Source organism: Cornus florida, unplaced genomic scaffold (assembly GCF_030987335.1).
Source record: "Cornus florida cultivar Cherokee Brave unplaced genomic scaffold, ASM3098733v1 CherokeeBrave_3.0.0_Hap2_Chr09, whole genome shotgun sequence".
In the NCBI taxonomy this organism is placed as follows: domain Eukaryota; kingdom Viridiplantae; phylum Streptophyta; class Magnoliopsida; order Cornales; family Cornaceae; genus Cornus; species Cornus florida.
This window is the reverse complement of record NW_026775579.1, coordinates 35,695,101-35,839,279: the sequence shown is the minus strand read 5'-3', so window position 1 is coordinate 35,839,279 and position 144,179 is coordinate 35,695,101. Positions and strand designations below refer to the sequence as shown.

Genomic DNA, 144,179 nt, shown 5'->3' with positions numbered 1-144,179 from the left:
GAGAGAAGATACTAGTAGGAACAAAATCCTTTTCACACAAGAACGACGTCATTTTGTACTTTGAACTTATAACCATTTTAAATGGTGAATTTTACTATTTAAATTGGTGAAATGTCAACATTAATTATAATGGTGAAAATCTCTAATACTAGTAAGCCATGAAGGTCCCATATGGAGCCCCAATAATTCATAGAAAATGAATTTACTAATTCTGATTGGCCAGGAAATATACACACACACACACGCATATATATATATAATAAGAATTGTTAAATGCTATCACATAATTCATAGAGAAGTACATAAAAGATCTGTATTCAAGCTCATCAAAATTGCTAAATGCTATCCCATAATTGTTAAATGCTATTTTAGCTTGATTAGCCCAAACCCTAATAATCTAAATCATGCAACGTGGAGCAAGACATCCCACGTAAAACGTATGACATGATCTGTATTAAAGCTCATCACATATATATGAATCAAGTTCTTAACTGTACAAGCTGTGACACTTTTAGACAAGTACTGTACAACAAGTACCAGCAATGATTCATTCAATCATCTAATATATATGTTCTTGATCAGACGGTCAATATTTCCTGTCCTCATTGAAATTGTACCCTAATACTGTGACAATCAGAATCAAATCAAAGGCCAATTATATGCCAAGTGTAACACAACAAAGCTGGTTGAATTACAGATCATTCTCTAGCAATACATATTATTATATTGGATTTGACAATGTATATATTAAACTAGGGTTTGATGATAACTTTATTTAAGGGAGTCCTCTACTTTCCTTCCTTAACCCTCAAACCATGCTTACAATATTTGTATGCATTAATTACTTTAATCATCTGATCCCTTGTCAATGTTGCATGTCGTGTAAAAAGTCAAAGCGGGTGGTCAACATGAACAACGGTGACTGTCGGCAGCGATTTATATTTTAAGCAATATATATATATATATATATATATAACAAAAAGGGAAGATTATCAATATAGGTTTAAAATGAGAGACAGATAGAGATGGCAAAGAATAGAAACATAGGAGGATTCATTTATTGTGTCAATCCTATGTGGTATGAACAATGAAAGAAAAATGCAGGTCAAAACGTTTCGTGAATAGTAGCAAAAAATTAAAATATCAATTTGATATTTTTATATGTTTATACATTGTAATGCTTGGTATTGTAATTGGTATTGTAACGATGCTTGGTACTGTAACGATGAACAGTAATTTAAAAACTCTTAAATTACATTTTTAAACTAACCATATATTTTTCAAGTTGGCAACACTTTTTTACCAAATATATTTTCACATTTTTGCTTCCGAAAATCTTATAACAAATGAACGTTATCAATATGCTTCCGATTATTATTCAAAACACCCTAGAAACAAAATACTTGTTTTGTTTTGGATTAAAATAAAATATCAAAAACAAAACCTATACCAAATAGGTTTGAGTAATTGAGTTGTTTACAGGGAAATAAAATAAAAGGTGGTATTATTTAATTTTGCATTGATTATTCATCTCAATATTATATGCGGACCAAGCATAGACGGTCCATTTGTGAGATAATGAGTAAATCAAGGGGCTCAAATCCAATGGATGAAATTCACACATCATATAGGTGGGCCCATCATTGTAGGGGTGCCACGTGGCCGATACCCAGATGGGATTTAATATACTATAGTGAATTGACAATAGGATGAATCATTACCCGAAGAAGAAAGTATGCTTCTGTCATGGGTTGCCAATACCTCACAAAACATTTGACCTTTTAATTGTTAGTTAATCAATGTCACCGTCCATCACCTTACCCTAACGGCTACTTTATATTAAATTTGGAAACCACAACATTAAGTTATGTATGGCGGGAAGAAATATGCCTATAAATAGTTTAGATATATGCATGCTCTTCACCACCCCATACACTAGTGACCAGCAAAAAAAATACTATACTCTCTCTCTCTCTCTCCCCTGTACTTGCTTGTTCACTTCAATGGCGATCCCTGTGATTGATTTCTCAAAGCTCAATGGAGAGGAGAGAGCCAAGGCAATGGCTCAGATCGCTAATGGCTGCGAAGAATGGGGATTCTTCCAGGTACATATCATTCACACACACGCACACACAATGATTTAATCATCACCATTTTGAAATGGAGGTCATAGACTCATACCTCAAATGCTACTCGAGCTCAAATCCCACACACACACATTTCTAAGTCAAGTTCTAAGCATATTGAAACAACAGACAGATACAGAAAATGTCCAGACATAAAAAAGTTGCCTATTTGAGCAAAAATAGATGCAAATATATTCACACACTGATTCTTATGATAGAACTGGAAAGCATTTTAAGTAATTCTACATTTAACTTGACTTGCTGCAGTTGGTGAACCATGGGATTCCGGTGGAGCTCCTCGAGAGGGTGAAGAAGGTGTGTTCCGAGTACTATAAGCTGGAAAGAGAAGAAGCTTTCAAGAGCTCGAGACCAGTGAACTTGTTGAACGATTTAGTGGAGAAGAAGAGCGATGACAAGTTGGAGAATGTGGACTGGGAGGATGTCTTCCTTCTGTCAGATGATAACGAGTGGCCATCCAAGACTCCTGGATTCAAGTAAGTATCTAGTAGTACTAAGAAAATAACCATCAATGTCGGTGTAATCTGAACTTTTCGTGTATATCATGGTGATTTGTCTCCCAGTTTCTCAGGAATGCTCTTTTTTGGTTGCCAAGAAAATAGATCAAGACTTCAAAGTAATATAAGTTTCCCTTGGTCCTATCAGCAACCTGACAAAGCATGAATGAGTATAAGTCCTTTTCACAACATGTAGTATTTTGTGAAAATTGTCCTTGTCAAAACAAAAACAAAAGTTGATCTTTCTATAAGAAAAATGTTTCAGAACATATATACATATATCCATATGAATTTGTGTGTGTATATATATTTCAGCTCCAATCTAATTCTCAAACATCACATTGGCCAATTTCCCAAATCTTTGCCAGTTCAAAATTTGCGAACTGAAAACAATTGTCAATAGAAAACTTCAATTTCCAACAGGAAACTTTCAGAACTTCCACTCAATGTCTTCTGGCATTATCTCAAAACGTAGTAGATTATGTAAAGGGAGAATGTGCATCCAAACATGAATGTCTGACTTGTGAATTTTTTTTACCAAAATAGGGAAACCATGGCAGAATACCGAGCTGAACTGAAGAAACTGGCAGAGAAGCTGATGGACGTGATGGATGAAAACTTGGGCTTACCAAAAGGATACACAAAAAAAGCTTTCAATGGTGAAGAAGAAGACGGTGCCTTCTTTGGCACTAAGGTGAGCCATTACCCACCATGCCCTCACCCTGAGATGGTGAACGCACTCCGAGCTCACACTGACGCTGGTGGTGTCATCTTGCTCTTCCAAGATGACCAGGTGAAAGGCCTTCAAATTATCAAAGACGGGGAATGGATTGATGTCCAGCCCGTGCCCAATGCTATTGTCATCAACACCGGTGACCAGATCGAGGTTTTGAGCAATGGGCGATACAAGAGTGTTTGGCACCGTGTTCTGGCCACCCCAGATGGCAATAGGAGATCGATTGCTTCGTTCTATAATCCATCATACAAAGCCACCATAGCTCCTGCACCAGAACTCATCGAAAAAGTGAATGAAGAGGTGGATCAAGCTTACCCGAAGTATGTCTTTGCCGACTATATGTCAGTTTATGCAGAGCAGAAGTTCCTCCCTAAAGAGCCAAGGTTCCAAGCTGTGAGGGCGGTGTAAGGAGCTAGAAAATGGAACTTCCTATTAAGATTCTCTTGTTGAATTATGGAGTTAGTGATGAAGCTTTGCCGAAATGGCAAAAGGCCATATTGGCTTTTCTCAAACTACACATGTAGAAGATAGAAAGCCTGTAAGTGGGTGCTAGTGTGTTTGCTTTTGATGGTTGCTTTGCTTTTCCCTAAATTTCTATGTAATGTTAGATGATGCATTATCTGTAATTGATAAAGTTTAGTTTGTATCTTATTATCAGATAAATTTCACTTCTCAATACTATTAACTATGTGCTACTTCAAGCTTCAAATACTATATATAAGATAATTAAATTAGCTATTTGGAACCATTGCCTGAGTTTCTGAGCAGTTAAGTTCAACCTAAGAGTGTTTGCCTAAAGTTCTAACATGAACTGGTGAGAACCATATCAACTGAAGGGACTGCCGTGGCTAATCGTTTCAAAAAAAATAAAATAAAATAAAATAAAAAAACGGAGGATGAGACAGGACTTGTGACTTTGAACCACATTAGGGACATAGCTCTAACATTTTGATCTGTAGATGTTAGACACGTCTGAAACAACGTAGTTTTACGGTGCATTAATGCGAGTAGTGTCCATCCATACTTATATCTACCAAAAGGATTAAAATGACACACTTCACATGTGGCTCAAGAACAATGATACTGCTAAACTTCACCTAAAATCAGTTTTTCTCTCATAACTAAGTTCCTACTTCACCCCCTTTATTGTTTAAGCTGAATTAGTTTGAATTGAGGGAAAAGCATGTTTGTCCAAAAAATCTAGTAATTGAGATGAATAAGAGAGACATAATTAGATCGAAAGGAAAGGTTTTATCAAGTCGTCAGTTCTCCACCTCATGAGGTGAAAATGTGTTTGTGTGACAGTTAACCGGAAGTGGTTTCATATATAATATTCTGAACACGGCTCGATCCCTCTTTGATGAGGTTGACTGTCGACTGCCCTACCAACAGGATCAGCAACCAGTTACACCCTCAAGTATATGGGAAAATCTTGGAGACTTGCTAGAAATTTCAATATTTGATAAGTTTACGTACCATAAATGTACTATAAGTTATTCTTTTGAGCAATGAATCGCAACTACTTTTATCTTGTTTTCATTCTGTTTTTATAATTTCAAGTCCATAGACTCAGAAGCAGTTGATGCGGACAGTTGAACCAACCAACACCTAATCCTTCTGTCCAGTTTTGAACTTGTTTTGACAAGGGCTGCAATTGCAGAGGGTACCCCACCCCTGCTTTTTCAAGTATCATAGTTACAACTACAAAACAGTTTACCGGTTATTCTAATTTCATTTTGGGAGAAGATAATGTAAGGATTGAAATTGCTTCGATCTATATCTTCGACCTAGTGACCAACTTTTACTATCATTTAGTGGTACAAATTACTTCTTTCCATATTTACCTCTTCTAATTTTCACCTGATTATTGAACATGGGTGTAATTCTTGGATGTGTTTTTCATTTTCTTTTGTTTTTTATAATAACTGGTGTTGAATTTTAATCAAAATTTAGATCCTTCCAGCTTTTCATCGAGCAGGTACTCATTTTGGGCATCTGATTAATACTTTATACATTCTAACGAAAGATCAAATAGTTCCTTCACCAAGGGTTTTAATTTTATTCAGGAGTAGAATTATTCTGCATTCAAGGAGTATCACAAGAGTTTAGATAAAAATTTCAGTTGTCTCGATTCAAAGAAGAAAAGCATAATTTATTGGTGAGCATTGAGCTTTTTCCTTCATGTTTCCGGTACTTACAAATTTATCTTTCAATTTTCTGTTGCTTCCAAACATGACCTTAACAATTATATATTTGTATTTGATAAGTTTACATACCATAAATGTACCATAAGTTATTCTTTTGAGCAATTAATCGCAACTACTCCTATCTTGTTTTCATTCTGTATTTAAAATTTCAAGTCCATAGACTCAGAAGCAGTTGGTGCAGACGGTTGAACCAACCAACACCTAATCCTATCCCTTTCTGTCTAGTTTTGCACATGTTTTGACAAGGGCTGCAATTTCTATGATATATCTAGAAAAAAAGAGAGTAAAAAACTTAAAACAAATCAGTGGAAAATTGATTCCCACTGAGCAACCTGTGGAGAAAAACTAAATTGCAAATCAGTGGGAAGTGAATTTTTCAGAAACAAAGCACTCGCAAGTTGTTTCTCATCTGTAGGGGAGTTCCCTAAGACTAATGATGTCAGTTGTCTGGATTCAAAGAAGAAAAGCCTAATTTATGGGTGAGCATTGAGCTTTTTCCTAAATGTTTCTGGTACTCACAAATTTATCTTTCAGTTTTCTGTTGCTTCCCAAAAAGACTTTCAGATATTTTATGTTTTTTTAATTTCTTTTTCTCTCTATTTCTATTCCTAAAAAGACCTAATATGTAATTTACATTTAAAATAAACAAGAAAGGATAGTGAGAAGACAAGCAAGTGCAATTTATGTATTAAATCCATAAAAAGTGTAAGATTAAACCTTTCATATAATGAATCACTGTATACAATTACATTTTGAAATATGCGAAAATTGAAGAATAAAGAGGGGGAAAAAAAAGGAAAAGAAATGGCCGACCCTACCTTAATACAAGGGAGCCAATGTGGAGAATGAAAAATATACTCTCTATAAGCTGGATCATCTGTAATTCTTTTAACTTAAAATATGTACAGTAATTTACACGGACCTCAGATTAGTATGAAACTGGTTTTCAGAGGACTCAAAGGGCCTTCTGATCTAGGCTCTCATTCCAATTCGGGCAGCAAACCAAGCTATGTAACCAATCGTCCGTTTGGTCAGACTTATTGACCGTGGGAAGTCGATGATGGCTCATAGATATACGGACGGAATCTCCTCTTAAGAGTTGTTGTCTTCTCTTCCCATCAAACGAGACCGATGCATTACTCCGTGCATCCTCTGGAATCTGTTCAGATACAAAATATTTTTTTAGAACAGCCAAAAGTGAAGGATAATGTTGACAACCAGACAATTAAAGAGATGAAGTTTTTGGAGGAGACAGGGAGTATGTAAGACAATACTTTCAGCATTTCACTGTAAGCAAATTGATTTGAAAGTTTGAATTATTCATGTTACATGATGTGACAAAAATACCTTTCAAGTAAAGATAAAATTAAAGGAAGAGATTCAAAGTTATGCAATAGATATTAACTTTATCAAGATAAAGCTGGAAAGGAATATGAGGAATTTGAAGGCAGGTTTAGTCATGGTATCTACATTCATTAATGAAATCCAACCATCATAACCATGTATATGAAGTAATTTGAGCTCATAAAATTTTTTGGGCCTCTATTCTGAATATTTGAGAAGAAATACTCAACATAAAATAATGCATAAAAATATTTCAATTTTACAACATCCTCTCTCATATTCTGTAACATTATGCCATAAACAAAAGAGGAAGCTGAAGCATTTAAAACTTAATAAGTATGAGCAAGCATAAAAAGCACTTACCAGGCGTACCTAAGATCCAAAAAAGTATTCGAAAACAATGTTCAAGACCAACTTAGATGTCCTAGATATGATACTTCTGTCAAGATTTTTTGTGGAACCAAAGAAAGTGGCAAGAAGCCATCGCTTCTCATCTCCAGTCTCCACCTCTGAAAGCCTAAACCCTTTGCAAACTACTAGAACATGCTGTTTCAGCCGTGACGAATATTTTTATAGCATTCTCCCTCTCAATTTGATTGTTTGAAAACGAGGGTATAGCAATCGTGTTCAAGGCAGGTTCCACCTATCATGTCAAGTAAATTTAGGTATCTGGGTAATGGCAAGTCCAAGAAACCTGGGAAATAAAAGATTTCACATATCATGTTAAATAAATTTAGGTATATGGGTAGTGGCGAGTCCAGGAAACATGGGAAATAAAAGAAACACTACCATGAAATTTCTTACGAATTCATGCTTACAAAATTCAGATCTCCAGTTTTTCTCATAATAAAATACCAATTTGTACCTTTTTTACAGAGGCCAAATCTTCGGGAAATATTTAGATTGCACCACGTACTTAAAAAAAATAAATAAATAAAAAGCAATAAAAGCGCAATATCCGACCAGATTTACAATGAGTAAATACAAGGAATTATTATGCATTTGAACAGGCAATAGAAATTACTCACAAATAAGACTTGCATTGTCTTGATCCACCCGTTGATTTCCCAACAGTACTATTCGGTGCAATTCTAAGATCCAAGTATCGGCAAGCAACCCTCATGAAGTGCCATCTAGTCTTCCATCTACCGACTTGAAACCTAACCGGACCATAAATCATCAAATGGAACGTTACAGTCCCATATTTTCACTCCTGATTGATTCCATTCGCGACCCACCCTAGGAATCTGTTTTCTCTCACACACAGCAGATGGGTGACATGACTGACTACAACGGCAAAGCCCCACGCGCAATGGAATTAAGATGGTGGCGCCGATAACTCTATGGCAGTGAAAGCTCCACGCGACACCATCATCAACCGCCTTTTCGCCACACTCTTCTTCTTCTTCATCTTCCTCGTCGTTGCCAGCTTCATCCTAGGGCTCACCCTCGTCCCCAGTACCCCCGATGTCAGTGTCCACTTGGTCTCCGTAACGACCCGAACCCGAGGGTCCGAATCACTAACCGGGTCCTTATCCGAACCCGAGGTCAACTAAGGACACTAAAGTCCTTTCCTACGTCAATACATAATATACATGTCATCCCAGGGTTTAAAAAGAAAAATAGTAATAGCAATAATAATAAAAAGAGATCATTCCTACAAAATATGTCAAAACAGTCCACTAACCCATCGAAATCTGTGGAGGAGCGTCATCTACCACTTCCCTTCCGTATCCTGAAAAATGTTAATAATAAAGGGGTGAGCATAAGCTAAGTAGGAAAAATGTCTAAGATACAATTCTTATGACCCGTGAAATTCACATAAGGAATAGAGTACAAGTAAGTGGGGTCATGCCTCGGGGAAAACAAGCAAAACAACGATAATACCAACAATGCATACTCAAGTCGTCTAACCACCAAATGTACAATGTATGCCAATGCAATGCCATGCCATGCAATGTTGCTCTCCATTTCTAAAATGACACCGTTTCAATCCTCCAAACCGTTAGTGCAATCCGACCCAAGGCACCTCCAAGGCGTCACGAGGGAAGGGTTGGCTAGCTTTCTCCGACCACATGGCACCTCCATGGCGTCGTCTAAGCCTAGGTAGCTCAACCACACTAGAGTCTCTCTCTAACCCCCCTCTGGATCACACTCACACCACAGACCACTAGGTGCCTCTAGGTGTCTGGATTTTCACAACACTTTTCAAAAACAACTTTTCCCCAAAAACAATTTCATTTGTTTTTAAAACAAACTTTTCCCTTTTTACTTTCCCAATGATAAAGCATGAACTATGCAAATCCTTCAATGTCATGACAATATAGAAATTTCCTACATTTCATCCACATCATTCAAGCATGCTTAAAATATGAATTCCCACACAATATCACATTCTCATACTTTCTAAATCATGACATTTTACATACTTTCAATTAACAAATCCAACAACTTAAATAGATAAAGCATAAAATATAATCATTCATTTTCATTATTACTACATCACTTTTCATAGCAATTTGAAAACATAGGCATATAATACATCAACACTAAGCATGCTTATTCACCACAAAAGGTTTAATCATATTTCTAAACTCACTTAACACCTAGCATGCCTTTATCAAGAAAAATTAAATTTAAGCATGCTTAGAGTCTAATTAAAAGAAAATTTCACAACAAATCCAAGAAATTGTATATTAGAATACCTCTACCTCAAAGGATACAAAAACCACAATTCCAAACCCAATTTTAGAAAATTCTATGGTTGGCCAAAGATGAAATTACTTACATCAACTTAAAGATCTCGCCGAGCTCTCCGTTAGACGCAAACGGCACCAAAAATCTCTCAAAAATGAGAGAGAAATCAAAGTCTAAAGCTTGAAGCAAAAAGGAAAAGAAAAAGAAAAAGTAAAGGGAGAGAAAGAGGGAGCCATGGCAGAGAGTGAGAGAATGAAAGTGGGTCTGTAATGACCCTTGGCCATTACAATGTATAAACAAAGTGGTGGGTCCCACGAACCAATAAAAAAATTTTAACCTCTTTTACCAACATAAATATATATATATATATATATATATATATAAATGAATCATTAATATTACAGTCTCTGTTTCCAACTTCCTTGTCGACTTTAATGGCAACTCATCTCTTGTCATCGGGAAATTGGAACATAGAGCTCACATTCCGATAACCTCACCAAAAGGTAAAGCTCAAAAATGACTTCGGGGCCTTGGTGATTTACAGAACAGAGAATCTGGCCAACGCAAGGTTCATCTCATGGTTAAATCAGATGCCCGTTAGGGTCATATCTGTTGCCTTCTCTACTTATGTCCCAGGGTGGGTCGCGAATGGAATCAATCAGGAGTGAAAACATGGGACTATAACATTCCATTTGATGAGGGTTACTTGATAGAACCACATGGAAAAAGAGAGAAAAGGATACCAGAAAAGGCGCGTTTTCATGGCCGGTCATACTTTATAAAATCTAATTTTTCGTGTGGCGGAGGGAGATCACACAGAATTGCCCAGGTTCTCTCATCCGATGTGGTGTGTGTTTGTGTGACATGTGTGTGCTTTTGCTTACATTTTTTCTCATACCACTTCCATCATTGCAATGTTGCAACTAACATAAAGAAAAGCAAATACATCCGGATACGTTAACAATTCAAGCTAACAAATTATCCATCTCAGATTTTTCAAACAAGGTGTTATTCAGTGATGTATTATTTTCTCATCCCCTTCTTCTAGTCTATCTATTCTTCTATTTTCTCATCTCTTTCGTTCTTTCTGGTTACCTGTCCTACGTCACTTTCTCTGTACCTTCTTTTAAGTTTGATGAGATATGAAATTCGACCATTCTTCTTGTATCTCGTGGTATAATGAATGTCAATGGGAGTGACTGTGATTGGAGACAAACTGCAATGCATGGCAAGCCATGTACAGCCTCCATCTAGATGCCATAGCAGAAGAACTTATTTTCACTCCGTCCTTACTATGCCGATATATAGACTTTTTGGTTGAATTCGACACTAATGCTTTAAATTTTTCAACCTGCTCCATTAAAGGCACAGCGCCAACTTTAACTTCAACTGGAAGTTTGTGCAATGTTCTTGAATTTTATCATTTTCTAATTTCTGGAATTTTCTGATTTTCGAGGGTATTTTCGTCTTTTCTCATTTTCGTGTCAGACACCGTGGGGTGTGCTGGGTGTGCCCGAGAGTTGGTTGGGGCATTCCATTGAGTTCCGGACTCTTGGAAATGTATCGGTTGCCATTTCGGCATTTTTCTATTTTTCGGACCGGAAAGTTCCGCGTGAGACCCGCTACTGGAATTGTCGCGTACGGGGGTTGTGGTTGAGTCCATTTGCATCACATTCATTTTTATTTAATGTGTTTTATGTGCTCGTGAATTAATATGTATATATATATGTGTATGTGGTGGAAATTTAAGTTAAAAAGAAAATTCTTTAAAAAGGGGGTGGGACCCACATTTTTTTTATTTTAGAAAATGGCCAAGAGGCCATTTTGGCCTCACATTTCTCATTTTTCTCTCTCTCTATGCAACTCTCTCTCTCTCTCTCCCTCATTCTCTCCTTTTTCTTTTCTTTTTCTACAAAAAAAAGCTTCAATCATTGATTTCTCTCAAACCGTTGAGAGATTTTTGATGCCGTTTGTGGTAAATTGAAGAGCTCAAAGAGATCTACAATTTGATCGGAGCGAATCTCCGTTTGGCCACCATTTTGGGATTTTAAAATTCTAGGGTTTGAGGTGAAATTGGGGCTTGTTGAGGAATTGCACTCTAATTGAGGTAGGGGTCTTCCTAATGCCAAGTTTTGACTCCTATTTGAGTAATTTTTAATTCTCCTTCTTCATTACACTTGTGAATTTTATTTTGTGTGTATAAATGGTATATTGAGTGATAAAATCATGATCTAGCTTATGTTTTATGTTAAAAGCATGCAAGACCTTATTGTGTATGAATTGTGTTAATGTGAAAATACTAGTTCAATTGTTGCTAAATGGTTGATTCCTTGTTGAGCATGTCTAGATTATTCGATTGTTGTTATGGGATGCCTTGTTATGCCATTGGATCTTAATCATCATGATAAGGTTATTGTTATTAGCATGCATTGCATAACATGGCAAGGAAAAAGGGAATTTTGAAAAGGAATTGAAAAAGAGAAATTTTCTTTATATTGAAAGTGGGGTTGTGATAATGGAAGGGAAGTTTTTTTTTTTTTTTTTTTAAATGAACCAGATTTCGCGAGTTTGGGGCTAGCTTGACCTAGAGGGAGCGCGACCCGGCTTTGGGCGTGAAAAATTTAATACTATACCATTTAATGATTGCTAGGCATTGCCAGAATTGGAACCGGAGATAGTTATCAATCTCGCCTCGGTAAAGTCAGCTAGTGGGTTTTCCAAAATTGTGGGTTAGGCCGATTCAGACCGAGTTGGAAACGGGGTACATTACATGTCATTATCATGCACGGCATTAGTAGAACTTGTGTTACATGCTTGGAATATTTTGGCTTATTGTAGTGTTTCATATTTCCCCAAGGCATGACCCCTTCATCTCGTTTCCCCTCTGTGTTATGTGACTCAAGTGAGTCCAAAACTAACGTCTTAGGCGACTTCTACTGGGCTTTATGCTCACCTCTTTAACTCAACATTTTCAGGTTCGGGAAAGGAAGTGGCGGAAGAAAATCCACCACAAGCTTAGCGGACTAGATGTTATTTCACCGTCTTTTGTATGAGGGACCCCCTTTCCTTTTGTAAAATAACACTATGGATGAATGTAATTGTTTTGTATAAAGCAGGATCATATTTTGTACCTATAATTTTAATGGTATTTGATGTATTCGGGACTAAGTGTAATGTGGTGTTTTGTATGAAAACAAATGTGACGACCCTAGATTTTTCAACCCAGTGTGTCATGTGATGACCCAAAACGGATCCAAAATGCGGAAGCAAAAGATAGAACAATGGTCTCTAGAGATACAACACTCCTCTAAGACACCAATGTGACCCTCAACGAGGTCACGAAACCCAAAGGAAGAAAATGCGGAAGCAACGTTTCAAAATCGAATAAGAATGAACCTAGGGGAAAAATGGTCATTCCACACTGAAATGGGTGCCACCGTGCACACCATTGGAAAGGCAACAAAAAATTAATAAGGATAGACTCAAGAATAACTTGATTCAGAGTCCGGACGGCAAAGATATCGAGTTCCGAAGTCGAAGGAAGGGAAACCTTATCCCGGTTCGAACCAAAAACAGACACTATCTTACTAAAACTTGAATAATTTGAACCACAAGAAGAATTTGAAGCTCTAATTAGTACCATTGGAAAGCTTATTTCGACGCGATCAATTTAGACTCAAGAATGGACCAATTCGGAGTTAAAACGAAGAAGATATGATGATTTGAAGTCGGAGGTGCAGTGCTGAACCAAGACACACACACCCGTGAACAGTACCTCGAGCGCTCGAAAATTGCCCTAAGAGTTCTCGAACTCCCTCTTTAGAGCGCTCGAACTTTTGTAGGCTACTCCTGAAATGTTGACTTGAAATGCAGTTTTGAGGAGTTTCTAGGCTTTTTTGAGAAAAACATAAAGAATAAACTACCCTCAAAATCATAATTTCTAGCCAACCATTCCAAAAGAAAATATTATTTTTCAAGTAAAAACCCCAAAATGCCCTTATGCTCAGTTTAGGCTCCAAACGGCAAAAATGTGAATTTGCACCAAACATACATTTGAACCCAAATGCACTTTTAGGCTGAAACGAATATGCACGCAAACGTAATAAGTGATTTTGAGTGCGCGGGAATGGTCCCCGGCTCCCAGAAATGGTCGAGTCAAAATCCAACCCCCCAACGGCCAAAAAGGCGAAAATGAATTTGAAATGGGTATTTTGAAAACCAAAATTAGCAAATGATTGGAAATTACCATTTGGCCCTTGGCCACACTTCATGTATGATTAATGAGATCCTACGGAAGGATCAAAACGGAATTGCCACACCCGATGCAAATATAGTGAGACAAAACTTAATATTTTTTTAAATATTTTCATAATATTTCATAAAGTCAAAACTATATGGAATACAAATACATGTCATTGGCCTCCGGCCTCATCTCATACATGTCAAATGCATTGTAAGGAGTGTACTCATGTACACACTACATGTTTAAATTCAAATATACATATTTTGACATATAAGGCTACAAATGGATTTTCAAGCCAACCTTTACAAGAACTGAAAATCTTCAAGTCCACCAATCATCCAAGCATAACGAGAATCGCAACCTTGGTTCTTGTACCTGAAATATGCCCCAGTATCGTAGGGGTGAGTAACATAAAGCTACTCGTAGGAAATGAGCATGCATAGACCTACGTTTTACAAGTTTGCATGATTTAATTATTGTGGTTCATTCCACCTAATGTCTATGTCAAAGGTGAGACTCAAGGAGCATCCTACCTACCTAAGATCATTTCTAGCATCAATCACCTTATTCGTGCAATATTAGCAACATAGGGTCATGCTTACACAAAGCAACAACATAGGAGCATGCTTACACAAAGCAACAACATATAGATTCTCAAGGTAATCAACTTGAAGTTTAAAATGCAACATCAACTAAATATAACAATTTAGCATAATTAGAATATCTAATACCACACATCAAGACATAGGTTCTCTATGTTATCAACTAGAAATCTAAAAGTGTGAAATCAACTAAATATAGCAATTTAGTATGGATGTACTTAACAACATCAAAATGATTCACAAAAATCATAAAACATAGATGTACTTAACAACATCAGAATGATTCATTAAAATTATAAACATGGGTGTACTTAACAACATCAAAATCGCCAATAACCAAAACCACAAGTTACAATATAAACATGATTATTAACTTGGAATTGAATGCGAAAACAAATAGTGGAAAACTTGGACATCTAAGCTCGGAATTCTGCCGAGACCTCAATGGTTATTCTGAGCACTAACCGGCAGGGAAGACCACTCTAAGTGCGCACTATCTCAATGACTTAGAGGACTCACGTCCCAGACTAGAGCCAAACCCTAGCCATCCCAACTCAACAATGTTCCAAGATTCCAAAATTAAACCAAATAAGTTCATAACTTATACATAACTTATACAATGCATGAAAACACCTTCTATGCACAAGTAGGTTGAAAACCACACAATCCATGCCTTAGAGTTTCAATTCTAAAATGACATACATGATGTCAATTATAAAGTATGCAATTCAATACATATGGCATCAATATATTCCATAAAGAAAATATGTTCTCATGAATATAAATATAACAACAAAGTTGTCCAATGCTTAAAACATAACAAGGTGAATACATAACAAGTTCACGTCCATGATTTGAATATAGAAACAACTTCTAAAATACCAATAGATCCATGGAGCCATTAGATAGAATTTAATTAAACAAAATAATTTAATTATCTAGATTTCAAATATATTCCAAATAACCTCAATTTAATCTATGTTAAACAACATAGCATGCTCATTACATATATCAAGTCAAAAGTACAAAATGAGCAAGATACCTTCATATAGAATTTAATTAATTCAATTTTAATTAAATTTCTAAATTTCAAAAGTTATTCAAATGATCCCAAATTAATATATAACAAGCACCAAATCATGGTCATACCATATCTCAAATCTAAAATGGGATACAAGCAAAACACAATTTACTACAATTTAAATCAAATTAAATCCATTTAATCTCTAAATTTGAAAATTCATCTAAATCATCTCGAATTAACATATGTCAAAGATCAACTCATGGCTATGCCATTTACCAAGTCTAAAATGATTTATATACAAGATATGATAAATCACTAATTTATCAAATTAGCAAAAGACATGCATACAACTTATAAAAGTATCAATAGCATGTAAGAAACAAAAATATAACCCTATAACATCCCCTACCTCACTAGAGAAGTGTCTTTCTAGAATCCAAGGCAAAATCAACACAAAATGGCAAACCCTTCTAGGGTTATGAAGAGGAAGATGAGGGGAACAAAATGTATTCCCAAGTTCAAGCTTGGAAATTAATGGAAGGCTCTCAAAAATTAAGGTCAAAGATTAAGGCTTTAGGCTCCATCTATGGTGGCTAGGGTTTTCTTTACAAGAGAGGGAGGAAATGAAAAATGATGAAGATGAAATATGAGTGGAGGGAATTGAGATCCTCCACTCACTATGTGTTCTTACACTACCTCTCACACACACACTAATGTAAGATCAAATTGTAAGCCTACACTTGTCACAAATCAAAGGCTCCATTGGTGCGACCGAGCGTGTGCACAAAATAATGCACAACACTTTAGGTTTAGAAATAATGTCAAGTGGGCACCATATTTTAAAATTTATAAAACCACTAAACACTTATACTATGGAGTATGAAGTGAGCAGGGATCGTCCCAAGAGATCTAAACAATTATAGGTTTTCCAGAATTGAATTCTACTTTAATGCTTATGTGATTGCCAAAAGGGTTTTGTTTGTGATTAAAACTAATTTTAATGTAAATGATTGCAATAAAGAAATAGAGTTTAAGAGATTAGAAAGAGACTTAGGGTGTAGGATTCACCACTAAGCACATTCCCTAACTCACTCACTTTCAACTAATTGGGGAAATAATACTATGTAATCTATATGTGGCTAACAAGAGCAATGAAAAGTGTAAACCATCAATTTCAAGCATGAATCAACTACCTAATGACAATTAAACTAAGTGTAGTGCAATTCACCCATTCAAAGCATGATTTATCAATCCAAGTTACAAATTTAACACACATTAATCTAGAAGATAATGCAATTGTGACAAAAAAGTATGGAATTCAAACATAAGTATGGATGGTCTACTTACCTAATAATTGAATTGCAATTAAATTAATTAAACTTAAATTAAACTAATTAAACATGAATTTAAAACTAATTAAACAACAAATTAACCTAAACATGTAGTACCATCCATCAAATGTAAGCATTTTTCATCAATTTGAAACACAATTACAACTAAGCAATACCATGCATAGCCATCACAAGAATCAATTAACAAAGAATTCGTGTGTAAAATTTGTTTATCAATCAACCGCACATAAGACAATATGAGATTAATACAGATAATCAATTGGAAGAATTTAATTCATAATATTCAAGACTATACACTAATTACATAAATTAATCCCCAAAAAGTATGAAAAGAGAGAGAGAATAGGTTACATGCTTAGGGTTTATCCAACCCTAAGTAGAAGAATCAGCCACTCATGGTTGATGGAGTCGAAGATAGGACAATCCCCATCATCTGCTTCATCTTCTCTGAACTTTTCTTCCAAACCCTAGCCTGTTCTTCTTTTTCCCTTTCTTCGCGTGTTTTTCCAGAGAGAAAATACGATACTACGATACAGAAAAAAAATTAAAATAAAACTCTTTTTTTTTTTTCTAATAATCTTTTACCTAAATAAAAACTAAAACTAACCCTAATCTAATGGCTCACTGGGCCTTAAGTAACAATCTCATTAAAGCCCAACAGTTCCCAAAATGAGCCCAAAAATTAAATAAAAACTGTAATGTTGCTAAGTCCTGGGGGATCGATCCCCCACCCTGGGGATCGATCCCCCCAGAGTTGACAAATTCCTTTAAGCCTTATTCAGCTCCATTTTTGCCCCGGGCTATTTGGTTTGCTTCTCCATCTTTGGGAACATCATCAAAGGCCCGAAATTGACCGCTTTGTGCCATTGTCTGAAAATCTTTGCTTAACTCCAAAAAGGCTTAATTGGACCGTTCTTAGCTCATTTTAACTTTATTGCCCTGAAATACACATAAACATAAATTAGGACTAAAATATAAAATTAAGATAGATGCAAAGACTGAAATACCTTAGCTTAGGTGCTGAAATATGCAACATTTAAGCACTTATCACGCCCCCAAACTTAGATATTGCTAGTCCCTAGCAATAAACTACAGCATGGAAATGAAACAAACATATATACGATTATGAACTAATAAAGCAAATAAAGATAACACCACTTTCGTAGGGATCACGGTTGCATTTAGCATATGCAACAAGCCTTTTAAACCCCTAGGTTACCCCTAGTGGACGAGTGAAGTCTCTTGAGGGTTTACAGAAATGGTACCCACAAACATCAACAGCTCTTTCTCACTTGAGAAGTAACGACACATATTAAACAAGTGTTGAAAGTAGACTACCTCAAGTATGCAAATTTCTGCCATTTCTAAGCTATTATCAACGTTTCAACATCATGTAAGCAAAAACGGTCCTCCACACATCAATTAATTAATCATGCAAATTGAATCAATTATATCATCCTTTTAAGTGAACCGGCATCAAAATGTGTTGCTATCCTAGCAAATCAAAGTAATGGCATAGCCTTACCCTCAAACTAGCATGCAGATATAGTACCAGACATCAAGACATTGAATGAACCTTGTTATTTAATCAAACATTCTTTTTTTTTTATTGATTTCATTTTTTATTTTTATGTATGACCATGTGCAATGTCCAAGTTCCTTAAGCTCTCTAATCACCCCATGTAACAAGCGTTGAGCCAACGACTCCCAAACTAGATGGTCTTAGGGCATTAAGTGTAAAGACACTCCTAAGGGCGTAATGACTCGGAATGGCTAGGCTACGAACTCAAACTAATCATACATCTTACATTCTTCCCTTGTCTTCCTTTTTAATCAGTTGACATGTTGAAAGAATGCAGTTTTTTTTTTAATTTATTTCTTTTCTTTCCTTTGCAAGGTCATTTTATCAAGAATGAAAGCTTTCAAAGCATACTAGCTCAATTGGAACAAACCAAAACAATAATCAACTAAGCATGTACCCCACAAATTGAATGCTAGTGTGCGCAAGTGCAAATGTAGAATTCTATAATCAACTCTCAAAGCATTTTCAACCAACAAGATGATGTGTACCACAAAAGCAAACATGATGTCAAAAATTAAAATTTACCCCTAAATGGCATCCTAGAGCATACAAGAAGTATTAGACTCTAACAACTTGTTTTTTAAAGGCACTATGCTTCAAAAGTTCAAAATCATTGCCAAATATATCTCAAATCTCAATCATGCATTTAAAACTCAACTTAAAGTAGAATGTAACAAGGCTACTTTACCCCCAAACTTAAACTGCACATTGTCCTCAATGTGCAATGAGAACAATGAAAGAAATGGAAAGAGTATACCGTGATGGCAAAAGTTAATGACGTCCGGCAATGATCCATGACGAAAGAGGTCTCCCCCAAACTTGGATGCAAAAACCTACTAGAAAAACCACACTAGCAACTCACATCAAATATCAAATGGAATAAGTAAAGCATACATTCCAAAACAATATAGAATAAGATGTAAAGAGATATGATATCAAGCCCTTTGTAAAAGATGAAAACATGCATAACTAAGCAGAAGGGCATAACGGGGACACATATTTTTGAAATTTTTGTGATATGTTTTTTTTTTTTTTAATTTCAAGAATGGGATTGATTTCCCAGTTTTTTTTTTTTTTTTTAACACAAAGAAAAATATTCTAAACTAAAAAGAAAAAATATATATTAAACTAAAAAGAAATAAATATATACTAAAATAAATCAATTCAAGTTTTTTTTTTTTTTTTTTTGTTTTTTTTTTTTTTACAAAGGAAAAGAACATGTATATACAACCAACAAAATAAAATAAGAAAAATGGGCTAAGTTTAACGTCTCTAGCAAGACGGAATGTTACTGAAATTTTATTTTATTTTTATCAAAAATAAATAAAGAAATAAATAACTAAAAACACTACTACAAATTCTACTTAGCTTTTTTTTTTTTTTTTTTTTTTTTTTTTTTTTTTTTTTTAACATCAATGCTACTCTTTTTTTTTTTATCTATTTTTTTTTAATAAATCAATTTACTTTTTAATTATTAAAATTTTTATGTTATGTTTTTATTTTTTTATTTTTTTGTTTTTTTTATTATTTTATTATTTTAATTTTTTTCTTTTCTTTTTCTTTTTCTTTTTCTTTTTTTATTTTTTTAAATTTTTATGTATCAATTGGAACGGCGAAGCCAAAAGCTCGCCGGAGAAGATGAACAGCCGCGACCGCTGTTGGAAGAACCAACCGCCGGAAATCGTGGCCGGAGAAGAACCAGCCTTGTTCGCCGGCGAATCCAAGCGGAGATCGCCAGAGAGAAACGAACCCGCGACGCCGGAAAAATGAACCCAGTTGCGACGCCGGAAAAATAGCTCAGACCCATGGCGCCGGAAAAATATAGGCCGAAACAGCCTTGATCGCCGGAGAACGAGACAGATGTGAACAGATGCAACGCCGAGATCGCTGGAGAACTGCGAACAGATGCGAAGCTGTAATCGATGACGAACCCAGCCGCGACGCCGTTTGATGAACCAGCCGCCGGAATCGCTGGGGAAAACGACGAGTCACAAGTTCGCCGGAGAGGACCAATCCGGAATCGGACTGATTCAAGCACGGCCGGAAGAAAACGGACAGCCGCGACGCCGACGAATTAAACAAGAACCAGGAAATGGCGCTGGAAGATGAACAGATGCGACGCCGGAAAGAAAGCAGATGCAACGCCGCTGCTGTTTTTTTTTTTTTTTTTTTATTTTTTTTATTTTTTTTATTTTCAGAAAGATGACCCAGATGCTCGCCGGAAAGTAACGAACAGCCGCGTCGGAAAATAAAAGGCGAAGCCAACGGCGAACTCAAACCGTCGGCGGAGAAGAACTCAGAACCATGGCGCCGTTTTTAACAGCCGCGACACCGTGGAAGAGGAGAAGAGATCAGCGGAAGATTGTGGGTTCCTGTACACCGTGAACGCCAGGAGGAAATTTAGAGTGGCGACTCGAAACTGGGAGAACAGAGAGGAATGTATTTTGGAGATTGAAGGTAGGGCACAACAAAGTTAAGGGGCGATCGATCTGCTTTGATGGGGGATCGATAATTTTAGGCAAAAAATGTCCCCTTCACTGTTTAATGAGAAGGGAGAAACATAAGTAAAATGGGATCGATCCCTTTGGACGGGGGATCAATCCACTTGGCCTATTTTTTTGTTGCTCTCTGCCAAGAAAATGGGATCGATCTCCTACCCATTTTGGGATCGATCTTTCTTTTTTTTTTTTTTTTTAATTTTTCAATTTTTTTTTTTAAAAAAATAAAAATAAATAAATAAATAAAATAAACAAAAAAATAAAACAAAATAAAGCTAAAAAGAATATATACACTAAAATGAAAAATAGATAAAAAATAAAATAAAAATAATAATAAATAAAATTGAAATAAAATCACTTAATTAAACTAATTAAACATGAATTTAAAACTAATTAAACAACAAATTAACCTAAACATGTAGTACCATCCATCAAATGTAAGCATTTTTCATCAATTTGAAACACAATTACAACTACGCAATACCATGCATAGCCATCACAAGAATCAATTAACAAAGAATTCGTGTGTAAAATTTGTTTATCAATCAACCGCACATAAGACAATATGAGATTAATACAGATAATCAATTGGAAGAATTTAATTCATAATATTCAAGACTATACACTAATTACATAAATTAATCCCCAAAAAGTATGAAAAGAGAGAGAGAATAGGTTACATGCTTAGGGTTTATCCAACCCTAAGTAGAAGAATCAGCCACTCATGGTTGATGGAGTCGAAGATAGGACAATCCCCATCATCTGCTTCATCTTCTCTGAACTTTTCTTCCAAACCCTAGCCTGTTCTTCTTTTTCCCTTTCTTCGCGTGTTTTTCCAGAGAGAAAATACGATACTACGATACAGAAAAAAAATTAAAACAAAACTCTTTTTTTTTTTTCTAATAATCTTTTACCTAAATAAAAACTAAAACTAACCCTAATCTAATGGCTCACTGGGCCTTAAGTAACAATCTCATTAAAGCCCAACAGTTCCCAAAATGAGCCCAAAAATTAAATAAAAACTGTAATGTTGCTAAGTCCTGGGGGATCGATCCCCCACCCTGGGGATCGATCCCCCCAGAGTTGACAAATTCCTTTAAGCCTTATTCAGCTCCATTTTTGCCCCGGGCTATTTGGTTTGCTTCTCCATCTTTGGGAACATCATCAAAGGCCCGAAATTGACCGCTTTGTGCCATTGTCTGAAAATCTTTGCTTAACTCCAAAAAGGCTTAATTGGACCGTTCTTAACTCATTTTAACTTTATTGCCCTGAAATACACATAAACATAAATTAGGACTAAAATATAAAATTAAGATAGATGCAAAGACTGAAATACCTTAGCTTAGGTGCTGAAATATGCAACATTTAAGCACTTATCATCCATCCTAGGCTAAATCTCAAGCCTACACTTGTCAACCATCCAAGCCAACAAGTGCACCAATCCTAGGCCAACAAGTGGTTAAATCTCCACCCTCCACATGTCCTCATCCAAGGCCTCAAAGTGTTTCCACACACATGTCAACAAGTGGACCAATGAGAGTGTGACACTTGTCACACTTTTCAGAAATTGCAAAAAGGTCTTTTTTGAAAATATCTCCCAAATTAAATTACAAAATGGTCCCTAAGATGAAAAATAATTACTTTACAGTAATTACACAAAAATCCCTAAAGTTAGGAAAATTACAAAAAGGTCTTGCATCTATACCCTTTACAAGAAAAGTAAGCACTTAGCATGCTTTTCTACAAAAGTGAAAATACACATAGCATGAAATTTAAATATCGTGGATGCATGCAAAACCGGAATCAAATCCGAACACGAAAAGTAAGGTTATGCTAACAAAGTGACAACTGAGAAAAAGACAAAAGTGAATAGTGTCACAAAAGTGAAAATATGAAAATGATTCGGTCCTCAAAGGAAGTCGTCAATCCAAGGAAAAGAGTCTCGGAAACCATCCCTGAGCACTCAAGATGACACTAAGTGACGAGAAACTGAACTCAAAAAGGAAAAGATCAACGGAAAAAAAAATATCCGTGAAAATCTAAGAAAAGGAAAGGAAGGAAAATGACCGGGTCATTACAACCTTCCCACCTAAAAAGAGATTTCGTCCCCAAAATCTAGCCCCAACCAACAAAAGGCGAAGCCAGGAAAACTACATAATACATCTCCGAGTATTCCACACAACACGCTACACCAACGACCTCAAAGTTGAAAGGAACCCCACAACCTAGTGTCATTTGCACCCACGTGCTCATGACAAGACAACCTCTCAAAAGGAAAATGACCATGCAGCCATACAACAAGTCAGAACTCACACACATAACCCAAGGTCAGATAAGGGAACGGAAGACAACAGTCCAAAGCATCCCTCCTGACAAACCATCAGACGGATCAAAACACATCCACCAAAAAGGACTCCAAAATATCTACGTATCAAATCAAGGTACTGAACAAAGATGACATGGTAGTACAAATAGCGACCAGAACCCGACCACGAGGTACTCAAATGTGTGGTAGCAATGACAGTACCTAGTGCCCGCCCACACTTACTCGTCAGTAAGGTAACATCGACGGCAACTAGTACTCTCCCACAGCACACAACTTTGTATGGTAATATGACAGTATAAGGCACTAATTCATAACCTGCCCCCCACTAGGTCTACCCAAGAAATCTCTCGATACAAATGACATCAATGTCAAAAATGATCATTACCAAAAGCACTACGGGGACCAACATTTTGTGAGAGTTGAGATATGGTCTAAAGATGTCCGGCCGGACCATCCTGGCCAATCCCAAAACTCTGACAACAATGCTATAGGTACCGCTATGCTTAAGGCCCCAAATCCTCAACACAGCAAAACCAACAACTCCAATGTCTCAAAATACCCCTATTAACAACATCAATCAAGAGTCCCAATCCTAAAAAAAACAAGTCAAAACATCCAGAAACCAAAATGAATCTCATTATAAGATATTTCATCGAAATTCCTACATATCTCCCTGAAACAGATCAACTACCAAACTACACCGTAATCAAACATCAGATCCGCATTCCTATCGTGGATAACTAAATCCTCGAAATACAAGTCCACTAAGTGGCACATACATCAAAATGCCAACAACCAAGGTCACAAAATGAATCTCTCAAAACCGTACTTGGAAACACCAAGTTAAATCAAAATTCCTCAATTTTTGATCCACAACCAATCATCAGAACTACGATTCCTCAAAACTATGCTTAGTCATAACTAGGACGAGAAACTCCACAGACAAGCCATATCCAACAACGATCTTTCAAAACTCTTCCTAAGAGTCAACCACATCAAGGTCTCCAAAACTGAAACAAGTCTCCAAAAGGCATCCTTAAAAGAGCATCGAGCTCACCTTACAAATTAAACAAATCCTCAATCAAATGAACACAAGTTCTTGTAAAATGATCTCACACCAATCCACTTACTCTGAGCACCACAACCCATCAACAACCACGGTAAAACTTCCCAAGGGAAGACACGAAAGAAAAGGAACCACCAGTCCTAAGAAGGACAACACCATGACTCTATCTCTGAAATGGAAGACAACAATGTCAAAGACTTCACCCCTTACATGGAAGTAAGTCGACCAAAATTCATCAAATCCTCACCAAGGACTCAAGACAACGATAGTGATCCTCACGGACCAACCAACCCCAAAGCTGTGCACACTGCAACGAAGAGAAGAGACTCACTCCTTGTGAAGTCCCATACTTGAACCAAGAAAGAGAAAAAACCCTATTCTCCCACATATGTCAACACGACAAACACGAAAAGGGAACAAAAGGGAGAACCGAATATGGAAGTCATGCATATGACAAAGAATGCAACTACCAAATAAATAAATCTACTCACATAGATAAAGATCAAGGGTACATGCAGCAAGTCTCCACGTAAGCACAAAATCATGTCACTAAAGCGCAATAACAACATGGCATCTCTAAGCATATAAAGAAAGCATGCAAATGCCACACAACAAGGAAACAAATGTGGATACATTCCCACCTACTTATGCATCACAACACCACAAATCATACAACTAACATGGTAATAAATGAAACTGCAGAAAATAAAATTATGCAACAATGAACCCCATGGACATCGTGTCCTAGAGTGTCTAAGAAAAAGGAAAGACCAGTCCTAGTCATAACTATCTCCAAAAACCAATGCGACAATAACATATCTCAAAACAAACGTGAGCCTTTACCACAATGGTAAGGCTCCAACAATCCAACTCCGAATCTAGAGGTGACGCTATAAATGACACTAATAATGCAATGCTATCACCAACCTAAAACATCGATCAATCGACTCGATCCCAAAAACATCATCACACAAAGAGAACTCAAATAAAATGGCTACTTTAGCCATACAATCGAACAATCAAATCAATCTCTAAAGTCGTCCCCAAAACGACTATCAATTACCGTCACAGCACCAGACGTTCAAAACAAAACTCATATCATCACCAACCAAAAGGACTACGCCTATCAAAACAAAACCAACATTGATTCCATCCGAATTGCACTTGTAGCTCGCCAGTACGGTAGCATGACAGTGCCATGCACCCGCCCACAAACATAATCGCCCACGAAAATTGCAATTTCAAAGGAACCTTCCAAAACAACTAAGGATCCTAAGAGATCCATAACCTCATCGTGGCCCAAAACTAACTGATCCAGCACTACGGCAATGCCAAATGACTCATCTCACGAAAGCCTAAACAAAAGATGTCTCGCCACCTACCTCAAAACCAACACTAGGTCGATAACAACCTATACTACCATAAAACCATGTAGACAATCACCAACAACCTCAACTCGTGCCTCAATGACCAATCCCGTGTCATACCGAATATGCAACACAGTTATGCATATACAAATCTAATCTAGCACACATCACATGTTATGCTTTTTACATTAGAATAAAATCATGCTTAAACAAACGGCATACTACATATACCACATGAGCACATGAGTACATAAACATGTTATCAACCAAAACATGTTATCATAAAGTATATAAACACATAGAGCATGGCAACAAAAGCATGATATGAACCCAAAACCCGTCGTCCTAAGGTTTTCGAGCCTAGGAGCTCTGATACCACCTGTGACGACCCTGGATTTTTCAACCCAGTGTGTCCTGTGATGACCCAAAACGGATCCAAAATGCAGAAGCAAAAGATAGAACAATGGTCTCTAGAGATACAACACTCCTCTAAGACACCAATGTGACCCTCAATAAGGTCACGAAACCCAAAGGAATAAAATGAGGAAGCAACGTTTCAAAAACGGATAAGAATGAACCTAAGGGAAAAATGGTCATTCCACACTGAAATGGGTGCCACCGTGCACACCATTGGAAAGACAACAAAAAATTAATAAGGATAGACTCAATAATCACTTGATTCGGAGTCCGGACGGCAAAGATATCGAGTTCTGAAGTCGAAGGAAGGGAAACCTTATCCCGGTTCGAACCAAAAACAGACACTATCTTACTAAAACTTGAATAATTGGAACCACAAGAAGAATCTGAAGCTCTAATTAGTACCATTGGAAATCTTATTTCGACGCGATCAATTTAGACTCAAGAATGGACAAATTCGGAGTTAAAACGAAGAAGATATGATGATTTGAAATCGGAGGTGCAGTGCTGAACCAAGACACACACACCCGTGAACAGTTCCTCGAGCGCTCGAACAAGGATTTCGAGCACTCAAAAATTGCCCTAAGAGTTCTGCCTGAATTTCGAGCTCTCGAACTCCCCCTTTAGAAGGCTCGAACTTCTGTAGGCTGCTCCTGAAATGTTGACTTGAAATGCAGTTTTGAGGACTTTCTAGGCCTTTTTGAGAAAAACACAAAGAATAAACTACCCTCAAAATCATGTTTTGTAGCCAACCATGCCAAAAGAAAACTTTATTTTTTAAGTAAAAACCCCAAAATGCCCTTATACTCAGTTTAGGCTCAAAACGGCAAAAATGTGAATTTGCACCAAACATACATTTGAACCCAAATGCACTTCTAGGCTGAAACGAATATGCACGCAAACGTAATAAGTGATTTTGAGCGCGCGGGAATGGTCCGCGGCTCCCAGAAATGGTCGAGTCAAAATCCAACTCCCCAACGGCCAAAAAGGCGAAAATGAATTTGAAATGGGTATTTTGAAAACCAAAATTAGCAAATGATTAGAAATTACCATTTGGCCCTTGGCCACACTTCATGCATGATTAATGAGATCCTACGGAAGAATCAAAACGGAATTCCCACACCCGATGCAAACATAGTGAGACAAAACTTAACATTTTTTTAATATTTTCATAATATTTTATAAAGTCAAAACTACGTAGAATACAAATACATGTCATTGGCCTCCGGCCTTATCTCATACATGTCAAATACATTGTAAGGAGTGTACTCATGTACACACTATATGTTTAAATTCAAATATACATATTTTGACATATAAGGCTACAAATGGCTTTTCAAGCCAACCTTTACAAGAAATGAAAATCTTCAAGTCCACCAATCATCCAAGCATGACGAGAGTCGCAACCTTGGTTCTTGTACCTGAAATATGCCCCAGTATCATAGGGGTGAGTAACATAAAGCTACTCGTAAGAAATGAGCATGCATCGACCTACGTTTTACAAGTTTGCATGATTTAATTATTGTGGTTCATTCCACCTAACGTCTATGTCAAAGGTGAGACTCAAGGAGCATCCTACCTACCTAAGATCATTTCTAGCATCAATCACCTCATTCGTGCAATCTTAGCAATATAGGGTCATGCTTACACAAAGCAACAACATAGGAGCATGCTTACACAAAGCAACAACATATAGATTCTCAAGGTAATCAACTTGAAGTCTAAAATGCAACATCAACTAAATATAACAATTTAGAATAATTAGAATATCTAATACCACACATCAAGACATAGGTTCTCTATATTATCAACTAGAAATCTAAAAGTGTGAAATCAAATAAATATAGTAATTTAGTATGGATGTACTTAACAACATCAAAATGATTCACAAAAATCATAAAACATAGATGTACTTAACAACATCAGAATGATTCATTAAAATCATAAACATGGATGTACTTAACAACATCAAAATCGCCAATAACCAAAACCACAAGTTACAATATAAACATGATTGTTAACTTGGAATTGAATGCGAAAACAAATAGTGGAAAACTTGGACATCTAAGCTTGGAATTCTGCCGAGACCTCAATGGTTATTCCGGGCACTAACCCGCAGGGAAGACCACCCTAAGTGCGCACTATCTCAATGACTTAGAGGACTCACGTTCTCGTATTAGAGCTAAACCTTAGCCATCCCAACTCAACAATATTCCATAATTCCAAAATTAAACCAAATAAGTTCACAACTTATACATAACTTATATAATGTATGAAAACACCTTCCATGCACAAGTAGGTTGAAAACCACACAATCCATGCTTTAGAGTTTCAATTCTAAAATGACATACATAATGTCAATTACAAAGTGTGTAATTCAATACACATGGCATCAATATATTCCATAAAGAAAACATGTTCTCATGAATATAAATATAACAACAAAGTTGTCCAATGCTTAAAACATAACAAGGTGAATACATAACAAGTTCAAGTCCATGATTTGAATATAGAAACAACTTCTAAAATACCAATAGATCCATGGAGCCATTAGATAGAATTTAATTACACAAAATAATTTAATTCTCTAGATTTCAAATCTATTCCAAATAACCTCAATTTAATCTATGTTAAACAACATAGCATTCTCATTATATATATCAAGTCAAAAGTACAAAATGAGCAAGATACCTTCATATAGAATTTAATTAATTCAATTTTAATTAAATCTCTAGATTTCAAAAGTTATTCAAATGATCCCAAATTAATATATAACAAGCACCAAATCATGGTCATACCATATCTCAAATCTTAAATGGGATACAAGCAAAACACAATTTACTACATTTTAAATCAAATTAATTCCATTTAATCTCTACATTTGAAAACTCATCTAAATCATCTCAAATTAACATATGTCAAAGTTCAACTCATGGCCATGCCATTTACCAAGTCTAAAATGATTTATATGCAAGATATGATAAATCACTAATTTATCAAATTAGCAAAAGACATACATACAACTTATAAAAATATCAACAGCATGCAAGAAACAAAAATATAACCCTATAACATCCCCTACCTCACTAGAAAAGTGTCTCTCTAGAATCCAAGGCAAAATCAACACAAAATGGCAAACCTTTCTAGGGTTATGAAGATGAAGATGAGGGGAACAAAATGTATTCCCAAGTTCAAGCTTGGATATCAATGGAAGGCTCTCAAAAATTAAGATCAAAGCTTAAGGCTTTAGGCTCCATCCATGGAGGCTAGGGTTTTCTTTATAAGAGAGGGAGGAAATTAAAAATGATGAAGATGAAATGTGAGTGGAGGGGATAGAGATCCTCCACTCACTATGTGCTCTTACGCTACCTCTCACGCACACACTAATGTAAGATCAAACTGTAAGCCTACACTTGTCACAAATCCAAGGCTCCATCCTAGGCTAAATCTCAAGCCTACACTTGTCAACCATCCAAGCCAACAAGTGCACCAATCCTAGGCCAACAAGTGGTTAAATCTCCACCCTCCACATGTCCTCATCCAAGGCCTCAAAGTGTTTCCACACACATGTCAACAAGTGGACCAATGAGAGTGTGACACTTGTCACACTTTCCGGAAATTACAAAAAGGTCCTTTTTGAAAATATCTCCCAAATTAAATTGCAAAATGGTCCCTAAGACGAAAAATAATTACTTTACAGTAATTACACAAAAACCCCTAAAGTTAGGAAAATTATAAAAAGGTCTTGCATCTATACCCTTTACAAGAAAAGTAAGCACTTAGCATGATTTTCTTCAAAAGTGAAAATACACTTAGCAAGAAATTTTAATATCGTGGATGCATGAAAACAGGAATCAAATCCGAGTACGAAAAGTGAGGTTATGCTAACAAAGTGACAACCGAAAAAAAGACAAAAGTGAATAGTGTCACAAAAGTGAAAATATGAAAATGACTCGGTCCTCAAAGGAAGTCGTCAATCCAAGGAAAAGAGTCTCTGAAACCATCCCCAAGCACTCAAGATGACATTAAGTGACGGAAAACTGAACTCAGAAAGGAATAGATCAATGGAAAAAAAAATATCCGTGAAAATCTGAGAAAAGGAAAGGAAGGAAAATAACCGGGTCATTACAACAAATGTGTAATTTGGGGAGTTGATCAACATATATATATTTCCATGGAATGCTATTTATGTTGCCATGTATTCGGGACTGAATGACTATCAGGCTTGGCTCACAAAGAGCCCAGACTTTCTGGCTGCACATAGCAGCATTCTAGGGCTTGTCAGCCGACTGGCAGTTCATTTCGTAGCATTCCAGAAAGCTGAGTGATAGAGAATCTTGTTTCAACTAGCCAAACTTCATCATCGGTTGACTGAAACTCTATCATTAGTCGGACGACACCCCATCTTCAGTCGGCCAACAGTTTATTTTAGAGAAGTCCTGAGAACACATAAGTTTGGAAATTGTTTTAGCCAGCCGACCCTATAGATCAGCCGGCTGAACCTCACTTTTAGTCGGCCGATGTGCTATTTTAGCAAAGTCACGAGAATATGAAACTTTGAGCATCGTTTCGGCCGACTGACCATCTCAGTCAGCCTGCCGACCATGTATTTTCAGCCGGCTGACTTCTCTATCAGCTAGCTGACCCTTCCATTGACCTGGCTGACTTTTCCATTGACCCGGCTGACCCTGTCTTTTTGACCTGCACCTTGACCTTCTCTTCCCAAAACTGTATTTGGAGTTCCTTGAGCATTGAAATGGATTGAGTGCTACCTACGAGTATGGGAAATGACGATTGTACCCTTAGTTGATCTAGGAACTGGGTACTGACCCGGTTAACGGTTCGGCCCATGGGTTCGGGTCTTTACAATTTGACCAATTAATTCAACTTTCCCAGACAAATTGGCACCGTCTAATGTTGTTTGATAGAAATTATCCTTCACAATCTCTTCCCTGAGGTCTACGACAGTTTCAAATCCTTTCTCCATTAGCCACTTGAGACCTTCTTCTTAACCTGGCCACCCTTCCACCCTTCCAAAAAGCAATTTCAGAATGTGTGGATTCTGTATCATCTTTTGAGGTAGACAAATAAACAGGATTCCAGTTTGCAAATAAGGTATGACAAGGATAACCATCCCCGCGAGGAAAGCCAGAATCATAGCAAACATTCTTCGGTCTTTGTAATTTACTCCCTACCTACAAGCTTCGAATATCATCAAGCATCAAATAATTTTTGAGAGCAACATGTAAGCTCTCACAATACCTTTTCATCTCGCCCCTAAAAATGGCAATCGGTGGAAGCTTATCCTCTATTACATTTACATCTGAATATGCATTCATAATGGAAGATCTTCCCCAAAAAACATCATCCTTTCCTTTGTTCAGGAGACATACATGTAACCAAGAACAGACACGAATTTGTATTCCAATAATGGTTTATTGTCTGACAGGCCATCATATGAAACACAGCACTTTGTAGTCAATGGATTGCAAAATGTGTCCATTAATGCATTATGAAGTTGTTCAGCGGCTCTAAAGATTCTACAGTAAGCCTCAAATCCTGCAATATCCCCAAGAAGTGGGCCAATCCATATTCCATAGTGAGTTTGATAAATCATAGAACTGGACAGTTCATATCCAAATAAAGCATTGTCAATCTATAACGTTGAATAATCAACACATAATCTCTTCCATCAGAGAAAAAAAAAAAAAAAAAAAAAAATCTCAAATAATGAAAATAAAATGGAAAACAATTTTACCGTAGTCAGGATGAGAAGAAATGATACACAACAAATAATTTAAAAGAGTAAATTAGTGCGTGAAGCTATATACAATAAGCTCAAAGAACGACTTGAAGAATGTTTCAAGCTTACGCACATATTAGTTACATTCGTGAAGCTATATACAATAAGCTCAAAGAACACCTTGAAGAATGTTTCAAGCTTACGTGCATATTAGTTACATTCATATATTTATTCATATACTTGATATAAAGACAAAGCCACACTGTAAGGCAACAGACTCACAGAAAAGTATAGTTTAACAATCAAATGTAATAGAGTCAAGTTAAGTTAAAAAAAAAAAAAAAAAAAAAAAAAAAGGCACAATTTTGCACCAAAAAAGGGTCCTTTTGGGAAAAAAGTCCATATCCAGTTTGTGGTCATTTGAATTTACTGGGCAACTCAAAATCATAACCTTAAGAAAATGTACTTGTGGCTAGAACATTGCATTAGAACACAACTTTGTTAATCCATTAACAAATGTGTCATTAATCAATAGTTTTTTATCGTCACCTAGATAACATGGGAGTTAGATGCAATTCGAATTGGTTATGAGGGCAAGTGGGAGCTGTTGGGATTTATATGTCCTGATATAGCGAATTCCTATTTGGATTTAAGAAACATATGTTCCTGACATATCTGAAATATTTAAGATTTATATAATCGGTGAATTCAATATATTATGTTTCGATTCATTATGGAATTGATAGTGTCCACTTGATTACAAAAAATATTTATATATCTATGTGATGGCGATCAATACATGAATATAAATAATAATCATAAATTGTTCATAGTCGGTAATTATGGATAGACTCATTATTAATTAAGACTTGAATTGGATCCGCGTTAGGTTGAGATATATTGCGAGAACCGTCGTATGCAATTGCTCCCTATCACTATTATGTTATTTGACTCTTAAGTATGAGAGAAGTATAGACTCTTTTATTAATTAATAATTACTTTGATTTGTTCAGCGGATATTTCGGGACCCATAGATCGGCACTTTGGGTAGTTATGTAATTAATAGTTAGAGGGTTATATTCTCAATATTTGCATCAGTACTACTTGTATTTATTTTGTATTAATTATGGTTGATCACAAATTAAATTCGAATGCCTTCGTATGTTTTAGACAAAATGTTTTCTATATATTTATTTAGTAAATTATTATTTTTGTCAAACAAATATTTTATTGTTATCAAGCCGGAAATAATCAAAGATAAGAAAATAATTATATTAATTATGTTGTCAGATTGATGGCTTTATAATCCGATAAATAATTATGCATAGAGGAGTCAAAGTGCAACATTTATTTAGAGGTTATTTACTATTTAATTGGAGTGCAATTAATTTCTTTTAGCAGAGTGGAAATTAATTTATGAATTAATTGAATTGGGTCCATGGTTTAATGGATCAGACTAATTATTAATTTATAGTAGCAAAGAAAATAGTAAGCCCAAAGGATTCTCACCTATAACCCAAGTTGATATTGAAATCATATTAAAATTGAGATATGTGAATTAGAGATTGAGAAGAATTTATTGTTTCCTTTCCTTATCTTTATTTTGTCTATATATACATGGGTCCATATATATTTTAGGGGATACTTTTGAAAGACAAAATGAATATATTTTCTCACTCTAGTTTTTAGGGTTTGCTTTCTCTTCTAAAGGAGGTTATCACAAGCCTTGCCTCCAAGGTCACTCATCAAGGTATATTGGTGATTCCTAAAGGGAAGATTATTATCAAGAAGAAGGAGAAAAGATCTTACTAAGGGATCTACAATAAGTGAGAACATTCATTTTAGAGGAAAGATTTACACGTTTACTCAAACCTTTGATATAAGGGTTTTTTTTAATCTCTAATTGAATGTATCATCATGTTCTTTATGTATAAAACTTGTCTTTACACATGAATCAAGATCTTTATTTGAAAAACTCTCATAAAGTTTTAAAAATTTCCGTTTCCCCAACAAGTATAACAATGGTAGTTCGAGTGGGTAAGTCACTTAGCTCTGGTATCTTGTGAAGTACCAAATCTAAGGTTGATCTCATCTTAAGTTCAAATAATTCTTTAAAAGGGATGTGTGAACATCAACTAAAGAAAAAGAATACTTCGTATGTGAAAGTCTCTCGCCTCATCTCAAACAACACGTGGGTCTAGACCCGTGGAGCCTAGCCTAGACGCATTAGGAACCGTTTCTCTCCCCACTAGCCTAGACGCCTTGAATTGTTCATCACATGGACTTCATTTTGGGCCTTACTCTTTTTGTATACTACTTATTGGGCTATCTTTTTTGTTTTTCATTGTATATTTAATATGTTGCCCAAATGGGCCTTGGAAAATGGCCCAAGTTCTTTTTATAAATCGCCTTACTAACCAAAAAATAAAACAAGATTTTTATAGAATTTTTTTTTTTTTTTTTTTTCTTTCTTTTGAAAAGTAACCTCTCTACAAAAAATAAAAATAAAAATTACCTCTCTACAAAAAAATAAAAAAATAAATAAAAATACAAATTCTTTTTCTACCATCCAAACTCTTAAAACATTAGAAAAAATTTCTTCATTTATTTTCTTGTTGATTATGTAGCCTAAAAGAATGAGTAAAAGAAACTTAAGATAATGTGTATATGCTAACAAAAAGATTGGAACTGAACTCCAGCGTCTCACTCCATGGTCCCATACAGATTCCCATTTCAATTAAAAAAAATAAAATTGGAAACAAGAAAGAATGATATTGATAATACATTATAAGATAGTTGAGAACTATTATCTAAAACTAGCATCATATATAACAATAATGGAAAGTTAAAGAACTTTTTCAATTTTTATATTCCTTAAAATTGACAAAGTCACGTGTTAAAAAATTGATAATAATTGAAAGTTAAAGAATTTTTTCAATTTTTATATTGGATAAAATTGACAATGTCGTTTGTTAAAAATTTGACAAAAAGTTGGAAAAAAGTTTTATTGAGATGATTACATTTTTAAAATGGAATGGCCAGAAAGTCACTATTGTAGTAGTAGTAGTATTTTAGTGTTTTGCAATACAGATTGATTTGTGTTTTATGACCTAGTTGATGTTTCAGATCATTGTTGAAAATGATACATGAAGATGACAGTCCACCTTCCAATATATTATGTATTAAGTTTTTTTCTGGAAGAGGGTAATAGATGATGTTTTTTTAAATATATATATATATATATATATTTTTTTTGGCAAACAAGGGAGGACTGGAGACGGATCGAGACTCGAATATGGACACACCTATGCGACAGCTAAAAAAAATAAATTAAAAGGAAGAGGATTAATTGGGGAAAAAAGAACATTTTGAAGTAAAAATGAAGTAAATTTATTTTTTTTATTTTTCAAAAATAAACAATATATATGTAAATATTGTGGTGAACCAAAAAAGTTTGAGTAGAGTTGTATCTAAAATTTGGCAAGGTAAACATCATGTAGTAAGAGGAGTAGTTATGGACCCGTAGGCCATCACCATGCCAATTCGACCAAAAGAACTAAAAATAGAAATAAATTTAGTAACAATTTAAAAAAAGACGATACTCGCACTCCACTTTTCAACATTTACACTCTAATTATTAAATGAAATGACAATTCTAACCCTAACTTTACAAGTAAATAATTACACTTTTCAACATTTACACTCTAATCCTAACATTTACACTTTTCAACATTTACACTCTAATTAAATGACAAAATTGTCCTTTTAGATTTCCTCTCCTTATTGCTAATCTTTAATATTATTATAGGTTTTGACAAGACAAAGAATTAATTGAACAAAAAAAATTTTACGAGACCAACATATAAAAATTCATGTTGAATAAATTGACTCTCTTTGACCGGACCAAAAAAATAAAACGTAACCATTAAAAAAATTATCTCTTTTGACATGAAAAAGTAACCCGAAAAAAATATTTATTGAAGAAATTATCTTTTTTGTCAAGATCCCAAAAGAGAAAAAAAAAAGTATGAAAAGAAGTAAATAGGAGAAAAAATTGAATTTATTTCTTCATTAAAAAAAAAAAAAATGTATAAGCTATGAAACATTTACAAAAGAATTTATGATATTTCAATTCTCTGATACCTAAATGAAAGGATATATAACTATAAAAATATAAAACATTAATTTTCAATTTTACTACACTCTTTAGCTACCATTGGCTATTGATTTTAACCAAAGGCGGAGTCAGGATTGCAAAGTGGATTGGTGCAAAGTGGACTGGGCTAAAAGGAATAGTAGTATTTCATATGGACCGGACTGTGAGCTGATGTACAGTAATAGTCTATGTTACTTGGATTTGAGTACGGGTACGTGTCAAGTAGTCAGATTCGTCAATTTAATGATTTGAAGGATACGAAGACTCGATTATAAAATGTTGGGCACAGGTCCTTGGACACTTCTAAGAAAAAAGAATTTTAAGTGTTTTCATGTATGATATACATATGTTTTCTAATAAATTAAATGTCTCCTAATATTTTGGAATTTCAAGCAATATATATATATATATATATATACAATAACCCACCTTGTACATTTCTCCTTATATATACATTTCTCCTTATATATATATAAGGAGAAATGTACAAGGTGGGTTATTGCTAGGCTTGCTAGCCAACAAGCCCAAAGCCATAAAGCAGGAAAAGACTCCTTCAAACATAAAGCGATCCAAGGTCCAACAAGCCCAAAATAATTATATCAGTTGCAATCCATTAGCAGCCAAAGATTATTTTTGTCTTGGTCAAAGAGTCTCTACGGTAAGATATATACCACGGAAGGAAAAGATAAAGTACAATTGTGAACAATGCTATACAACTATAAGCATTAAAAATTTTAATAGTCCGAAAGTCTGCATCCATTCACATCACAGCGAGGCCCTTACTAATCAATTGCGTGAAATCACGCTCCACTAGATATAAAAAAATTTGTGAAAAAATAGCGCGTGTCACACAATCATCTTCAACCTTTTTTCTCAAGGACTATTGTTTCTAACCTGATTACACAATCATCTTCAACCTTTTTTCTCAAGGACGATGGTTTCTAACCTGATTACTATTTTTTACTACTATATAGAGAGCTTTGTATCAGTCTGAATAGCAATCGATTTAACAACTAAAACGTGGAAAAACTTCTAATCATTCACAATTATCAACCTTACGTTCAGGTAACACAGGTAGTAGTTTTTTTTTTTTTTTTTTTGACCTGAGCTATAGCCTAGGTTAGCCATTCAGTAGCTTCGCCACTGATCTAGCATTTTACACCAAAAAATCCTCTTCTTCTTCTTCCTCTACTTCTTCTTCTTCTTCTTTTCTTTTTTTTTTTTTTTTTTTAATAAAAAAAGTGTATTATAAACTTTTTGTTTTTGTCTCACACAAAAACAAAAATAACTTATTCAATCTTGATAACCAGATTTCAAGAGACTTTAGCAGTTACTAATTAAGAAAAATAAGAGTTCATTACCAATTAGGAAAAAAAAAAAAAAAGAAAAGAAAAAAAAAAAAAAGAAAAAAGAAAAATAAGAGGTCATGAACTGGACTTAAAATAGATATATGCATGCAAAAAACCATTTAGTGCTATTGTAAGAATAAATACTTTAACCATCCCTATAAATTTTTTTATTTAAAACAATTTTGTTCTAATAAAAAATTGGGTCAGATTGTTAGCTAGCTGTTATATAATATATCCTCACCATCTTCGAAGTATGACTCCTGAAACTGGATTAATTAATTTTTTGTTTAGCTAAACCGCTACGAAACCTTAATTTGTATGGTTGCATGGGCAGTTATATAACTGAAAACAATGATTTAATTAAATTCTAAATTAAGTTCAAAGTACTGTTAAGTAACTAAAACTAGATCATCATAATTAGTAGACACACACACGGGTTTCCATGCATTTTTGCTATTACAAACTTAAAAATAATAATAATTCTTTTATGATTTCCAAGCAGGAATATACCATTTACATTGTCAGATATGAATAACATACATAAAAATATTTAGGGTAAAGTACACTAATACCCTCTAAGATTTGGCACAAGAATAGGTAGATACAAGTTTCTCTGTTTTTGGACAAGCATACCCCCAGTCAAAATTTTGATCCAAACAGCCCCTTAAATTTTGTAAAAAGTCAATAATGCCATTTAATATTTTATTAATTTAAATTATAAAATATCAAAACTTTTAAAAGACTCTTATACCCTTATACACTAATTACATATATATATATATATATACACTTGGCGGCCAAAGCCACCATCGATCAACACCGTCGCATCCTACTTCTATCAGTGTTCCATTCGGTGACCCTCGTTGCCATCGCTTTCTATGAATTCAATGCAGACAGTGACCCCTTTGTATCTCTAACCTCTCATCAGCGATGGACTAGTTTCTATCTTTGCCGACATCATGTGTGGTCCATTATGGCGGAGAAGATGGTGGAGGTGGCTCGCCGGAGGAAACAGAGAAGATAGAGATGCACCTCAATCCGACCCAATCAATCTAAGACTTACAACATTAAAATTACTAAATCCATTCATCAATCAGACCAACCAAACAACCCCCACCACCTCTCGCCGCCCATTGCACCACCACCGACACCTCGCCATAACCCACCATCGTGACACCTCGATGAGACCCACCCACCCAACCCCCACAACTACTGTCTCTATCTTTCTACCAGCAAATCTACAACGCAAAATACAACACGAATCTGTGTAATCAAAATCAATCTCTTCTCCAATCGGATTGAATCTCCATCTACGTCTCCAACACAGTGGAACGCAGTGAAATTATTGACCCATTTTCATCTCCAATCGAAACCCTAAATGATACGCTCTACATCTCAAATCAAAACCCCAATATTCTCACCGGAATTCTCTCTCGCCTTCGTCATCGCCGCCTCAATCTTCTCCTCGGCCTTAACGTCATCACCGACGGCATTTGAGGGGTCGGAAGGCCGACCAGGGTTTAAAGAGAGGGTTTTGGAGGGGGTTTGCAAAGATAGAGGGATTACCTTTCTTATGCTCCTCCGGCGGCAGCACAAATTTCTCACAATCGACCCCGTCAACTCCGGTCCATTTCTGATAGTTCTGTCTACGTTGTTCATCACCGTGATGAATTGATGATGCCGATGATGATGCGGCAGTTGAAGGATGATGATGATGCGGCGGTTGAAGGATGATGATGATGCGGCAGCGGTATATGCAGTGGGGCTGATTTGTGGTGGTGATACATATATATATATATATATACAGACAATATATATATGGTTATCAGGTACAACCCATCGGATAAACCTAACTATATATATAACACATCACACAGAGAGAGATGGAGGAGAAGCTTTAGGGTCTGAGAAGGGAAAGAGAAAAAGAGGGTAAGGATAGAAAAATTTGGGTTTATTCGATGGGTTGTACCCGATAACCCATTTGAACTTATTCAATTTAAGGGTATTTAAGTCAATTGCATTTGTTAATTTTATATCAATGGGTAATAAAGTCAATTCACCATTGCCGGTGGTGTCTTTGTCCATTTTATCAAAATTGAGGAGTGTGATCGTTCAAAAACAAAGCAACTTGCATCTACCTGTTCTTATGTCAAACTTCAGGGGGTGTTAGTGTACTTTACCCAAATATTTAAATATACAGTAATTAAATTAATCAAATGTTGAAGTCATTCACATTCTTTACGTTACCAGCTAAACTGATCAAGCAACTTTATGTGGCCGATATCGATGACTTTTATTTTTTATTTTTATAAACATTTTTATGATTTAGTTAAATATATTTTTTAGTTTTATAATCATTTTGATGAGGTTGATTTAAGAATAATGAAAGACACGGACCATAAACCAAATCTATGTACAGGCACCCTAGACCACTTTCTTTGTCGCCCTCATGAATTCCATTGTGAGGGACACCATTAGTCAGCAACATGTGAGGAAGAGAGATGTATGTGTGTGTGTGTGTGTGTGTGAGAGAGAGAGAGAGAGAGAGAAATGTATGTGTGTATCTGTGAGAGACAGAGAGAGAGTTCTTCAAATGGAAGGAAGGGAATCACACAGTTCATGAACACCATGCATGAATATTTCTCAAATTCACCTCCCCCGAGACACCTCCACTCAACTCAATACATGGACAATGTCTTGGGGTAATGGATTGCAGTCCTTTAATAGTTAAGCTCAAACCAAATGTAGATAACAATAATATAGTAGAATAATTCAACTCTTTTCATATTTTTGGCTATTTAATACATATTTTTTAGGTGTCCTTGGTACAATAATAAAATTTCGGATTGACAAATGTAAGAACGATAGATTGAGTATCAGAACGATTATTTTATGTAAATAATATCAACTATTATATAACTAACATGTCAGTGACTTACCAGACTCTTATTTCTCAAAAGAAAGTCAACGGTTCAAATGTTACGTCATATATGACTTCTTATTTTAGATAAACATATACCATCAATAAACATGAATTCTGAAAAAATTTCAATTTAAAGCGTTAGAGAAAATGATTTCGATACAACCAATTCTAACTAGTAGGGAAAAAAAAATTCATTGATAATAAATACACTCACACGCTTACAATGTCTCTATTCACATTTGAGAGTATATATTAGGTGCACCCGGTGCACTGGAGTAATCTGAACCGTGCCAGCACAATGCACATAAATAACTCATATTAACCATTTTTTTCCTTGTTTGGAAGGTTATGAAGTATCATTAAACTACATTACCTAGAATCAATGCTTGTTAAATGTAGCTAAATGCATGTTTTATGCAACAATTTATAAATTCTAGCAACTTTAGAAATTGTGAAAACAAAAATAAAGAATCTATTTATATTAACCAAGCTATGCATAAATTAATTTTCTATATGAAAGTTTTAATGTGAAAGCATGTTCATGAGTACTATTCTTGGGGTCATGAAAAGTTTTTTTTAATAGTATTACAATTTGAGTTGACTTTTGACCTTCCAACCCATGTTCTGTTCAACAAAAACATATTAATTATAATTAAGTTGGATAGCTTGTCTTAGTCTAATTAACTTGAATACTATTAAAGAACTTGTTTCAGATTCAGTTAGTAGACTCAATAATGATTAGATTTAACTCAGTTGAATTAAACTCTCTGCTAGTTAATTTGCTCTACTTGTCTCTTGCTAAATTAAATCCATATCTCTCATGTAAATATATGGGTTAAGTGCAAAAAACCCCCCTCTACTATAGATATAGTGAATATCAGTCCTTGTGTAGTAAAAAACCCCCCTATACTATCAATTTGGTGCGATTGGGTTCCTGGTCGTGTAAAATGACGATAATACCCTCTCTAATATAAATGAAATATTATTAAAAAAAAATAGACAATGTAAATTACCATTTTAGGTCCTTTATTCTTCTCTTTTTTTTTTTTTTTAGTGGGTTGACCTTGTTCATTCATTTTGTTTGGTAAGATTGATTCCAAATTGGGTTTGAAACGCATCAGAAGTGAAGGTTGGAGATAGGTTTTTGGTTTGATATATATATTTGTTATTGCAACAATCACACTGACTTGGAGATTGAAACGAATTGCTTTGTGAATTGCTTGGAGATTGACCTGGATGTATGAAACGAGCTGCCCAGAAAGCAAGATCTGCTTTGTGAATTGTCCACTGACTCCATTTTCTTTATATATATATATATATATATATATATATATATATATATATAGTATGCAATACACATGATATAACCTAATTTACGAATACAGGCACTAAACAAAATTTTGTCTGTCCACACCCTTCTCTCTCTTCTGTCGAACACTACTGAAAGCACAGACCCAGATCAATCATCATCTTCTTCTTCTTCACAGAGCTGTTTTGGATGGTTGGGTCTCTCCGTACTTTCATGCTTTCTCTCTCTTCATCTTTTTCTGCGCACACGCAACCCGCGCAGCAGCACTTCTCTCTCTACACATTCCATTATGTTGCTCTCTATTCTTGTTCAATTCTTTCTTCTTCCTTCGGTTCTTGCAAAGAGGCTTGGTACTACCACTACCTTAACCTGAGGGGCTACAGACGAGAGGGGATTTGACAAGAAAGTCAATTCCTAGGGCTCGGTCACCCCATATTTCCATGGCCGTTTCGCCATCGCCGCCATCGGCCGCCGCGGAGGTGCTGAAGAGAGAGAAAATTGCGGTGATTGTTAAGAGAGCCAGAAAGAGTAGGAAAATTATAGAGATCAGAGATCAGAGAGCCAACAACGCAGAAAATAAACGTGATCAAAATCACATTTTGATTGCCGAATAAGGTCCACAAGACCAAGAAGAACACAATGCTGCAAATAAAAGCCACGGACGATGTTACATGCGCCACCTGAAGTTTTGCAAGTAGATTTCACGTGCTGTCACGGGTCTCACGCGTCTTCTCCGGCGAAAATCTGATTCCGGCGAAAATCCGGTCACATCTCTGAGAGGTTATATGCACATATGGGTGAGGGGCAAAATGGGAAACAAAAGAGTAAAATGGGGTTTTTAATTTTACTTTTTGCAAAAAGTTGTCAGAGGGACTGGTTATGCACCTTTTTTGAATTTTGTGGACTTGCATGCACATTTTCAAAAAGTAGGGACTAGTTTGGCACAAAATTTATATATCAGGGGGGTTTTTTGCACTTAACCCTAAATATATATTGGTTCCAAATTTTAATTTGGACCATGAGTCTTTTATTTGATTTTTTTTTTCTTTATAACATTTTGTTAATGTCACTTTTAAAAATGATTGAGAGTCTAATAAAAATTGACGTCCTCATAATATCATGATAACATCAGATTATATTTAAATAAAATTAGCTGAATTTATCTAATCAAACTTCTTATATCATCCTTCCTCTTTCAGTTTGATGGTTCTTATTCTAAATGTAATAATAAGGAATAAAATGAGTGATCGAAAGTCACGCCAAATGAAGCTTTACTCGATTGACCTCCCTCCCAAGAACAACTCTCATAAAATTCTTTAAATTAACCCGCCGCATGTGCGTGAAGATAAACATATGTGATCTAAAATTTAGCCTCAACCAAGGGTGAAAATGGCATTGGAGTCAACACACATTTGAAAGGTTGTGGTGGGGTTATTTGCTTAGGAGAGACGTTATTAGTAGGAACAAAATCCTCTCCAGTGAAATGTCAACATTATAATGGTGAAAATCTCTAATACTAGTAAGCCATGAAAGTCCCATATGGAGTCCCAATAATTCTTCATAGTAAATGAATTTAATAATTCTGATTGGCCAATGAGTAAAGGAAATATATATATGTGTATGTATATATATATAAAATAAGAATTATAAAATGCTATCACATGTACACACCAAGATAATGACGTGCTAATATCATGATGACATCAGATCCTAATTATATAAAATTAGTTGAATTTGTCTAATCGAACTTCTTATCCTTCCTCTTTCAATTAATTTGATGGTTCTTATTCTAATAATTATAAAAAGGAATAAAAATGAGTGATCGAAAATCACGCCTAATGAAGCTTTACTAGATTGACCTCTCTCCCAAGAACAACTCTCATAAAAATTCTTTAAATTAACCCGACGCATGTGCTTGAAGATGAACATGTGTGATCTAAAATTTAGCCTCAACCAAGGGTGAAAATGGCTTGGGTATCAACACACATTTAAAAGGTTGTGATGGGCTTGTTTGCTTAGGAGAGAAGATACTAGTAGGAACAAAATCCTTTTCACACAAGGACGACGTCATTTTGTACTTTGAACTTATAACCATTTTAAATGGTGAATTTTACTATTTAAATTGGTGAAATGTCAACATTAATTATAATGGTGAAAATCTCTAATACTAGTAAGCCATGAAGGTCCCATATGAGCCCCAATAATTCATAGAAAATGAATTTACTAATTCTGATTGGCCAGGAAATATATATATATATATATATATATATATATATATAATAAGAATTGTTAAATGCTTTCACATAATTCATAGAGAAGTACAGAAAAGATCCGTATTCAAGCTCATCAAAATTGCTAAATGCTATCCCATAATTGTTAAATGCTATTTTAGCTTGATTAGCCCAAACCCTAATAATCTAAACCATGCAACGTGGAGTAAGACATCCCACGTAAAACGTATGACATGATCTGTATTAAAGCTCATCACATATATATGTATCAAGTTCTTAACTGTACAAGCTGTGACACTTTTAGACAAGTACTGTACAACAAGTACCAGTAATGATTCATTCAATCATCTAATATATATGTTCTTGATCAGACGGTCAATATTACCTGTCCTCATTGAAATTGTACCCTAATAATATGACAATCAGAATCAAATCAAAGGCCAATTATATGCTAAGTGTAACACAACAAAGCTGGTTGAATTACAGATCATTCTCTAGCAATACATATTATTATATTGGAGTTGACAATGTATATATTAAACTAGGGTTTGATGATAACTTTATTTAAGAGAGTCCTCTACTTTCCTTCCTTAACCCTCAAACCATGCTTACAATATTTGTATGCATTAATTACTTTAATCATCTGATCCCTTGTCAATGTTGTCATCCAAAAGCATGTCATGTGTAAAAAGTCAAAGCGGGTGGTCAACATGAACAACGGTGATTGTCGGCAGCGATTTATATTTTAAGCAATAGATATATATATATATAACAAAAAGGGAAGATTATCAATATAGGTTTAAAATGAGAGACAGATAGAGATAGCAAAGAATAGAAACCTAGGAGGATTCATTTATCGTGTCAATCCTAAGTGGTATGAACAGTGAAAGAAAAATGCATGTCAAAATGTTTCGTGAATAGTAGCAAAAAATTAAAATATCAATTTAATATTTTTATATGTTTATACATTGTAATGCTTGGAATTGTAATTGGTATTGTAACGATGCTTGGTAATGAACAGTAATTTAAAAACTCTTAAATTATATTTTTAAACTAACCATTATATTTTTTAAGTTGGCAACACTTTTTTACCAAATATGTTTTCATATTTTTGCTTCCGAAAATTTTACAACAAATGAACGTTACCAAATATGCTTCCAATTACTATTCAAAACACCCTAGAAACAAAATACTTGTTTTGTTTTGGATTAAAATAAAATATCAAAAACAAAATACATACCAAACAGGTTTAAGTAATTGAGTTGTTTACAGGGAAATAAAATAAAAGGTGGTATTATTTAATTTTGTATTGATTATTCATCTCAATATTGTATGCGGACCAAGCATAGAAGGTCCATTTGTGAGATAATGAGTAAATCAAGGGGCTCAAATCCAATGGATGAAATTCACACATCATATAGGTGGGCCCATCATTGTAGGGGTGCCACGTGGCAGATACCCAGATGGGATTTAACATACTATAGTGAATTGACAATAGGATGAATCATTACCCGAAGAAGAAAGTACGCTTCCGTTGTGGGTTGCCAATACCTCACAAAACATTTGACCTTTTAATTGTTAGTTAATCAATGTCACCGTCCATCACCTTACACTAACGGCTACTTTATATTAAATTTGGAAACCACAACATTAAGTTATGTATGGCGGGAAGAAATATGCCTATAAATAGTTTAGATTTATGCATGCTCTTCACCACCCCAAACACTAGTGACCAGCCAAAAAATACTATACTCTCCCTCTCTCCTGTACTTGCTTGTTCACTTCAATGGCGATCCCTGTGATTGATTTCTCAATGCTCAATGGAGAGGAGAGAGCCAAGGCAATGGCTCAGATCGCTAATGGCTGCGAAAAATGGGGATTCTTCCAGGTACATATCATTCACACACACACACACACACACACAATGATTTAATCATCACCATTTTGAAATGGAGGTCATAGACTCATACCTCAAATGCATCTACTCGAGCTCAAATCACACACACACACATTTCTAAGTCAAGTTCTAATCATATTGAAACAACAGACAGATACAGAAAATGTCCAGACATAAAAAAGTTGCCTATTTGAGCAAAAATAGATGCAAATATATTCACAAACTGATTCTTATGATAGAACTGGAAAGCATTTTAAGTAATTCTACATTTAACTTGACATGCTGCAGTTGGTGAACCATGGGATTCCGGTGGAGCTCCTCGAGAGGGTGAAGAAGGTGTGTTCCGAGTACTATAAGCTGGAAAGAGAAGAAGCTTTCAAGAGCTCGAGACCAGTGAACTTGTTGAACGATTTAGTGGAGAAGAAGAGCGATGACAAGTTGGAGAATGTGGACTGGGAGGATGTCTTCCTTCTGTCAGATGATAACGAGTGGCCATCCAAGACTCCTGGATTCAAGTAAGTATCTTGTAGTACTAAGAAAATAACCATCAATGTCGGTGTAATCTGAACTTTTCGTGTATATCATGGTGATTTGTCTCCCAGTTTCTCAGGAATGCTCTTGTTTGGTTGCCAAGAAAATAGATCAAGACTTCAAAGTAATATAAGTTTCACTTGGTCCTATCAGCAACCAGACAAAGCATGAATGAGTATAAGTCCTTTTCACAGAATGTAGTATTTTGTGAAAATTGTCCTCGTCAAAACAAAAACAAAAGTTGATCTTTCTATAAGAAAAATGTTTCAGAACATATATATACACATCCATATGAATTTGTGTGTGTATATATATTTCAGGTCCAAACTAATTCTCAAACATCACAGTGGCCAATTTCCCAAATCTTTGCCAGTTCAAAATTTGTGAACTGAAAACAATTGTCAATAGAAAACTTCAATTTCCAACAGGAAACTTTCAGAACTTCCACTCAATGTCTTCTGGCATTATCTAAAAAGGTAGTAGATTATGTAAAGGGAGAATGTGCATCCAAACATGAATGTCTGACTTGTGAATTTTTTTTACCAAAATAGGGAAACCATGGCAGAATACCGAGCTGAACTGAAGAAACTGGCAGAGAAGCTGATGGACGTGATGGATGAAAACTTGGGCTTACCAAAAGGATACACAAAAAAAGCTTTCAATGGTGAAGAAGAAGACAGTGCCTTCTTTGGCACTAAGGTGAGCCATTACCCACCATGCCCTCACCCTGAGATGGTGAACGCACTCCGAGCTCACACTGACGCTGGTGGTGTCATCTTGCTCTTCCAAGATGACCAGGTGAAAGGCCTTCAAATTATCAAAGACGGGGAATGGATTGATGTCCAGCCCGTGCCCAATGCTATTGTCATCAACACCGGTGACCAGATCGAGGTTTTGAGCAATGGGCGATACAAGAGTGTTTGGCACCGTGTTCTGGCCACCCCAGATGGCAATAGGAGATCGATTGCTTCCTTCTATAATCCATCATACAAAGCCACTATAGCTCCTGCACCAGAACTCATCGAAAAAGTGAATGAAGAGGTGGATCAAGCTTACCCGAAGTATGTCTTTGCCGACTATATGTCAGTTTATGCAGAGCAGAAGTTCCTCCCTAAAGAGCCAAGGTTCCAAGCTGTGAGGGCGGTGTAAGGAGCTAGAAAATGGAACTTCCTATTAAGATTCTCTTGTCGAATTATGGAGTTAGTGATGAAGCTTTGCCGAAATGGCAAAAGGCCATATTGGCTTTTCTCAAACTACACATGTAGAAGATAGAAAGCCTATAAGTGGGTGCTAGTGTGTTTGCTTTTGATGGTTGCTTTGCTTTTCCCTAAATTTCTATGTAATGTTAGATGATGCATTATCTGTAATTGATAAAGTTTAGTTTGTATCTTATTATCAGATAAATTTCACTTCTCAATACTATTAACTATGTGCTACTTCAAGCTTCAAATACTATATATAAGATAATTAAATTAGCTATTTGGAACCATTGCCTGAGTTTCTGAGCAGTTAAGTTCAACCTAAGAGTGTTTGCCTAAAGTTCTAACATGAACTGGTGAGAACCATATCAACTGAAGGGACTGCCGTGGCTAATCGTTTCAAAAAAAATAAAATAAAATAAAATAAAAAAACGGAGGATGAGACAGGACTTGTGACTTTGAACCACATTAGGGACATAGCTCTAACATTTTGATCTGTAGATGTTAGACACGTCTGAAACAACGTAGTTTTACGGTGCATTAATGCGAGTAGTGTCCATCCATACTTATATCTACCAAAAGGATTAAAATGACACACTTCACATGTGGCTCAAGAACAATGATACTGCTAAACTTCACCTAAAATCAGTTTTTCTCTCATAACTAAGTTCCTACTTCACCCCCTTTATTGTTTAAGCTGAATTAGTTTGAATTGAGGGAAAAGCATGTTTGTCCAAAAAATCTAGTAATTGAGATGAATAAGAGAGACATAATTAGATCGAAAGGAAATGTTTTATCAAGTCGTCAGTTCTCCACCTCATGAGGTGAAAATGTGTTTGTGTGACAGTTAACCGGAAGTGGTTTCATATATTGTAACGACCCACTCCACCACATGGTATGATATTGTCCGCTTTGGGCTTGAGCCCGCACGATTTTGCTCTTGGGTTTCACCCCAAAAGGTCTCATACCAATTGGAGGTGACACACTTACATATAAGCACTTCACCTTTCCTCTACCCAGGCGATGTGGGACTGTGCACCTATAGCTCACCAGTGTGGTAGCCTGACAGTGTCTCTCGCACCCGCCCACGGCACACCCGCCCATAAGGTCATCACAATAATGTAATACCCCGATAATTTTAAAAGATTTATTAATTAGGATTAATTATTTTATTTTATTTTTCAATGATTTATTTTATTTTATTGAGTGCTAGATTAATTATCTTATTTTAATTAAGTTATATTTCGTATGAATAAAACACATACATTGGAAACATGGATGAGTTGTTAATTAAAAGTATAAATATATATACATAAGGAGGCATGGTTGAGTTGTCAATATATAAATAAATATATTTATAATGGCATGGTTGATTTGCCAAAGTGTAATTATATTGTTGTGTGTTAGATGATTAAAATATCATCTATAGTTATTGTCTGTATAGGTTGGATTAGGATTAGATATTCTTAAATTAGAATAATCTAGTACTTACAGGTTAGTGTATTATCTTATGCATATTAATAAAATAATACTGGTGGAGACATGGATGATTTGTCAAAGCTTAGATTTTGCATATGTGATTTAAATAATTAAAATCATTATCGGATTTTGGGATTAAATATAATATTCCTTTTATTATAATTTATTGTTTAAATGATTAAACAATTGACTAGGATGGAGTTAAGCTTCAAGGAGTTTTCTTTTTAAAATAAATGGTAGATTAGTTTAGGAATGATTATTATTCTAATAATTATTTAATAGGTATGAAAATTTAATAAACCTATTAATGGATGTGATTAGTATAGTATATATAATTATATGTAGCTATGTATATCGTGCTTTATTAAAGTTAAAACTTTATTAGGTTTGGTTTTGATCAGAGATGATCTGCTTATTGGTTTTCAGAGGCCTGGTAGAGTGAACTTGCTCGTAGGGTTTAACCCACGATTTATTTTTCAGGTTATTAGAAGTTCCAAGTCTCAAGGTTGAGGATCCGCAACTGGAGGACTTAGCCATTCTTTCTATTTTATTTCAAAGTAGGATATTATTACTTCAGTATGTATTGATGAATTTCTGGATAGTGGATTTTGGTTAAGGGGTCCTTGAATTACAGGATTCCCGAGCTGTAACCATTGGAGAATTATTAATGGATTTATTATTTAATAGATTTTCCTTCAGCGAGTTATGTATTCTTTTTATTTTCTTTTTGTACTCTGTGCTTGTTTGAAATACTTTAATTGTTTTGATATCCCCTGATTTTGTGCGCGGACTTGATCAACCCGTGTTCCAAAATTAGGGGGTATTACAGTTGGTATCAGAGCACTCCAGGTTCAAGTGTCCCTAGGGTGTCTTTCGTTGTGTGACTTCCGCGTTGTGTACTCTTTTACTTAGAGCTTAAGTTTAGGATTCATTGTATTCTATATTCGGTCCGTTAGTGTGTCCTAATGGTAAATCATTGAGTCTTATCAGGAAAATGGTAAGACACCGATTTAGAAGGTATTGTTAAATCGTTGAGTCTTCCCCTAATTTTGAAGTATGGGTTTTATGGATTTATGCACCAATAAAATAATATGGAGGTATTTTAGGGACGGATTAACGGAATAGTTAAGTCCTACCTATTTATTTATGAATTGTATGGTTTAATACACCGGTATGGGACGGTGGCATTTCAGGGACGGATTAACCAAAGAAGTTAAGTCCTACCTATATATTTATAAGGGAACGGATTAACCATAGCGTTAAGTCCTACTTATTCGTGTCAGGTCAACGGAATAGTTGGATGGTATGCCATTGAATAAATATGGTTGGATAGTTTACTTTTATGTGGATATAATGGATTATATATATATATATATATATATATATACATACACACACACATATATGGGCCATGATATAAGCTTGAGTCTCAGGATCAGTGGTTAGGATGGAGGCGTATATTGCCGATTGAGATGGGTAGCTGGGTTTAAGGATGTGTGGGCTCTGGTAGAAGGAGGACTCATAACCACCTTTGTGTGCATTTTACATGAGATACCCACTATCCGGTTGAAACTGCTTTAGTCCAGTGAGAGTCTCTAGTGTGTACTTATATTTATCAATTATATAAATATGGAATTAGCTAATTACGTGATGTGTCTGCTAATAATGAATATGTGTGGATGGGTTAATTTCCACACGGATAAAAGGAATAATGAAATTTGAAATTAAATAATCAAAGTTTTTATTTCATGGATTTGTGAATTCCGAGGACGGAATTCCGTTTGTTAGGGGGGAAGAATGTAATACCCCGATAATTTTAAAAGATTTATTAATTAGGATTAATTATTTTATTTTATTTTTCAATGATTTATTTTATTTTATTGAGTGCTAGATTAATTATCTTATTTTAAGTAAGTTATATTTCGTGATTATGATGATGATTGATTGTTTGTGTGGTTGATTATTGATTGAATTATTGGTGTGTTGATTTTATTGGTATTATATGACTTAGTTGTAAATTCTTGTTTGTTTATGTGCTTCATTTAATTAGTTATTTTAATTTCTGTATTTAATTAATTATCTTATTTATTTAAATTAATTGGATTGGGCTTAAGGAAAGTTGGACCAAAAGATGTGGTCTTGGGCTTGTATGAAACCTTATTAGGTTAATTAATGAAGGTCCGTGGTTATTTAATTATTTAAATGATCACTTTTGTATCAATTATATATATATATATATATATATATATATATATATATATATAATTATATATAAATATAATTAATTAATAATTGTTATGGAAAGATATATATATAGATATATATTTATTGATATTTATAAGTATATATGATTTAATTAACTAATGAGTTAATTATGGAAGGAATATATATTTATATATATATATATGTTTATAGATATAAATTATTTAAAGATTATTATTTTAATTCATAATACTAGTTGGAATAGGATTTGGAATTTAAGGTGTATAAAAATACACATAAGGCTTTAGGGTTAAAGGTTTTACACGTTAGAAAAATAAAACAGACAGAGAGAGAGGAAGAAGAAGGGCTGAAAAGGAGGAGGTCGGATCTGAAAAGGAGGACGTCGGAATTGGAAGAGATAATTAAAGCTTAAAGCGTCGGTTTCGTTTCGAAACCTTCAGGCAAGTTCTTCTCTAATTTTCCTCTTAGAACCCATAAGGATTTCACCTTGAGTATCAATATTTTAATTAAATTATTAATTTAAATCATGGTTAGAATGGATTAAAAAAAAAAAAAACATTAACTTAAATTTATTTGATTAAATTATGTTTAGATCAGATTATTTAAAAGTATGAATTATGATTTATTTTTAGTTTTGAATTATTAGATTTTAATTGTATATATAGATGTTGTATATATATATTTTAAAATCAATTTATAGGTTGATCTATAATTCAAGAGGGTAAAGATGGTTTCTGGAATTTTTGGTATTTTTCTGAAATTTTTTGGTATTTTTATATATTTTTCTGGAATTTATTAGATTTCCTTTCCTATTATTTATTTGGAAAATTGTGTATAAATAAATAAATATATATACTGTTTATGTAATCTGGGTTACGGCGCATGAAAGAGGGGGCTGTAATCCAGTGAGGCGCGACTTATGGTACAAGGGTGAGTGCGCTGATGTAGACCATAGGATTAGTTTAATATAATTGGATTGATTCGATGTGGTGGACGTCCATGGGATTCAATGCACCACTGATCTATGCCCTTGGTGTAGTCTTGTCAACAGAAAAGAGATCTGGTGCACCGCGGCGCATGGAGTTCTGTGCGTCTGCGCTTTGGGACCGTTGACTTGGTCTAGTCAACTGAATTATCATTCGGTGTGGTCGCGCTCACAGTAGCAATTGAGCTCAACGTATTGTGTTGCTTGTTTTGTTACTTGAAATTGAAACGGTCATAACTTAGTCATCTTAAATCCAAATTAGGTCATTCTTGAGCTCAAATTTAACGATTTTTCGTCCTCTTTCCAATGGTACTGATTTCGTTATCGAATTCCCATCATACTAGGAGATATTTATGTTTTAGTGGAACAGTGTCGAAAAATGATTTACCGAGATGGAGTATTTATGGGAAACTATTTCTGACGAGATTTAGTAACATTTAAATTAAGTAAATATAATTAAATTAATATATTGTTATGGAAGGAAATATATATATATATAATATTATTTATATATATGTATATATGGTTTAATTGTTTAGGATAAGGATGGATGTATGTGTGTATATATATATATATGATTTAAAGAATCAAATATTATTATGGATGGTATTATACATATTTACATATTATATAATATATGTGTGTGTGTCTATATATATATCATTTAAGATAATTAATATAAATTATTCTTATTTGGTATATTTGGATAGGCTGGTTATTAAAGTAATGTTATGATTATGAAATGCATGACATTAGTCTATGTGTGATTTAGTTCATCATTAAGTTAAAAGTTGGTACATGGTTGAATTGTAGGCATGGATGAGTTGCCAGAGGCTTAAATATATAGCCTAAATATTTGTATGAATAAAACACATACATTGGAAACATGGATGAGTTGTTAATTAAAAGTATAAATATATATACATAAGGAGGCATGGTTGAGTTGTCAATATATAAATAAATATATTTATAATGGCATGGTTGATTTGCCAAAGTGTAATTATATTGTTGTGTGTTAGATGATTAAAATATCATCTATAGTTATTGTCTGTATAGGTTGGATTAGGATTAGATATTCTTAAATTAGAATAATCTAGTACTTACAGGTTAGTGTATTATCTTATGCATATTAATAAAATAATACTGGTGGAGACATGGATGATTTGTCAAAGCTTAGATTTTGCATATGTGATTTAAATAATTAAAATCATTATCGGATTTTGGGATTAAATATAATATTCCTTTTATTATAATTTATTGTTTAAATGATTAAACAATTGACTAGGATGGAGTTAAGCTTCAAGGAGTTTTCTTTTTAAAATAAATGGTAGATTGGTTTAGGAATGATTATTATTCTAATAATTATTTAATAGGTATGAAAATTTAATAAACCTATTAATGGATGTGATTAGTATAGTATATATAATTATATGTAGCTATGTATATCGTGCTTTATTAAAGTTAAAACTTTATTAGGTTTGGTTTTGATCAGAGATGATCTGCTTATTGGTTTTCAGAGGCCTGGTAGAGTGAACTTGCTCGTAGGGTTTAACCCACGATTTATTTTTCAGGTTATTAGAAGTTCCAAGTCTCAAGGTTGAGGATCCGCAACTGGAGGACTTAGCCATTCTTTCCATTTTATTTCAAAGTAGGATATTATTACTTCAGTATGTATTGATGAATTTCTGGATAGTGGATTTTGGTTAAGGGGTCCTTGAATTACAGGATTCCCGAACTGTAACCATTGGAGAATTATTAATGGATTTATTATTTAATAGATTTTCCTTCAGCGAGTTATTTATTCTTTTTATTTTCTTTTTGTACTCTGTGCTTGTTTGAAATACTTTAATTATTTTGATATCCCCTGATTTTGTGCGCGGACTTGATCAACCCGTGTTCCAAAATTAGGGGGTATTACATATATAATATTCTGAACACGGCTCGATCCCTCTTTGATGAGGTTGACTGTCGACTGCCCTACCAACAGGATCAGCAACCAGTTACACCCTCAAGTATATGGGAAAATCTTGGAGACTTGCTAGAAATTTCAATATTTGATAAGTTTACGTACCATAAATGTACTATAAGTTATTCTTTTGAGCAATGAATCGCAACTACTTTTATCTTTTTTTCATTCTGTTTTTATAATTTCAAGTCCATAGACTCAAGAGCAGTTGATGCGGACAGTTGAACCAACCAACACCTAATCCTTCTGTCCAGTTTTGAACTTGTTTTGACAAGGGCTGCAATTGCAGAGGGTACCCCACCCCTGCTTTTTCAAGTATCATAGTTACAACTACAAAACAGTTTACCGGTTATTCTAATTTCATTTTGGGAGAAGATAATGTAAGGATTGAAATTGCTTCGATCTATATCTTCGACCTAGTGACCAACTTTTACTATCATTTAGTGGTACAAATTACTTCTTTCCATATTTACCTCTTCTAATTTTCACCTGATTATTGAACATGGGTGTAATTCTTGGATGTGTTTTTCATTTTCTTTTGTTTTTTATAATAACTGGTGTTGAATTTTAATCAAAATTTAGATCCTTCCAGCTTTTCATCGAGCAGGTACTCATTTTGGGCATCTGATTAATACTTTATACATTCTAACGAAAGATTAAATAGTTCCTTCGCCAAGGGTTTTAATTTTATTCAGGAGTAGAATTATTCTGCATTCAAGGAGTATCACAAGAGTTTAGATAAAAATTTCAGTTGTCTCGATTCAAAGAAGAAAAGCATAATTTATTGGTGAGCATTGAGCTTTTTCCTTCATGTTTCCGGTACTTACAAATTTATCTTTCAATTTTCTGTTGCTTCCAAACATGACCTTAACAATTATATATTTGTATTTGATAAGTTTACATACCATAAATGTACCATAAGTTATTCTTTTGAGCAATTAATCGCAACTACTCCTATCTTGTTTTCATTCTGTATTTAAAATTTCAAGTCCATAGACTCAGAAGCAGTTGGTGCAGACGGTTGAACCAACCAACACCTAATCCTATCCCTTTCTGTCTAGTTTTGCACATGTTTTGACAAGGGCTGCAATTTCTATGATATATCTAGAAAAAAAGAGAGTAAAAAACTTAAAACAAATCAGTGGAAAATTGATTCCCACTGAGCAACCTGTGGAGAAAAACTAAATTGCAAATCAGTGGGAAGTGAATTTTTCAGAAACAAAGCACTCGCAAGTTGTTTCTCATCTGTAGGGGAGTTCCCTAAGACTAATGATGTCAGTTGTCTGGATTCAAAGAAGAAAAGCCTAATTTATGGGTGAGCATTGAGCTTTTTCCTAAATGTTTCTGGTACTCACAAATTTATCTTTCAGTTTTCTGTTGCTTCCCAAAAAGACTTTCAGATATTTTATGTTTTTTTAATTTCTTTTTCTCTCTATTTCTATTCCTAAAAAGACCTAATATGTAATTTACATTTAAAATAAACAAGAAAGGATAGTGAGAAGACAAGCAAGTGCAATTTATGTATTAAATCCATAAAAAGTGTAAGATTAAACCTTTCATATAATGAATCACTGTATACAATTACATTTTGAAATATGCGAAAATTGAAGAATAAAGAGGGGGAAAAAAAAGGAAAAGAAATGGCCGACCCTACCTTAATACAAGGGAGCCAATGTGGAGAATGAAAAATATACTCTCTATAAGCTGGATCATCTGTAATTCTTTTAACTTAAAATATGTACAGTAATTTACACGGACCTCAGATTAGTATGAAACTGGTTTTCAGAGGACTCAAAGGGCCTTCTGATCTAGGCTCTCATTCCAATTCGGGCAGCAAACCAAGCTATGTAACCAATCGTCCGTTTGGTCAGACTTATTGACCCTGGGAAGTCGATGCTGGCTCATAGATATACGGACGGAATCTCCTCTTAAGAGTTGTTGTCTTCTCTTCCCATCAAACGAGACCGATGCATTACTCCGTGCATCCTCTGGAATCTGTTCAGATACAAAATATTTTTTTAGAACAGCCAAAAGTGAAGGATAATGTTGACAACCAAACAATTAAAGAGATGAAGTTTTTGGAGGAGACAGGGAGTATATAAGACAATACTTTCAGCATTTCACTGTAAGCAAATTGATTTGAAAGTTTGAATTATTCATGTTACATGATGTGACAAAAATACCTTTCAAGTAAAGATAAAATTAAAGGAAGAGATTCAAAGTTATGCAATAGATATTAACTTTATCAAGATAAAGCTGGAAAGGAATATGAGGAATTTGAAGGCAGGTTTAGTCATGGTATCTACATTCATTAATGAAATCCAACCATCATAACCATGTATATGAAGTAATTTGAGCTCATAAAATTTTTTGGGCCTCTATTCTGAATATTTGAGAAGAAATACTCAACATAAAATAATGCATAAAAATATTTCAATTTTACAACATCCTCTCTCATATTCTGTAACATTATGCCATAAACAAAGAGGAAGCTGAAGCATTTAAAACTTAATAAGTATGAGCAAGCATAAAAAGCACTTACCAGGCGTACCTAAGATCCAAAAAAGTATTCGAAAACAATGTTCAAGACCAACTTAGATGTCCTAGATATGATACTTCTGTCAAGATTTTTTGTGGAACCAAAGAAAGTGGCAAGAAGCCATCGCTTCTCATCTCCAGTCTCCACCTCTGAAAGCCTAGACCCTTTGCAAACTACTAGAACATGCTGTTTCAGCCGTGACGACAACATATTTCATGAAAAGGCAAATATTTTTATAGCATTCTCCCTCTCAATTTGATTGTTTGAAAACGAGGGTATAGCAATCGTGTTCAAGGCAGGTTCCACCTATCATGTCAAGTAAATTTAGGTATCTGGGTAATGGCAAGTCCAAGAAACCTGGGAAATAAAAGATTTCACATATCATGTTAAATAAATTTAGGTACCTGGGTAGTGGCGAGTCCAGGAAACATGGGAAATAAAAGAAACACTACCATGAAATTTCTTACGAATTCATGCTTACAAAATTCAGATCTCCAGTTTTTCTCATAATAAAATACCAATTTGTACCTTTTTTACAGAGGCCAAATCTTCGGGAAATATTTAGATTGCACCACGTACTTAAAAAAAATAAATAAATAAAAAGCAATAAAAGCGCAATATCCGACCAGATTTACAATGAGTAAATACAAGGAATTATTATGCATTTGAACAGGCAATAGAAATTACTCACAAATAAGACTTGCATTGTCTTGATCCACCCGTTGATTTCCCAGCAGTACTATTCGGTGCAATTCTAAGATCCAAGTATCGGCAAGCAACCCTCATGAAGTGCCATCTAGTCTTCCATCTACCGACTTGAAACCTAACCGGACCATAAATCATCAAATGGAACGTTACAGTCCCATATTTTCACTCCTGATTGATTCCATTCGTGACCCACCCTAGGAATCTGTTCTCTCTCACACACAGCAGATTAGTGACATGACTGACTACAACGGCAAAGCCCCACGCGCAATGGAATTAAGATGGTGGCGCCGATAACTCTATGGCAGTGAAAGCTCCACGCGACACCATCATCAACCGCCTTTTCGCCACACTCTTCTTCTTCTTCATCTTCCTCGTCGTTGCCAGCTTCATCCTAGGGCTCACCCTCGTCCCCAGTACCCCCGATGTCAGTGTCCACTTGGTCTCCGTAACGACCCGAACCCGAGGGTCCGAATCACTAACCGGGTCCTTATCCGAACCCGAGGTCAACTAAGGACACTAAAGTCCTTTCCTACGTCAATACATAATATACATGTCATCCCAGGGTTTAAAAAGAAAAATAGTAATAGCAATAATAATAAAAAGAGATCATACCTAGAAAATATGTCAAAATAGTCCACTAACCCATCGAACTCTGTGGAGGAGCGTCATCCGCCACTTCCCTTCCGTATCCTGAAAAATGTTAATAATAAAGGGGTGAGCATAAGCTAAGTAGGAAAAATGTCTAAGATACAATTCTTATGACCCGTGAAATTCACATAAAGAATAGAGTACAAGTAAGTGGGGTCATGCCTCGGGGAAAACAAGCAAAACAACGATAATACCAACAATGCATACTCAAGTCGTCTAACCACCAAATGTACAATGTATGCCAATGCAATGCCATGCCATGCAATGTTGCTCTCCATTTCTTAAATGACACCGTTTCAATCCTCCAAACCGTTAGTGCAATCCGACCCAAGGCACCTCCAAGGCGTCACGAGGGAAGGGTTGGCTAGCTTTCTCCGACCACATGTCACCTCCATGGCGTCGTCTAAGCCTAGGTAGCTCAACCACACTAGAGTCTCTCTCTAACCCCCCTCTGGATTACACTCACACCACGGACCACTAGGCGCTTCCTAGGTGTCTAGATTTTCACAACACTTTTCAAAAACAACTTTTCCACAAAAACAATTTCATTTGTTTTTAAAACAAACTTTTCCCTTTTTACTTTCCCAATGATAAAGCATGAACTATGCAAATCCTTCAATGTCATGACAATATAGAAATTTCCTACATTTCATCCACATCATTCAAGCATGCTTAAAATATGAATTCCCACACAATATCACATTCTCATACTTTCTAAATCATGACATTTTACATACTTTCAATTAACAAATCCAACAACTTAAATAGATAAAGCATAAAATATAATCATTCATTTTCATTATTACTACATCACTTTTCATAGCAATTTGAAAACATAGGCATATAATACATCAACACTAAGTATGCTTATTCACCACAAAAGGTTTAATCATATTTCTAAGCTCACTTAACACCTAGCATGCCTTTATCAAGAAAAATTAAATTTAAGCATACTCAGAGTCTAATTAAAAGAAAATTTCACAACAAATCCAAGAAATTGTATATTAGAATACCTCTACCTCAAGGATACAAAAACCACAATTCCAAACCCAATTTTAGAAAATTCTATGGTTGGCCAAAGATGAAATTACTTACATCAACTTAAAGATTTCGCCGAGCTCTCCGTTAGACGCAAACGGCACCAAAAATCTCTCAAAAATGAGAGAGAAATCAAAGTCTAAAGCTTGAAGCAAAAAGGAAAAGAAAAAGAAAAAGTAAAGGGAGAGAAAGAGGGAGCCATGGCAGAGAGTGAGAGAATGAAAGTGGGTCTGTAATGACCCTTGGCCATTACAATGTATAAACAAAGTGGTGGGTCCCACGGACCAATAAAAAAAATTTAACCTCTTTTACCAACATAAATATATATATATATATATATATATATATATATAAATGAATCATTAATATTACAGTCTCTGTTTCCAACTTCCTTGTCGACTTTAATGACAACTCGTCTCTTGTCATCGGGAAATTGGAACATAGAGCTCACATTCCGATAACCTCACCAAAAGGTAAAGCTCAAAAATGACTTCGGGGCCTTGGTGATTTACAGAACAGAGAATCTGGCCAACGCAAGGTTCATCTCATGGTTAAATCAGATGCCCGTTAGGGTCATATCTGTTTCCTTCTCTACTTATGTCCCAGGGTGGGTCGCGAATGGAATCAATCAGGAGTGAAAACATGGGACTATAACATTCCATTTGATGAGGGTTACTTGATAGAACCACATGGAAAGAGAGAGAAAAGGATACCAGAAAAGGCGCGTTTTCATGGCCGATCATACTTTATAAAATCTAATTTTTCGTGTGGCGGAGGGAGATCACACAGAATTGCCCAGGTTCTCTCATCCGATGTGGTGTGTGTTTGTGTGACATGTGTGTGCTTTTGCTTACATTTTTTCTCATACCACTTCCATCATTGCAATGTTGCAACTAACATAAAGAAAAACAAATACATCCGGATACGTTAACAATTCAAGCTAACAAATTATCCATCTCAGATTTTTCAAACAAGGTGTTATTCAGTGATGTATTATTTTCTCATCCCCTTCTTCTAGTCTATCTATTCTTCTATTTTCTCATCTCTTTCATTCTTTCTGGTTACCTGTCCTACGTCACTTTCTCTGTACCTTCTTTTAAGTTTGATGAGATATGAAATTCTACCATTCTTCTTGTATCTCGTGGTATAATGAATGTCAATGGGAGTGACTGTGATTGGAGACAAACTGCAATGCATGGCAAGCCATGTACAGCCTCCATCTAGACGCCATAGCAGAAGAAGTTATTTTCACTCTGTCCTTACTATGCCGATATATAGACTTTTTGGTTGAATTCGACACTAATGCTTTAAAATTTTCAACCTGCTCCATTAAAGGCACAACGCCAACTTTAACTTCAACTGGAAGTTTGTGCAATGTTCTTGAATTTTATCATTTTCTAATTTCTGGAATTTTCTGATTTTCGAGGGTATTTTCGTCTTTTCTCATTTTCGTGTCAGACACCGTGGGGTGTGCTGGGTGTGCCCGAGAGTTGGTTGGGGCATTCCATTGAGTTCCGGACTCTTGGAAATGTATCGGTTGCCATTTCGGCATTTTTCTATTTTTCGGACCGGAAAGTTCCGCGTGAGACCCGCTACTGCAATTGTCGCGTACGGGGGTTGTGGTTGAGTCCATTTGCATCACATTCATTTTTATTTAATGTGTTTTATGTGCTCGTGAATTAATATGTATATATATATGTGTATGTGGTGAAAATTTAAGTTAAAAAGAAAATTCTTTAAAAAGGGGATGGGACCCACATTTTTTTTATTTTAGAAAATGGCCAAGAGGCCATTTCGGCCTCACATTTCTCATTTTTCTCTCTCTCTATGCAACTCTATCTCTCTCTCTCCCTCATTCTCTCCTTTTTCTTTTCTTTTTCTACAAAAAAAAGCTTCAATCATTGATTTCTCTCAAACCGTTGAGAGATTTTTGATGCCGTTTGCGGTAAATTGAAGAGCTCAAAGAGATCTACAATTTGATCGGAGCGAATCTCCGTTTGGCCACCATTTTGGGATTTTGAAATTCTAGGGTTTGAGGTGAAATTGGGGCTTGTTGAGGAATTGCACTCTAATTGAGGTAGGGGTCTTCCTAATGCCAAGTTTTGACTCCTATTTGAGTAATTTTTAATTCTCCTTCTTCATTACACTTGTGAATTTTATTTTGTGTGTATAAATGGTATATTGAGTGATAAAATCATGATCTAGCTTATGTTATGTTAAAAGCATGCAAGACCTTGTTGTGTATGAGTTGTGTTAATGTGAAAATACTAGTACAATTGTTGCTAAATGGTTGATTCCTTGTTGAGCATGTCTAGATTATTCGATTGTTGTTATGGGATGCCTTGTTATGCCATTGGATCTTAATCATCATGATAAGGTTATTGTTATTAGCATGCATTGCATAACATGGCAAGGAAAAAGGGAATTTTGAAAAGGAATTGAAAAAGAGAAATTTTCTTTATATTGAAAGTGGGGTTGTGATAATGGAAGGGAAGTTTTTTTTTTTTTTTTTTTAAATGAACCAGATTTCGCGAGTTCGGGGCTAGCTTGACCTAGAGGGAGCGCGACCCGGCTTTGGGCGTGAAAAATTTAATACTATACCATTTAATGATTGCTAGGCATTGCCAGAATTGGAACCGGGGATAGTTATCAATCTCGCCTCGGTAAAGTCAGCTAGTGGGTTTTCCAAAGTTGTGGGTTAGGCCGATTTAGACCGAGTTGGAAATGGGGTACATTACATGTCATTATCATGCACGGCATTAGTAGAACTTGTGTTACATGCTTGGAATATTTTGGCTTATTGTAGTGTTTCATATTTCCCCAAGGCATGACCCCTTCATCTCGTTTCCCCTCTGTGTTATGTGACTCAAGTGAGTCCAAAACTAACGTCTTAGGCGACTTCTACTGGGCTTTATGCTCACCTCTTTAACTCAACATTTTCAGGTTCGGGAAAGGAAGTGGCGGAAGAAAATCCACCACAAGCTTAGCGGACTAGATGTTATTTCACCGTCTTTTGTATGAGGGACCCCCTTTCCTTTTATAAAATAACACTATGGATGAATGTAATTGTTTTGTATAAAGCAAGATCATATTTTGTACCTATAATTTTAATGGTATTTGATGTATTCGGGACTAAGTGTAATGTGGTGTTTTGTATGAAAACAAATGTGACGACCCTGGATTTTTCAACCCAGTGTGTCCTGTGATGACCCAAAACGGATCCAAAATGCGGAAGCAAAAGATAGAACAATGGTCTCTAGAGATACAACACTCCTCTAAGACACCAATGTGACCCTCAACGAGGTCACGAAACCCAAAGGAAGAAAATGCGGAAGCAACGTTTCAAAATCGGATAAGAATGAACCTAGGGGAAAAATGGTCATTCCACACTGAAATGGGTGCCACCGTGCACACCATTGGAAAGACAACAAAAAATTAATAAGGATAGACTCAAGAATAACTTGATTCAGAGTCCGGACGGCAAAGATATCGAGTTCCGAAGTCGAAGGAAGGGAAACCTTATCCCGGTTCGAACCAAAAACAGACACTATCTTACTAAAACTTGAATAATTCGAACCACAAGAAGAATTTGAAGCTCTAATTAGTACCATTGGAAAGCTTATTTCGACGCGATCAATTTAGACTCAAGAATGGACCAATTCGGAGTTAAAACGAAGAAGATATGATGATTTGAAGTCGGAGGTGCAGTGCTGAACCAAGACACACACACCCGTGAACAGTACCTCGAGCGCTCGAACAAGGATTTCGAGCGCTCAAAAATTGCCCTAAGAGTTCTGCCCGAATTTCGAGCTCTCGAACTCCCCCTTTAGAGCGCTCGAACTTTTGTAGGCTACTCCTGAAATGTTGACTTGAAATGCAGTTTTGAGGACTTTCTAGGCCTTTTTGAGAAAAACATAAAGAATAAACTACCCTCAAAATCATGTTTTCTAGCCAACCATTCCAAAAGAAAACATTATTTTTCAAGTAAAAACCCCAAAATGCCCTTATGCTCAGTTTAGGCTCAAAACGGCAAAAATGTGAATTTGCACCAAACATACATTTGAACCCAAATGCACTTTTAGGCTGAAACGAATATGCACGCAAACGTAATAAGTGATTTTGAGTGCGCGGGAATGGTCCCCGGCTCCCAGAAATGGTCAAGTCAAAATCCAACCCCCCAACGGCCAAAAAGGCGAAAATGAATTTGAAATGGGTATTTTGAAAACCAAAATTAGCAAATGATTGGAAATTACCATTTGGCCCTTGGCCACACTTCATGTATGATTAATGAGATCCTACGGAAGGATCAAAACGGAATTGCCACACCCGATGCAAATATAGTGAGACAAAACTTAATATTTTTTAAATATTTTCATAATATTTTATAAAGTCAAAACTACATGGAATACAAATACATGTCATTAGCCTCCGGCCTTATCTCATACATGTCAAATACATTGTAAGGAGTGTACTCATGTACACACTACATGTTTAAATTCAAATATACATATTTTGACATATAAGGCTATGAATGGATTTTCAAGCCAACCTTTACAAGAAATGAAAATCTTCAAGTCCACCAATCATCCAAGCATAACGAGAATCGCAACCTTGGTTCTTGTACCTGAAATATGCCCCAGTATCGTAGGGGTGAGTAACATAAAGCTACTTGTAGGAAATGAGCATGCATCGACCTACATTTTACAAATTTGCATGATTTAATTATTGTGGTTCATTCCACCTAACGTCTATGTCAAAGGTGAGACTCAAGGAGCATCCTATCTACCTAAGATCATTTCTAGCATCAATCACCTCATTCGTGCAATATTAGCAACATAGGGTCATGCTTACACAAAGCAACAACATAGGAGCATGCTTACACAAAGCAACAACATATAGATTCTCAAGGTAATCAACTTGAAGTCTAAAATGCAACATCAACTAAATATAACAATTTAGCATAATTAGAATATCTAATACCACACATCAAAACATAGGTTCTCTATGTTATCAACTAGAAATCTAAAAGTGTGAAATCAACTAAATATAGCAATTTAGTATGGATGTACTTAACAACATCAAAATGATTCACAAAAATCATAAAACATAGATGTACTTAACAACATCAGAATGATTCATTAAAATCATAAACATGGGTGTACTTAACAACATCAAAATTGCCAATAACCAAAACCACAAGTTACAATATAAACATGATTATTAACTTGGAATTGAATGCGAAAACAAATAGTGGAAAACTTGGACATCTAAGCTCGGAATTCTGCCGAGACCTCAATGGTTATTCCGAGCACTAACCGGCAAGGAAGACCACCCTAAGTGCGCACTATCTCAATGACTTAGAGGACTCACGTCCCAGACTAGAGCCAAACCCTAGCCATCCCAACTCAACAATGTTCCAAGATTCCAAAATTAAACCAAATAAGTTCATAACTTATACATAACTTATATAAGGCATGAAAACACCTTCTATGCACAAGTAGGTTGAAAACCACACAATCCATGCCTTAGAGTTTCAATTCTAAAATGACATACATAATGTCAATTATAAAGTGTGCAATTCAATACATATGGCATCAATATATTCCATAAAGAAAATATGTTCTCATGAATATAAATATAACAACAAAGTTGTCCAATGCTTAAAACATAACAAGGTGAATACATAACAAGTTCACGTCCATGATTTGAATATAGAAACAACTTCTAAAATACCAATAGATCCATGGAGCCATTAGATAGAATTTAATTAAACAAAATAATTTAATTATCTAGATTTCAAATATATTTCAAATAACCTCAATTTAATCTATGTTAAACAACATAGCATGCTCATTACATATATCAAGTCAAAAGTTCAAAATGAGCAAGATACCTTCATATAGAATTTAATTAATTCAATTTTAATTAAATCTCTAAATTTCAAAAGTTATTCAAATGATCCCAAATTAATATATAACAAGCACCAAATCATAGTCATACCATATCTCAAATCTAAAATGGGATACAAGCAAAACACAATTTACTACAATTTAAATCAAATTATTTCCATTTAATCTTTAAATTTGAAAATTCATCTAAATCATCTCAAATTAACATATGTCAAAGATCAACTCATGGCCATGCCATTTACCAAGTCTAAAATGATTTATATACAAGATATGATAAATCACTAATTTATCAAATTAGCAAAAGACATGCATACAACTTATAAAAGTATCAATAGCATGTAAGAAACAAAAATATAACCCTATAACATCCCCTACCTCACTAGAGAAGTGTCTTTCTAGAATCCAAGGCAAAATCAACACAAAATGGCAAACCCTTCTAGGGTTATGAAGAGGAAGATGAGGGGAACAAAATGTATTCCCAAGTTCAAGCTTGGAAATTAATAGAAGGCTCTCAAAAATAAAGGTCAAAGCTTAAGGCTTTAGGCTCCATCTATGGTGGCTAGGGTTTTCTTTACAAGAGAGGGAGGAAATGAAAAATGATGAAGATGAAATATGAGTGGAGGGAATTGAGATCCTCCACTCACTATGTGTTCTTACACTACCTCTCACACACACACTAATGTAAGATCAAATTGTAAGCCTACACTTGTCACAAATCAAAGGCTCCATCCTAGGCTAAATCTCAAGCCTACACTTGTCAACCATCCAAGCCAACAAGTGCACCAATCCTAGGCCAACAAGTGGTTAAATCTCCACCCTCCACATGTCCTCATCCAAGGCCTCAAAGTGTTTCCACACACATGTCAACAAGTGGACCAATGAGAATGTGACACTTGTCACACTTTTCAGAAATTGCAAAAAGGTCTTTTTTGAAAATATCTCCCAAATTAAATTGCAAAATGGTCCTTAAGATGAAAAATAATTACTTTACAGTAATTACACAAAAACCCCTAAAGTTGGGAAAATTACAAAAAGGTCTTGCATTTATACCCTTTACAAGAAAAGTAAGCACTTAGCATGCTTTTCTACAAAAGTGAAAATACACATAGCATGAAATTTAAATATCGTGGATGCATGCAAAACCGGAATCAAATCCGAACACGAAAAGTAAGGTTATGCTAACAAAGTGACAACTGAGAAAAAGACAAAAGGGAATAGTGTCACAAAAGTGAAAATATGAAAATGTTTCGGTCCTCAAAGGAAGTCGGCAATCCAAGGAAAAGAGTCTCGGAAACCATCCCTGAGCACTCAAGATGACACTAAGTGACGAGAAACTGAATTCAAAAAAGAAAAGATCAACGGAAAAAAAAATATCCGTGAAAATCTGAGAAAAGGAAAGGAAGGAAAATGACCGGGTCATTACAACCTTCCCACCTAAAAAGGGATTTCGTCCCCAAAATCCAGCCCCAACCAACAAAAGGCGAAGCCAGGAAACTACATAGTACATCTCCGAGTATTCCACACAACACGCTACACCAACGACCTCAAAGTTGAAAAGAACCCCACGACCTAGTGTCATTTGCACCCACGTGCTCATGACAAGACAACCTCTCAAAAGGAAAATGACCACGCAGCTATACAATAAGTCAGAACTCACACACAGAACCCAAGGTCAGATAAGGGAACGGAAGACAACAGTCCAAAGCATCCCTCCTGACAAACCATCAGACGGATCAAAACACATCCACCAAAAAGGACTCCAAAATATCTACGTATCAAATCAAGGTACTGAACAAAGATGACATGGCAGTACAAATAGCGACCAGAACCCGCCCACGAGGTACTCAAATGTGTGGTAGCAATGACAGTACCTAGTGCCCGCCCACACTTACTCGTCAGTAAGGTAACATCGACGGCAACTAATACTGGCCCACAGTACACAACTTTGTATGGTAACATGACAGTATAAGGCACTAATTCATAACCTGCCCCCCACTAGGTCTACCCAAGAAACCTCTCGATACAAATGACATCAATGTCAAAAATGATCATTACCAAAAGCACTATGGGGACCAACATTTTGTGAGAGTTGAGATATGGTCCAAAGATGTCCGGCCGAACCATCCTGGCCAATCCCAAAACTCTGACAACAATGCTATAGGTACCGCTATGCTTAAGGCCCCAAATCCTCAACACAGCAAAACCAACAACTCCAATGTCTCAAAATACCCCTATTAACAACATCAATCAAGAGTCCCAATCCTAAAAAAAACAAGTCAAAACATCCAGAAACCAAAATGAATCTCATTATAAGATATTTCATCGAAATTCCTACATATCTCCCTGAAACAGATCAACTACCAAACTACACCGTAATCAAACATCAGATCCGCATTCCTATCGTGGATAACTAAATCCTCGAAATACAAGTCCACTAAGTGGCACATACATCAAAATGCCAACAACCAAGGTCACAAAATGAATCTCTCAAAACCGTACTTGGAAACACCAAGTTAAATCAAAATTCCTCAATTTTTGATCCACAACCAATCATCAGAACTACGATTCCTCAAAACTATGCTTAGTCATAACTAGGACGAGAAACTCCACAGACAAGCCATATCCAATAACGATCTTTCAAAACTCTTCCTAAGAGTCAACCACATTAAGGTCTCCAAAACTGAAACAAGTCTCCAAAAGGCATCCTTAAAAGAGCATCGAGCTCACCTTACAAATTAAACAAATCCTCAATCAAATGAGCACAAGTTCTTGTAAAATGATCTCACACCAATCCACTCACTCTGAGCACCACAACCCATCAACAACCACGGCAAAACTTCCCAAGGGAAGACACGAAAGAAAAGGAACCACCAGTCCTAAGAAAGACAACACCATGACTCTATCTCTGAAATGGAAGACAACAATGTCAAAGACTTCACCCCTTACATGGAAGTAAGTCGACCAAAATTCATCAAATCCTCACCAAGGACTCAAGACAACGATAGTGATCCTTACGGACCAACCAACCCCAAAGCTGTGCACAGTGCAACGAAGAGAAGAGACTCACTCCTTGTGAAGTCCCATACTTGAACCAAGAAAGAGAAGAAACCCTATTCTCCCACATATGTCAACACGACAAACACGAAAAGGGAACAAAAGGGAGAACCGAATATGGAAGTCATGCATATGACAAAGAATGCAACTACCAAATAAATAAATCTACTCACATAGATAAAGATCAAGGGTACATGTAGCAAGTCTCCACGTAAGCACAAAATCATGTCACTAAAGCGCAATAACAACATGGCATCTCTAAGCATATAAAGAAGGCATGCTAATGCCATACAACAAGGAAACAAATGTGGATACATTTCCACCTACTTATGCATTACAACACCACAAATCATACAACTAACATGGTAGTAAATGAAATTGCAGAAAATAAAATTATGCAACAATGAACCCCATGGACATCGTGTCCTAGAGTGTCTAAGAAAAAGGAAAGACCAGTCCTAGTCATAACTATCTCCAAAAACCAATGCGACAACAACATATCTTAAAACAAACGTGAGCCTTTACCACAATGGTAAGGCTCCAACAATCCAACTCCGAATCTAGAGGTGACGCTATAAATGACACTAATAATGCAATGCTATCACCAACCCAAAACATCGATCAATCGACTCGATCCCAAAAACATCATCACACAAAGAGAACTCAAATAAAATGGCTACTTTAGCCATACAATCGAACAATCAAATCGATCTCTAAAGTCGTCCCCAAAACGACTATCAATTACCGTCACAGCACCAGACGTTCAAAACAAAACTCATATCATCACCAACCAAAAGGACTACGCCTATCAAAACAAAACCAACATTGATTCCATCCGAATTGCACTTGTAGCTCGCCAGTACAGTAGCATGACAGTGCCATGCACCCGCCCACAAACATAATCGCCCATGAAAATTACAATTTCAAAGGAACCTTCCAAAACAATTAAGGATCCTAAGAGATCCATAACCTCATCGTGGCCCAAAACTAACTGATCCAGCACTACGGCAATGCCAAATGACTCATCTCACGAAAGCCTAAACAAAATATGTCTCGCCACCTACCTCAAAACCAACACTAGGTCGATAACAACCTATACTACCATAAAACCATGTGGACAATCACCAACAACCTCAACTCGTGCCTCAATGACCAATCCCGTGTCATACCGAATATGCAACACAATTATGCATATACAAATCTAATCTAGCACACATCACATGTTATGCTCTTTACATTAGAATAAAATCATGCTTAAACAAACGGCATACTACATATACCACATGAGCACATGAGTACATAAACATGTTATCAACAAAAACATGTTATCATAAAGCATATAAACACATAGAGTATGGCAACAAAAGCATGATATGAACCCAAAACCCGTCGTCCTAAGGTTTTCGAGCCTAAGAGCTCTGATACCACCTGTGACGACCCTGGATTTTTCAACCCAGTGTGTCCTGTGATGACCCAAAACGGATCCAAAATGCGGAAGCAAAAGATAGAACAAGGGTCTCTAGAGATACAACAATCCTCTAAGACACCAATGTGACCCTCAACAAGGTCACGAAACCCAAAGGAAGAAAATGCGGAAGCAACGTTTCAAAAACGGATAAGAATGAACCTAGGGGAAAAATGGTCATTCCACACTGAAATGGGTGCCACCGTGCACACCATTGGAAAGACAACAAAAAATTAATAAGGATAGACTCAAGAATCACTTGATTCGGAGTCCGGACGGCAAAGATATCGAGTTCTAAAGTCGAAGGAAGGGAAACCTTATCCCGGTTCGAACCAAAAACAGACACTATCTTACTAAAACTTGAATAATTGGAACCACAAGAAGAATCTGAAGCTCTAATTAGTACCATTGGAAAGCTTATTTCGACGCGATCAATTTAGACCCAAGAATGGACAAATTCGGAGTTAAAACGAAGAAGATATGATGATTTGAAATCGGAGGTGCAGTGCTGAACCAAGACACACACACCTGTGAACAGTACCTCGAGCGCTCGAACAAGGATTTCGAGCGCTCAAAAATTGCCCTAAGAGTTCTGCCCGAATTTCGAGCTCTCGAACTCCCCCTTTAGAGGGCTCGAACTTCTGTAGGCTACTCTTGAAATGTTGACTTGAAATGCAGTTTTGAGGACTTTCTAGGCCTTTTTGAGAAAAACACAAAGAATAAACTACCCTCAAAATCATGTTTTGTAGCCAACCATGCCAAAAGAAAACTTTATTTTTTAAGTAAAAACCCCAAAATGCCCTTATACTCAGTTTAGGCTGAAAACGGCAAAAATGTGAATTTGCACCAAATATACATTTGAACCCAAATGCACTTCTAGGATGAAACGAATATGCACGCAAACGTAATAAGTGATTTTGAGCGTGCGGGAATGGTCCGCGGCTCCCAGAAATGGTCGAGTCAAAATCCAACCCCCCAATGGCCAAAAAGGCGAAAATGAATTTGAAATGGGTATTTTGAAAACCAAAATTAGCAAATGATTAGAAATTACCATTTGGCCCTTGGCCACACTTCATGCATGATTAATGAGATCCTACGGAAGAATCAAAACGGAATTCCCACACCCGATGCAAACATAGTGAGACAAAACTTAACATTTTTTTAATATTTTCATAATATTTCATAAAGTCAAAACTACGTAGAATACAAATACATGTCATTGGCCTCCGGCCTTATCTCATACATGTCAAATACATTGTAAGGAGTGTACTCATGTACACACTATATGTTTAAATTCAAATATACATATTTTGACATATAAGGCTACAAATGGCTTTTCAAGCCAACCTTTACAAGAAATGAAAATCTTCAAGTCCACCAATCATCCAAGCATGACGAGAATCGCAACCTTGGTTCTTGTACCTGAAATATGCCCCAGTATCATAGGGGTGAGTAACATAAAGCTACTCGTAAGAAATGAGCATGCATCGACCTACGTTTTACAAGTTTGCATGATTTAATTATTGTGGTTCATTCCACCTAACGTCTATGTCAAAGGTGAGACTCAAGAAGCATCCTACCTACCTAAGATCATTTCTAGCATCAATCACCTCATTCGTACAATCTTAGCAATATAGGGTCATGCTTACACAAAGCAACAACATAGGAGCATGCTTACATAAAGCAACAACATATAGATTCTCAAGGTAATCAACTTGAAGTCTAAAATGTAACATCAACTAAATATAACAATTTAGCATAATTAGAATATCTAATACCACACATCAAGACATAGGTTCTCTATGTTATCAACTAGAAATCTAAAAGTGTGAAATCAAATAAATATAGTAATTTAGTATGGATGTACTTAACAACATCAAAATGATTCACAAAAATCATAAAACATAGATGTACTTAACAACATCAGAATGATTCATTAAAATCATAAACATGGATGTACTTAACAACATCAAAATCGCCAATAACCAAAACCACAAGTTACAATATAAACATGATTGTTAACTTAGAATTGAATGCGAAAACAAATAGTGGAAAACTTGGACATCTAAGCTTGGAATTCTGCCGAGACCTCAATGGTTATTCCGGGCACTAACCCGCAGGGAAGACCACCCTAAGTGCGCACTATCTCAATGACTTAGAGGACTCACGTTCTCGTATTAGAGCCAAACCCTAGCCATCCCAACTCAACAATATTCCATGATTCCAAAATTAAACCAAATAAGTTCACAACTTATACATAACTTATATAATGCATGAAAACACCTTCCATGCACAAGTAGGTTGAAAACCACACAATCCATGCTTTAGAGTTTCAATTCTAAAATGACATACATAATGTCAATTACAAAGTGTGTAATTCAATACACATAGCATCAATATATTCCATAAAGAAAACATGTTCTCATGAATATAAATATAACAACAAAGTTGTCCAATGCTTAAAACATAACAAGGTGAATATATGACAAGTTCAAGTCCATGATTTGAATATAGAAACAACTTCTAAAATACCAATAGATCCATGGAGCCATTAGATAGAATTTAATTACACAAAATAATTTAATTCTCTAGATTTCAAATCTATTCCAAATAACCTTAATTTAATCTATGTTAAACAACATAGCATGCTCATTACATATATCAAGTCAAAAGTACAAAATGAGCAAGATACCTTCATATAGAATTTAATTAATTCAATTTTAATTAAATCTCTAGATTTCAAAAGTTATTCAAATGATCCCAAATTAATATATAACAAGCACCAAATCATGGTCATACCATATCTCAAATCTAAAATGGGATACAAGCAAAACACAATTTACTACATTTTAAATCAAATTAAATCCATTTAATCTCTACATTTGAAAACTCATCTAAATCATCTCAAATTAACATATGTCAAAGTTCAACTCATGGCCATGCCATTTACCAAGTCTAAAATGATTTATATGCAAGATATGATAAATCACTAATTTATCAAATTAGCAAAAGACATACATACAACTTATAAAAATATCAACAGCATGCAAGAAACAAAAATATAACCCTATAACATCCCCTACCTCACTAGAAAAGTGTCTCTCTAGAATCCAAGGCAAAATCAACACAAAATGGCAAACCCTTCTAGGGTTATGAAGAGGAAGATGAGGGGAACAAAATGTATTCCCAAGTTCAAGCTTGGATATCAATGGAAGGCTCTCAAAAATTAAGGTAAAAGCTTAAGGCTTTAGGCTCCATCCATGGAGGCTAGGGTTTTCTTTATAAGAGAGGGAGGAAATGAAAAATGATGAAGATGAAATGTGAGTGGAGGGGATAGAGATCCTCCACTCACTATGTGCTCTTACGCTACCTCTCACGCACACACAAATGTAAGATCAAATTGTGAGCCTACACTTGTCACAAATCCAAGGCTCCATCCTAGGGTAAATCTCAAGCCTACACTTGTCAACCATCCAAGCCAACAAGTGCACCAATCCTAGGCCAACAAGTGGTTAAATCTCCACCCTCCACATCTCCTCATCCAAGGCCTCAAAGTGTTTCCACACACATGTCAACAAGTGGACCAATGAGAGTGTGACACTTGTCACACTTTCCGGAAATTGCATAAAGGTCCTTTTTGAAAATATCTCCCAAATTAAATTGCAAAATGGTCCCTAAGACGAAAAATAATTACTTTACAGTAATTACACAAAAACCCCTAAAGTTAGGAAAATTATAAAAAGGTCTTGCATCTATACCCTTTACAAGAAAAGTAAGCACTTAGCATGCTTTTCTTCAAAAGTGAAAATACACTTAGCAAGAAATTTTAATATCGTGGATGCATGAAAACCGGAATCAAATCCGAGTACGAAAAGTGAGGTTATGCTAACAAAGTGACAACCGAAAAAAAGACAAAAGTGAATAGTGTCACAAAAGTGAAAATATGAAAATAACTCGGTCCTCAAAGGAAGTGGTAAATCCAAGGAAAAGAGTCTCTGAAACCATCCCCGAGCACTCAAGATGACACTAAGTGACGAGAAACTGAACTCAGAAAGGAATAGATCAATGGAAAAAAAAATATCCGTGAAAATCTGAGAAAAGGAAAGGAAGGAAAATAACCGGGTCATTACAACAAATGTGTAATTTGGGGAGTTGATCAACATATATATATTTCCATGGAATGGTATTTATGTTGCCATGTATTCGAGACTGAATGACTATCAGGCTTGGCTCACAAAGAGCCCAGACTTTCTGGCTGCACATAGCAGCATTCTAGGGCTTGTCAGCCGACTGGCAGTTCATTTCGTAGCATTCCAGAAAGCTTAGTGATAGAGAATCTTGTTTCAACTAGCCGAACTTCATCATCGGTTGACTGAAACTCTATCATCAGTCGGACGACACCCCATCTTCAGTCGGCCGACAGTTTATTTTAGAGAAGTCCTGAGAACACATAAGTTTGGAAATTGTTTTAGCCAGCCGACCCTATAGATCAGCTGGCTGAACCTCACTTTCAGCTGGCTGAACCTCACTTTCAGTCGGCCGATGTGCTAATTTAGCAAAGTCACGAGAATATGAAACTTTGAGCATCGTTTCGGCCGACTGACCATCTCAGTCAGCCTGCCGACCATGTATTTTCAGCCGGCTGACTTCTCTATCAGCTAGCTGACCCTTCCATTGACCTGGCTGACTTTTCCATTGACCCGGCTGACCCTGTCTTTTTGACCTGCACCTTGACCTTCTCTTCCCAAAACTGTATTTGGAGTTCCTTGAGCATTGAAATGGATTGAGTGCTACCTACGAGTATGGGAAATGACGATTGTACCCTTAGTTGATCTAGGAACTGGGTACTGACCCGGTTAACAGTTCGGCCCATGGGTTCGGGTCGTTACAATTTGACCAATTAATTCAACTTTCCCAGACAAATTGGCACTGTCTAATGCTGTTTGATAGAAATTATCCTTCACAATCTCTTCCCTGAGGTCTACGACAGTTTCAAATCCTTTCTCCATTTGCCACTTGAGACCTTCTTCTTAACCTGGCCACCCTTCCACCCTTCCAAAAAGCAATTTCAGAATGTGTGGATTCTGTATCATCTTTTGAGGTAGACAAATAAACAGGATTCCAGTTTGCAAATAAGGTATGACAAGGATAACCATCCCCGCGAGGAAAGCCAGAATCATAGCAAACATTCTTCGGTCTTTGTAATTTACTCCCTACCTACAAGCTTCGAATATCATCAAGCATCAAATAGTTTTTGAGAGCAACATGTAAGCTCTCACAATACCTTTTCATCTCGCCCCTAAAAATGGCAATCGGTGGAAGCTTATCCTCTATTACATTTACATCTGAATATGTATTCATAATGGAAGATCTTCCCCAAAAAACATCATCCTTTCCTTTGTTCAGGAGACATACATGTAACCAAGAACAGACACGAATTTGTATTCCAATAATGGTTTATTGTCTGACAGGCCATCATATGAAACACAGCACTTTGTAGTCAATGGATTGCAAAATGTGTCCATTAATGCATTATGAAGTTGTTCAGCGGCTCTAAAGATTCTACAGTAAGCCTCAAATCCTGCAATATCCCCAAGAAGTGGGCTAATCCATATTCCATAGTGAGTTTGATAAATCATAGAACTGGACAGTTCATATCCAAATAAAACATTGTCAATCTATAACGTTGAATAATCAACACATAATCTCTTCCATCAGAGAAAAAAAAAAAAAAAAAAAAAAAAAAAAAAAAAAAAAATCTCAAATAATGAAAATAAAATGGAAAACAATTTTACCGTAGTCAGGATGAGAAGAAATGATGCACAACAAATAGTTTAAAAGAGTAAATTAGTGCGTGAAGCTATATACAATAAGCTCAAAGAACGACTTGAAGAATGTTTCAAGCTTACGCACATATTAGTTACATTCGTGAAGCTATATACAATAAGCTCAAAGAACACCTTGAAGAATGTTTCAAGCTTACGTGCATATTAGTTACATTCATATATTTATTCATATACTTGATATAAAGACAAAGCCACACTGTAAGGCAACAGACTCACAGAAAAGCATAGTTTAACAATCAAATGTAATAGAGTCAAGTTAAGTTAAAAAAAAAAAAAAAAAAAAAAGGCACAATTTTGCACCAAAAAAGGGTCCTTTTGGGAAAAAAGTCCATATCCAGTTTGTGGTCATTTGAATTTACTGGGCAACTCAAAATCATAACCTTAAGAAAATGTACTTGTAGCTAGAACATTGCATTAGAACACAATTTTGTTAATCCATTAACAAATGTGTCATTAATCAATAGTTTTTTATCGTCACCTAGATAACATGGGAGTTAGATGCAATTCGAATTGGTTATGAGGGCAAGTGGGAGCTGTTGGGATTTATATGTCCTGATATAGCGAATTCCTATTTGGATTTAAGAAACATATGTTCCTAACATATCTGAAATATTTAAGATTTATATAATCGGTGAATTCAATATATTATGTTTCGATTCATTATGGAATTGATAGTGTCCACTTGATTACAAAAAATATTTATATATCTATGTGATGGCGATCAATACATGAATATAAATAATAATCATAAATTGTTCATAGTCGGTAATTATGGATAGACTCATTATTAATTAAGACTTGAATTGGATCCGCGTTAGGTTGAGATATATTGTGAGAACCGTCGTATGCAATTGCTCCCGATCATTATTATGTCATTTGACTCTTAAGTATGAGAGAAGTATAGACTCTTTTATTAATTAATAATTACTTTGATTTGTTCAGCGGATACTTCGGGATCCATAGATCGGCACTTTGGGTAGTTATGTAATTAATAGTTAGAGGGTTATATTCTCAATATTTGCATCAGTACTACTTGTATTTATTTTGTATTGATTATGGTTGATCACAAATTAAATTCGAATGCCTTCGTATGTTTTAGACAAAATGTTTTCTATATATTTATTTAGTAAATTATTATTTTTGTCAAACAAATATTTTATTGTTATCAAGCCGGAAATAATCAAAGATAAGAAAATAATTATATTAATTATGTTGTCAGATTGATGGCTTTATAATACGATAAATAATTATACATAGAGGAGTCAAAGTGCAACATTTATTTAGAGGTTATTTACTATTTAATTGGAGTGCAATTAATTTCTTTTAGCAGAGTAGAAATTAATTTATGAATTAATTGAATTGGGTCCATGGTTTAATGGACCAGACTAATTATTAATTTATAGTAGCAAAGAAAATAATAAGCCCAAAGGATTCTCACCAATAACCCAAGTTGATATTGAAGTCATATTAAAATTGAGATATGTGAATTAGAGATTGAGAAGAATTTATTATTTCCTTTCCTTATCTTTATTTTGTCTATATATACATGGGTCCATATATATTTTAGGGGATACTTTTGAAAGACAAAATTAATATATTTTCTCACTCTAGTTTTTAGGGTTTGCTTTCTATTCTAAAGGAGGTTATCACAAGCCTTGCCTCCAAGGTCACTCATCAAGGTATATTGGTGATTCCTAAAGGGAAGATTATTATCAAGAAGAAGGAGAAAAGATCTTACTAAGGGATCTACAATAAGTGAGAACATTCATTTTAGAGGAAAGATTTACACGTTTACTCAAACCTTTGATATAAGGGTTTTTTTTAATCTCTAATTGAATGTATCATCATGTTCTTTATGTATAAAACTTGTCTTTACACATGAATCAAGATCTTTATTTGAAATACTCTCATAAAGTTTTAAAAATTTCCATTTCCCCAACAAGTATAACAATGGTAGTTCGAGTGGGTAAGTCACTTAGCTCTGGTATCTCGTGAAGTACCAGATCTAAGGTTGATCTCATCTTAAGTTCAAATAATTCTTTAAAAGGAATGTGTGAACATCAACTAAAGAAAAAGAATACTTCGTATGTGAAAGTCTCTGGCCTCATCTCAAACAACACGTGGGTCTAGACCCGTGGAGCCTAGCCTAGACGCATTAGGAACCGTTTCCTTCCCCACTAGCCTCGACGCCTTGAATTGTTCATCACATGGACTTCATTTTGGGCCTTACTCTTTTTGTATACTACTTATTGGGCTATCTTTTTTGTTTTTCATTGTATATTGAATATGTTGCCCAAATGGGCCTTGGAAAATGGCCCAAGTTCTTTTTATAAACCGCCTTACTAACCAAAAAATAAAACAAGATTTTTATAGAATTTTTTTTTTTTTTTTTTTCTTTTGAAAAGTAACCTCTCTACAAAAAATAAAAATAAAAATTACCTCTCTACAAAAAAATAAATAAAAATACAAATTCTTTTTCTACCATCCAAACTCTTAAAACATTAGAAAAAATTTCTTCATTTATTTTCTTGTTGATTATGTAGCCTAAAAGAATGAGTAAAAGAAACTTAAGATAATGTGTATATGCTAACAAAAAGATTGGAACTGAACTCCAGCGTCTCACTCCATGGTCCCATACAGATTCCCATTTCAATTAAAAAAAATAAAATTGGAAACAAGAAAGAATGATATTGATAATAAATTATAAAATAGTTGAGAACTATTATCTAAAACTAGCATCATATATAACAACAATGGAAAGTTAAAGAACTTTTTCAATTTTTATATTCCTTAAAATTGACAAAGTCACGTGTTAAAAAAATTGATAATAATTGAAAGTTAAAGAATTTTTTCAATTTTTATATTGGATAAAATTGACAATGTCGTTTGTTAAAAATTTGACAAAAAGTTGGAAAAAAGTTTTATTGAGATGATTACATTTTTAAAATGGAATGGCCAGAAAGTCACTATTGTAGTAGTAGTAGTATTTTAGTATTTTGCAATACAGATTGATTTGTGTTTTACGACCTAGTTGATGTTTCAGATCATTGTTGAAAATGATACATGAAGATGACAGTCCACCTTCCAATATATTATGTATTAAGTTTTTTTCTGGAAGAGGGTAATAGATGATGTTTTTATATATATATATATATATATATATATATATATATATATATATTTTGGCAAACAAGGGAGGACTGGAGACGGATCGAGACTCGAATATGGACACACCTATGCGACAACTAAAAAAAATAAATTAAAAGGAAGAGGATTAATTGGGGAAAAAAGAACATTTTGAAGTAAAAATGAAGTAAATTTATTTTTTTTATTTTTCAAAAATAAACAATATATATGTAAATATTGTGGTGAACCAAAAAAGTTTGAGTAGAGTTGTATCTAAAATTTGGCAAGGTAAACATCATGTAGTAAGAGGAGTAGTTATGGACCCGTAGGCCATCACCATGCCAATTCGACCAAAAGAACTAAAAATAGAAATAAATTTAGTAACAATTTAAAAAAAGATGGCCTTATCGCGGTACTTCCCGTGTGGGTTTGTTCCCGGAGCGAGTGAAGTAGGAGATATTCGCACTCCACTTTTCAACATTTACACTCTAATTATTAAATGAAATGACAATTCTAACCCTAACTTTACAAGTAAATAATTACACTTTTCAACATTTACACTCTAATCCTAACATTTACACTTTTCAACATTTACACTCTAATTAAATGACAAAATTGTCCTTTTAGATTTCCTCTACTTATTGCTAATCTTTAATATTATTATAGGTTTTGACAAGACAAAGAATTAATTGAACAAAAAAATTTTTACGAGACCAACATATAAAAATTCATGTTGAATAAATTGACTCTCTTTGACCGGACCAAAAAAATAAAACGTAACCATTAAAAAAATTATCTCTTTTGACATGAAAAAGTAACCCGAAAAAAATATTTATTGAAGAAATTATCTTTTTTGTCAAGATCCCAAAAGAGGAAAAAAAAAAGTATGAAAAGAAGTAAATAGGAGAAAAAATTGAATTTATTTCTTCATTAAAAAAAAAAAAATGTATAAGCTATGAAACATTTACAAAAGAATTTATGATATTTCAATTCTCTGATACCTAAATGAAAGGATATATAACTATAAAAATATAAAACATTAATTTTCAATTTTACTACACTCTTTAGCTACCATTGGCTATTGATTTTAACCAAAGGCGGAGTCAGGATTGCAAAGTGGATTGGTGCAAAGTGGACTGGGCTAAAAGGAATAGTAGTATTTCATATGGACCGGACTGTGAGCTGATGTACAGTAATAGTCTATGTTACTTGGATTTGAGTACGGGTACGTGTCAAGTAGTCAGATTCGTCAATTTAATGATTTGAAGGATACGAAGACTCGATTATAAAATGTTGGGCACAGGTCCTTGGACACTTCTAAGAAAAAAGAATTTTAAGTGTTTTCATGTATGATATACATATGTTTTCTAATAAATTAAATGTCTCCTAATATTTTGGAATTTCAAGCAATATATATATATATATATATACAATAACCCACCTTGTACATTTCTCCTTATATATACATTTCTCCTTATATATATATAAGGAGAAATGTACAAGGTGGGTTATTGCTAGGCTTGCTAGCCAACAAGCCCAAAGCCATAAAGCAGGAAAAGACTCCTTCAAACATAAAGCGATCCAAGGTCCAACAAGCCCAAAATAATTATATCAGTTGCAATCCATTAGCAGCCAAAGAATATTTTTGTCTTGGTCAAAGAGTCTCTACGGTAAGATATATACCACGGAAGGAAAAGATAAAGTACAATTGTGAACAATGCTATACAACTATAAGCATTAAAAATTTTAATAGTCCGAAAGTCTGCATCCATTCACATCACAGCGAGGCCCTTACTAATCAATTGCGTGAAATCACGCTCCACTGGATATAAAAAAATTTGTGAAAAAATAGCGCGTCACACAATCATCTTCAACCTTTTTTCTCAAGGACTATTGTTTCTAACCTGATTACACAATCATCTTCAACCTTTTTTCTCAAGGACGATGGTTTCTAACCTGATTACTATTTTTTACTACTATATAGAGAGCTTTGTATCAGTCTGAATAGCAATCGATTTAACAACTAAAACGTGGAAAAACTTCTAATCATTCACAATTATCAACCCTTACGTTCAGGTAACACAGGTAGTAGTTTTTTTTTTTTTTTTTTTGACCTGGGCTATAGCCTAGGTTAGCCATTCAGTAGCTTCGCCACTTATCTAGCATTTTACACCAAAAAATCCTCTTCTTCTTCTTCCTCTTCTTCTTCTTCTTCTTCTTTTCTTTTTTTTTTTTTTTTTAATAAAAAAAGTGTATTATAAACTTTTTGTTTTTGTCTCACACAAAAACAAAAATAACTTATTCAATCTTGATAACCAGATTTCAAGAGACTTTAGCAGTTACTAATTAAGAAAAATAAGAGTTCATTACCAATTAGGAAAAAAAAAATAAGAGGTCATGAACTGGACTTAAAATAGATATATGCATGCAAAAAACCATTTAGTGCTATTGTAAGAATAAATACTTTAACCATCCCTATAAATTTTTTTATTTAAAACAATTTTGTTCTAATAAAAAATTGGGTCAGATTGTTAGCTAGCTGTTATATAATATATCCTCACCATCTTCGAAGTATGACTCCTGAAACTGGATTAATTAATTTTTTGTTTAGCTAAACCGCTACGAAACCTTAATTTGTATGGTTGCATGGGCAGTTATATAACTGAAAACAATGATTTAATTAAATTCTAAATTAAGTGCAAAGTACTGTTAAGTAACTAAAACTAGATCATCATAATTAGTAGACACACACACACGGGTTTCCATGCATTTTTGCTATTACAAACTTAAAAAAAATAATAATTCTTTTATGATTTCCAAGCAGGAATATACCATTTACAATGTCAGATATGAATAACATATATAAAAATATTTAGGGTAAAGTACACTAACACCCTCTAAGATTTGGCACAAGGATAAGTAGATACAAGTTTCTCTGTTTTTGGACAAGCACACCCCCAGTCAAAATTTTGATCCAAACAGCCCCTTAAATTTTGTAAAAAGTCAATAATGCCATTTAATATTTTATTAATTTAAATTATAAAATATCAAAACTTTTAAAAGACTCTTATACCCTTATACACTAATTACATATATATATATATATATATATATATATATATGTACACTTAGCGGCCAAAGCCACCACCGATCAACACCGTGCGTCCTACTTCTATCAGTGTTCCATTCGGTGACCCTCGTTGCCATCGCTTTCTATGAATCCAATGCAGACAGTGACCCCTTTGTATCTCTAACCTCTCATCAGCGGTGGACTAGTTTCTATCTTTGCCGACATCATGTGTGGTCCATTATGCCAGAGAAGATGGTGGAGGTGGCTCGCCGGAGGAAACAGAGAAGATAGAGATGCACCTCAATCCGACCCAATCAATCTAAGACTTACAACATTAAAATTACTAAATCCATTCATCAATCAGACCAACCAAACAACCCCCACCACCTCTCGCCGCCTATTGCACCACCACCGACACCTCGCCATAACCCACCATCGTGACACCTCGATGAGACCCACCCACCCAACCCCCACCACTACTGTCTCTATCTTTCTACCAGCAAATCTACAACGCAAAATACAACACGAATCTGTTTAATCAAAATCAATCTCTTCTCCAATCGGATTGAATCTCCATCTACGTCTCCAACACGTACAGTGGAACACAGTGGAACGCAGTGAAATTATTGACCCATTTTCATCTCCAATCGAAACCCTAAATGATACGCTCTACATCTCAAATCAAAACCCCAATATTCTCACCGGAATTCTCTCTCGCCTTCGTCATCGCCGCCTCAATCTTCTCCTCGGCCTTAACGTCATCACCGAAGGCATTTGAGGGGTCGGAAGGCCGACCAGGGTTTAAAGAGAGGGTTTTGGAGGGGGTTTGCAGAGATAGAGGGATTACCTTTCTTATACTCCTCCGGCGGCAGCACAAATTTCTCACAATCGACCCCGTCAACTCCGGTCCATTTCTGATAGTTCTGTCTACGTTGTTCATCACCGTGATGAATTGATGATGCCGATGATGATGCGGCGGTTGAAGGATGATGATGATGCGGCAGCGGTATATGCAGTGGGGCTGATTTGTGGTGGTGATACATATATATATATATATATATATATATATATATATATATACAGACAATATATATATGGTTATCAGGTACAACCCATCGGATAAACCTAACTATATATATAACACACCACACAGAGAGAGATGGAGGAGAAGCTTTAGGGTCTGAGAAGGGAAAGAGAAAAAGAGGGTAAGGATAGAAAAATTTGGGTTTATCCAATGGGTTGTACCCGATAACCCATTTGAACTTATTCAATTTAAGGGTATTTAAGTCAATTACATTTGTCAATTTTATATCAATGGGTTATAAAGTCAATTCACCATTGCCAGTGGTGTCTTTGTCCATTTTATCAAAATTGAGGGGTGTGATTGTTCAAAAACAAAGCAACTTGCATCTACCTATTCTTATGTCAAACTTCAGGAGGTGTTAGTGTACTTTACCCAAATATTTAAATATATAGTAATTAAATTAATCAAATGTTGAAGTCATTCACATTCTTTACGTTACCAGTTAAACTGATCAAGCAACTTTATGTGGCCGATATCGATGAATTTTATTTTTTATTTTTATAAACATTTTTATGATTTAGTTAAATATATTTTTTAGTTTTATAATCATTTTGATGAGGTTGATTTAAGAATAATGAAAGACACGGACCATAAACCAAATCTATGTACAGGCACCCTAGACCACTTTCTTTGTCGCCCTCATGAATTCCATTGTGAGGGACACCATTAGTCAGCAACATGTGAGGAAGAGAGATGTATGTGTGTGTGTGTGTGTGTGAGAGAGAGAGAGAGAGAGAGAGAAATGTATGTGTGTATCTGTGAGAGACAGAGAGAGAGAGTTCTTCAAATGGAAGGAAGGGAATCACACAGTTCATGAACACCATGCATGAATATTTCTCAAATTCACCTCCCCCGAGACACCTCCACTCAACTCAATACATGGACAATGTCTTGGGGTAATGGATTGCAGTCCTTTAATAGGTAAGCTCAAACCAAATGTAGATAACAATAATATAGTAGAATAATTCAACTCTTTTCATATTTTTGGCTATTTAATACATATTTTTTAGGTGTGCTTGGTACAATAATAAAATTTCGGATTGACAAATGTAAGAACGATAGATTGAGTATCAGAACGATTATTTTATGTAAATAATATCAAATATTATATAACTAACATGTCAGTGACTTACCAGACTCTTATTTCTCAAAAGAAAGTCAACGGTTCATATGTTACGTCATATATGACTTCTTATTTTAGATAAACATATACCATCAATAAACATGAATTCTGAAAAAATTTCAATTTAAAGCGTTAGAGAAAATGATTTCGATACAACCAATTCTAACTAGTAGGGAAAAAAAAATTCATTGATAATAAATACACTCACACGCTTACAATGTCTCTATTTACATTTGAGAGTATATATTAGGTGCACCCGGTGCACTGGGGTAATCTGAACCGTGCCTGCACAATGCACATAAACTACATTAAACTACATTACCTAGAATCAATGCTTGTTAAATGTAGCTAAATGCATGTTTTATGCAACAATTTATAAATTCTAGCAACTTTAGAAATTGTGAAAACAAAAATAAAGAATCTATTTATATTAACCAAGCTATGCATAAATTAATTTTCTATATGAAAGTTTTAATGTGAAAGCATGTTCATGAGTACTATTCTTGGGGTCATGAAAAGTTTTTTTTAATAGTATTACAATATGAGTTGACTTTTGACCTTCCAACCCATGTTCTGTTCAACAAAAACATATTAATTATAATTAAGTTGGATAGCTTGTCTTAGTCTAATTAACTTGAATACTATTAAAGAACTTGTTTCAGATTCAGTTAGTAGACTCAATAATGATTAGATTTAACTCAGTTGAATTAAACTCTCTGCTAGTTAATTTGCTCTACTTGTCTCTTGCTAAATTAAATCCATATCTCTCATGTAAATATATGGGTTAAGTGCAAAAAACCCCCCTCTACTATAGATATAGTGAATATCAGTCCTTGTATAGTAAAAAAACCCCCTATACTATCAATTTGGTGCGATTGGGTCCCTGGTCGTGTAAAATGACGATAATACCCTCTCTAATATAAATGAAATATTATTAAAAAAAAATAGACAATGTAAATTACCATTTTAGGTCCTTTATTCTTCTCTTTGTTTTTTTTTAGTGGGTTGACCTTGTTCATTCATTTTGTTTGGTAAGATTGATTCCAAATTGGGTTTGAAACGCATCAGAAGTGATGGTTGGAGATAGGTTTTTGGTTTGATATATATATTTGTTATTGCAACAATCACACTGACTTGGAGATTGAAACGAATTGTTTTGTGAATTGCTTGGAGATTGACCTGGATGTATGAAACGAACTGCCCAGAAAGCAAGATCTGCTTTGTGAATTGTCCACTGACTCCATTTTCTTTATATATATATATATATATATATATATATATATATAGTATGCAATACACATGATATAACCTAATTTACGAATACAGGCACTAAATAAAATTTTGTCTGTCCACACCCTTCTCTCTCTTCTGTCGAACACTACTGACAGCACAGACCCAGATCAATCATCATCTTCTTCTTCTTCACAGAGCTGTTTTGGATGGTTGGGTCTCTCCGTACTTTCATGCTTTCTCTCTCTTCATCTTTTTCTGCGCACACGCAACCCGCGCAGCAACACTTCTCTCTCTACACATTCCATTATGTTGCTCTCTATTCTTGTTCAATTCTTTCTTCTTCCTTCGGTTCTTGCAAAGAGGCTTGGTACTACCACTACCTTAACCTGAGGGGCTACAGACGAGAGGGGATTTGACAAGAAAGTCAATTCCTAGGGCTCGGTCACCCCATATTTCCATGGCCGCTTCGCCATCGCCGCCATCGGCCGCCGCGGAGGTGTTGAAGAGAGAGAAAATTGCGGTGATTGTTAAGAGAGCCAGAAAGAGTAGGAAAATTATAGAGATCAGAGATCAGAGAGCCAACAACGCAGAAAATAAACGTGATCAAAATCACATTTTGATTGCCGAATAAGGTCCACAAGACCAAGAAGAACACAATGCTGCAAATAAAAGCCACGGACGATGTTACATGCGCCACCTGAAGTTTTGCAAGTAGATTTCACGCGCTGTCACGGGCCTCACGCGTCTTCTCCGGCGAAAATTCGATTCCGGCGAAAATCCGGTCACATCTCCGAGAGGTTATATGCACATATGGGTGAGGGGCAAAATGGGAAACAAAAGGGTAAAATGGGGTTTTCAATTTTACTTTTTGCAAAAAGTTGTCAGAGGGACTGGTTATGCACCTTTTTTGAATTTTATGGACTTGCATGCACATTTTCAAAAAGTAGGGATTAGTTTGGCACAAAGTCTATATATCAGGGGGGTTTTTTGCACTTAACCCTAAATATATATTGGTTCCAAATTTTAATTTGGACCATGAGTCTTTTATTTGATTTTTTTTTCTTTATAACATTTTGTTAATGTCACTTTTAAAAATGATTGAGAGTCCAATAAAAATTGACGTCCTCATAATATCATGATAACATCAGATTATATTTAAATAAAATTAGCTGAATTTATCTAATCAAACTTCTTATATCATCCTTCCTCTTTCAGTTTGATGGTTCTTATTCTAAATGTAATAATAAGGAATAAAATGAGTGATCAAAAGTCACGCCAAATGAAGCTTTACTCGATTGACCTCCCTCCAAAGAACAACTCTCATAAAATTCTTTAAATTAACCCGCCGCATGTGCGTGAAGATAAACATATGTGATCTAAAATTTAGCCTCAACCAAGGGTGAAAATGGCATTGGAGTCAACACACATTTGAAAGGTTGTGGTGGGGTTATTTGCTTAGGAGAGACGTTATTAGTAGGAACAAAATCCTCTCCAGTGAAATGTCAACATTATAATGGTGAAAATCTCTAATACTAGTAAGCCATGAAAGTCCCATATGGAGTCCCAATAATTCTTCATAGTAAATGAATTTAATAATTCTGATTGGCCAATGAGTAAAGGAAATATATATATGTGTATGTATATATATATATATATATATATAATAAGAATTATAAAATGCTATCACATGTACACACCAAGATAATGACGTGCTAATATCATGATGACATCAGATCCTAATTACATAAAATTAGTTGAATTTGTCTAATCGAACTTCTTATCCTTCCTCTTTCAATTAATTTGATGGTTCTTATTCTAATAATTATAAAAAGGAATAAAAATGAGTGATCGAAAATCACGCCTAATGAAGCTTTACTAGATTGACCTCTCTCCCAAGAACAACTCTCATAAAAATTCTTTAAATTAACCCGACGCATGTGCTTGAAGATGAACATGTGTGATCTAAAATTTAGCCTCAACCAAGGGTGAAAATGGCTTGGGTATCAACACACATTTAAAAGGTTGTGATGGGCTTGTTTGCTTAGGAGAGAAGATACTAGTAGGAACAAAATCCTTTTCACACAAGAACGACGTCATTTTGTACTTTGAACTTATAACCATTTTAAATGGTGAATTTTACTATTTAAATTGGTGAAATGTCAATTCATAGAAAATGAATTTACTAATTCTGATTGGCCAGGAAATATATATATATATATATATATATATATATATAAGAATTGTTAAATGCTTTCACATAATTCATAGAGAAGTACAGAAAAGATCCGTATTCAAGCTCATCAAAATTGCTAAATGCTATCCCATAATTGTTAAATGCTATTTTAGCTTGATTAGCCCAAACCCTAATAATCTAAACCATGCAACGTGGAGTAAGACATCCCACGTAAAACGTATGACATGATCTGTATTAAAGCTCATCACATATATATGTATCAAGTTCTTAACTGTACAAGCTGTGACACTTTTAGACAAGTACTGTACAACAAGTACCAGCAATGATTCATTCAATCATCTAATATATATGTTCTTGATCAGACGGTCAATATTACCTGTCCTCATTGAAATTGTACCCTAATAATATGACAATCAGAATCAAATCAAAGGCCAATTATATGCTAAGTGTAACACAACAAAGCTGGTTGAATTACAGATCATTCTCTAGCAATACATATTATTATATTGGAGTTGACAATGTATATATTAAACTAGGGTTTGATGATAACTTTATTTAAGAGAGTCCTCTACTTTCCTTCCTTAACCCTCAAACCATGCTTACAATATTTGTATGCATTAATTACTTTAATCATCTGATCCCTTGTCAATGTTGTCATACAAAAGCATGTCATGTGTAAAAAGTCAAAGCGGGTGGTCAACATGAAAAACGGTGATTGTCGGCAGCGATTTATATTTTAAGCAATATATATATATATATAACAAAAAGGGAAGATTATCAATATAGGTTTAAAATGAGAGACAGATAGAGATAGCAAAGAATAGAAACATAGGAGGATTCATTTATCGTGTCAATCCTAAGTGGTATGAACAGTGAAAGAAAAATGCATGTCAAAATGTTTCGTGAATAGTAGCAAAAAATTAAAATATCAATTTAATATTTTTATATGTTTATACATTGTAATGCTTGGAATTGTAATTGGTATTGTAACGATGCTTGGTAATGAACAGTAATTTAAAAACTCTTAAATTATATTTTTAAACTAACCATTATATTTTTTAAGTTGGCAACACTTTTTTACCAAATATGTTTTCATATTTTTGCTTCCGAAAATCTTACAACAAATGAACGTTACCAAACATGCTTCCAATTACTATTCAAAACACCCTAGAAACAAAATACTTGTTTTGTTTTGGATTAAAATAAAATATCAAAAACAAAACCCATACCAAATAGGTTTGAGTAATTGAGTTGTTTACAGGGAAATAAAATAAAAGGTGGTATTATTTAATTTTGCATTGATTATTCATCTCAATATTATATGCGGACCAAGCATAGACGGTCCATTTGTGAGATAATGAGTAAATCAAGGGGCTCAAATCCAATGGATGAAATTCACACATCATATAGGTGGGCCCATCATTGTAGGGGTGCCACGTGGCCGATACCCAGATGGGATTTAATATACTATAGTGAATTGACAATAGGATGAATCATTACCCGAAGAAGAAAGTATGCTTCTGTCATGGGTTGCCAATACCTTACAAAACATTTGACCTTTTAATTGTTAGTTAATCAATGTCACCGTCCATCACCTTACCCTAACGGCTACTTTATATTAAATTTGGAAACCACAACATTAAGTTATGTATGCCTTCCAGGTACATATCATTCACACACACGCACACACAATGATTTAATCATCACCATTTTGAAATGGAGGTCATAGACTCATACCTCAAATGCATCTACTCGAGCTCAAATCACACACACACACATTTCTAAGTCAAGTTCTAAGCATATTGAAACAACAGACAGATACAGAAAATGTCCAGACATAAAAAAGTTGCCTATTTGAGCAAAAATAGATGCAAATATATTCACACACTGATTCTTATGATAGAACTGGAAAGCATTTTAAGTAATTCTACATTTAACTTGACTTGCTGCAGTTGGTGAACCATGGGATTCCGGTGGAGCTCCTCGAGAGGGTGAAGAAGGTGTGTTCCGAGTACTATAAGCTGGAAAGAGAAGAAGCTTTCAAGAGCTCGAGACCAGTGAACTTGTTGAACGATTTAGTGGAGAAGAAGAGCGATGACAAGTTGGAGAATGTGGACTGGGAGGATGTCTTCCTTCTGTCAGATGATAACGAGTGGCCATCCAAGACTCCTGGATTCAAGTAAGTATCTAGTAGTACTAAGAAAATAACCATCAATGTCGGTGTAATCTGAACTTTTCGTGTATATCATGGTGATTTGTCTCCCAGTTTCTCAGGAATGCTCTTTTTTGGTTGCCAAGAAAATAGATCAAGACTTCAAAGTAATATAAGTTTCCCTTGGTCCTATCAGCAACCTGACAAAGCATGAATGAGTATAAGTCCTTTTCACAACATGTAGTGTTTTGTGAAAATTGTCCTTGTCAAAACAAAAACAAAAGTTGATCTTTCTATAAGAAAAATGTTTCAGAACATATATACATATATCCATATGAATTTGTGTGTGTATATATATTTCAGCTCCAATCTAATTCTCAAACATCACATTGGCCAATTTCCCAAATCTTTGCCAGTTCAAAATTTGCGAACTGAAAACAATTGTCAATAGAAAACTTCAATTTCCAACAGGAAACTTTCAGAACTTCCACTCAATGTCTTCTGGCATTATCTCAAAAGGTAGTAGATTATGTAAAGGGAGAATGTGCATCCAAACATGAATGTCTGACTTGTGAATTTTTTTTACCAAAATAGGGAAACCATGGCAGAATACCGAGCTGAACTGAAGAAACTGGCAGAGAAGCTGATGGACGTGATGGATGAAAACTTGGGCTTACCAAAAGGATACACAAAAAAAGCTTTCAATGGTGAAGAAGAAGACGGTGCCTTCTTTGGCACTAAGGTGAGCCATTACCCACCATGCCCTCACCCTGAGATGGTGAACGCACTCCGAGCTCACACTGATGCTGGTGGTGTCATCTTGCTCTTCCAAGATGACCAGGTGAAAGGCCTTCAAATTATCAAAGACGGGGAATGGATTGATGTCCAGCCCGTGCCCAATGCTATTGTCATCAACACCGGTGACCAGATCGAGGTTTTGAGCAATGGGCGATACAAGAGTGTTTGGCACCGTGTTCTGGCCACCCCAGATGGCAATAGGAGATCGATTGCTTCGTTCTATAATCCATCATACAAAGCCACCATAGCTCCTGCACCAGAACTCATCGAAAAAGTGAATGAAGAGGTGGATCAAGCTTACCCGAAGTATGTCTTTGCCGACTATATGTCAGTTTATGCAGAGCAGAAGTTCCTCCCTAAAGAGCCAAGGTTCCAAGCTGTGAGGGCGGTGTAAGGAGCTAGAAAATGGAACTTCCTATTAAGATTCTCTTGTTGAATTATGGAGTTAGTGATGAAGCTTTGCCGAAATGGCAAAAGGCCATATTGGCTTTTCTCAAACTACACATGTAGAAGATAGAAAGCCTGTAAGTGGGTGCTAGTGTGTTTGCTTTTGATGGTTGCTTTGCTTTTCCCTAAATTTCTATGTAATGTTAGATGATGCATTATCTGTAATTGATAAAGTTTAGTTTGTATCTTATTATCAGATAAATTTCACTTCTCAATACTATTAACTATGTGCTACTTCAAGCTTCAAATACTATATATAAGATAATTAAATTAGCTATTTGGAACCATTGCCTGAGTTTCTGAGCAGTTAAGTTCAACCTAAGAGTGTTTGCCTAAAGTTCTAACATGAACTGGTGAGAACCATATCAACTGAAGGGACTGCCGTGGCTAATCGTTTCAAAAAAAATAAAATAAAATAAAATAAAAAAACGGAGGATGAGACAGGACTTGTGACTTTGAACCACATTAGGGACATAGCTCTAACATTTTGATCTGTAGATGTTAGACACGTCTGAAACAACGTAGTTTTACGGTGCATTAATGCGAGTAGTGTCCATCCATACTTATATCTACCAAAAGGATTAAAATGACACACTTCACATGTGGCTCAAGAACAATGATACTGCTAAACTTCACCTAAAATCAGTTTTTCTCTCATAACTAAGTTCCTACTTCACCCCCTTTATTGTTTAAGCTGAATTAGTTTGAATTGAGGGAAAAGCATGTTTGTCCAAAAAATCTAGTAATTGAGATGAATAAGAGAGACATAATTAGATCGAAAGGAAAGGTTTTATCAAGTCGTCAGTTCTCCACCTCATGAGGTGAAAATGTGTTTGTGTGACAGTTAACCGGAAGTGGTTTCATATATAATATTCTGAACACGGCTCGATCCCTCTTTGATGAGGTTGACTGTCGACTGCCCTACCAACAGGATCAGCAACCAGTTACACCCTCAAGTATATGGGAAAATCTTGGAGACTTGCTAGAAATTTCAATATTTGATAAGTTTACGTACCATAAATGTACTATAAGTTATTCTTTTGAGCAATGAATCGCAACTACTTTTATCTTGTTTTCATTCTGTTTTTATAATTTCAAGTCCATAGACTCAGAAGCAGTTGATGCGGACAGTTGAACCAACCAACACCTAATCCTTCTGTCCAGTTTTGAACTTGTTTTGACAAGGGCTGCAATTGCAGAGGGTACCCCACCCCTGCTTTTTCAAGTATCATAGTTACAACTACAAAACAGTTTACCGGTTATTCTAATTTCATTTTGGGAGAAGATAATGTAAGGATTGAAATTGCTTCGATCTATATCTTCGACCTAGTGACCAACTTTTACTATCATTTAGTGGTACAAATTACTTCTTTCCATATTTACCTCTTCTAATTTTCACCTGATTATTGAACATGGGTGTAATTCTTGGATGTGTTTTTCATTTTCTTTTGTTTTTTATAATAACTGGTGTTGAATTTTAATCAAAATTTAGATCCTTCCAGCTTTTCATCGAGCAGGTACTCATTTTGGGCATCTGATTAATACTTTATACATTCTAACGAAAGATCAAATAGTTCCTTCACCAAGGGTTTTAATTTTATTCAGGAGTAGAATTATTCTGCATTCAAGGAGTATCACAAGAGTTTAGATAAAAATTTCAGTTGTCTCGATTCAAAGAAGAAAAGCATAATTTATTGGTGAGCATTGAGCTTTTTCCTTCATGTTTCCGGTACTTACAAATTTATCTTTCAATTTTCTGTTGCTTCCAAACATGACCTTAACAATTATATATTTGTATTTGATAAGTTTACATACCATAAATGTACCATAAGTTATTCTTTTGAGCAATTAATCGCAACTACTCCTATCTTGTTTTCATTCTGTATTTAAAATTTCAAGTCCATAGACTCAGAAGCAGTTGGTGCAGACGGTTGAACCAACCAACACCTAATCCTATCCCTTTCTGTCTAGTTTTGCACATGTTTTGACAAGGGCTGCAATTTCTATGATATATCTAGAAAAAAAGAGAGTAAAAAACTTAAAACAAATCAGTGGAAAATTGATTCCCACTGAGCAACCTGTGGAGAAAAACTAAATTGCAAATCAGTGGGAAGTGAATTTTTCAGAAACAAAGCACTCGCAAGTTGTTTCTCATCTGTAGGGGAGTTCCCTAAGACTAATGATGTCAGTTGTCTGGATTCAAAGAAGAAAAGCCTAATTTATGGGTGAGCATTGAGCTTTTTCCTAAATGTTTCTGGTACTCACAAATTTATCTTTCAGTTTTCTGTTGCTTCCCAAAAAGACTTTCAGATATTTTATGTTTTTTTAATTTCTTTTTCTCTCTATTTCTATTCCTAAAAAGACCTAATATGTAATTTACATTTAAAATAAACAAGAAAGGATAGTGAGAAGACAAGCAAGTGCAATTTATGTATTAAATCCATAAAAAGTGTAAGATTAAACCTTTCATATAATGAATCACTGTATACAATTACATTTTGAAATATGCGAAAATTGAAGAATAAAGAGGGGGGGGGAAAAAAGGAAAAGAAATGGCTGACCCTACCTTAATACAAGGGAGCCAATGTGGAGAATGAAAAATATACTCTCTATAAGCTGGATCATCTGTAATTCTTTTAACTTAAAATATGTACAGTAATTTACACGGACCTCAGATTAGTATGAAACTGGTTTTCAGAGGACTCAAAGGGCCTTCTGATCTAGGCTCTCATTCCAATTCGGGCAGCAAACCAAGCAATGTAACCAATCGTCCGTTTGGTCAGACTTATTGACCGTGGGAAGTCGATGCTGGCTCATAGATATACGGACGGAATCTCCTCTTAAGAGTTGTTGTCTTCTCTTCCCATCAAACGAGACCGATGCATTACTCCGTGCATCCTCTGGAATCTGTTCAGATACAAAATATTTTTTTAGAACAGCCAAAAGTGAAGGATAATGTTGACAACCAGACAATTAAAGAGATGAAGTTTTTGGAGGAGACAGGGAGTATATAAGACAATACTTTCAGCATTTCACTGTAAGCAAATTGATTTGAAAGTTTGAATTATTCATGTTACATGATGTGACAAAAATACCTTTCAAGTAAAGATAAAATTAAAGGAAGAGATTCAAAGTTATGCAATAGATATTAACTTTATCAAGATAAAGCTGGAAAGGAATATGAGGAATTTGAAGGCAGGTTTAGTCATGGTATCTACATTCATTAATGAAATCCAACCATCATAACCATGTATATGAAGTAATTTGAGCTCATAAAATTTTTTGGGCCTCTATTCTGAATATTTGAGAAGAAATACTCAACATAAAATAATGCATAAAAATATTTCAATTTTACAACATCCTCTCTCATATTCTGTAACATTATGCCATAAACAAAGAGGAAGCTGAAGCATTTAAAACTTAATAAGTATGAGCAAGCATAAAAAGCACTTACCAGGCGTACCTAAGATCCAAAAAAGTATTCGAAAACAATGTTCAAGACCAACTTAGATGTCCTAGATATGATACTTCTGTCAAGATTTTTTGTGGAACCAAAGAAAGTGGCAAGAAGCCATCGCTTCTCATCTCCAGTCTCCACCTCTGAAAGCCTAGACCCTTTGCAAACTACTAGAACATGCTGTTTCAGCCGTGACGACAACATATTTCATGAAAAGGCAAATATTTTTATAGCATTCTCCCTCTCAATTTGATTGTTTGAAAACGAGGGTATAGCAATCGTGTTCAAGGCAGGTTCCACCTATCATGTCAAGTAAATTTAGGTATCTGGGTAATGGCAAGTCCAAGAAACCTGGGAAATAAAAGATTTCACATATCATGTTAAATAAATTTAGGTACCTGGGTAGTGGCGAGTCCAGGAAACATGGGAAATAAAAGAAACACTACCATGAAATTTCTTACGAATTCATGCTTACAAAATTCAGATCTCCAGTTTTTCTCATAATAAAATACCAATTTGTACCTTTTTTACAGAGGCCAAATCTTCGGGAAATATTTAGATTGCACCACGTACTTAAAATAAATAAATAAATAAAAAGCAATAAAAGCGCAATATCCGACCAGATTTACAATGAGTAAATACAAGGAATTATTATGCATTTGAACAGGCAATAGAAATTACTCACAAATAAGACCTGCATTGTCTTGATCCACCCGTTGATTTCCCAGCAGTACTATTCGGTGCAATTCTAAGATCCAAGTATCGGCAAGCAACCCTCATGAAGTGCCATCTAGTCTTCCATCTACCGACTTGAAACCTAACCGGACCATAAATCATCAAATGGAACGTTACAGTCCCATATTTTCACTCCTGATTGTTTCCATTCGCGACCCACCCTAGGAATCCGTTCTCTCTCACACACAATAGATGGGTGACATGACTGACTACAATGGCAAAGCCCCACGCGCAATGGAAGATGGTGGCGCCGATAACTCTATGGCAGTGAAAGCTCCACGCGACACCATCATCAAACGCCTGTTCGCCACACTGTTCTTCTTCTTCATCTTCCTCGTCGTTGCCAGCTTCATCCTAGGGCTCACCCTCGTCCCTAGTTTCATCCTAGGGCTCACCCTCGTCCCCAGTACCCCCGATGTCAGTGTCCACTTGGTCTCTGTAACGACCCGAGCCCGAGGGTCCGAATCGCTAACCGGGTCCTTATCCGAACCCGAGGTCAACTAAGGACACTATCGTCTTTTCCTACTTCAATACATAATATATATGTCATCCCAGGGTTTAAAAAGAAAAATAGTATTAGCAATAATAATAAAAAGAGATCATAACTACAAAATATGTCAAAACAGTCCACTAACCCATCGAACCCTGTGGAGGAGCGTCATCCGCCACTTCCCTTCCGTATCCTGAAAAATGTTAATAATAAAGGGGTGAGCATAAGCTAAGTAGGAAGTGTCTAAACACACTACTTATGACCCGTGAAATTCACATAAGGAATAGAGTACAAGTAAGTGGGGTCATGCCTCGGGGAAAACAAGCAAAACAACGATAATACCAACAATGCATACTCAAGTCGTCTAACCACCAAATGTACAATGTATGCCAATGCAATGCCATGCCATGCCATGCAATGTTGCTCTCCATTTCTGAAATGACACTGTTTCAATCCTCCAAACCGTTAGTGCAATCCGACCCAAGGCACCTCCAAGGCGTCACGAGGGAAGGGTTGGCTAGCTTTCCCCGACCACATGGCACCTCCATGGCGTCGTCTGGGCCTAGGTAGCTCAACCACACTAACCCCCCTCTGGATCACACTAACACCACGGACCACTAAGCGCCTCCTAGGTGTCTGGATTTTCACAACACTTTTCAAAAAAAACTTTTCCCCAAAAACAATTTCATTTGTTTTTAAAACAAACTTTTCCCTTTCTACTTTCCCAATGATAAAGCATGAACTATGCAAATCCTTCAATGTCATGACAATATAGAAATTTCCTACATTTCATCCACATCATTCAAGCATGCTTAAAATATGAATTCCCACACAATATCACATTCTCATACTTTCTAAATCATGACATTTTACATACTTTCAATTAGCAAATCCAACAACTTAAATAGATAAAGCATAAAATATAATCATTCATTTTCATTATTACTACATCACTTTTCATAGCAATTTGAAAACATAGGCATATAATACATCAACACTAAGCATGCTTATTCACCACAAAAGGTTTAATCATATTTCTAAGCTCACTTAACACCTAGCATGCCTTTATCAAGAAAAATTAAATTTAAGCATGCTTAGAGTCTAATTAAAAGAAAATTTCACAAGAAATCCAAAAAATTGTATATTAGAACACCTCTACCTCAAAGGATGCAAAAACCACAATTCCAAACCCAATTTTAGAAAATTCTATGGTTGGCCAAAGATGAAATTGCTTACATCAACTTAAAGATCTCGCCGAGCTCTCCATTTCGAAACAAACGGCACCAAAAATCTCTCAAAAATGAGAGAGAAATCAAAGTCAAAAGCTTGAAGCAAAAAGGAAAAGAAAAAGTAAAGGGAGAGAAAGAGGGAGCCGTGGCAGAGAGTGAGAGAATGAAAGTGGGTCTGTAATGACCCTTGGCCATTACAATGTATAAACAAAGTGGTGGGTCCCACGGACCAATAAAAAAAATTCAACCTCTTTTACCAACATAAATATATATATATATTCCAACTTCCTTGTCGACTTTAATGGCAACTCGTCCCTTGTCATCGGGAAATTGGAACATAGAGCTCACATTCCGATAACCTCACCAAAAGGTAAAGCTCAAAAATGACTTCGGGGCCTTGGTGATTTACAGAACAGAGAATCTGGCCAACGCAAGGTTCATCTCATGGTTAGATCAGATGCCCGTTAGGGTCATATCTGTTGCCTTCTCTACTTATGTCCCAAGGTGGGTCGCGAATGGAATCAATCAGGAGTGAAAACATGGGACTGTAACATTCCATTTGATGAGGGTTACTTGATAGAACCACATGGAAAGAGAGAGAAAAGGTTACCGGAAAAGGTGCGTTTCATGGCCGGTTATACTTTATAAAATCTAATTTTTCGTGTGGCGGAGGGAGATCACACAGAATTGCCCAGGTTCTCTCATCCGATATGGTGTGTGTTTGTGTGACATGTGTGTGCTTGTGCTTACATTTTCTCTCATACCACTTCCATCATTGCAATGTTGCAACTAACATAAAGAAAAGCAAATACATCCGGATACGCTAACAATTCAAGCTAACAAATTATCCATCTTAGATTTTTCAAACAAGGTGTTATTCACTGATGTATTATTTTCTCATCTCCTTCTTCTAGTCTATCTATTCTTCTATTTTCTCATCTCTTTCGTTCTTTCTGGTTACCTGTCCTACGTCACTTTCTCTGTACCTTCTTTTAAGTTTGATGAGATGTGAAATTCTACCATTCTTCTTGTATCTCGTGGTATAATGAATGTCAATGGGAGTGACTGTAATTGGAGACAAACTGCAATGCATGGCAAGCCATATACAGCCTCCATCTAGACACCATAGCAGAAGAAGTTCTTTTCACTCCTTCCTTACTATGTCGATATATGGACTTTTTGGTTGAATCCGACACTAATGCTACAAATTTGTCAACCTGCTCCATTAAAGACACAGCGCCAACTTCAACTTCAACTGGAAGTTTGTGCAATGTTCCTGAATTTTATCATTTTCTAATTTCTGGAATTTTCTGATTTTCGAAGGTATTTTCGTCTTTTCCCATTTTCGTGTCAGACACCGTGGGGTGTGCTGGGTGTGCCCGAGAGTTGGTTGGGGCATTCCATTGAGTTCAGGACTCTTGAAAGTGCATCGGTTGCCATTTCGGCATTTTTCTATTTTCCGGACCGGAAAGTTTCGCGTGAGACCCGCTACCGGAATTGTCGCGTACGGGGGTTGTGGTTGGGTCCATTTGCATCACATTCATTTTTATTTAATGTGTTTTATGTGCTCGTGAATTAATATGTATATATATATGTGTATGTGGTGGAAATTTAAGTTAAAAAGAAAATTCTTTAAAAAGGGGGTGGGACCCACATTTTTTTTATTTTAGAAAATGGCCAAGAGGCCATTTTAGCCTCACATTTCTCATTTTTCTCTCTCTCTCTCTCCCTCATTCTCTCCTTTTTCTTTTCTTTTTCTGCAAAAAAAAAGCTTCAATCATTGATTTCTCTCAAACTGTTGAGAGATTTTTGATGCCGTTTGCGGCAAATTGAAGAGCTCAAAGAGATCTATGATTTGATCGGAGCGAATCTCCGTTTGGCCACCATTTTGGGATTTTGAAATTCTAGGGTTTGAGGTGAAATTGGGGCTTCTTGAGGAATTGCACTCTAATTGAGGTAGGGGTCTTCCTAATGCCAAGTTTTGACTCCTATTTGAGTAATTTTTAATTCTCCTTCTTCATTACACTTGTGAATTTTATTTTGTGTGTATAAATGGTATATTGAGTGATAAAATCATGATCTAGCTTATGTTATGTTAAAAGCATGCAAGACCTTCTTGTGTATGAGTTGTGTTAATGTGAAAATACTAGTACAATTGTTGCTAAATGGTTGATTCCTTGTTGAGCATGTCTAGATTATTCGTTTGTTGTTATAGGATGCCTTGTTATGCCATTGGATCTTAATCATCATGATAAGGTTATTGTTATTAGCATGCATTGCATAACATGGCAAGGAAAAAGGGAATTTTGAAAAGGAATTGAAAAAGAGAAATTTTCTTTATATTGAAAGTGGGGTTGTGATAATGGAAGGGAAGTTTTTTTTTTTTTTAAATGAACTAGATTTCGCGAGTCCGAGGCTAGCTTAACCTAGAGGTAGCGCTGCCCGGCTTTGGGCGTGAAAAAGTTGATACTATACCATTTAACGATTGCCAGGCATTGCCAGAATTGGAACCGGGGATAGTTATCAATGTCGCCTCGGTAAAGTCAGCTAGTGGGTTTTCCAAAGTTGTTGGTTAGGCCGATTCAGACCGAGTTGGAAACGGGGTGCATTACATGTCATTATCATGCACGGCATTAGTAGAACTTGTGTTACATGCTTGGAATATTTTGGCTTATTGTAGTGTTTCATATTTCCCCAAGGCATGACCCCTTCATCTCGTTTCCCCTCTGTGTTATGTGACTCAAGTGAGTCCAAAACTAACGTCTTAGGCGACTTCTACTAGGCTTTATGCTCACCCCTTTAACTCAACATTTTCAGGTTCGGGAAAGGAAGTGGCGGAAGAAAATCCACCACAAGCTTAGCGGACTAGATGTTGTTTCACCGTCTTTTGTATGAGGGACCCCCGTTCCTTTTGTAAAATAACACTATGGACGAATGTAATTGTTTTGTATAAAGCAAGATCATATTTTGTACCTATAATTTTAATGGTATTTGATGTATTCGGGACTAAGTATAATGTGGTGTTTTGTATGAAAACAAATGTTTTATTTGGGGAGTTGATCAACATATATATATATATATATTTCCATGGAATGCTATTTATGTTGCCGTGTATTCGGGACTGAATGACTATCAGGCTTGGCTCACAAAGAGCCCAGACTTTCTGGCTGCACATAGCAGCATTCTAGGGCTTGTCAGCCAACTGGTAGTTCATTTCGTAGCATTCCAGAAAGCTGAGTGATAGAGAATCTTGTTTCAGCCGGCCAAACTCTATCATCGGTCGACCGAAACTCTATCATCAGTCGGTCGACACCCCATCTTCAGTCGGTTGACAGTTCATTTTAGAGAAGTCCTGAGAACACACAAGTTTGGAAATTGTTTTAGCCAGCCGACCCTGCAAATCAGCCGACTGAACCTCACTTTCAGCTGGCTGAACCTCACCTTCAGCCGGCCGATGTGCCATTTTAGCAAAGTCACGAGAGTATGAAACTTTGAGCATCGTTTCGGCCGACTGACCATCTCAGTCAGCCGGCCGACCATGTATTTTCAGCCGGCTGACTTCTCCATCAGCAGGCTGACCCTTCCATTGACCCGGCTGACCCTGTCTTTTTAACCTGCACCTTGACCTTCTCTTCCCAAAACTGTATTTGGAGTTCCTTGAGCATTGAAATGGATTGAGTGCTACCTACGAGTATAGGAAATGATGATTGTACCCTTAGTTGATCTCGAAACCGGGTACTGACCTGGTTAACGGTTCGGCCCATGGGTTCAGGTCGTTACAATTTGACCAATTAATTCAACTTTCCCAAACAAATAGGCACCGTCTAATGCTATTTGATAGAAATTATCCTTCACAATCTCTTCCCTGAGGTCTACGACAGTTTCAAATCCTTTCTCCATTAGCCACTTGAGACCTTCTTCTTAACCTGGCCACCCTTCCACCCTTCCAAAAAGCAATTTCAGAATGTGTGGATTCTGTATCATCTTTTGAGGTAGACAAATAAACAGGATTCCAGTTTGCAAACAAGGTATGACAAGGATAACCATCCCCGCGAGGAAAACCAGAATCATAGCAAACATTCTTCGGTCTTTGCAATTTACTCCATACCTACAAGCTTCGAATATCATCAAGCATCAAATAGTTTTTGAGAGCAACATGTAAGCTCTCACAATACCTTTTCATCTCGCCCCTAAAAATGGCAATCGGTGGAAGCTTATTCTCTATTACATTTACATCTGAATATGCATTCATAATGGAAGATCTTCCCAAAAAAAACATCCTCATTTCCTTTGTTCAGGAGACATACATGCAACCAAGAACAGACACGAATTTGTATTCCAATAATGGTTTATTGTCTGACAGGCCATCATATGAAACACAGCACTTTGCAGTCAATGGATTGCAAAATGTGTCCATTAATGCATTATGGAGTTGTTCAGCGGCTCTAAAGATTTTACAGTAAGCCTCAAATCCTGCAATATCCCCAGGAAGTGGGCCAATCCATATTCCATGGTGAGTTTGATAAATCATAGAACTGGACAGTTCATATCCAAATAAAGCACTGTCAATCTATAACGTAGAATAATCAACACATAATCTCTTCCATCAGAGAGAGAAAAAAAAAAAAAAAAAAAAAAAAAAAAAGCAATCTCAAATAATGAAAATAAAATGGAAAACAATTTTACCGTAGCAGGAAATGGGTAGCAAAGAATGCAGGTATAAAACCCAGGTGGTTGATATGGGCAATATCAGGATGAGAAGAAAAGATGCACAACAAATAATTTAAAAGAGTAAATTAGTGCGTGAAGCTATATACAATAAGCTCAAAGAACGACTTGAAGAATGTTTCAAGCTTACGCACATATTAGTTACATTCGTGAAGCTATATACAATAAGCTCAAAGAACACCTTGAAGAATGTTTCAAGCTTACGCGCATATTAGTTACATTCATATATTTATTCATATACTTGATATAAAGACAAAGCCACACTGTAAGGCAACAGACTCACAGAAAAGCATAGTTTAACAATCAAACGTAATAGAGTCAAGTTAAGTTAAAAAAAAAAAAAAAAGGCACAATTTTGCACCAAAAAAGGGTCCTTTTGGGAAAAAAGTCCATATCCAGTTTGTGGTCATTTGAATTTACCGGGCAACTCAAAATCATAACCTTAATATTTTTATCGATGTTCAGCTTAAATTAAATTGAATTCTTCATCGCTTTTTATCAGAGTAAACAAATAAAATGAATTGCATATATAAAACAGTCATCGAGCCAAAATGGAAAAACAGAAACAACTGTCAAGAAAATTAAATGGACCTATTACTGCATTCGTGATGATCACATTCATCAAGAGATAACACTAAATGAATTGTTGCAAATAGTAAGCAAAGATGAAGCTGGTGAGAGATGATCACTCCCTCTCAGGGAAATGTTCATACAATCAGGTCTGAGTCTGCACATTCCCAGCAAAACACTTGTAACTCTGCTGGTTGTTCAAGTCCCAACTAATTTAAGAATCTAAAAAATTTGATTCCTATGGATAAAATCAACAATTGTATAAACGTAAAAAGTTCGTGCAATCTCAAAAACAGCAAGAAATAGATCGTATTGATAATGTTCACTATAATTCAACTGAAATATACAACAACAATATTCAGGAAAATATATATATATATATATACATACACAACAACAAGCAAGGCTTTTCCCAATTACTTGGGGTCGGCTAATTCTATTGAAATATGCACACTCGAATAAAAAACTGGTAATGCTAATCAATCCACTCCTTTTCAGTGTATAATAACCAGAATGACCATTTCATTGAAATCCAATTCTGGAGAAAAGCTATAATAAGATTGACTTTGGTACAGTATACATGAGCTCCCTTTTTCGACCCCAATTATGCATAAATATCATTTCATGCTCCCGATCGTTTGAAAGAGGTCATTTAAGGATTGTATTGTCAAAACCTCATATCAAAATTCAATTACAATAGCTCACACATTCCATCATCTTTTATATAAGAATTCTACAGTCAAAACTTCATACCAAAATCCAATTACAACATATCACACATTCAAATAAAACTTTTTTCTTCCCTATCCTTTGACCAACCTGAACTGCCATCTTTGACTATCTTGTATAATTTTTCAAAGTATTTTGATATGATTTTTTTATTTTTTTACTTTTATTTTTTATACAGTAAGACCACTTTAATATGAGCAACATGATGAAGTACCTCATGCATTATTTTCGTGCTCGTGATAATATTTACAGGAGAGATCATAAGAAAAACCCTTAAATCAATCTCAATGATAGACTTGTTCTTTCCAAAATCTATGTGCAACCCTCAATTCAAACAAAGTAATAATTACACCAAAAAATAATAATAATAATAATAATAAATAAATATATAAATAAAAGAAAAAAATAAATAAAACCCAAGGTTTGCCGGTCATTTTTCATTTTAGCCAAGTATAATCATGAACATGCTCTCACTGGGACTAAAACTCTCAACCTCTCCTTTTGAGTGTTCGTTGACTTAATTTCATATAAATGGTGTCAGCTACATGAATTATCACTCCATTCTTTTGTTTTAAACGTCAAAAGGGTGTTTGAACCGGGGAGGGGGCAAAATGGTGCGTGTGTTTACTTTACCATAAAAAAATAAAAAAACTATACATATGTGTGTGTGTAACTATGTATGAACTATGAACACATAATAGGTAAATTTACATTATATAGAGCAAAAATGAGAGCAAGATGAAGAGACAGCAACAAGCAAATCACCTGAGAGTCCGAACCATGTGAAACAGAAAAGCATCTTGAAGACACCCAACTGACAACGGACCTAAGACGACGCCGTTGGAACACACGCACCTTGAACCCGAAACCGAGTCCGGGTGATTCTTGGTAGACTGGAATTGGAAGAAGCTGAGATGGGTTGCTCTAGAGGCAACCGAAAGGTTCATGTCAGGGATGGACACGTGGCATAAGCAAGCATATGCCATGCCACCAAGGAAATAATTGTGGGTGTGTGTACATATATGTATACATATATTATATATGTGTGTCAATGTGTGGTGTGTGGACTGTGGGTGTGTGCTTCCTAGATATCTCTTCCCACTTTGCCTCAATTTCACCATACCTAGGATGGGATTTATCTCCAACAAAAAATTCATGAACTTCACCATTGACCTCTATGGCACTACAACCAGGGAGCTTTCTAACACCTTTATACTTCATTGTTTGTCTCACAACACTGACCCTATCCCAGTTCTTATAATCAGCGTAGATATTCGACAAGAGCACATAGGCACCGTGATTCGTGGCCTCTAGCTCTACTAACTTTCTTGAGGCAAGTTCAGCTAATTCCTTATTTTTATAGATCTGACAAGGATTAAGCAAGGCTCACCAAGCACCAGCATAGGCTTCACATGCATGTTATTTATAAAATCTAAGGTTTCATCTAAATGGCCCAACCAGCCATATAAATCAGCCATGCACCCATAATGCTCAAGCCCATACATTTTTTCTCATTGAGTCGAAATGCTTACGACCTTCATCAACGAATCCAACAACACTACAACCCCGTAAAAAGGAAACAAATGTGACCTCATTGGGCTTAGCCCCTTCTTTTTCATAAAGAGAGAAAAGTTTGTGACACTCCTTGCCACATCCATTCATTGCAAGCCCACCTATGGCACTACTCCATGTGTTTGCGTTCTTTTCTCTCATTCCCCAAAAAACTTCCATTGCTTTATTCATGTTCCCAAATTTCAGCCTACATGTCGAAAAGTGCAGTCCTGAGTGCCACGGTCATTCGCAGTTTGTTTCTATCTATAAATGCATGAGCCCATCTTCCTTGATCCAATGCCCCTAAGTGAGTGCATGCAGACAAAACCGAAACCACGCCTCGTTAATCTTCACACCCTCCATTTGCATCAAGTGAAACAAATTCAACGCCTCCACAGACTGCCCACACTGCGCATACCCAGCTATCATTGCACTCCACGCAAAAAGGTCCCTCTGAGGCGTATTATCAAACAGTTCCCGCGCAAAACCAACATGTCCCAATTTGGCAAAAGCACTCGCCATTGCTGTCTGAGCCACCAAATCTGGCTCAGGAATCTCCACAAACACTTTGTGCGCACAATCTAAGTGACCCAATTCAGCATACATGTAAATCAATCAACTTCTAACGTGTGGGTCAGTTTGAAACCCGTGTCTTATAGCTCCGGCATGGACCACCGGACCGGTCTGGCGAGCCAAAAGCTGTGCACACGTGCGAACCAAGAAATTGAAGGTGTAATTATCAGGTGACAGATTGTTGCTAAAGTGTAGAATTTAGTTGTAGAAGTGAAAGCTTCTTTGAGGGTTTGAACTTTTGCAGTGAGCTCTGATCAAACAGTTCGAGGGAAAGAGAGTTGGGGTGTTGTGACATTGGTCCAGGACTTGGTTGGAATAGTCGAGATTGTTGGGGGTGATTTGAGGGCAATGGAGGCAACAAATTGGCCTGGACGAAAAGGGTCGTTAAGAAAACTGAGAAAAATAACCTAAATACTGACAAGAAGTAAAGATAAAAGCCTTTTTCAATAGGAGTGTGTATATATATATATGTATAAATTATTGTTACGTTGAGAGGAAAATATTACATTTTAACTAAACAAAACACAATTAGCACCGACAAAATAGAGAAAAGCTAAGAGAAAATAATATAATATTTTCACTAAATAAAACACAATCAGCAAGAATAAAATAGAGAAGTGCCAAAAGAAAAACATAATATTTTAACTAAACAAAACACAATTAGCTTGTGGGAACAAAATATAAAACTGCTTTAATAACTTAAACAAAAAGAAGCTATAAAAGTTGTCATCAAATAAATGACAACTAAAAATATTAGCATATATAATGATATTGATTTTATTGGCATTCTTGGCATCATGGTATCACAATGTTTTAATTTTTACTACTTCACACGAAAATAAATAATTAACGAGGAAGGTTCATGTAATTTTATTAAATATGAAAAAACATTAATGATATTTTTTTTCTTTTATCTCTTGAATTCATATAATGTACTGCCTCCGCCCATATTAATAGTCCATTATCTCATTTTTTGGTGTCCCATTTTAGTTGTCACATTTCAAAAATCAATACACTACTTTTTATTACATTCCTAATTTACCCCTAAAAGAAAGTGGACCCCATTTTCCATACTATTACTTTTGAAACTCAAAAATAAGTGGACCCCATTAAAAATCAATACTCTACTTTTTAGGGAAGGACAAACTTGAAAATGTATTTTTTGCCAACCCAATAAATTATAATAAAAGTTGTTACCTTAAAAAATGTGAAATGATAAATTGAACTATTATTAAGGGATAGAGGTAGTATATTACAATTGTGTTTATGCAAATGTAATAAAACGATGATGTTGTAGTAAAAACTACAAATAATGAATTTATATTTTTGTTAGACAAGATTTGAGCTCAAATTAAAATTTTGTATGAGTTTTGATATGACACAAATTATTTTTTTTTTAAATTCATAATTATTGGAGCAAATAAATAAGTACTTTGGAAAAATTGGGGGGCCATGGGTAGAAGTAAATATATAACCTCTAGCTCCGTGCCATGACTAACATGTTATGGAAATATAATTTTATACACTAAAATATTATACACGAATCACACTAAAACTTTATATAAATATAATTGAGAAGTAAAGTAAGTTTTGCAAAAATTAAATCAATGAGAATATTGTAGTTTTGTATGTAATTAGTTGCTTGCAAATATATATATAGACACAATTAAAATATAATTGTTATATGTAAAAGACAATGAAATAAAACAAATAAAATATTAACGTAAAGTTAAAGAAAGGCTGGCCTGATATAGAGAGGCGCGTGATAAACACGTTGACCTAAAGTTGATAGCCCTCCCCTACGTGCAAGTGTGGACGGTGTTAGTCAACTCCAAGATACAACCCAATTAACTTTCAGCGGTGCCTCCTCTATGTGCACGACCACAAGAAGGCAAAAGGACCAAGTCTCCAATGTCGAGTTGCCCAAAATAGTGAAATATAGGTAAAATATATGAAAGATATCGATAAGATAATCGCAGAAAAAGTAATATGCAAATATGGTAGAGCAGATGGGTATGTCCTATATGGAGTGTGCCATTGCTATATATATATATATAGACTTCCTCAAAGGAGCCAAAATGGCTTGCTCATTATTACCATTATTTGCTATAATAAAACTCAATAAATTCTATATGTCATAGTCAAACGTTCATGTAAATTAATTCCATGTAAGTTATCATATAAAATTCAAATAAGGAAATTAAATAATAAAGGGATATTAAATTTTTTTAAATGAGTTTTAAAATCTTTAAAATTCTCAACAATCCCCCACAAGATTTTAAAACTTTTTTAAATCATAAATGTGTATATGATATATAAAAATAATATGGGCAACATGATACTATAATATCGATGAGAGACTTCAGTCAAACAGGTTAGTGTTATTAATGGTCATGCCATGGTATCTTGATTCTCATGAGAGTTACTAGAGAACAGCCCAATTCTCATAATTGTGGTATCACGACGACTCTCACTTAAGTGAATCCTCCATTGGTGTATGTGACCTATACCCTGCAAGAGTATGCTCACCTTGGAATCATTTAGGGCAGAGCCCTTCTTTAACGTCACAACGTAACACTGATGCTACAGGGATGAACAGGAGAGAATCTTCTTGAGAAACCTCCTAATAAGTTAGTGTTGTTAATGAATCACGCATTGCAGATTGTTTCTATCCATTGAACCTTTCTTCATGTGATTAAATCGCTAATCAGAAGGTAAGGTTACCTCCGTATGTGACTCCCTTGGGGCTTAAGCCCATCCCCCTCAACATATCTAGGACAATCTTCCTAGAAAGACCCTTAGTCAGCTGATCAGCTATATTTTTCTCAGATCTTACAAAGTCTAATTAGATCACATGCCTACTCAATAGGCTTTTCACGGATTTATATCTCACTTGTATATGTCTATTTGCCTTCTTGTTTATATGGGATTGATTTACCAAATCAATAGCCGCCTTACAATCACAATGTACATAGGCTTATCTACTAAAGGTAGATCTAGTAATAGGCCTTTGATCCACTCAGCCTCGCTACAAGTAGTATCTAAGGCTATGAATTCAAATTCCTTAGTACTCCTCGAGGTAATAGTTTATTTAATTTCTTGTTAATTGGTTTTCCAACTTGCATCACTATATCCTTCCACCACATTTGAAAAACCTTTATAGCACAAGGAATAATCTATGGTAGTCTCGAGATATTTAAATACTCTCTCTATCGCCATCCAATGATCCTTACTTGGATTATGCGTATATCTACTAAGTCTACCAGCAGCATAGGCAATATCAGACCTAGTTTTATTTGCCAAGTATAAAAGAGAGCCTATAGCTTGAGAATATTTTAATTGAGATATAAGTTCGCCTTCATTCTTCTTCAAGGGTACTTTTGGATCATATAGTGTTAAGACTTTATAACACTCGGTGTAGTTAAATCTCTTTAAAATATTCTCAATGGTACTAGATTGATTAAGGGTGATACCTCGAGAAGTTCTTTCCAATTTCATACCTAAGATCACTGATGCCTCTCCTAAATCCTTCATTTCAAGATTCATTGAGAGATAGGACTTTATATCACATATAATTTCTAAGTTTGTCCCGAAAATTAATATGTCATCCACATATAAACATAATGTAACATTTTCTCCATTATTCTCCTTGTAATATACACATTTATCATTATCATTAATCTTAGATATATAATCTATCTATAATATAAGATTACTTTGTCAAACTTCTCATGCCATTGTTTAGGAGCTTGCTTGAGACTATATAAGGACTTAACTAATTTACACACCTTATTCTCTTGTCGTTTTACTATAAATCCCTCAGGTTGCTCCATATATATTTCTTCATCTAAGTCGCCATTTAAAAATGTGGTTTTAACATCCATTTGATGTACAACTAAGTTATGGATAGAGGCTAAAGCTATTAATATTCTAATGGTTGTGATATTAGTCACAAGGGAATATGCGTCAAAATAATTTATTGCTTTCTTTTGGGTGAAACCTTTAGCTACTAGTCGAGTCTTGTACTCGTCTATACTTTCATCAAATTTTAACTTCCTTTTGAAAATCCACTTATAACCTAGAGCCTTATTACCAGAAGGTAACTCGGTTAAGACCTAAGTGTTATTCTGTAAAATAGATTGAAACTCGTCATTTATAGCTTCCTTCCAAAAAGGAGCATCTAAAGATGACATTGTTTCTTTATATGTAGTTGGATCACCCTCGACTAAATATGTGAAAAAGTCATCTCAATTTTTTTTTTCTACTCTATGTCTCTTACTTCTTCTAAGTTCTTGTGGTTAAGAAACTTCCACTAATGATGTACTAGTATAAGATGCTAAATGATTATAATAGGTTGAAGATCTATCAACTATTTGACTTGGTATTATAGACTTATAAGGAAATATATCTTCAAAGTAGGTAGCATCTCTAGATTCTATTATTGAATTTTTTGCTATATCACTAACTTCGGAGTTAAATACTAAGAATCTATTGGCACTATTACATTGAGCATATCTTATAAAGAAGGCATCTATGGTTTTAGGTCCTACTTTCTTTCTTTTTCACTCGGGCAAATGCACTTTAGCTAGACATCCCTACACTTTTAGGATTTGAAGATTAGGTACTCTACCTTTCCATAACTCGAATGGAGTTCTATTATTAAGTTGGACAGTTAATCGATTGCGTATGAAACATGCGGTGAGCATAGCTTTCCCCTACAAATTCTCAGGTACATTACTACTTAATAACATTGAGTCAACCATGTCCATGAGAGTTCTATTTTTCCTTTCGACTACTCCATTTGATTGAGGTGAATATGGAGGAGTTATTTCATGTATAATTCCATGTTCCTCACAAAAATCTCCAAGTTTGTTCAAGAATATTCTCCTCCTCTGTCGGACCTCAATCTTTTAATATTTTTCTCCAATTGATTTTCTTCTTCAGTCTTGTAAACTCTAAATATATCAAAAACCTCATCCTTAGTCTTTATCAAATATACATAACAATACTTAGAAAAATCATCAATAAAAGTCACAAAAGTATTTATTGCCACCCCTAGCTAGTGGTCTATTGGAATCACACACATCACTATGTATAAGTTCTAGAATTTTTGTATTTCTCTTAATTACTTTATAAGGTTTTCTAGATTGTTTGGCTTGTACATATATCTCACACTTATGTTTAAAATCTACCTTGGACTTTGGGAGTAAATTAAGATCTATCAATTTTTTAATTTTCTTCAGACTAACATGTCTAAGTCTTCTATGCCAAACATTACAAAATTCAACGCTATAAACTTGTGGAGAGATTCCATTCACATCGAAAATAACATTCAATTTAAATAATCCCTCACTAATATAACCTTTACCCACAAAAACATTATTCTTTGTGATTACAACTCTATTTGACTCCATTACAATTTTAAACCCTTGTTGAACTAAAGAAGGTCCACTAACTAAATTTTTCCTCACTTCAGATACATGTCGCACATCCTTTAAAGTTAGAGTCTTACCAAAGGTCATCTTTAATTCCACGTCTCCAATTCCATGAGTTTGTGCAATAGAATTATTTCCTAAGGTTACACTTCATCCATTAAATTTTTGATAAGTCTTAAAACAATCACTATTAAAGCATACATGTACATTTGCCCCCGAGTCTAATCACCAATTAATGTTATCATAGGTAAGATTAATCGAAGGATTAAATCCTAAGGCGAACTTGCTAGAGTTTCCCAGCTCTATCACCATCATTATATTACTTAGACCTCAAATTGAATTGGATATCAAGTCTACGTACATGAAAGTTGTAGGGTCAATTTCCTATTGAAATTAAAGTCACCATAAAAATTTTCAAAAATATAAATCAGATACAGGTCGTCTAGTTAAAGCAAAAGGATGCACAATATAAAATACACAATTTAAAATAAGAACATTAATTTTTCACGCTTAAAACAGTTTCAATACTAAAGCAGTTTCATACAACAATTTAAATGTCCAAAAAACTAATTTCAATAAATTGACTTCTTTGGCAAATAATAGTAACTATTTTTTTTAATAATAAACTGATTTGGTTTTTAAAAATAAACTGTCTTAAATATATAATCGTAATTGTTCCTTATATATATATATATAACTCAATGCTAAAACAGTTCTAAAAACACCAATTTAAATTCAAAAGTGCTAGAAAACTGTTTTCCCAATAAATTGTTTCCTTTTGAAAAAAGAAAGCTTTCCAAAAAAATGACTTTCTTATAAAACAAATTATAAATTAAATAATGTTGAAACTGTTGTATATTTCAATAAATTGAACTCACCAAACATAATCAATACAACTCTTTGCAATACCTTCTATTTATTTTTTAATATTATAAAATGAATTGTAATTTTAATTTCCAAAACAAAGCACGTTTTGTTCACAATAAAAAAGATTTAGTTCTTTTACAGATTGGGCAATAAGTCAAGAAGCTATTTCGAGAAATTATCAACTTTAGATTGTTATGGAAATACAATTTTATACACTAAATATTATAAACGAATCACACTAAAACTTTATATAAATAAAATTGACAAGTAAAGTAAGTTCTACAGAAATTAAATTAATGAGAATATTGTAGTTTTGTATGTAATTAGTTGCATGCAAATATATGTACAAACACACAATTAAAATATAATTGTTACATGTAAAAGACAATGAAATAAAACAAATAAAATATTAAAGTAAAGTTAAAGAAAGGATGGCCTAATATAGAGAGGCACGTGATAAACATGTTAACCTAAAGTTGATAGCCCTCCTCTATGTGTAGGTGCGGACGGTGCTAGTCAACTCCAAGATACAACTCAATTAGCTCTCAATAACGCCTCCTCTATATGCACGACCACAGGAAGGCAAGAGGACAAAGTCTCCAATGTCGAGTTGCCTAAAATAGTGAAATATAGGTAAAATATATGAAAGATATCGATAGGATAATCGCAGGAAAAGTAATATGCAAATATGGTAGAGCAGATGGGCATGTCCTATATGGAGTGTGCATCCCATTGCCATATATATAGGCCTCCTCAAAGAGGCCAAAACGGCTAACTCATTATTACAATTATTTGTTATAGTAAAAACTCAATAAATTCTATACATTATAGTCTAACATTCATGTAAATTAATTCCATGTAAGTTACAATATTAAATTCAAATAAGGAAATTAAATAATAAAGGGATATTAAAATTTTGGGTAATTTATACAAACCTCCCCTATGGTTTGCCATAATTACAGGGACTTCCCTTGTAGTTTGAGAATTTGCTCGGATCTCTCCTGAAAATGAAACTATTCTACACAGACCTCCCTTATGTGTAACGGACCATCAACTGCACTAATGGACATGTGAAATTTACTTAAATGTCCTCATGTTGCTATCTGAAATTACTAAAATACCTATCAGCTTTTGATTAAGAGTAACATCATAGAGAGATGGCGGCAAAGTGGTTTTTAGGTATGTTCTACTGCTTTTGGGCAAAAGTGGAGATAAGTTAGTTCTTAGGTATATTCTATTGTTTCAACAAAGTGGAGAGCCCGAAATCGGAAACCTTGAGGTTCTCATTGTCGTTAAGGAGTAAGTTCTCCGGCTTGAGGTTGCGATGGTAGACGTCACGGTTGTGGCAAAAATTGACAACGCTAATGAGCTGCTGGAAGTATTTCCGAGTAGTCTTCTTGGAGTTTGCGTTTGAGAACTTTAGCAAAAAGTTCACCGCCGGCTTTGATGCACTCCATGATGAAGAAGATCTTATGCTTGGTGGCCTTGACGTCCTTCATTTCGACAATGTTGGGGGTGTTGGATAGCGATCTCGTCCTTGATTTTGGTTGGTATTGCAATCCTTGTGGAATAATTGCATAATCCAATGATGGATATAAATGATTAAAATGGGTTTGTGAATTTAATGCATAGCAGAAGACCAAAATCCAAAAGTTCCTCTACTTTTGGGCGAGCTTTGCACAAATTGGGGTATTACCCTTTGTTTGGATTTCTCTTCTCTGGATTTGTGAAGTGTTTTTTCACTAATTCACTGCCCCTACCATTTGTTCTCTCTCTCACACATGTGCGCGCGCACACATACTACACCCCAGCTTTATATTTCCTCTTAACATTTCACTCCTATAATATTATTTCCATTTTTTTTTCCCTTTTTTCTTTTTGTTCTTTTTTCATTTTCTAGTCCTGTGTCCAAAAAGAATTAGAAATTCCATAAGAGGTTGACTTGAAGGTGATTTTAAGTCATGCTTTGTTCTTCCTTTTCATTATAGTAGTCCGGTTTATTGAAAATTTATTACTCAATTAGCTTGGTTGTCAATAACTATTAGTACTAAATTTCTGGAATGACAATATATATATATATATTTCACTACTGGAATGACAATTGACATTTTTATTTGGAGATGTTTTGAAATTCTTGTCCATACTAAAAAAAAAGGTCAATAACATACTATTACTCAATTTCATCACCGTATCTTTGTTTATGACTTTGATGGCTGCAAAGGTGCTAACAGAGGTTGCCAGAGCGGTGATAGTGGTTTGCCAGTAAATGCATATAATACAGAGAAAGAAAGTGGGTAGAGAGAGAAAGTGAGAAAGGGCAGACAGATGAAGGGTATTATAGGGATTTTACTTAATTAAGTGGATGATATCATCAATTTTCATCCTTGATTGACGTTAACTCTAACAAAAGTGAGATATATGTAAGATATTTTCATTCTTAGGGAAGGTCCGAGTAAATTCCCAAACCAGAGGGGAGGTCCGTGTAATTATGGCAAACCATATGAAAGATTTGTGTAAATTACCCTAAAATTTTTTAAACGAGATTTAAAATCTTTAAAATTCTCAACATAACAAAATTTAAAAGTGACCTTAGAAAGAAGGAAGATGATTATGGCGACATTGGGCAGAGGGTGAATAACTTCAACGGTAGTGAGACATGATTCTCTCCTCCTCAACACTTCTCTTGTACTTCACAGTAATTAATTATTACCATCATAGCAGAAACAACACACATGACTACAGGAGGAATTCCACATTCCCTTCTCTAATTACGAGGAGTGCTACTTCACAGTTCCTTCTCTAATTGGTTGATATGCGTCGAAGGAAAAACAAATGTAGAAATATTTCCTTGAAAATAGGAAATTAAAGGGAAAAAAGAATGAAGCTTTGGATAAGGAGAATAAAAATGTTACACACATTTAAAACAGCAATTAAGGAGAATTGCAATAAAGAATGATACCTTAAAGTGGAGATGCTTTTCCCAGCCAATAAGGATTTACAAGTTGAGATCTAGTGGACTAATAAAAACATAAGATTTGATGATCATCTAAATATACTTTTAAAAAATTGATCAGAAAACATATAACAATAATAAGCCATTCTTATAAATATCTAATTTTTAAGTGGGTCAAATTTATAAAATTATAAAGTCATTTTAAGACTTTGAAGAAATAAAGAAGTTCATGGATAATTGTTCATACGTGCCAATGAGGAAACAAAAATCTAGAAATATTATCTTTAGAAAAGGAAATAAAAATTAATAATGAAGGAAAAAAAAAAAAAAACAAAACTTGAGAGAGAGGTTTATTAGTTTTGCACCCAAATGCCTAAGTTTCAAGAACTATAGTAGACATCGTAATTTGATTGTCATAACAAAAATTGTATTTAAAGATGTGAGAACGGATGATTTGATTCAATACTAATTAAAAAGAGATTTATAAAAGGCACAACTACTCAATAGTAATAGATGTGGTGTTACGAAGGCACAACTTTTAAATAGAGTTAGTATCCAACTACTAAGAAATAACAATAACAATTATACTTAAATACTAATTAGGAACAAATTTTTAAAAGTCACTACTCTTCAATTTTAAGATATTAAGATATTTGAAAACATACAACTCTTATGTAACAGTTAATATCCAAATTGTTGGTGACTCTTAAAACATGAAAAGTCACAAAACAATAATTTATTAAAATAATTGCATACAAGTGCGTGGGCGGGTAACCAGTAATGGCAAGCTACCACACTAACAAATAGGTCGCGCCATCCCACACCACCTGGGATAAATGGTGTTTATATGGAAACTGGGAGAATTATAAATTTCGAGGAGGAAATTTCCTAAAGTAGTGGAGAATGTGACAACTCATATTTATTTAGGTTTGATTAATTATATTGGAGACTTTATTAAAGTAATTAGAGGAATTTAGACTTTGTAGTTACTAATGTTAATGTGATCAGAGTGCTAGCGAAAGTTAGGGGTGTAAGGCATGATACCCTAAGTACTCACTTGGAGGTACATATAATATTTTAGAATATTAGAGAATTTTATGAATTTATAAAGCTTTATAAAATTTTAAAAAACATTAAATAGTCTTGTATTGCCTTATGAATATTTTACATAGTGGATTAAACTTCTAGAGAGTTAATGTGGTCTATTAGATTGATGTTTGTTATCCATTTGGGAAGAATATATTATATATAGGTTTACTCAATGTGTTTTGACTGGAGATGAGATGTTGGATGAGATAATACATTCTACCAATTTCAAGGAAGAAATTTGTTTAAGGAGGGTAGAATGTAACACCCGTAATTTTTGTGTGTGTTGTTTTAAGTTTGGGGATTTAAGCTCTTTTAACGTGAACTAGGATACTATGATATACCATGTTTTATCACGTTACGAGATATTATTTCGAAGATTAGCCTACGATCAAGGGTGGTTCCTAACTGAAGAGTCTACAGTACAATTGTTGTAGAATGAATTATAAATGGTAAGTCCTGAGACGATAATTCGAAGGTATGAAGATCAGAGTATTTTTACTCACATGATTATATAGTTTTATATGAAATGTTGTTATCTAATCATTATTATTTTGAACAAAAGGATTTATAGAGGAATTTTGGAAGAGGTGATTGTGTGGGATCATAAAACTGATGAAAGTTTAATTAGCAAGTTTAATCTTACTCTCTCTTGTTGATAAGCGCTAAAAAGTGCGCATTTAAACTCCTTAAGCTTGAACGTTCTAGGACTTTATTCTATCTTATTTTTTCGTTTTAGTTTAATTTCATGTTATTTCCCTTTTTAGACACTTATCCCCAAAATAAGTCAATTTAGTTGAATTAGAGCATTAAAAGAAGCAATTTCAAGCTTAGTGGAAGAAATGAGTAAAGTGGAAGCAAAGTGGTGAAGAATCCTTCTTCGGTCAATCGAACCAAGCTCCGATCGATCACACTGCGATCGTTCCAACCATGCCATGATGGATCGAGCCTTTTGTCCTTATCTTCAGGAAAATTTCTTATTCGATCGATCTAACCTTTCCTTCGATCAATTAACTTTTGATCTTATCCTTACCTACCACTTTTGTCCTTTTTCCAAAAATATCTCAAAAATATCTCAGCCTTGTCATTATCCAAAAAGTGCATCGCCATGGTTCGATCGATCCAAGCAACTTTGTGATCGATCGAACTGCCTCAAGTTGTGTGAAAAATAGAGTTTTAGCCAAATTAAAGATGTGCTCGTGGTGCAATCATTTGGAGGTCTTAGTGCACGAGGTCTAACTATTGGATGTGACATTTGAGCTATGTTTATAAGGATTTTGGCTATTTTGAGTAAAGAGGTTGGATTAGGTTTTGGCAAGAGGCTAGAGATTAGAGAGAGAAATACACAATTTGGGGAAAATACTTCCACTTATCTAGGGTTTCTACCAAGAACTTAAGAGGAGGAGGATGATATCTACCATGTGGCTAAACCATTCTTTTAGGGCTAGAGATAGCCCTAAGCATGCCTCTTAGACTTTGATGTTTTCTAATTAATGGGGATTTGTGTTGTAATTCTTATTTTGGCATCTTATATATGTATGAATCATGTTTCTACAATGATTTATGTAGTTTAATATTTCCAATTGATCATTTAATTTTATCCATATGTTTATGTATGCTAGAATGAATGTTCATGTGTTTATCTCTAGATTTTGTGACATTGATGCATATCTATGTGTGTTGATATTATGAATCTAGTGATAGTCAAGGCATGGTGCTAAAATAGATTACTCTTGTGGTTTGTTTGATGGTTCATACTTATTTCTTGATGGATTGTGCCACCTCCTTAGTTTAATTAGTTTAACTTTTATGTCACTAGCTTAGTTGTAGTGTCATTGCCTTACTTTCTTAGATAGGTGGACAATCCATGCTTGTTATTTGATGTTCTATGCTTATGAATGCAAGTAGTACATTTCTCTAATTTAATGAATGTGTATTAATTGTGGACTTATGGAAGGATTAATGGCTTAATTTGATATGTTGTGCTATTCAATTGATTTGCTAGACAATATATGCTTACTTGGCCATCCATGCTTAATAATTCAATTAATGGCAAACACTTTCATTTACAACACACAATCCCCCTAATCCATCAAATATTGAATGTTTAGGAAGGTTATGCTTAGTTATGAACTCTATGACCCAAGACTCCTCTCTCATATTCTCTACACTTCATATTGTTTTAGTTGTTTTACATTGCATTTAATTAGTTTAAATTGTAGGATAATTCAACCAACAAACCATATTTTGATCATTCGACCTACTACTCCAACATTGATTCCAAGAATATCATATTTCCCTTGGGACGATCCCTACTCACTTTAGCTACATTAATAGTTAGAAGTGGTAGTGGCATTGTATAAATTCAAACTTAGCCACACTACATTATTTCACCATTTTTATGCAACTGGTATTCACGACAACCACCAAGTTTTGGCATCGTTGCCGGGGATTTGGTAACGTAGTATTTTGGGAATCAATTAGGAATTAGTACTCTTTTAATCTTGTTTTTATTTTATTTTATTTTGGTTACTTATTGTGTTTGTTCTTGATTGGCTAGGTGCATTGAGTAAGGGAAGTGAAACAAAATGATTCTAAAGCAAGGAGCAAGCTAAGCTAAGCAAAGCAAAAGCTAAAAAAATTTGCAAAGCAAAGCAAGGCAAAGAAAAATTGAAAATAATTTGAAGTTGCTTAAGGACCCTTTGTGAGCTTTTCTAACTCTCTCCCTAGTTAAATCATTGGCAGTCGTGGTGGCAAGTTTTAATTTCTTAGATAAATCGTGAGCCCGCGTGGAGGCAAAGTATTTTTCTTGCATATCGTTGAAAGCATGGGAGTATGGGAAAACTATATGTAGAGGTTTGTTGATTGATTTGTTACGGAGGAGAAGTGCTTGTTGTTGACTTCTTGTTCGTTTTGATTGTGCATGCATAGTCGTAGATCATTAAATCCTACTCTTGTCCCATTTAATTTGAATCTTGAATCCATTGTTCGTAATCCTAGGGGAAGGGGTAACTCTTTGATCGGTTGGTCAATTAACATCAACCTTCGCAATAGCACGAATCATTGTAAAATAGGGCTATTGGTCGGGTAAGTCGAACCACTGGGACTGCGCTAGTCTAAGGCAACCTAAGTGTTTAGAGTCATTCTTAGGATGATGAAGGGGTGTTCATAGAGGTTTTGTTTGTTGTCACTTAAATTAGGAATTCAAAGTGCATAAAACACTAATTTACAAGGAATTTAGGATGAAAAGATTAAGAAGAGGAGACTAGGGAAGTGAATCCGCCTCCATCCCTATACATATGCTAGATTAGACCTAAATTGGGGGAAAAACAACATATGATGGTCAAGACTTACATAGCAACACATGGTTGCCATATAAGTAATCAAGAGGTACATTAGGTCTCAAACAAGTATAATCCATCAAAAGATAAACATGCTTAGACTACCTAACTAAGGTGTAGCTTATACACATTTACTTAAATGAGAGACTATCAAGTTCTTGACAAAATGATAAAGCACATGGAGTTAGAGATTAAGCATACACCATCAAAGGATTTCCTAAGCAATGGTCTATCAAAGTCACCTATCAACATGCCATGAAACCATTTCATAACCTTGCTTCCACTCTCACCATGAAAAACTCAAGCAATATGATTATTCTAAGACATCATCTAAGACAAGATAATCAACTTAAAGAAATCATCCATACATGTATCAACATTCATTACAACAAATGAGGTGCTCTTGGTTATGAAAAGACCATAAAATATACATGGCAAATCCCCAAAATAGACTATCCTAGGATATGCTTACAAGGGAGGGACTTCATCACCTCCCTAGAGAAAGAGTTAGTTACCCATTGCTAAGCTAGAAGAAGGAAGAAGCTCCATCTAAGACTCCATTTTCGTGCTCCTACTGTAGCACTCAAGAACACCCTCCTCCTTACTCTCTTCTCTCTCCTCTAATCTTGTAGAAAATGTAGGATAGCCAATGTGTGGCCTTTGGTAGCTTTTTATTCTCCAACAAAACCCTCTCTCTCCTCCAAGGAACACCTCCAACCACTTCATAAAGAAGGAAGATGGCATTGAGGAAACCAATGTGCAAGTGGCTGAAATTGAGCCATTTCCGAGTGCAATCTGCCTGATTTTCGAGCACTCGAAAAGTGGTCTCGAGCACTCTAAATTAGTGCAATGTGCAACATGCTCTTCTTACTCAGCGCTGACCTACTTTGGTAAAACTGCTATAACTTTGTACCCCGAACTCCGAATGATGATCTGTTTGAAGATTTGGAGAGCTGATTCAGTGCTTTAAAAACTTCATGTTTTGATGAAGACCTAATTCTCAAGTCTGTTTTGTCGAAAATGGGGAGAAAGGCTTACTTCAGTGCTGCCAGGCAGTTCTGCGCACCTCTGTTACGAAGATCATAACTCTCTGCTCCGAACTCCGAATGATGAACCACTTGAAGATTTGGAAAGCTGATTCAGAGATATAAATCTTTCATGTTATGATGGAAGTCTAGTTCTTGAGTTTGCTAGGTCGAAAATGGCGACAAAAGTCATGATCACTGCTGCCAGAAATTCAGAAATGGCATCATTTTTGTTCAAAATTCCACAAGGCATCATTTTTGCTTCCTTTTTGCACTTTAACCTGAAAATTCATAAAAACATGCAAATGGAGTTAATCTACATAAAATAATTAATAACTGGATTTTGTTAATGTAATTTAGGGCGCTTGAATATACAGTATTCAGCGTTTATCACACCCCCAAACTTACATTTTGCTAGAATCTTTGATGAAACGACGATAGAATCCGGCATGGCCAAGAAAAGAACGGATATGACGGACGGAATTCGAAGGAGGAAGATTAGAGATTAACTCAACTTTTGCCTTGTCTACCTCGATTCCCCGCTTAGAAATGACATGTCCTAAAACAATGCCTTCTTGGACCATGAAGTGGCTTTTCTCCCAACTTAGAATGAGATTCGTCTCTTTGCATCTTTGGAGCACAAGAGATAAATTTTTGAGACACGAGTCAAAGGAGGAGCCAAATACAGAAAAATCGTCCATGAAAACTTCCAAGAACCTTTCAACCATATCGGAGAATATGGACATCATGCACCTTTGGAACGTTGCCGGTGCATTGCATAGACCAAAAGGCATGCGTCGATAGGCAAAAGTACCAAAGGGACATGTGAATGTTGTTTTCTCTTGATCTTGGGGGGCAATTGCCACTTAGTTATAGCCGGAATAACCATCAAGAAAACAATAGAAGCTTTGGCCGGCTAACCTTTCTAGGATTTGATCAATAAATGGGAGTAGAAAATGATCCTTCCTAGTTGATGAATTGAGTTTACGATAGTCAATGCACACACGCCACCCGGTGGTGGTTCGTTGTGGCACGAGCTCACCTGCTGAATTTTCAACAACGGTGAGCCCGGATTTCTTGGGGACAACTTGTGTGGGGCTCACCCACTTGCTATCAGAGATAGGATAGATGATTCCCGCATCTAGCAATTTGATCACCTCTTTCATGACCACTTCCTTCATGTTTGGATTTAACCGGTGCTGGACCTCTATAGTAGGCTTTGCGTCATCCTCCATATGAATGCGGTGCATACAAATGGAGGGGTCAATTCCTTTCAAATCTGCCACTGTCCAACCAATAGCTTCTTTATGCTCTTGGAGCACCGCTAAAAGGTTGGTCTCTTGGTCTTTTTGAAGGTCCGAGGCAATAATGACCGGAAGGGTTTGCTTTGGACCAAGGAACACATACTTGAGATGGGCCGGGAGCGGCTTAAGCTCAAGTTGTGGCGGAGATAACAATGATGGGACCGGAGGAGTGGTGGAAAGTTGGGGAAGTGGTTCTTTTGGAATTTTCCAAGGAGTTACATCCATGATAGCACTAATATCAAGCAAGGAATTGACTTCTTGAATGGCTTGATCAACATCAAAGTTTGAGAAGTCAAAATGGGACATGCAAGTTTCAAGAGGATCTTTGCTTAGAATGAAGGGGAGAGCTTCTTCGACCACTTCATCGATGACATCCACAAGAAAACAATCATCCTCATTGGAGGGATGTTGAGTTGCATGAAAGATGTGGAGTTTGACTTGCATGTTTCCAAAAGCAATGTCATTACCCCGGTTCGGCAATTAATTGATGCATTAGCCGTGGCTAAAAATGGCCTACCAAGGATCACGGGAATGTGCTTTTTTGGGTCATGGACCGATTCCGTATCAAGAACCACAAAATCTACCGGGAAGTAGAATTTGTCCACTTTGATGATAACGTCCTCGAGAATACCTCGTGGATGCTTGACCGATCTATCGGCAAGTTGCAAAACCACGGAAGTCGGCTTAAGATCTCCCAAACCAAGTTGTAGGTAGACTGAGTATGGAATTAAATTCACACTAGCTCCTAAGTCAAGGAGGGCCCTCTCGATTTTGCTGTCACCAATGACGCACGAGATTGTAGGGGCACCCGGATCCTTATACTTTGGGGGAGTGCTGTGCTGAATGATAGCACTAACATTTTCAGTCAACCTCACTTTTTTTGGCAAATGATTTTTAGAAATGCGCTTTTGAGTGCACAAATCTTTGAGAAATTTTGCATAGGGAGGGATTTGCTTGATAGCATCCAAGAGGGGCAAGTTAATCTTCGCTTGCTTGAAAACTTCCTACATGTCTTGAATTTTACAATTCTTGTTCCCAAAATGTGTCGACTCTTGAAGACGTTAAGGAAACGGAGCTCTTGGCTCATAAGTAGTTTCCACATTTGGGGTGACATGTGTGGGATTTCCGTGAATGGTATTTGGACAAGAATTTGGATTAGAAGAGCTTGAATTTGGATTTTTCAAAGGAGAAACTTCCTCACTTTTGTCTCCATCGACCTTGTTGTCAACCACTCTACCACTCCGAAGGGTGGTGATAGCTTGAACTTGTTCATGAGTCGGCTCACTCGGAGGAGGGGTTTCGTCAATCACATGCATTCCTCTAGGATTTTCAAAAGGTTGAGAGGGAAGCTTGCCCTTGTCCTTTTGAAGCAATTGATTCACCGAGTTAGCTATTTGGCCCACTTGATTTTCGAGATTAGCTATGGATTGAGTATGAGAGTGAACCATTTGGAGAGTAGGCTGCAAGGATGTCAAGAGTTGCTTGTTGGCATCCATTATTTGCTTATTTAATGATTCCATCATTTGCTTGTTTGCAGCTACTATCTCGTCAGTTGGACACACAGGAGGTTGATTGGAGACATTTGGATTGTAAGGAGGACGGTAGCTTGAAGAGGCTTGGAAAGGTCTACCTTGAAATTGAGAAGAGGGCTGATTTTGCCGCCCTTGGTTTTGGAATTGGGAATTTTGTGGGGCTTGTTGCCACCACGAGAAATTCGGATGATCTCGCCAACCCGGATTGTAGGTGTTGGAATATGGATTGTTCCCGGGCCGCGAGAAATTCAGAAATGGCATCCTTTTTGTTCAAAATTCCACAAGGCATCATTTTTGCTTCCTTTTTGCACTTTAACCTGAAAATTCATAAAAACATGCAAATGGAGTTAATCTACATAAAATAATTAATAACTGGACTTTGTTAATGTAATTTAGGGCGCTTGAATATACAGTATTCAGCGCTTATCACTCTTGTGACTCCATTTCATCAATGGAGGGACATAATGAGAACTATGTGGAGGACCTTGGTCACATCGACCAACAAGGTATCCTTCACCCTAATGTGCATCAACATCGTGATCATATTCAAGTACCATTAGGCATGCAAAGACCGTTCATTCAACAATAACAAGTTCATGTTCTAATGGGAATGCCTCGGCTAATTTTTGTTCTACCTCCACCTCCTATTGTTCAAGGAAATCACGGTGCTCGTGTAGAGCCACCGGTTGTAAATCCCCCTCTCGCTTTAAGAGATCATTACGTGCCAAATGAGTACAATGCACTGACATACATCCAATTACCTCCATTTAGAGCATACCATTATGAAATCGAACACAAACTATTCAAATGCTTCCCAATTACCATGGGCTAATAAGTGAAGAACCTTATAAACATTTGGATGAGTTTCTTGAAGTATGTTTCACCGTGAAATACACGGACATGCCAGAAGAGGTTTTGAGGTTAAAACTCTTCCCTTTCACCCTTAAAAATAAAGTGAAATATTGGTTCAACAATTTAAGGCCTTTTTCGACAATTTCTTGGGCAGAGATGCAACAAGAATTCTTAAAAAAGTACTATCCCGTTTCAAAGACCAATGCAATGAGAACTTCAATTCGAGAATTTTCTCAAAGGGAAGGGGAAATGTTTCATGAGGCATGGGAGCACTTGAATGACTTGCTTAAGAAGTGTCCACACAATGACATTCCTAAATGACAATTGGTTCAATTTTCTTTAAAAGTTTGTCGGATAATTAGAAAAGAATGGTAGATACTTCTATGGATGATTCTTATCTCGATAGACATGAAGATGATGTATGACGCCTATATGAGAGCATGAGTGAGAATTCAATGCATCGATCTTTATCTTCCAAAAATGGTAGGACTCTAGGTGGAAAGAAGAATGGTGGTTTGTATCAAGTTGACAATTCTAATGACATAGTTGCCGAAGTCAAGTCTTTATCTCAAAGGTTTGATCAATTTTTGATCAACCAAAACTCAGCTCATCTAGTGTCTTCCTCCCCTAATCATTTTTATCATACTTCCAATGAATCTTGCATGACTTGTTCTAGTGTTTTACATTCTACTTCTAATTGTCCCTATAATACCCCTAAATTTTTCAAGGTTTTATTATTTATTTTAGTTCATTTTATTTATCTACGTGGCTATTTGAATTGTTAATTATTTGTTTTAGGGTTTTATTTGTTTGTCATTTAAATGTTAAGTATTTAGTGTTTATTTTATTTTATTTTATTTATTTTAGGGTTTTATGTTGGTTGCAAGATGAGGATCGTTATCAGCATATTGATGTTGGCGAGATTGAATTGCTGCCGGATGCAACATATGTTGAGCCACCATGTTGTATTCTTGATTGCCATGATTAGGTACTTCGCAACAAGATTATTCCTCTTGTGCATGTTCAGTGGAGCCATCATAATGAGACCGAGTCTAGCTGGGAACGGGAAAATGTCATCCGTTCAAAATTTCCAGAATTGCTGAAATAAGGTAATTGGCGAATTCCTAGGACGGAATTCCTTTGTTAGGGGGGAAGAATGTACTACCCCTAAATTTTCTAAGCTTTTATTTATTTATTTTAGTTCATTTTATTTATCTACGTGGCTATTTGAATTATTAATTATTTGTTTTAGGGTTTTATTTGTTTGTCATTTAAATGTTAAGCATTTAGTGTTTATTTGATTTGATTTTTTTTTTTTTTTTTTTTGGTCTACTTGACTATTTGAATTTGTTTGTGTAGTGTTTATTTATTGGTTATCTAAATGTAGTTTTTTTTTTAAATAGAAATTCTTTAGATATATATATATATATATATATATATATATATATATATATATATATATATATATGCATAGTAATATTAAAGTAATTAGAATGAAAGTTTTTATTATTTTACTTTTCAATGTCATTATCATTATTGTATTTTTTATATGTGCCCATTTTGTTGAATTGATAATGGAGTAAGCATTAGTATTATATTATAACTTTTTGTATCATTGGTTTGGCATATATCTGGCTTGTAATTGACGGGTTGAGTGGGCTTTATAGTTGAATGTGATTAGTTGTATTATGTGGGCCTAGTAGTGCTAGCTTAGGTTAGAAATAATTTAGATATTATATTATATATATACTAAGTCACTAAGGTGTGAGAAGAAAAAAAAAAAAAAACGAACTAGCAAATAGAGAGGGGCGGCGAGAAAGAAAGAAAAGAAAGAAAGAAAGAGAGGAAGAAAGAGAGGAACATGAAAAGAGAAAAAAAACGAGAAGAAGGAAGAGAGTGGTGAGGCCGACTGTTATGGGCATTATTTGGAGTGCAGAAGTAGACGACGAAGACCCGAAAGCCGCCGGCGTCAAAAGGAAATCGGAGGAGAAAAGGGTTGCGATTCGAAATTCATAAAAAGGCAAGTCCTTGTTCTATTCATTAGATTTTGTGTGCGGTTTATCTCTAGAATGATGATAGGATTTAATTATAATTATAGATTTATGAATTACATACTAAACGAACTATAACAGAGAATGAAATTTTATGGGTATATACATTTTGCCCAAGTATTGACTCTAAAGGGGGGTGAATAGAGTCTATGGCAAATAATGATCAATTTTCGGATTTACAAATTCTATTTAAAACCTTCTAACAATTATGTAATAATCAATATATAGGCATAAACAATTAATAACATAAATGTAAAGGAGATAAGGGAAGAGAGATTTGTAAACATTCACACGGCGATTTTAGCGCGGTTCGAAAACTCCTACTCTTCGGCTCAAGACCCCTCTTAAGACTTCCCAATCCACTATGGCTTCTCCTTACGGGTGGAGAACAAACCTTTACATGAAGCAACACCTTGCTTCACCTTGTTAAGAGACAACCTCTCCTAGTCTTCTTTTGGGTCACACCAACCTTTACAAATTGAAGCTAGCTTGCTTCTTCTTTCTTGGGCCACACCAACCATACAAATTGAAGATCAAATTTGTTGCATACAAGTATATCTATCAAAGATTGATATGCAAATCAAAGCTTGCAACTTTCAGCTTATTCTAGAGTATATATATGAATAGATTGAAGCTTAAAACTCTATGAATGATATAGGATGAGAGAGTATGATACGAATACAAGAACAAAAGCTCTTTGGATGCTATATGATGTTTCTCTATGGTAGCAACACTTAATCCCGAAGTCCCCAACTCTATTTATAGAGTTTTGATGAGCAAGTTAAAAAATATAGTTGTTGTGCACGCAGTTCAAGAAGAAATAGCCGTTCAGATTTGAATCCTCACAGGTTCGGTCGTCCGAAATAAAACATTCTTGAGGTTCGGTTGACCGAATTGGTTTGAGGTTGGCCACTAGCCTTGGTTCGGTAGATCGATGAAAAATTCCCTTTGTTTCGGTTGACCGAAACTGCTTCCTCCATTGTTCAAAACCATTATGTGTAAATCAGCTCTGCTGATTCATTTGCTTCTTTAGTTTTGGTCGTCTGATACTCAAGTGATGTTCTTTCATTTACTAGGTTCGATAGACCGAACTGGGTTGGTCTTTTATTTCAGTAGGCCAAAATGCAACTACAGCTTCAGGAATTATTCTAGGTTAACAGATGAAACAGTCCACCGAACTAGGTTGGTCTTTTATTTCGGTAAGCCGAAATACAACTACAGCTTCAGGAATTGTTCTAGGTTAATAGATGAAACAGTTACTCCACAGGACATCTTCACATACCTTATTTCCATTGACTTTAAGTTTACAATGTAAATAAGGAAGTACCCCCCATTTGGATTCAATAAAAAATACTAGAAAATTGAAATCCAACTAAATCAAAATGTAGAAATTCAGTTTTAGTACAAATTTGAATTTCCGATAGTTTTGGTAAAAATGAATCCGTGTGTAGACCAATGTAGACTTGGTCAAAATTTTTGATAAAATAAGTTTAGGCTAGTTGAAGTATAAAGAGTTATTACTGGGAAAAATTATTTTGATCTATTCATTATTTCAAAAATCCATTTTTCACACTTAGCCAAAAACATAGTTTTTCATGACACGCATTCTGCGGTCCTAATGTCCGTTACCAACTCATGGTAATGAAGGCTTCTCATGCCTTAATTATTGACCAATATGAATTATATGATTGATGTGCATGGTCTTAACATTTCTAGCACAAGTGATGAGTTCTTTCAAAGCTTATGCAAGCTTGAACTAACTCACTCTTTAGCAAAGACTCCATATGTCAATTGTATATGAATGAACTGTATAGTCTATTGCTAATGGATATAGGAGCATAATGTTGGCCTAAGGATTTTATCTAAAGGTCAATCTTATGTTTTGATGATTACAAACCATTAATGATGTTTATGTATTAATATTTTCATTGAGTGAAGTATAGTTGATCAATCATTCAATTCTCAATGATGAATTAGAAGTTCCATTTCAAGCATTCCAAACACTCAAGCAATGGATTCAAGGAAGCATCAAAGTGCAAGAAATTAAAGAAGAACTCGAACTTCAAAGATCACACAAAACATTTCAAAGAAAGAAAGAAAGTCTTCATCAAGCCTAAACGATCATGGTCAAAGAATGAAGAAAAGCGTAGATAGGATGGTGAGAGCTTAATATTCAATGTCAAAGTCTTTATGAATTCATTTGAAGCGCATCTCTATAGGACCATGCATATCATACATCATTTATATTCTTCTACATCATTAACAATAGACTATGAACTTCAATACATATATATTTAATATGTGAAGTCTTTGCTAAGAATGAGTTAGTTCAAGCTTGCATAAGCTTTGAAAGAACTCACAACTTAAGCTAGAAATGCTAAGACCAAACACATTAATCATAACATTTATTTTGGTCTCTAAAAAGAAAAGGAAAAGGCATTGAATTAATTTTTCATCTTTAAAGCCTTTGTTGCCAAAATTTGGTAAATGACTCTAGGACATAATGTACTTAAAATTTATCATCTTCATATGTCCCTAGACTCTTAGAAACAGGCCTTGAACAAAATTGAATCATTCATCAAAGTCCTAGGTGCTAGAAAGAGGGATATCTCAAAGAAGCAATTTTCAGCCTAGAAAAATTTCAGACTATCTTGCACTAAAACTGCTATAACTATTTGTGTAGTTGGAATTTTTACACAAGGCCAGTGGCATTGAAAATCTGACTTCGAGCCCTTGAGTTTAGACTCAAATTTCACCTAAATTGGATTAAAAATGACTGAGATATGAGCTTCACAAAATACCTGATTCTGCTCTGCGAAAATTCTGACCAGGTTGCACTTAAACAGCCATAACTTTTTCTATGGTTAGAATTTTTTAGCAAGGCTGGTGGCTTTAGATAGATGACTTCAAGAAAATAAATTTAGACTCAAATTTCACCTCATTTGGAGTTTCATGGACTGAGTTATGTCCATTTGGAGTCATGCACTTTTTTCTGTCCAATCCAATTTAGCAGCAGCCTTCATGAAGCAAGAGCAGCCTCTATAAGAAATAGAGCCGGCTCTCTCAAGGCCATTGGAGTAGGCTCAATGAAAAATTAGAGAAGACTCAAAGAATAGAGAAGGCTCAATGAAAAATTAGAGAAGGCTCTACAAAATTAGAGAAGGCTCAGGAAAGTAGAGAAGGCTCTACAAAACTAGAGAAGGCTCTATTTTTCTATTGAGCCATCTCCATTTTAGAAAAAGAGCCTGCTCCACTTTTTTAATGAAAAATTAGAGAAGGCTCAAAGAGTAGAGAAGGCTCAATGAAAAATTAGAGAAGGCTCAAAAAATAGAGAAAGCTCAATAAAAAACTAGAGAAGGCTCTACAAAATTAGAGAAGGCTCAGGAAAGTAGAGAAGGCTCTACAAAACTAGAGAAGGCTCTATTTTTCTATTGAGCCATCTCCATTTTAGAAAAAGAGCCTGCTCCACTTTTTTAATGAAGCCGCCTCCATTTGAAATTGAGCCGCCTCCACTTTTGCAAAGAGCCGGCTCCTTTGAGGGTTTTGAATTACAACGGCAATTTTTCTACATTTATTTCCTCTAACTACTTCTAACAGCTATATTGAGCTATGAAATTCTATAAATACAGAGGGGTTGTCTACTGAATAAGTTGCGCATTTTTGAGAGACATTATATTGCATCAAAGAGAGCTTTTGGCTCTACCATTATACAAAGCTTTTGTTCTGGTTATACTTACTCATAGAGCCTCTGTTCAGACATCGATCTTTATCTCATATACAAGCTTCCATAGTTGAATTAGAGTGAACTTCAAAGAGCATTTCGTGAGCCTTTGCTGAACTTTTATTCTAGCATTTCATCAGAGCTTTTGTTCTGCATTTTCCTCATCATCTCTCATATATTTCATACTCAGAGTTTGAGCCTCACTTGATTTCATATATACTCTATTATAAGGTTTGATTTGTATCAGTTCTTGAGAGGATTTCTTGTACTACAAATTCTATCTACAAATCTGCTGTAAGCCTAAAAGGAAGAGTTTCTCTTAGCAAAGAAATTGTAAGGGCTGGTGTGGCCTATGTAAAACTAAGAGAGGTGGTCTCTTAGCAAGGATACTGTAAAGGGTTGGTGTGACCCAAAAGGAAGCCTAGGAGAAGGGTGTTCTCCTAGCAAGAAAGAGAAGCAAGGTCTTGCTTCAATTGAAGGTTTGCTCTCCACCATTAAGGAGAAGCTCTAAGGAATTTGGGAAGTCTTAAGAGGGATCTTGAGCCGAGGAGTAGGAGTTTCTGAACCTCGCAAAAATCACTGTGTTATTGTTTGCAATCTCTCCTCCCTTATCTCTTTTACAATTGTGCTAAATTGATTACTTTCATATCTTGTTCATTACATAATTGGTTATACTGTTGATTAGAAATTGTAATTTCATAATTTGCGAAAATTGGCCATTGACTCTATTCACCCCCCCTCTAGAGTCAATTCTTGGGTAACAATTGGTATCAGGCCTAAACTCTATTAAAGGACTTAATCGTCTTAGAGTACGATGATAGCCAATAATAGTAGTATCACACACTTAGAAGGTTATGCCATTGATAAACCTCCTTATTTTGATGAAAATAATTATATTTATTGGAAAATTAGAATGAGTGCCTTCTTAAAAAGCATTGATATTGATGTATGGAAAGTTATAGAAAATGGTGGTGATATCCCAACCAAAGTTATTGAAGGGAATGAAATTCCTAAATTAAAAGGTGAATGGGATGAAAATGATCATAGATTAATACAATGCAATACTTTAGCCATATGCCATCTTTATTGTGTATTAAGCAAAAATGAGTTCAATAAGATTATCTTTTGTAAAACGGCTAAAGAAATTTGGAACTCACTGGAATTAGCCTATGGAGGATCAATTAATGGTGAGGAATCATATATGCCTATGCTTATTGAAAAAGATGTTGTTTCCATCATAAATGAAAATGAATTAGTTAGTGAGATGTTTTCTAGTTCTACTAACATTACTAATCATTTGAATTTTCTTAGTAGAACTTACTCTTCTTCCTATAGTGAAGAAAATAAAGCAACTCAAAAGAAGAGTATTGCTCTCCAAGCTTCTAGCAAAGAAGCAAGTGACATTAAAGAGTTGGACAAACTTTGTCTCATGGCCGATGAAGATGAGGTAAATTCTAATCATGAATTTTTTGATATAGAAGCCTCTTATAATGAACTAGTTGATGCACATAATGAATTACTTGATGCGTTTAAAGAGTTACATGGTGTGCTAGATAAAATGACTGTGAAATGTTCTTCTCTTAAAAAGGAAAATCTCAATCTCTCTCAAAGACATGAAAAAGTCCAAATGGAAAATGATTCTTTGAAAATGAAAACCCATTATCTTGTGTAAGAATTACAAAAGATCCAACTTGAAAATGAATCCTTGAAAAAGGAAAACGATAATGTACTATCTATAGAGCCACCATCAATTGATTGTGTTTCCAAGATTAAATTTTCAAAGGAAGTCATTAATGATCAAAATGGCACTCTAGCAAAGACAACCAAAGGAAAAGAGAACTTAAGTCTTATGCTTAGAAATCAAAGAGTTGTCTATTTAAAAAATGAGATAAGATATGATCCTCATACTAAAGATGCATGCTTGTTGAGAAGAAGAAATCCTTTGTATGATCATTTGTCAAGAGTGGTACCCAATCTTCTAAATGCAATTATTGTAAAAGAAAGAAGTTAAGGTCCAAGAAAATTTGGGTTCTAAAAGGAACTTATGCTCTATTATCTAACTCATATGGAACCAAGAAAATTTGGGTACCAAAAGGAGAATTTGTAACCTTTCCTTCCAGGGTTACTTGATGACATCTTCTTCAATCAAGGATTAGGAAGGAAGCATTACACTTGGGAACAAACCCAAGGGCTAGGTAATTGGTAACTCTCCACACAATCTTTCCATACTATGAATTGCTTAATTCATGGTTTATTGAAATCATTTATACATTGTGGAAATTTTCTTTTATTTTAATTTAAGTATTTATCAATTATGCAAACTATTTTTAGTGCATGATTTTTTTTTGGATTGAAAAATTATTTTTCATGGATTACATTCACTTGAATTACTTGTAAATTATGTTTGTAATGATTCATCTTAAACAAGAAGATAGATTTTGCTTGCTTAGAAGGGAAATTGGAATGTCCTCAGAAGAGGAATTTTTTAAGTGAAGCAAGCAGCAGCAGAGCAAGCTCCATTCAGAAAAAGAGTCGTCTCTTTAAAGAAAAAGAGCCGTCTCTACACAAGGCAGAGCAGTCTCCACAGATGATATCAAATTGCTTGCTCTCGGGATCTCAAAAATTTTAAGAAAGAAGCCTGCTCTATAAAAACAAGAGCCGGCTCCCCAACTTGCATACAAAATTGGAATAGGAAGAGCCGTCTCTAGAAAAAGGTAGAGCCGGCTCCTTCAGTGCTATTTTCTTCCAACTCTCGGGATCTCCTCTGCAGACAATTGAGCCTGCTCAGCAAAAAGGAAGAGCTGGCTCCTAAAATACCTTAAACAACCAACTCTCAGCATATCTCAAAAGCCCAAAAGAGCTGTCTCTAAAAATTACTTGAGCCGTCTCCAAAAATAATCTTGAGCCGTCTCCAAAACTTTTAAGAGCCGTCTCCACAAATTATCTGAGCCGGCTCCATTCATGTCCTTTTTTTTTCTACTTCCTCTTGGCACTTCCTCATTTGAGGTCCTAACAGAATCATTCTAGAGAGTTAAGAGACTTCATCTTGCTTTAGGCGAATTCCTCCAATTTGTTTGGGCGCTTCCACTGATAGTGACACTTCATTGAAGAACCCATCTCCGGAGAACTACAATGAACAGATCCAACAGGTCCAGTGCTCTAGTTCAGACCCTATACTTCTGGCGTACTAATGTCCAGGTCTGGCCAAGTTATATTCTATCAAAACAATTCGGCGAGCTTCATTCTAATCATCACTAACCGAACCATTGATATCGGCCACCGTCGAGGTTCAAAGACCAAACTGAAAGATACAACAGCTCTGTCCACAACTTACATCGTCCTCAGCCTCCGGCGAGCTTTCCTCTATTTATGAACTGAGTATTTCAGTCCGGTGAAGATGCTACAGCGATCAAATTTTCCAGCGACAGCTCAGCTCAACGAGACCCAAAACTGAAAGCTCTGAGCTTGTATTCAAGCTAATTCCGGTGAGCAAATTACAACCAGCTATAGTTTCAGTCGGCGGATGAGACACAGCTATCTCCATCAATACCGGCGAGCAGCACCAACCAAACCAGACCCAGCAACCTCCATTGTTTCCGGCCCAGCTTCATTCACATTATTAATGTCTGGCGAAGCTCCGAGCTAGTACGAACAAGTAAAAGAAGCCCATAATAGCAGCAGCATGCTCTAGCTGAGGCAAACATCAGTTCTAATTTATTCCAGTCCGGCGAATCAATTACTGTGTATATCAGTCTGATCTAAATAAACAGCAGTTCCAGTAAGCTTCAGTCAAATCCAGCAAGTTGCAGAGTTTAATTTCTTCCGGCTCCATATAAAATTGAGCCAGCTCCAATCCTGAATGTCCCTTGTTTATACTCTTGGCATTCTCATTATTGGATATATCAGTTGCGAATTCCAGAGAGCAATTCGGCTATGGCATCCCTTTATCTTCTCTGGGCATCTTCACATGATCTTAAAAATGATGAGAGAGAGCCGGCTCCTTATAAAACAAGAGCAGGCTCCAAGGAATTTATAAAGCCAGCTCTATACAACATAAGAGCCGGCTCCCATGATGGTTATAAGCATCAGTCTCTCAACATCTCAAGAAGAACACAAGAGTAGGCACCAATAATACTATGAGCCGGCTCCATCTTTGTCGTTATATTAGTCTCGGCATTTTCTCTATTGGGCATTTCAGTTGAAACTTCTAGAGACATGAACTAAGAACTCTAGGACTACTTTATGCGGATTGGGCATCCTACCAAGTATTTCTCTCTCTCACATAAAAGATTCAATCATTCTAGTGAGATTTGCTTAAATCTATGGTTTTATTGGGTCTTTTCAAGTATTTAAGCATAAACTTTTGTCCTTCATTTGTTTAACCTTTTAAATCCCTTATATAGAGATCATATTTTAGAAATACTGCATTTAGTTTATTATCAAATCCCATTTGTTCTTGAATAGTTTAAACATGTGTCTTCTATGGGTCATTTGGGCAGTATTTGCAAGGTTCTCTGGACGTTTTTTTTTTTTTTTTTGACTAAATTTATCACATTTTCAAACCCTAGACATTATTATATGAAAATTATCTTGGTGGTTTTCAAGCATAAATTTTTCTTAGCACTTGGTATCAAAATTTTGACTGGATGAGAATTTTATACTGGGGTGTTTTATTATTTCAAAATCCTTTTACTCATCACTTTTTATCTTCAGTCAAAACTGATTTGAGTTTTGAAATTATCAGTGAGTTTTTCATTGGATTTTTTTGTTTTTGAGAATTCTATCTGTAATTGTCAGTTCAAAATTTAAAATTATCCATGGCTTCTATAGATGTAAAATGAAAATTTGTTTCAAATTTCTTCTTATTTGTTTAAATCTTTCAAATTTCTTATGCACTACTTGCTTCTAATTTATATATTCAGTCATCTATTCTTAAAATCTTCACTATTGAATGAGTATATGAATCAAATCTCCAATTTCATTTAATGTTAAGTTCATCCTCTAAGGTAAGACTCATTTACTTTTCCTCTTAAATTCATGCCTCTTTGATATTCCCAGTCACCATTATTTAAGCATGATTCTCTTTTTGCACTCTATCTTAAATCCTTTTTTGTCAAACCCTCATAACCCCAGAAATATCATGTGGTGATTTGAACACAAATTTTGGGCTTGTTTTGTGAATCTATGCTCTAAATTGTAAGTTTTCCTATGATTCCATTCAAGTTCCATATTAGGTTTCCATTTCAAGGCTGATTTTATCAATTCCATATCTATTGACCTTGTTGCTCAACAATTGTCTTAAGGGGTTTCAAGTATGCATTCTCTTTGCTCTTAAAACTATGGCTGGATGTGCAAATTAAATTAGTTTTTATTTGCACAAATGCTTGGGATTTTAACTTTTACTTCTATTGAATTTTTATTTTGAGTGTTTCTTGAGCATTCAAAATTTTATTCTATGGCTTTTTCTTCACGTATAAAGAATCCTTCTCATAGCCAAAATAGGAGTACTCAACTTACCCATGATCATGAATCTAGCCCTAGTGATCCCAATCCTCCTCCAGATGGCATCTGTGTCAACATTCTTCTTATGAATTGAATTCTGCTATCTATAAAATGAAATATTTACTCTTCATTTGCCCTTTAATTCATTTTTTCTCTGTTATTTCATGCGATGGCAAGTAACTTTTTTATTCCTCCCACCTTTTTGAGATGACAAAGGGGGAGAAAGATGTGTTCATTATGCTTGTTATGCTTATGCGTATATTGCTTTTCACTTATTTTAGATGCATATTGAAACGGGGAGTCTTATACACTTTAATGTCTAAAATATTTTTTGTAAAATCAAGCATGCTATGATATTTAAGATATGCTTATTGATACGGGGAGCATTCTTTCAAAATGCAACTCCATCTTGACAATAAACACATCAATGTTTTGTCATCATCAAAAAGGGGGATATTGTTGGCCTAATGATTTTATCTAAAGGTCAATCTTATGTTTTGATGATTACAAACCATTAATGATGTTTATGTACTAATATTTTCATTGAGTGAAGTATAGTTGATCAATCATTCAATTCTCAATGATGAGCTAGAAGTTCCATTTCAAGCATTCCAAACACTCAAGCAATGGATTCAAGGAAGCATCAAAGTGCAAGAAATTAAAGAAGAACTCGGACTTTAAAGATCACACAAAGCATTTCAAAGAAAGAAAGAAAGTCTTCATCAAGCCTAAACGATCATGGTTAAGGAATGAAGAAAAGGGTAAATAGGATGGTGAGAGCTTAAGATTTAATGTCAAAGTCTTTATGAATTGATTTGAAGCTCATCTCTATAGGACCATGCACATCATACATCATTTATATGCTCCTACATCATTAGCAATAGATTATGAACTTCAATACATATATATTTAACATATGAAGTCTTTGCTAAGAATGAGTTAGTTCAAGCTTGCATAAGCTTTGAAAGAACTCACAACTTAAGCTAGAAATGCTAAGACCATGCACATTAATCATAACATTTATTTTGGTCTCTAAAAAGAAAAGGAAAAGGCATTGAATTAATTTTTCATCTTTAAAGCCTTTATTGCCAAAATTTGGTAAATGACTCTAGGACACAATGCACTTAAAATTTATCATCTCCATATGTCCCTAGACTCTTAGAAACAGGCCTTGAACAAAATTGAATCATTCATTAAAGTCCCAGGTACTAGAAAGATGGATATCTCAAAGAAGCAATTTTCAGCCCAGAAAAATTTCAGACCAGCTTGCACTAAAACTGCTATAACTATTTGTGTAGTTGAAATTTTTACACAAGGCCAGTGGCATTGGAAATCTAACTTCGAGCCCTTGAGTTTAGACTCAAATTTCACCTAAATTGAATTAAAAATGACTGAGATATGAGCTTCACAAAATACCTGATTCTGCTCTGCGAAAATTCTGACTAGGTTGCACTTAAATAGCCATAACTTTTTCTATGGTTGGAATTTTGTGAGGAAGGCCGGTGGCTTTAGATAGCTAACTTCAAGACAATAAATTTAAACTCAAATTTCACCTCATTTGGAGTTTCATGGACTGAGTTATGTCCATTTGGAGTCATGCACTTTTTTCTGCCCAATCCAATTTAGCAGCAGCCTTCATGAAGCAAGAGCAGCCTCTATAAGAAATAGAGCCGGCTCTCTCAAGGCCAATGGAGCAGGCTCAATGAAAAATTAGAGAAGGCTCAAAGAATAGAGAAGGCTCAATGAAAAATTAGAGAAGGCTCAAAGAATAGAGAATGCTCAATGAAAAACTAGAGAAGGCTCTACAAAATTAAAGAAGGCTCAAGAAAGTAGAGAAGGCTCTACAAAACTAGAGAATGCTCCATTTTTCTATTGAGCCGTCGCCATTTTAGAAAAAGAGCCTACTCCACCTTTTTAATGGAGTCGCCTCCATTTGAAATTGAGCCGCCTCCACTTTTGCAAAGAGCTGGCTCCTTTGAGGGTTTTGAATTACAACGGCAATTTTTCTGCATTTATTTCCTCTAACCACTTCTAACAACTATATTGAGCTATGAAATTCTATAAATACAGAGGGGTTGTCTGCTGAATAAGTTGCCCATTTTTTAGAACCATTATATTGCATCAAAGAAAGCTTTTGGCTCTACCATTATACAGAGCTTTTGTTCTGGTTATACTCACTTATAGAGCCTCTGTTCAGACATCGATCTTTGTCTCATATACAAGCTTCGATAGTTGAATCAGAGTGAACTTCAGAGAGCATTTCATGAGCCTTTGCGGAACTTTTATTCTAGTAATTCATCAGAGCTTTTGTTCTGCATTTTCCTCATCATCTCTCATACATTTCATACTCAGAGTTTGAGCTTCACTTGATTTCATATATACTCTATTGTGAGGTTTGATTTGTATCAGTTCTTGAGAGGATTTCTTGTACTACAAATTCTATCTACAAATCTGCTATAAGCCTAAAAGGAAAAGTTTCTCTTAGCAAAGAAATTGTAAGGGCTGGTGTGGCCTATGTAAAACTAAGAGAGGTGGTCTCTTAGCAAGGATACTGTAAAGGGTTGGTGTGACCCAAAAGGAAGCCTAGGAGAAGGGTGTTCTCCTAGCAAGAAAGAGAAGCAAGGTCTTGCTTCAATTGAAGGTTTGCTCTCCACCATTAAGGAGAAACTCTAAGGAATTTGGGAAGTCTCAAGAGGGATCTTGAGCCGAGGAGTAGGAGTTTTCGAACCTTGCAAAATTCGCTGTGTTATTGTTTGCAATCTCTCTTCCCTTATCTCTTTTACAATTGTGCTAAATTGATTACTTTCATATCTTGTTTATTGCATAATTGGTTATACTGTTGATTAGAAATTATATTTCCATAATTTGCGAAAATTAGCCATTGACTCTATTCACCCCCCCTCTAGAGTCAATTCTTGGGTAACACATATGAATGATGATATGATATGCATGGTCCTATAAGGATAAGCTTCAAATGGATTCATAAATACTTTAATATTGAATCTTAAACACTCACCATCCTATCTACCATTTTCTTCAAGCTTTGTACATGATCTTTAGGCTTTGAGGTAGTCTTACTTTCTTCCTTCCTTTGAGTTGCTTTCTTGCTCATTGTAGTCTAAGCTATCTTTGGATGAACTTTGCATTTGGTTCCTTATAACTTTATGTTCCTTTTGTCTCCTTTGTTTTCCATAGATGTGATCTTGAGTAATGGAATACTTGGAATTGACTTTATGATCTTCATTGAGGTCATCCTTTGAATGTGAATAATCTATAATACTCAATGTAAACATTAGTCCTTAAACACCATTAATGGTTTATTATCATCAAAACCTTTAGATTGTCCTTGGATGGAATCCTTAAGGTCAACAATCTCCCCCTTTTTGATGATGACAAAACATTGATGTGTTCATAAGTAAGTGAAGTAGCATTTGAAAAATGCTCCCCCTATCAAAGTGCATTCAATGAATATAATGTTATAAAATAGTATGCTTGTGCATTCTTCCTGAATTTTAGACATTTATATGCATACAAGATCATTTTAATCTCTAAGAGATTTCTATAAATCTCCCCCTGTCAACATGCTTCCATTAAAAGATATATATCATTCATTTGACATATAAGCACAATGAGATAATGATATATATATATATAACATGAAGCATTTGAATCACATCACACATATTTCTCCCCCTTTGTCATCTCAAAAAGATAGGAGGCCTAAACAACTTCATTTAACATTTATCATTAAGCATAGTGAAGTGATGGCATCAAGAATTGGCAATATAGTGGTAATGACTATAATATGCTTTTTAGTGCAAACTATAAGCAATTATATTATAAGATACCAATTTCATTGATAGTATGAGTTCAATAGATCATAAAAGGTTCATGGCATATATAAAAGTATACATAAGACATAAACCAAAGATGATTCATAAACTTAAATAGGCAAAAGTATACAGAAGTATACATAGTAAAGCATAACAAAAATAGAAATGAAGCATGAATTAGAGTAAGCCAAAAGGCAAAAACCGTTGTAGAGGCAAATCTAGGAATTTAAGTGTGCTTCAATCCTAATATATTTTTCCCATTTGATATATTCAAGAATGAGGGAAAAAATTTCATCAAAATTATGAAAGCTTATGTGTGTAAGTACTAAGACCAACAAGTCATTTTGTAGCATGCTTGACAATTTCCAAGATAATTCAATTGAGCATAACAAGTCATGTAATAACCATTCATAAAAGATTATCAATAATCTCCCCCTATGAGTGTGCTTTCATTTCCATCATATATCATTTAATGAATACACCTCATGTAAAACACAAGGCATATGCAAGTAATGTTACTATTCTAGTTATATGCAATGAATTTTCAATAATACAAAAACATCTTTTCTTTGACATATATGATTAAAAATAATTGGCTACATGATTGTACATGTGGATGAGCTCAATATTTCTCTTGTTAATATTTCTCAAGATGTGATATCAAGGTATCTCATGAAGTTTTAGATTGCAAAAAGTAATAGTGTATAGATTAAGGTCTTAATACCAAAACATCTTCTTTAAGAGATGTGGTGAAGAATTGGCTACATAACTCTTCAAGTGGATAAACAAATTATCTCTTTTAGACACATTCTTTAAGAATTGATGTAGAAACATCATATGAAATTCTAAAGTGCTGAAAATGAAAACATCAACATAGAGTGACACTTGATATCACATTGGTCATCTAAGCTAGAACACAACGTGTTCTTTGAATGATATATTCCAATATTAAAGTGTCAAATAAATATATGAGTTTTTATTTTCATGACACAAGGGAGTTTTAAACCTTAGAAGAATTCAAGTTTACGCATCATGCTAATTTTAATTCATTTTGCATGCAAGTGGTAAACTTATTTGCATAAACCATAAATGTTGATTCAAGGATAGCATATAAGTACAATCAACATATTTTCATTAATGGTTTTGAAAACACATATATATCAACTTTGTCAAAAACCATCAATCTTGAGAAAATCACTAAGCCTTTCAAAATGAGCTCTAAGAGCTTGTTTAAAAGTGCGTAAGGCAATTGATAATTTTAAACATGTTGTTCAAAATTTTTGCATTTCAAGTCCGGGTGATTTTCTTCAAAAGACTTTTTAGATATGAAGTCAATAAATCATGCATTGGATAAAAGTCATTTCATGCAAAAGCATGCAGCATTCTTATTGCTTTAATCAAAGTCAAATGTGCACAAAGACATAAATTCGAGGCATTTTTCTTGGTTGAAATCTTGGGAATATAGTATAGCTTAGTTACCAATAATGATCCACAATGCATATCATGATATAGATTTGAAAGCTCTATATGAATTGGTGCTGCACACACATCGGTCAACCAAAATGACTCTATTGGTCGGCCGGTTTATGTCCCTGAAGCAATTTTGATTTGCTTATTTCGGTCGGCCGGATTGGAGTTTCGGTCTGCTGAAATAGCTATTTCGGTCGTCCGAATCAAGTGTCGGTCGACCAGTTTATGCAGGAATGCAAAACCAGTGAATTTTCTTGTGGTAATAAAACTTGAATTTTTAGATTTCACCTAACCATCTTCTAGTTCAAATGATTTCATTTTATATGCTAGGGATGCTAAGAGAATGTAAATGAAGCATTTAAAATCACAAAGGCACATGAATGACTTTCTAGATATAGCTACCTAGAATAAATTTAAATTAAGTAACTTTTAACCTCTTTAGGTGACTTTCTTTGATGGCATGCAATTCCAAGTATCTTTCACAATTTTAGCCTTTGTTGACAATTAATTCATAGTAGCATGTTCAAGTCACACAATCCAAGACAAGCTACTTTAACACGGATATTTTTGCAACAAGTAGCATTCGTGTCAAGATCACCAATCACATTAATTATGCTATGAAAATAATCATGTATTCCTCTTATCTAGCACAATCAAGTCACATTTAAGCCCTTTAAATAAAAGCACATATATGATGAGGAGGGGATATTTACAGAAGCAAATAATTTCATTAGCTTTGGCACGGTTTCTCAATGTAGCGCACCCTTCATCTTATTCATGGCTTGATTTCTCTTTATGTGCTTTAACCCTCCATATTTGTGAATCCACTTGTTCTTGAGGGAAGAGGTCTTTAACCTACAAAAATGTGCTCAAGTGGAATTCTTTGGTACCCAATACTTTTACGGTCCTCATTAGTTAGTACACATTTTGAAGGTTCCTTTTGGAGCATAATTCAATACAAGACACAAATGTGGTACTCTCTTTGATTAACATGCTTTAAAACAAAATTAGAATTTTAAATGTCTCTAGCATTCTAGTGCATTTGTCAATTCAATAAGTATATGCTTATGGTTAGATACACCTCAATGAACCAATATGAAATGAGTAAAAATTGAGTGAGGTGGCACAATTTCATATTTAGATCATGATAAAAAGTACCATGTGCATTGTCCATGAAAAAATCTAGAATTGACAATGAGATTCTTCCTAGGTGGGCAAAATGATTAAGGTGCCCTTTTTTTAGAAATCCTTATGGATTCAACAATTTGAAGGAATATACATTTCTTTTTATAACCAAATTCATTTCAAGGAATTATGACATATTGGAAAGCAATGCTTCTCTTGAGACCTACATTTTTCAAAGCAATTTTATCAAGTTCTGAGTGTAGCATTCCAAATCCAATTTCAAGTGGTTCATTTAAATGACATGCATGTTCCAAATCCAATTTCAAGTGGTTCATTTAAATGACATGCATGTAGAAGATAATTTTTCAAGCAATGAAAATCATGAACTAAAAACAATTAGCATAATTGAGGAATGCTTGTACTTAAAATACTCCAAAAATTCCACAAAATAGCATAACATTATTTTTAGGGAATTAAGGACTTCAATGATCTCATGCATTTTATATAAGCAAAATTCATGTATGATGGCATAAGGCTTGAAGAATACATTTACATTCATTTAGCCTTTTAATGCTTATAAATGACACTAACACACCATGAAATAAATAATCAAGCAATACATAGCATGGAAATAATGTGTGGAGTTTTACCGATTACCTTGCCCTTGGGGTTGTTCCCAAGTATGATGCTTCTTTCCTAATCCTTAAATGAAGAGGATGCCATTAAGCAATCTTATAAGACAAACTTAGGAAATCTTTATTTGGTACCCAAATTTTCTTAGGTCCATAGTGGTTAGGCAATGGAACAAAAGTTCCTTTCGGAACCCAAATCTTCTTGATCCTTTTCTTCTTTCTAAACGGACAATTGTAAATTATGTGTCCCAACTATCTACAATAATTGCATTTAGAATATTGAAAAGAAATTTTGTCAAATGAATCATTTAAGAGCTTTCTCTTTTTCAATAAGCATGCATCTTTATTGCAATGATCATATCTTATCTCATTTTTGAAAGAGACCTTTCTTTAATTTTCAAGTATAGTATTCAAGTTCTCTTTTCCTTTTGTTGACTTTGCTAAGATGTCGTTTTGATCATCAATGACTTCCTTTGGAGAATTATATTTGAAAGCACAATCAATTGATGATGACTCTTTTGATAGTACATTATCATTTTCCTTTTTCAAAGACTCATTTTCAATTTGAATCTTTTCTAATTCTTGCTCAAGATAATGATTTTTCATTTTTAAAGAATCATTTTCCATTTTAACTATTTCATATCTTTGAGAGAGATCCTGATTTTCCTTTTTAAGAGAATCATATTTCATAAGCATTTTTTTCTAATACTATGCAACTCTTTAAACGCATCATGCAAGTCATTATGCTCATCAACTAACTCATTATAGGAAGCATTTGAATCAAAAGAATCATGGTTGGGATTTACCTCATCTTTGTTGGCAATGAGACAAAGAGCAATATCATCATGATGATCAACCACATCTTTGATGTCCTTTACTTCTTTGCTAGAAGCTTGGAGAGTTTCACTCTTCCTTTGAATTGCTTCATTTTCTTCACTATAAGAGGATGAGTAAGTTCTAGCATGATCATTCACATGATTAGTAATGTTAGTAGAACTAAAATTCATCTCATTATTTGAACCATTGTCATTTATGCTACAAGATTCATTTTCATTGGTAAGCATGCATAAATTTGATTCGTCAACATTACAAGTACTACCATGGAATATCTCAAGTGAGTTCCAAATTTCTTTTACCGTTTTACAATTTGCAATTCTATTTAACTCATTTTTGTTCAATGCACAATAAAAATTATTTATGGCTTTAGCATTGCATAGCATTGCATTGAATTAATCTAAGGTCATTTGCATTCCATTCTTTCTCTTCTTTTGGAACCATTGTCTTTTCAACTTCTTTCATGGGAATGAATGGTCCATTAACTTTGGCAAGCCAAATTCTATAGTCTATGGATTGAAGAAAGTTTATCATTATACTTTTCCAATAGCTATAGTTGGTTCCATCATAAATTGGAGGTCTATTAATACATTGTCCTTCTAGGTGTGTGAATGTGCCATTGTTCGCCATGATTGTACGCTAAGACGGTTAAGTCTTTTTAATTAGAGTTAAGCTCTGATACCAATTGTTGCCCAAGTATTTACTCTAGAGGGGGGTGAATAAAGTCTAGGGCAAACAATGACCAATGTTCGGATTTACAAATTCTATTTAAAACGTTCTAACAATTATGCAATAATCAATATATAGGCATAAGCAATTAATATCATAAATGTAAAGGAGATAAGGGAAGAGAGATTTGCAAACATTCACACGGCGATTTTAGCGAGGTTCGGAAACTCCTACTCCTCGGCTCAAGACCTCTCTTGAGACTTCCTAATCCACTATGGCTTCTCCTTACGGGTGGAGAACAAACCTTTACATGAAGCAACACCTTGCTTCAAACCTTGCTTCACCTTGCTAAGAGACAACCTCTCCTAGTCTTCTTTTGGGTCACACCAACCTTTACAAATTGAAGCTAGCTTGCTTCTTCTTTCTTAGGCCACACCAGCCCTTACAAATTGAAGATCAAATTTGTTGCATACAAGTATATCTCTCAAAGATTGATATGAAAATCAAAGCTCACAACTTTTAGCTCACTCTAAAGTATATATATGAATAGATTGAAGCTCAAACTCTATGTGTGACGGCCCAAGTTTTGTAAACCCGGTGTGTCAGTGATGACCAAAAGATGACCCGATAATGGATCCGAAATGCGGAAAATAAAGGTGAAACAACGGTCTCTAGAGATACAATGCGTCTCTAAGACACCAATGTGACCCTCAATGAGGTCACGGAACCCAAAGGAAACAAATGCAGAAGTGTCGTTTCAAAAACGGACAAAAAGAACCTAGGGGCAAAATGGTCATTTTGTAAAAAGTGAATTCAGGTGCTAATGAGCACACCGCTGGAAAGACAATGACAAATTAGTCAAGTTAAAAATTTTTTTTACTCAATTTGGAGTCCGGACGGGGGAGAAGGTCAAAAACAAAAATGATGTCATGGCGGCCCGATGAGGACAACCTACCACTGCTGCAACTGAGAGTAAAAACGGGCATCTAAACGGACTTTTTTGGAAAAATTCAAAGAAGAAACCCCCCCTAAAATCAAGTTTCCTACCCCAATTGCCGATGGAAACAAAAAAAATGCATTGTAAAATGCCCAGAATGCCCCCAAGAAAATCAGGTCAAGAGGAAAAAAAACTAATCTGAGCTACTGCCCAAGTTTTGGAAATAGGACTTCGGGAGGTTTTTAAATTGCCTAAATTGAAAATACAATCTTAAAATGCACCCACAAGACCCCCGAAAGTTTCGGATCGGTCGTGCCGATTTTCAAAAAAAAGTCGATGAATAGTTTCAACCACATTTGTATTAAAAATTTGCAAAACCTGGCAGCAAGGATTTTTCGGAAAAATATTGATTTTTGAGGGC

At 35.2% G+C, this 144,179-nt stretch overlaps 3 protein-coding genes and 2 pseudogenes across 3 annotated transcripts; 3 read left to right on the top strand and 2 right to left on the bottom strand.

Annotated features, from left to right (window-relative positions):
• Positions 1–2,003: 2,003 nt before the first annotated feature.
• On the top strand, positions 2,004–3,785 carry LOC132273672 (1-aminocyclopropane-1-carboxylate oxidase 5-like). The gene is made up of 3 exons (XM_059774670.1): positions 2,004–2,105; positions 2,394–2,620; positions 3,188–3,785. The coding sequence occupies exons 1-3, from the start codon at positions 2,004–2,006 to the stop codon at positions 3,783–3,785; spliced, it is 927 nt and encodes a 308-aa protein (XP_059630653.1).
• Positions 3,786–45,599: 41,814 nt separating this feature from the next.
• LOC132273244 (1-aminocyclopropane-1-carboxylate oxidase 5-like) lies at positions 45,600–47,390 on the top strand. The gene is made up of 3 exons (XM_059774241.1): positions 45,600–45,701; positions 45,999–46,225; positions 46,793–47,390. The coding sequence occupies exons 1-3, from the start codon at positions 45,600–45,602 to the stop codon at positions 47,388–47,390; spliced, it is 927 nt and encodes a 308-aa protein (XP_059630224.1).
• Positions 47,391–82,454: 35,064 nt separating this feature from the next.
• LOC132272481 (1-aminocyclopropane-1-carboxylate oxidase 5-like) lies at positions 82,455–90,474 on the top strand. Its single transcript, XM_059773624.1, has 3 exons — positions 82,455–82,502; positions 89,083–89,309; positions 89,877–90,474. Exons 1-3 carry the CDS (start codon positions 82,455–82,457, stop codon positions 90,472–90,474), a joined length of 873 nt encoding a protein of 290 aa, XP_059629607.1.
• A 2,438-nt stretch (positions 90,475–92,912) lies between these two features.
• Positions 92,913–142,325, bottom strand: LOC132272480 (putative pentatricopeptide repeat-containing protein At5g40405; annotated as a pseudogene).
• Positions 96,736–101,823, bottom strand: LOC132273671 (NAD kinase 2, chloroplastic-like; annotated as a pseudogene).
• Positions 142,326–144,179: the final 1,854 nt, after the last annotated feature.

Excerpts from the sequence above, each read along its gene's own strand:
- LOC132273244 (XM_059774241.1), top strand. The coding sequence starts at position 45,600 with ATGGCGATCCCTGTGATTGATTTCTCAATGCTCAATGGAGAGGAGAGA. Across the intron at positions 45,702-45,998 it reads AAAAATGGGGATTCTTCCAG|TTGGTGAACCATGGGATTCC; the intron begins GTACATATCATT and ends GACATGCTGCAG. Across the intron at positions 46,226-46,792 it reads TCCAAGACTCCTGGATTCAA|GGAAACCATGGCAGAATACC; the intron begins GTAAGTATCTTG and ends TTACCAAAATAG.
- LOC132273672 (XM_059774670.1), top strand. The coding sequence starts at position 2,004 with ATGGCGATCCCTGTGATTGATTTCTCAAAGCTCAATGGAGAGGAGAGA. Across the intron at positions 2,106-2,393 it reads AAGAATGGGGATTCTTCCAG|TTGGTGAACCATGGGATTCC; the intron begins GTACATATCATT and ends GACTTGCTGCAG. Across the intron at positions 2,621-3,187 it reads TCCAAGACTCCTGGATTCAA|GGAAACCATGGCAGAATACC; the intron begins GTAAGTATCTAG and ends TTACCAAAATAG.
- LOC132272481 (XM_059773624.1), top strand. The coding sequence starts at position 82,455 with ATGCCGATGATGATGCGGCGGTTGAAGGATGATGATGATGCGGCAGCG. Across the intron at positions 82,503-89,082 it reads ATGATGATGATGCGGCAGCG|TTGGTGAACCATGGGATTCC; the intron begins GTATATGCAGTG and ends GACTTGCTGCAG. Across the intron at positions 89,310-89,876 it reads TCCAAGACTCCTGGATTCAA|GGAAACCATGGCAGAATACC; the intron begins GTAAGTATCTAG and ends TTACCAAAATAG.